The 144,179-nt window shown below is 37.7% G+C and overlaps 4 protein-coding genes, 1 long non-coding RNA gene and 1 pseudogene across 5 annotated transcripts; 5 read left to right on the forward strand and 1 right to left on the reverse strand.

Moving 5' to 3' along the window:
* Positions 1-11,245: 11,245 nt before the first annotated feature.
* On the forward strand, positions 11,246-15,627 carry LOC127088209 (uncharacterized). The gene is made up of 2 exons (XM_051029125.1): positions 11,246-11,311; positions 13,806-15,627. The coding sequence occupies exon 2, from the start codon at positions 13,892-13,894 to the stop codon at positions 15,524-15,526; it is 1,635 nt and encodes a 544-aa protein (XP_050885082.1). The 5' UTR covers positions 11,246-11,311; positions 13,806-13,891; the 3' UTR covers positions 15,527-15,627.
* A 25,184-nt stretch (positions 15,628-40,811) lies between these two features.
* On the forward strand, positions 40,812-55,187 carry LOC127080330 (uncharacterized; annotated as a pseudogene).
* LOC127088211 (uncharacterized) lies at positions 51,773-52,261 on the forward strand. The gene is made up of 3 exons (XM_051029126.1): positions 51,773-51,905; positions 51,991-52,067; positions 52,157-52,261. The coding sequence occupies exons 1-3, from the start codon at positions 51,788-51,790 to the stop codon at positions 52,244-52,246; spliced, it is 285 nt and encodes a 94-aa protein (XP_050885083.1). The 5' UTR covers positions 51,773-51,787; the 3' UTR covers positions 52,247-52,261.
* Positions 55,188-56,996: 1,809 nt separating the features above from the next.
* On the reverse strand, positions 56,997-67,634 carry LOC127084134 (mitogen-activated protein kinase kinase kinase 1). The gene is made up of 9 exons (XM_051024536.1): positions 66,429-67,634; positions 64,307-64,391; positions 64,025-64,087; positions 61,335-61,492; positions 60,545-60,617; positions 60,351-60,410; positions 58,981-59,091; positions 58,269-58,506; positions 56,997-57,508 (listed from the first exon to the last, which is right to left on the reverse strand). The coding sequence occupies exons 1-8, from the start codon at positions 67,319-67,321 to the stop codon at positions 58,303-58,305; spliced, it is 1,647 nt and encodes a 548-aa protein (XP_050880493.1). The 5' UTR covers positions 67,322-67,634; the 3' UTR covers positions 56,997-57,508; positions 58,269-58,302.
* A 7,406-nt stretch (positions 67,635-75,040) lies between these two features.
* LOC127080331 (secreted RxLR effector protein 161-like) lies at positions 75,041-75,661 on the forward strand. The gene has a single exon (XM_051020661.1). It carries the CDS (start codon positions 75,041-75,043, stop codon positions 75,659-75,661), a length of 621 nt encoding a protein of 206 aa, XP_050876618.1.
* Positions 75,662-78,198: 2,537 nt separating this feature from the next.
* On the forward strand, positions 78,199-79,532 carry LOC127088212 (uncharacterized). Its single transcript, XR_007790148.1, has 2 exons — positions 78,199-79,034; positions 79,147-79,532. It is a non-coding gene; the product is annotated as an uncharacterized LOC127088212 (long non-coding RNA).
* Positions 79,533-144,179: the final 64,647 nt, after the last annotated feature.

Raw genomic sequence — 144,179 nt, forward strand, 5'->3', positions numbered from 1 at the left:
GTGGTGCTTACATGCACTTTTTTTTGCATTAGACGTCAATGCATATGGCGCATGTTTATATGTGATGTTGTCATACCCCAAAAATTACCCATCATTTTTCCTAAAAAAAAAAAAAAAAAAAAAAAAACGAAAAAAAAAAGAAAAAAAAAGAAAAAATTAATTAATTAATTAATTAATTAATTAATTAATTAATTAATTAAATAATTAAAATAAATAAATAAATAAAATGTAACAAATTATTTTGGACTTGGGTCTCCCTCATTCCAAGCCCATTACCCACGAAATTAGTCTATAAATACTGAAGTTTCAGTAGGGGAGTGAGACTTGGAGTTTACACTGGGAGATTCACTGGAGAAAGAAGGAAGAGAAGCAAAACACTCTGAGGTTTCCTTGGAACAAAACCTTGAGGAAAAAGAAAGAGAGAGAACAGAGAAGAACGAATAGAAACTTTGGCATAGGAACCCTGCCTACCCGGAGAATTCAGAGTAAAGAAACCCTGAAGGCAGCCCATCTGCACCGAAGCCATCGCCGTCCAATTCCCGCTGCCTAACTTATTCCGATACTACAAGTGGTCAATCCCTTCAACCTTGAATTGGCAAACAGGTTTGCGTATCTCTATTGTTTATACTTTCAATTGGCCATATCTACATATATAATGCATCATGATTAAATGTTGATATATAATTTGCTTTCGTATGGGAATTTAAATATGCCTGAATACCCTGAATGTTTGACCATGTTATTCCTGTGATAAAATGCCATAAAATTCAAAGTTCCTAACATGGGGCTGTTTTCAAATTCAAAATCCGTGGCCTTCGCTAGGCGAGGCAGAGGCGAACGAGACAGTACCTGATTCTTCTAGTCTGTTTTTTTTTTTATGTTTTTATCATAGCCATGCATTATTCATCCTATCCTATTTATTGTTGTGATATTTCTCCGGTGTAATCTTCGATTGCACCCTGATTTGGTGTTCTGACATGTTTCTTTTTTTGAGTTTCGTAAAGGTTCACATATCCCAGGAAAAGGTTATTGGCTAGGTATTCCACTTTATTTGTGGGATACCCTTGTGGAGTTTCACCCTAAATTAATTTTTTAATGTATTAATTTCTAATGTATTAATTTTTTAATATATTATTTTTAATAATTTTGATGTGGAGTTTCATCCTAATTATATAATTAATTGTAAAACTTTGCCTTTGAATAAGTGATCTTGGACCTCTCTTTGTTGCCTTATGATTACGATATTACGGTCATGTCCCGCGAACGTGGGGATACCCTTAGCAAAGACCCTTCGGTTAAATCATCATAAAATAAATTATAGTCCCTCGGATGTTGCCTTCGAATATACAACTTTGTCCCTCGATGACCCTCCGATGTTGCCTACGGTTAAAAGATGATAGTCCCTTCGAATGCTAAGGTATCCTCGCAACTGTTGCCTTCAATGACCAATCGATGACCCTACGATGACCCTTTTACATCCAAAGGATAAAACTACTTATTTCTCAATAATAAGGACAGTTTTACCCTCATAAGGATAGGAAATACTCATAAAGACCTTGGGTCGGTATAACTCTTAATTGCTGGCTCACAACCTAAAACATTCTTTCACACCTCACACCTTTCAAAATACCTTCAGAAAATCACCACTTGGTATACCTTCATACTAGAATCATTACCGAGTTATATTTTTCTAAACAATTTTCAAAACTAAACGAGATAATCACTTTGTATACATTCATACAAGAATCATTACAAAGTTAAATTCTCTTTTCAAAACAATTTCTCTAAACAATTCACAAACACTTTTTTTTTTTAAAATAATATAAGTGATCGAGCAATTAAGAGCCCATGGATAACCATGGATACAAAGGGTGCTAACACCTTCCCTTTGTATAATGTACCTCCCGAACCCAAAATCTAAATTAAGGTCTTTCCTGTTCTTTTCCACCTTTCCTTATTGGATAAAAGAAAAGTCGGTGGCGACTCTTGCTAACCGCGACATTTCGATTAAAACCACAAAAAAGTCCAGTTCACCGTATGACAGAACTGGCGACTCTGCTGGGGACCCTAAATATTTAAAAAGAGAGGTTACCTTAAAAACAAGATCACTTATTCAATTTGTCTGATTTATTTTTAAGGGATTGCTTGGGTATGTTATGCTTGAGTGAAAGATCCTACACCCGGATCTAGTGTACCTTAGGTAAGTAGCAAGAGATCATCGCGACTGTCCGGCGTATACTGGAATGGTCAAAATGATGGCTACGGTTAATGTGGCACTTTGGATGTCCTGATGTTCCTCATGTTAGTTGAGGAAATATTTGGCATTCGCGTGGTGTCATAAAAGCATTAACCAGACCTTTAGAACCCTAATTGACTCATCCTGGCCATTAGAAAGTAGTGAGATAACTGGCTTCGGTTCCGACTGGAGTTGGTTGAGACTCGATACTACACTCTTTGAGATTGGACTTTAGGGAAGCTTCGGTCAACCACTTGGTGTTGCACTGAAGTGGACTTAAGGAAAGGTCAATGATTTGAGATCCTTCTAGAACCCGGTTACTATTCTAAGACAGGTTGAACCAACCAAACTTCAGTGGGGAGGGTATTTACCTATGGAACTCACGCAAGCCTTAAAACCTAGGAATGATTGTTGTGTGACTTGCTTGTGCTTATTATTTATCTAACAACATGACATCATAACAACATAACATCATAACATCATGGCATTGTACTAACCATTTCAAGGATTTAGGGATTTAACTCTGCTAAAAAAAAAACAGAAAAAACAAAAACAAAAGCAAAAACAAAAGAGAAAAGAAAAAAAAAAGCTCTTTTTGGTAGTTTATGCAAAGTTAAATCCCGAAAGTCCTTGAAAACATTTCATACATTGCATTGCATCGCATAACAGGTATTCTAAAGGATCAGTGTTCTCACGATTTTCCTGGCAAACAGATTCCAGCAGATTCAAACAGATTGAACAATGGCTCTCGAACAAACTGTCAAAGATCTCCAGGCCCAGAATGCTCAATTCCAGGAAATGATGCTGAGCTTATCTAAGGGGCAGGAAGAACTGAAAGCTCTTTTGATGGAGAAGAAGAAGGACCAGAAACCTGTGGGTTACATCAACCCGGGGAGAAGGCTTAAGGGACAGGTTACAGGAGTCAAGATTAGAATTCCGAAGGATTCAGAAGAAGAGACCGAGAATGATTCGGAAGATGAGAATCCTAATCTCGTCAATTCTGAGGACGACGATGAAGATTATGAACATGAACAGTACTCTCCGAAGGATGATAAGTACAAGTTGCTGGAAGAACGTATGCTAGCTATGGAGGGGCAGAAAGTGCCCGGTCTGGATTTCGAAAACTTGGGTCTGGTCTCTGATGTGGTCATTCCCCGCAAATTCAAGGTTCCCATTTTCACTAAGTATGATGGTGCCTCTTGTCCTCAGATGCATCTAAGGGCTTATGTGAGAAAGATTCAGCCGCACACTACTGATAAGAAACTGTGGATCCATTTCTTCCAAGAGAGTCTGTCTGGCACACAGTTAGAGTGGTATTATCAGCTTGAGAGCTCTAACATCCGCACATGGACTGATTTAGCAACAGCTTTCTACAAGCACTACCAGTATAATTCTGAGTTAGCGCCTACTCGGCTACAGCTACAAAATATGACTATGGGCTCTAAAGAAAGTTTCAAAGAATATGCTCAAAAGTGGAGAGATTTGGCTGGCAGAGTCAAACCCCCTATGACTGATCGAGAGTTAGTGGACATGTTCATGGGTACACTGACTGGCCCATTCTACAGCCATCTACTGGGAAGTTCCTCGTCAGGTTTCACTGAACTTATCTTGACAGGTGAACGGGTTGAAAGCGGCATTCGAAGTGGAAAGATACAGGCAGCTACTTCTGCAAGCACCAAAAAGTCCTATCAGGGAAAGAATGAATCAAATGCTGTGTACAGTGAGAGGAAGCATAACAAGAAGAATCGTGACCATACTGTTGGGGCAGTTACAATTGCCGCACCGCCATCTCAGAACTTCCAACACAGACAAGACAGGTCGAGAAGACAGTTTACCAAGATCAATATGACTTTAACCCAAGCACTGCAGAGTATGTTAAAGGCCAATTTGATTACCCTCAGAGGCCCTCCTGCAAATCCCAACACTACTTCTCCTCGTTATAATCCCAACGCCAGGTGTGCCTATCACTCCGATAGCCCCGGGCATGATACGAATGATTGCTGGTTGTTGAAGAACAAGATTCAGGATATGATCGACGCTGGAGAAATTGAATTTGATCCTCCGGCGACCCCCAACGTCATCACAGCACCTATGCCTAATCATGACCAGAATGTTAATGTTGTGGACGACAATTCTCACGTTACTGACGTTGCTGATTTAGCATCTCCTCTCCTGATCGTTAAGAAGAATTTATTGCAAGCTGGTTTATTTCCAGGTTGTGCTGAAGATTGCGATCTCTGTGTACTCCGACCCAATGATTGTTTGAAGTTGAAGAACGGCATTCAACGGCTGATGGATGATCGTACAATTCTATTTGAAAGGGTTCCTAAGGTGGACAACTCTATTGAAGAGGTATCTGTGATTGCTAGGTCCAAAGCTCCAGTGAAGATTACCGCTACTAGAGTGCCTGTGAAGATTACCGCTGAGCCCAAAGTGGCTCCCCTGATTATTACCGCACCTGGCCCCGTGCCATATTCCTCCAGCAAAGCTATTCCGTGGAACTATGGAGGCGACGTTTACATCCATGGCATAAAGCAGGTTGGTAGTTCTGCTAATCCTAATGATATTGTGGGGACTAGTAAAGTTACTCGAAGTGGAAGGATCTACTCCCCAGAAATCTCACCTCCCGCTCCCGAAATTCGAGGAAAAAGACCAGTCAACCCTCCTCAGTCAGAGACATCGGTCGAAGTTACTTCTGAAGATGTTGCCAAACAGGAAATGGAAGAGATGCTGAAAATCATCCGTAAGAGCGATTTTGATGTAGTGGAACAATTGGGGCATACTCCGTCTAAAATCTCAATGTTGTCCTTGTTATTATCCTCTGAATCCCATGCCAATGCATTGATGAAATTCTTGAAGACCGCTCATGTGCCTCAAGAAACATCCGTCGATCAATTCGAACATTATGTTGCTAATTTGACTGTTGACAATGGCCTAGGCTTTTCCGATGCTGACCTGACGCCAGCAGGAAAGAATCACAATAAAGCTCTGCATATCTCCATCGAGTGTGAGGGGATCACCCTGGCTCACGTGTTGATCGACAACGGCTCTTCCTTGAATGTGCTCCCGAAAGCTGTACTCGATAATTTTGACTACAAAGGCATTGAACTGAAACCTAGTGATGTTGTGGTGCGTGCTTACGATGGTGCGAAGAGTGTTGTCTATGGTGAAGTGGTTCTCCCTATCAAGATAGGACCTCAAGTCTTCAACACTACCTTTCACGTGATGGACATTCGTCCCGCCTACTCCTGCTTGTTGGGGCGCCCTTGGATCCATGGGGCAGGTGCGGTAGCTTCGTCGCTTCATCAAAAGCTGAAGTATCCAATAGCAGGCAGGGTTGTCACTGTATGTGGAGAAGAAGAGTATATTGTCAGTAGTGTGCAAGCCTTCAAGTACGTCGAGATGGATGGTGAATTCTTTGAGACTCCTTCTCAGTCATTTGAAGTGGTTCCTCCACCCAGTCCTGTCCTTAAGCCAACTCCCCTTGTGCCCAAGGTTGTTCGTGCTCCCCCTGTCATGATCTCTCTGAAAGATGCTCAAGCCGCGATTGAAAATGGTGATCGTGCTGGTTGGGGTCAACTGATCAATGTACCGTACAAGTCTGATAAAGCTGGCCTGGGGTTTAACTCTGGAAAGATAGTCAAAAATCAGATTAATGCTATGGAAGATGCTGATAGTGATTGCGACTTGGATAGCTGGATTTTCCCAACAATTGGTGACGGACTCAACAATTGGAAGACTGAAGACATTATCCCGATTTCCTTTAGTCAGGAATCCCTATCCACTCTGGATCCTGTTGATAATAGTTCTACTACTGTTCATTATGACTTTGAAAATCCGATCTACCGAGCCGAAGATGGAAGTGAGGAAGATTGTAAAGTACCTGAAGAACTTGCCAGAATGTTACTACAAGAAGAAAGGACTATACAGCCGCATGAGGAGTCAGTTGAGACTGTAAATCTGGGTACCGAGGTGGACAAGAGAGAAGTCAAAATAGGAGCAGGCTTGGAAATCAGTGTCAAAAGAAGATTGATTCAAATGCTACATGACTATGTGGAGATTTTTGCTTGGTCTTACGAAGACATGCCAGGGCTGGATACCGATATAGTAGTGCATCGTTTGCCGACGAAGGAAGATTGTCGTCCTGTTAAGCAAAAGGTTCGTCGCATGCGTCCTGAAATGTCCGAGAAAATCAAGGCCGAAGTCATGAAACAATTCGATGCTGGTTTTCTGGCGGTTACTTCTTATCCTCAATGGGTTGCTAATGTGGTACCAGTGCCAAAGAAGGATGGTAAGGTGCGAATGTGTGTGGATTACAGAGATTTGAATAGAGCGAGTCCCAAGGATGATTTCCCACTGCCACACATTGATGTTCTGGTAGACAACACCGCTCAACACAAGGTATTCTCCTTCATGGATGGATTCTCGGGTTATAACCAGATCAAAATGGCACCTGAGGACATGGAGAAGACTACGTTTGTGACGCAATGGGGCACCTTCTGTTATAAAGTAATGCCGTTTGGTTTAAAGAACGCAGGAGCAACGTACCAGCGTGCTATGGTGGTTTTGTTCCATGACATGATCCATCATGAAATAGAAGTATATGTGGACGATATGATAGCCAGATCTCATACTGAAGAAGAACATCTCGATCATTTATACAAACTGTTTGAGAGGCTGAAGAAATACAAGTTGAGATTGAACCCGAACAAATGCACCTTTGGAGTAAGATCTGGTAAACTCTTGGGCTTTATTGTCAGTGGTAAAGGTATTGAGGTCGACCCAGCCAAGGTGAGAGCTATTCAAGAGATGCCAGTTCCCCGTACGGATAAAGAAGTCAGAGGTTTCTTGGGACGTTTGAATTACATTGCCCGATTTATTTCCCATTTGACCGCTACTTGCAAACCCATCTTCAAGTTACTGAGAAAAAATCAAGAGATGATATGGAATGATGAATGTCAAGAAGCTTTCGACAAAATCAAGAAGTACCTCCAAGAACCTCCAATTCTGGTGCCACCAGTTGAGGGAAGACCTCTAATCATGTATTTAACCGTTTTAGAAAACTCAATGGGGTGCGTGTTGGGACAACATGACGAGTCCGGTCGAAAAGAGCATGCCATATACTACCTTAGCAAAAAGTTTACCGACTGTGAAACAAGATACTCACTGCTCGAGAAAACTTGCTGTGCTTTGGCCTGGGCTGCTCGCCGACTAAGACAGTATATGTTGAATCACACCACTTTGTTGATTTCTAAGATGGATCCTATCAAATACATATTTGAGAAACCCGCCCTCTCCGGAAGAATAGCAAGATGGCAGATGATTTTAACAGAGTATGATATCCAGTATACCACCCAAAAAGCAATCAAAGGAAGCGTGCTAGCTGATCATTTGGCTCATCAGGCAGTGAATGATTATCAGTCTATGAATTTTGAGTTCCCAGATGAGGATTGTAACACCTCAAAATTTGCCCTCCTCTCTTGGGACTAGCATTAACATATTTGTATTTCATTTTAGGACATTAGGCATTTCATATCGCATAACATGTGGTTACATAGTGCAAGCTATCTTCCCAAGTCTTGATCAGAAGATGAGGGAGTCAGAAAATGCAAGCCTAGGGTTGTACTGATTGATCATGGGCCATCTGAGGATTGAGCTGTGAATTAGGGTTTTGTGACTCCCAAGGGTATTGGTCTTCATGTTGATTGAATCGATACATCATCATCACCATGGTTGGATGTCATCAGGAGGTTGAAGAAGATTCCTTGAGATTAGGGTTTTGACCACTGGTCAACCCTAATCAGTTGTATTGGGCCAATCAGGGTTTAATCAGGAGATGGTGTTTGAGATGGAGATGAGGTTCATTTTGTGATTATATGGTGATTATTGAGGCTAGGGTGTCACCCTTGAGCCATTTCAGTTGGAGATTGGGGCTTAAATTGATCAATGCATTGCCAAATTCATCTATCAGATGAAAAGTCAACTGTGGTCAACTGTGCTTGATCTGATGGATGTGGAGGTGGAAATGAGTTGGATACACTTCATTCATGTTGGAACAAGTGATATTTGACATCTCAAAGCTTAAGAATGAAGAAAATCAAGTCAGGACAAAAACTGCCAAAAATAGCAACTGACTTGTAATAGAAGTTTCCAAAAGTGGAAAGTTTTTGACCTCAAAAACAGAAGTCCAAGGAAGCTTCAAATGAAAAATTGTTCAACATGACAGATGTAGGTCTTGTTCTCACCTTTCCAAAAAGTCCAAGAACTTGAAAATCCAATGTACGGTTTGCAAAATATGGCTCAGTGAATTTCAGAAAAGATCCGTAATCAGGAGGCCATAACTACCACATACTTTGTCCAAATTGCAAGTTCTTTATATGCACAAACTCCATTTGACATGTACTTTGAGGGTGCATCATTGGAATTTCCCAAAAATGGCCCAGGCAAAAAGTCACTTTTCAACTGGACAGCTGAATTGGACCAGGGGCAAAATTGTCCAAATGTCAAAATATTGGGAATTTTTGAATGGGACTTTTTCCAACACCTCAGGAATGGCATTTTAAGTGTGTTTGAATATTCATTTCATGGTTAATGCACATGGTTTGAGTTTTGGCATGAAGAATGAAATGGCTAAAAATGGATACTTTACATACACATAGTGAAAATGAGATTTAAGCAACCAATTGCAATGGGAATTGTTTCTACACTTCACATAGGGTGTTTTGGACATGTTGGAACCAATTTTGAGCTGGCATGTGCTGTCATGTGGAAGTTACCATTTTACCCTCACTTACAAAAATAACAATTTCCATTAACCATGTCATTTTGCTAATTATGTGATTAGAGCTACAATTAAGGCACCATATATATTCTAAATCATTTCCTAATCATAACAGAATATCACAATTACCAAAGTTGGATCAAGAAACTTTTCATTCTCTCCATTTTCATCAAGAACTCAACATCTTCAAATCAAGAATTCTTCACCATTTCTCAACCTTTTTTCGAAATTGCTTTTGATTTGAACTCACCTAAACCTCTACTCCATCTGTTTTCATGCTTCATCATCCAAAGATCACAAAATCGTGACTGTTCAAAACCTCATCATCCATGGCAAATCTGAATTGTGGACAATAGGAGTGGAAGTAATTGAAACGGAGCATAGCATTCACCTTCTATATACTTCTTGTGCATCTGTTTTGAAGAGTTGGAGCTTAAAGCCGCGATCTACGCACTGCCATTGCCGGTATGTCGAAATTTCGAATCTCCTGTTTTGTTCGATTGATAGGTGCTTTGTGTAGTGCATTTCTTGTAGAATCCAATGGTGCTTGCGGTTTATAAAATGGTTGAGCGAGTTGAGAGAAATCGCGACTCGAAGCTTTGAGTGAGAAACTTTATTCGATCGATCCGTGAGCTGTGTTAGGATTTAGGTGGAATTAATTACATATTTGAGATGTACATGGTGAGACGATTCCAACGGTTATTAATTTGTGAGATTTGGTGGAGAAATGAGCAAAGTCGAAATTGGAAGTGGAGGATGAACAGGAGCGTAATGGCGCGCGAGGGAGAAGAAGCAATTTTCTGGAAAATTCTACAGTTTGATCCGTTTTTGGTTTGGTCCAGTTTCAAGACATGTTTCCCGCCTCCACTTATTGCAATACTGCTATTAACAAATTTAATTAATTAATATTAGTTCTAAATAATTATTTAAAAATCACCAACACATTAAAAAATTCATAAAAAATAGTAAAAAAATCAGAAAAATATGGAAATTTTTTCTATGACTTTGTTGATGAGTGTAGAATTTTTTTGACCTATTGGTCAAAGTTGTGCTTGGTAATAATATTATTTGGCTTAGGCTTGTTTCACATGTATGATGTTTTGACACCTTGCACCATTTTAATTGGGAAATGCACATGATGTAAAATAAATTCTTGAAAATTTTTGTGGGGGTTCTTGACTCATTGAGGATTATTTATATGTAAATTTCATGAATTTTTGATACCTGGTTAGAGAGCAGCAAATTCTGGAACATAGGTGTGACAATTTGTGTCACACCTCTTGATGTCAACTTGTTGAATTTAATTGGATGACCTATGCATGTTGGAATTGGCTGAAATTTTGCATGATGAATTGTTGATATGTTAGGATGTTGTATGAATTTTTGTAGAATTTTTCACTGTATTTTCAATTTGATCATGATTTTTCATTTCTGGTGATTGAAATTGCAAGCTCATGTGATACATGTTGGTAGATTGATTGGGAAATCCTCATATTGTATTGTATGGCCATGAAATTTGATATGCATGAACTAGACAAATTGTGTGACCTCCCTGTTTTGGTCTCATCCATTTCTTTTTTGTTTTCAATGAGATATGAATTTTTGAATTGGATGTATGCATTGATGTTGTGAATTGAAGCATGTAACTGTGTCTGTTTTTGTTGATTTTCATTAACATGGTTCCATTTGCCCAATTAAGCTCAAATTTGACATGGTAGACCTTGATTGACCCCTGTTTAGGTGTATTTAATTTGAGATTTTTTTGATGTGTTTTGGCATGGCTTTGAATGCAATACTTCTGTTTGTATATTTGGTGCTTCATTTGAACCAATATGGATTGTTTTGTGCATGAATTGAACTTGATGGATGATATAAACATGAGACCAAGGATGTTTGCTCTTGTTTGATGTTAATTTGATGTTGGATGGTGGATACCTTGCTGTTTTAACTTTTTTCTTGCTTTGGGACCCTAGGCTTGGCCTAGTGGTCTAGTTGCTAATATTTGCTTGATTTTTCAGGATCAAAAAAGCAATGTACATGGAGAATGATACAAGTTGATTTTAATTGATGTTGTGGATGTTTGTACACTAACATAACCTTGTTTTGTAGGTGTTGGAGCTTGGGCTTAAGCCTTGGGCTTGTTTTGTGTTGTATTGTTTGAGCTGTTTAACTGTTTGCTTTACAGTTTGTCTGATTGGGTACTGACTGAGTTTGATTGTTTCCAGGTACTTTAGTTGCTCAGTTCCTTGTGAACTATTGCTTTGCTTTGCTTTGCATAAGCAACTTGCATTGAGGTAACTTCTTAAAACTTCATGTAGTCTGGAGACCCGGCTGTTACCGGGCCGGGCAAATTGTCTGAAGTCCTCCTTAAGAGGCAATGCTTGTGTATGTTTATTTTTAAGCCCAAGCAGGAAAAGCCCTTCAAGTAAGGCAATTGGTGGAAGGTAGGGACAAGCAACCTGTCCCCCACTATTCAGTTGAGTCTTCTCCTTGCTCCCATTACATGGTTGTAGCATTGAGATCAAAAGCCCAAGTGCACATTGAGTCAGAGTCATCGAGTATAAAAGGGTTCCCCTATTCTGGACCCATGCTCATTTGTCAGCTCTCCCTGGTTAGGGATAAGAGCTGTGAGGTCTGATCCTCACTTCATCCTTTCATCTTCTTCACCTTAGCCTCGTAATGGCAAGGTTAAGAGCAAACATAGCCTGTACAGACGATTGCTTAGGCAGTCAAACCTGATTGATTGAGCCCCTTGTTTGGCTATAGTGCGTGTTATGTGGATATCTGATTGACATGTTTGTTTGAGATGCCTGTTCTCATTTAATGTTGATATATGATTGTATGCTTGTGTGCTAGCTTCTTTCCTGGTTAGGTTAGTTTGCTTATGCAAGTAGGATAGAAACCTGGACTTAGGGCGACTTTGCATGACAACATTAGGCTCGAGTCTCAGCTCCCTAGTGTCGTGTTTTCCCCTCTGTCTCTGGTTAGGAGAGTTTCACCCCTGTTAAGGGGAACTACATCGCCCTGATCCTTGTTCCAGACAAGGTATGTAGGCAGGAGGTCGTGCGAGACCTCTCCGGGCGCCTTTTTATTTATTTGTATATGTTGTTTGGTGTTTTGGGTTCGGATGCTGACGTAAGTCCAGGATTGGCTGTCGGGCTCCACGTTTGCCCTTTTGAGTATGTTTTGGTTCGGATGCCGACATAATTCCATCAAGTGGTTGTCGGGCTCCATGTTTGCCACCCTTGCTTGTTTGTATGTTTTGTGTTGTTTGGCGTGCGTAAGCCGAACTACAGAGGCTCTGATTCTTGTTCCAGACAAGATATGTAGGCATAAGGTGCGATACCTTATCGAGCTCGTTCCTCTTGACCCCCACCTGCGTTCCCTGTGTGTGTGTGTGATGTTTAGCAACCCATTCTTTATTTTAGGACGTGGATCCCTAGGAGTACCTAGGACGTGAGGGGTGCTAATACCTTCCCCTCGCGTAACCGACTCCCGAACCTTTTCTCTCTGGTCGCGAGACCATGTCTTTCCAGGTTTCTCTGAGCGTTTCCTTTCCCTATCTTGGGATAAATAACGCGCAGTGGCGGCTCTGTGTGTTTTTATTTTTAGGCTCGCCGGTTGATTTTTCGCAGGATGCGACAGCTGGCGACTCTGCTGGGGAGTTGCGATGTAGACCTATGCTGGTCCATCGTCCCTAAGCGAGTCCTTCCTAGCGTTTTAGGATTGGTTTGGGTTGCTTATTGTGTGTTGTTTATTTATTGCATTTATTATTCTGACTGTGTATATATTTGCATTAATGTCTGCATGCATCATACTATCATGTTGTTGCCGTCCTCTATGCAGGTGGTTCCTCTGTTTGGGGTGGGTGTTCTGAGTGGGGCTAAAACCCAGGCCCGAGTATACACCTAGGACTAGTGTGGTCTCATGTCGCCTCTTTCATGTTAAGTCAACATGTGCCTGGCGGCGTGATGTACCACAAGCCGGACGAGATTCATTTGGTAGTGCTCATCTCTGTGGATATTCCGCTTTGGTTGAGTTACTCCATCTGAGTTGTTGACTTCGGTGACCGATCATTTCCCGGATCTTTGGTTCAGACGATCTCAGGAGAGCTACAATGGCACACCCGAAAGGGCAAACCCATTGAGTATCTCTGCCCGATTGTCGAGACTATTATCCGCCTTAGGATGACCTGTTTAGAACTTACCTGTGAGGGGAGGGTGATCCGTTCAGATGCATAATCAGATGGTGACTTTGTGTTCTGTGATTCAGAGACATATTTATAAGTCGGATTTATGGTCATTTATTGCCGTGACGCCGGAATGCTGTCCGTGATTTATCAGTGGGGATCCGTTTATTTCAGGATTCCCCGGGCCGATTCAGAGGATTGTGAATGTCTGCTCAGAGATTGTCAGATGATGATGATGTATCTGTCTTCCGTTTATTTCGGAACCCGTGGGTCAGATTTGTGGTTACATACTCCTCAGATGGTAAGGATCAGTCCAGAGGCCAGATTCAGTACCGAGGATCAGATGACTTGGAGGATGGCAACCCAGCGCATTGCATACATCTGCATCATTCTCATTTTGCATTCATCCGCACTCAAACTCACGTCTAGCCATATGGGGAGTATTATAGATTGAGAATCTGGTTGAGAGACATCTTGAATTTCAGAATGTGGATGTCAAAATATTATCTGTCTCGATGAAACCAGGATCGAAAGACAGAAGCTTCCTCATATGGATAGACGTTGCATTCATGCATATTAACCTGTTTGCTGTTTTGCAGGAATCATTGCTCGTGCTCGTAGAGTCATCCCTTTGCACTCAACACGCCCTCACAGATATTACACAAGAAGAAACACTCCCAGACTCATGGAGCTTCCCAGTGCTGATATGCTGGAACTGAAGGAGAAAATGAACGAACTGATCAATATAATGCAAGGTTTTGCCATTGGTCAGAAAGCGCTGGCGGATAAAGTTGAGAAACTCGAGCGGGTTTCTGCTCAGAACAGTGGGGTCAACCTGGATGGAGTCTCCAACCAGGGGCAGGGATCTCGTGATGGTGGAAAGAGGACAACAGTTGGTCTGGTGAATAATGCTGGTGCTGCTGGTCAACCTGGGCCTAGTCAGAATATGAAAGACAACTTTGTGCCTTCATTCTATGGGTTTGATGAGGATCAGGAGGAAGACAGGGAGGCCGACCAATTCTCCATGCAGAATGAACCTTTCGTGCCTTACAACGCTCCGCCTCAGAACAAGGATATTCAGCTGCTGGCCGAGAAGATCAAGGTATTGGAAAGCCATGCTACTCCGGGGTTTGTCAACATGTCCAACATGGGGCTAGTGGAGGGGATCGTGATCCCGCAAAAATTCAAGGCGCCCGCATTTGACAAATACAATGGGAGTTCCTGCCCGGAAACCCACCTTCAAGCTTTCGTTCGCAAGATCTCTGCATACACGACTGATCAGAAGCTATGGATGTACTTCTTCCAAGACAGTCTGTCTGGAGGATCCTTGGAGTGGTACACCAAGCTTAAGTCGTCCGATATCAAGAGCTGGCAGGATCTGGGAGATGCATTCTTTAAACAGTATCAGTTCAATGCTGACATGGCTCCTAGTCGTACCCAGCTGCAGGGTATGTCTCAGAAGTCAACTGAGGGGTTTAAAGAATATGCTCAACGGTGGAGGGAGTTGGCTGCCAGAGTTCAACCTCCTTTGGTGGATCGGGAGATGTCTGATCTCTTTATGGGTACTTTGCAAGGGGTCTTTGCCGAGAGAATGGTGGGTTGTCCCGTCACCAACTTTGCTGATATTGTGGTGGCGGGTGAGCGAATTGAAAGTTGGCTGAAAATGGGGAAGATCCAGGGTGGTAATGCTTCGTCATCGGGATCAAAGAAACCATTCGGGAACGGTCAGCGCAAGAATGAGGGTGACTCGAGTGCTGTGTATGAGCAAAGAGGATATAGTGGGGGTCGTTATTATCAGCGTGCTGCTGCGGTAAACATCCCTGCTGGTAATCAGTCAGCCAGACAGCAACGTCAGCCACCGCAATCGAGAGCCGGGTACCAGGTGAAAGGGAAAGGAGTTGATCGTCACTTCGACAGGCCGCCCGTGTCATATGCCGTGCTGTTCAAAAAGTTGAGGGATTTGGGGTTGGTCCAGCCGAGGGCGATGGTTCCGATAAGAACAGATCAGTGGCCTCCTGATTACGATGAGAATGCCAAGTGTGAATTTCATTCTGGTACGCAGGGGCATAACATTGAGGGTTGTAGAGCATTCAAGAATGTCGTCCAGGACCTGGTAGACTCCAAAGCTATCAATTTTGCGCCATCACCAAATGTTAATGCTAATCCCATGCCGGTACATGGTCAAGCGACGGTGAGTGCAATTGCTGAAGATGCAGATTACACCTGTGCAGTGGGTGGAGAGACCAACAGTGACTGCAAGCTGGATGGTTGGGTAAAACCGTGTGCACCAGGGCAGCAAATCCTGAACTGGAGGGTTTGAAAGATCAACATTGTTACTCGTCTGGAAGAGTATTATTTCTTGTTTTCAGTTTATTTGCATGAAAGCCATACGTGTTGCCCGACACGCAATGGTCCATTGTAAGGGCCACCTCATGTTTAAATTTGCATTTCTGCATCATTAATAAATGGATGTTTTTCAGTCAAAAAACGGTGTTCCCTGTTTTTCATTTATTTTGCAGTTTAAAAACAAATAAAAATGGCAATGTTTATTTTCATTTTTTATCTTTTTGTTTTGTCTCGTTCCGACTTCAAAAACAAGTTTCCGGATCTCGTTGATAACAATTTGGTTACCCCTCATATGACTTCGACAAACCGAGCAATCATGCCGAAGAAGGAGGCGAAGAAGATTGTGATCTGCTGGAATTAACCAGATTGCTAAAACAAGAGGAGAAGGTGATTCAGCCGCCCGAGGAGCGGGTTGAGATTGTTATTCCACGCACCGCCGAGGTCAGGAAGGAGATGAAAATCCGGGCCGTTTCAGAGGCAAGTTGAAAGCAGAATGGTAGCCCTGTTAAAAGAGCATGTGGATATTTTCGCTTGGTCGTGTCAGAATATGCCAGGGTTGAATACCGGTGTCGTCGCGAACAGGCTACCATGGAGAGAGGATTGTCCTCTTGAGAAGCAGAACGCCAGTGCCTGTATCAGAGAGCCATGGTGACTTTGTTTCATGATATGATTCATCATGAAATCGAATGCTATGACATGATAGCAAAGTCCCAAACAGAAGAGGGGCATCTGGCAGACTGGGGGCAAGTTGGTTAACTGGTTGAGACAATTCAGACTGAGGTTGAATTCAGATAAGTGCACTATCAGAGTGCGGGCCGGTAAGCTGCTGGGGTTTATTGTAAATAAGGGAGGAATCGAGGTTCATCCTGCTTAAAAAAAAAAAAAAAAAAAAAACGCCTGGACCGAGAAAGAAAAAGAAAGGTTAGTGGTTTCTTAGAAAGATTGAACTACCTGTCATGGTTCACATCTCATCTAACCGCCACGGGTGAACTCATATTCAGATATTGATAGAAAGATCAAACGTTCAGGCGAAATAATGATTGCCAAGGGGCGTTGAAAAAATAAAAGGAAAAGTTGCAGGAACCTCTGATTCTGATACTTCCTGTGGAAGGAGCAACTGTTAAATCTGTACTTGACGGCCTTCGAGGGGTCTACGAGGTGTATTGGGTCAGCATGACGAGTCTTGTCGAAAAGAGCATGCAATTTACCTTAGCAAAAAGTTTATCGACTTTGAAACAGTACATTCACTGTTCGAAAAAACTTGATGTACTTTGGCATAGGCTGCTCGCCGACTGAGACAGTATATGCTGGTTCATACCACTTTGTGGATTTCCGAGATGGATCTGATCAAGTATGGGTTTGAGAATCCAGCATTTACCGGACGGGTTGCGAGAAGGGAAAAATGTTGATCAATTCGTAATACTCTCAGAAAGCAATCAAGGAGTGTATTGTCTAATTACATTGCTCCGCAACCTATTGAGGATCATCAACCGATGAAGTTTGAGTTCCCTGATGAGGACATCTCGAGGTGCTCTGATCGAAAGATTGAGAGTAGCCGATCCCGGAGGAGGGGCCTGACCCTGAATCCGAACGGATTCTGATGTCTGATGGGGAGGTTAAGGTGAATGAGTTTTGTTGCCCGGATAACGTTGGAATGCACCGACGGTGCGATTGTGCAGAAAATGGTGGTAACCTACAAAGATTGGCATGAGATGTTGCCGTTCGCATTGCATGGGTATCGAACGTCGGTACGTACATCTACTGGGGCAACTCCTTTCTCATTGGTATATGGAATGGAGGCGGTATTACTTGTTGAGGTTCAAATTCCCTCTTTGAGAGTCCTGATGGACGTGAAATTGCAAGAGGCTGAATGGGTAAGGACCCGATATGAAGAGTTGAGCCTGATTGAGGAAAAGAGGCTAGCAGCCATCTGTCATGGGCAATTGTACCAGCAAAGGATGAAGCGTGCTTTTGACAAGAAAGTACGACCTCGGGTATATCACGTGGGTGATATGGTGCTGAAAAGGATCCTTCCTCCTCAAAACGATCGAAGGGGAAAATGGACACCGAATTATGAAGGTCCATTCGTGGTCAAGAAGGTTTTCTCTGGTGGAGCCTTGTTGTTAACGACCATGGATGGCGAGAATTTTCCATCCCCTGTGAATGCGGACGCAGTTAAAAAATACTTCGTATAAATTGACCCGCTGGACGAAAAGAACAAAATAGTCCAGGCAAAAATGGGCATCCCGGCGAACCAAAAAACAGAAAGAAAGGTTCGGGCAAAAATTAGGGATATAAATGAAAAGATGTACACCCGGCAAGTCGAAAACCTGAAAAGGCGACTTGGGCAAAAAAGGGTATCCCGGTGGATTGAAAACCCGAAAGGGCGGTCCAGGCAAAAGAGGGATTGAAACGAACAACTGCGTCCAGCATGATCGTTTTCGCTTTGGTTAAAGCATCATGGATAATACCCGGTAGGGATCAGTCAGAAGCGTCTTGTTCAGAAGGCAGAAAGCATGGAGAGTCTGAGGACATATGGGGTGTAACCGAGTTGGAACTCGATGAGATCACGGGTTTCACATTGCCATTAGGATAGATTTTTCCTTTTGTGCAGTTACCTCTTTTCAGGAATTGCTTCCTTTGTATTGCTCATTTGAGCCACACTTTTTCAATCAATAAAATGCATATTCAGTCAAATAATTTTGTTTTTGTTTTTCATAACCGCTTTGATTGCAAAAACATCCAAATATTTTTGATAAAGAATCTTGCATTTTAAGACATACAGGTTCCTTCCAATGCATGTTTATAAGATTGAAAGCTGGAGATCTTATTTGGAAGGTTGAGTGACCCAAGTGTTGAAATCTTGACACGCCTGGGGCACGGTTTTATCTGACGGTTTATTTTGCAGGAACTGTTAGATATTCTTCACTCACTTGCAGGTTGTGATGTGGAAGCTTTGTAACAAATCCCCAGAGAGTTCTCTCAGGAACGAATGAATGAAAAACGACGAAGGGACGTTGAGGCGTACGACGATCCTTGATGATAATCAAGAAGACTCTTCAAAGTCGGAAGGTTGAAATTATGTATAAATCCCAGGAGTACGTTCTCGTCGAGCGCGGGGTGATTTGGAATACAAGATGATGGAACAGAAAAGGTCCAGACGAGTCTGGAAATTCTCAAAAGTGGAAAGATGATACGAGTATTGGAGGTAGATACCATGGTTCGATGAGTCGACGGGTGTTCTGTGCCAATTATTCTCGTTTCCCAGCTAAGTCCCCAAGCAGAGTTATAGGACTAACTCCCTGCAGATCCAAAGTCTGTGGACTTCTCTAGCCGAGTCAGGATGGTTATCCCGGACAGGTTAAAACGGTGTTTCCTCAGCAGCCAGGCCAGAAGGTTGCTATTCCCCGAGTGGAGCGGGTTCAATGAAATATATCTCCAGCAGTTCCCCGAGTGGAGCGGGTTTTAATGAAATATATCTCCAGCAGTTCCCCGAGTGGAGCGGGTTTTAATGAAATATATCTCCAGCAGTTCCCCGAGTGGAGCGGGTCTTTTTCAAAGAAATATATCTCCAGCAGTTCCCCGAGTGGAGCGGGTTTCAAAGAAATATATCTCCAGCAGTTCCCCGAGTGGAGCGGGTTTTTTCAATGACATATCTCTCCAACAGTGTTCATTCTACCAGTGGATTGAACGAGTTTCCGTAGCAGACGAATATCTGCATCCCCAGCCGAGGGTATCCTACATGTGGATTGATTGGGTCCTCCCCAGCGGAGTAGTTGTCGTTCCCCTAGCAGGGTCTGGATGGTATTCCCCCAGCAGGTTGAAGATTGCTCATTTCCCCAGCGGGAGTATCTGTGAGGGTTCCCAAAGCAGAGTTGGGATCTATATCCCCAGCAAGTCAAAGACTGTGGTATTCCCACAGAGTGCAGTGAAGGATCTGTATCCCCAGCATGTCCTCGAGAGGGTGGGGTGCAAAGGAGGTATTCCCCAGCATGTCCTCGAGAGGGTTGGGTGCAAAGGATCTGTATCCCCAGCAAGGGTTGTCTATTTCCTAGCAGCAGTGCTATCCCCGGCAGGGTGGAAATTGGAGCAGTGGCGAGTTCCTCAGCAGAGAGTCTCGTTTTCCCCAGAAAATTCCCTTGAGGGGGATATTTTTATGCATTCATCATGTAGAATAAGCATTGCATATTGCATAGAAAAATAAATAATCGCGTAGCATTTCCATAATTATGGAGCATTACGCAGAAGAAATCAAGCATGCATCATTGCAAACGTCAGCTAGTCTCAAGCCGTGGTTACTGTTTGAGAGGTATTTTGCCAGAAAATGAAAGTGTTACTCCGAGTAGTATAGCCTCATGATTGGATCACAGGTATTGTCCCAGTGGTACGACACTGGAGAAGACTCCTTCCGTCGGACGGAGATGGAAAAGGGATGTATTCAACGCAACCCAAACTGTGGTTACCGCTTGAAGATTTGGGGTTCACCAAAGGTGAAGATGTTACTCTGAGGAGATTAGCATCACAACGTCAGATCAGCAATGTTCCCCAGTAGTGCGATATTGGAGGAAATGTTCCCGTCGGACAGAGATGGGAATACAGTCAGAAGACGTTACGCGATCAGCGCGATTCAAGCCGTGATTACCGCTTGAGGTTTGGTTTTGTCTGACAGCGAAGACGATGCTCCGAGGAGTTCAGCATTGTGAGTTTGGAACCACCGTTTCTTCCCAGACATCAGTAAGTGTTTGGTCGATCATTGTTTGATGTCTGTCCGCATCATTGTTTGATGTCTGTCCGCATCATTGTTTGATGTCTGTCCGCATCATTGTTTGATGTCTGTCCGCATCATTGTTTGATGTCTGTCCGCATCATTGTTTGATGTCTGTCCGCATCATTGTTTGATGTCTGTCCGCATCATTGTTTGATGTCTGTCCGCATCATTGTTTGATGTCTGTCCGCATCATTGTTTGATGTCTGTCCGCATCATTGTTTGATGTCTGTCCGCATCATTGTTTGATGTCTGTCCGCATCATTGTTTGATGTCTGTCCGCATCATTGTTTGATGTCTGTCCGCATCATTGTTTGATGTCTGTCCGCATCATTGTTTGATGTCTGTCCGCATCATTGTTTGATGTCTGTCCGCATCATTGTTTGATGTCTGTCCGCATCATTGTTTGATGTCATGTCAACATCATTGTTCGATGTCTGTCCGCATCATTGTTTGATGTCTGTCCGCATCATTGTTTGATGTCATGTCAACATCATTGTTCGGTGCCTGTAAACATCGAGTTTCCTCCCGGTCATTGGTTAATGTCTGGTCGAGCTTTTTTTGGTGTCAGTAAACATCATCGTCCGATGTTCAGTAAACGTCAAGTTTCTTCCCAGTCATCAGTCAGTGTCTGGTTGAAGGTGTACCCTCTGACGTGTTGCCCTTAGAGTGGTGATTAGTGAAGTTTCCGACTATCAGGTTGAAGCACTTATGGTATTCAGGCCAGTTTTTCGGAGTTCAGACCGAAGTGGTTTTCGGACCAGGTAGAAGAAGAGAAAATTTTCGGGGTTCAAGAAAAGCATAAAAAGAAGAGAATAAGAATCCCGAGTGGATGTGTGGTGATCAGGCCATGGTTATCCCTGCGTTACCATTTATTTTGGTACCCAGGTCGACGGTTTCGAGATTGTTTCTTCGCCGATGCTGACAGGCGTTGTTAATTATTATCCCCTCAGAGTGCAAATTGTTCGTCTGTTTCTTGGTATTCAATCACTCTTCATCCTGATCATCCGAAAGCCGAGGCTATTTCGTATCGACAGGTTCACAGTGGATTGAATAGGGGCAGCTGTAACACCTCAAAATTTGCCCTCCTCTCTTGGGACTAGCATTAACATATTTGTATTTCATTTTAGGACATTAGGCATTTCATATCGCATAACATGTGGTTACATAGTGCAAGCTATCTTCCCAAGTCTTGATCAGAAGATGAGGGAGTCAGAAAATGCAAGCCTAGGGTTGTACTGATTGATCATGGGCCATCTGAGGATTGAGCTGTGAATTAGGGTTTTGTGACTCCCAAGGGTATTGGTCTTCATGTTGATTGAATCGATACATCATCATCACCATGGTTGGATGTCATCAGGAGGTTGAAGAAGATTCCTTGAGATTAGGGTTTTGACCACTGGTCAACCCTAATCAGTTGTATTGGGCCAATCAGGGTTTAATCAGGAGATGGTGTTTGAGATGGAGATGAGGTTCATTTTGTGATTATATGGTGATTATTGAGGCTAGGGTGTCACCCTTGAGCCATTTCAGTTGGAGATTGGGGCTTAAATTGATCAATGCATTGCCAAATTCATCTATCAGATGAAAAGTCAACTGTGGTCAACTGTGCTTGATCTGATGGATGTGGAGGTGGAAATGAGTTGGATACACTTCATTCATGTTGGAACAAGTGATATTTGACATCTCAAAGCTTAAGAATGAAGAAAATCAAGTCAGGACAAAAACTGCCAAAAATAGCAACTGACTTGTAATAGAAGTTTCCAAAAGTGGAAAGTTTTTGACCTCAAAAACAGAAGTCCAAGGAAGCTTCAAATGAAAAATTGTTCAACATGACAGATGTAGGTCTTGTTCTCACCTTTCCAAAAAGTCCAAGAACTTGAAAATCCAATGTACGGTTTGCAAAATATGGCTCAGTGAATTTCAGAAAAGATCCGTAATCAGGAGGCCATAACTACCACATACTTTGTCCAAATTGCAAGTTATTTATATGCACAAACTCCATTTGACATGTACTTTGAGGGTGCATCATTGGAATTTCCCAAAAATGGCCCAGGCAAAAAGTCACTTTTCAACTGGACAGCTGAATTGGACCAGGGGCAAAATTGTCCAAATGTCAAAATATTGGGAATTTTTGAATGGGACTTTTTCCAACACCTCAGGAATGGCATTTTAAGTGTGTTTGAATATTCATTTCATGGTTAATGCACATGGTTTGAGTTTTGGCATGAAGAATGAAATGGCTAAAAATGGATACTTTACATACACATAGTGAAAATGAGATTTAAGCAACCAATTGCAATGGGAATTGTTTCTACACTTCACATAGGGTGTTTTGGACATGTTGGAACCAATTTTGAGCTGGCATGTGCTGTCATGTGGAAGTTACCATTTTACCCTCACTTACAAAAATAACAATTTCCATTAACCATGTCATTTTGCTAATTATGTGATTAGAGCTACAATTAAGGCACCATATATATTCTAAATCATTTCCTAATCATAACAGAATATCACAATTACCAAAGTTGGATCAAGAAACTTTTCATTCTCTCCATTTTCATCAAGAACTCAACATCTTCAAATCAAGAATTCTTCACCATTTCTCAACCTTTTTTCGAAATTGCTTTTGATTTGAACTCACCTAAACCTCTACTCCATCTGTTTTCATGCTTCATCATCCAAAGATCACAAAATCGTGACTGTTCAAAACCTCATCATCCATGGCAAATCTGAATTGTGGACAATAGGAGTGGAAGTAATTGAAACGGAGCATAGCATTCACCTTCTATATACTTCTTGTGCATCTGTTTTGAAGAGTTGGAGCTTAAAGCCGCGATCTACGCACTGCCATTGCCGGTATGTCGAAATTTCGAATCTCCTGTTTTGTTCGATTGATAGGTGCTTTGTGTAGTGCATTTCTTGTAGAATCCAATGGTGCTTGCGGTTTATAAAATGGTTGAGCGAGTTGAGAGAAATCGCGACTCGAAGCTTTGAGTGAGAAACTTTATTCGATCGATCCGTGAGCTGTGTTAGGATTTAGGTGGAATTAATTACATATTTGAGATGTACATGGTGAGACGATTCCAACGGTTATTAATTTGTGAGATTTGGTGGAGAAATGAGCAAAGTCGAAATTGGAAGTGGAGGATGAACAGGAGCGTAATGGCGCGCGAGGGAGAAGAAGCAATTTTCTGGAAAATTCTACAGTTTGATCCGTTTTTGGTTTGGTCCAGTTTCAAGACATGTTTCCCGCCTCCACTTATTGCAATACTGCTATTAACAAATTTAATTAATTAATATTAGTTCTAAATAATTATTTAAAAATCACCAACACATTAAAAAATTCATAAAAAATAGTAAAAAAATCAGAAAAATATGGAAATTTTTTCTATGACTTTGTTGATGAGTGTAGAATTTTTTTGACCTATTGGTCAAAGTTGTGCTTGGTAATAATATTATTTGGCTTAGGCTTGTTTCACATGTATGATGTTTTGACACCTTGCACCATTTTAATTGGGAAATGCACATGATGTAAAATAAATTCTTGAAAATTTTTGTGGGGGTTCTTGACTCATTGAGGATTATTTATATGTAAATTTCATGAATTTTTGATACCTGGTTAGAGAGCAGCAAATTCTGGAACATAGGTGTGACAATTTGTGTCACACCTCTTGATGTCAACTTGTTGAATTTAATTGGATGACCTATGCATGTTGGAATTGGCTGAAATTTTGCATGATGAATTGTTGATATGTTAGGATGTTGTATGAATTTTTGTAGAATTTTTCACTGTATTTTCAATTTGATCATGATTTTTCATTTCTGGTGATTGAAATTGCAAGCTCATGTGATACATGTTGGTAGATTGATTGGGAAATCCTCATATTGTATTGTATGGCCATGAAATTTGATATGCATGAACTAGACACATTGTGTGACCTCCCTGTTTTGGTCTCATCCATTTCTTTTTTGTTTTCAATGAGATATGAATTTTTGAATTGGATGTATGCATTGATGTTGTGAATTGAAGCATGTAACTGTGTCTGTTTTTGTTGATTTTTATTAACATGGTTCCATTTGCCCAATTAAGCTCAAATTTGACATGGTAGACCTTGATTGACCCCTGTTTAGGTGTATTTAATTTGAGATTTTTTTGATGTGTTTTGGCATGGCTTTGAATGCAATACTTCTGTTTGTATATTTGGTGCTTCATTTGAACCAATATGGATTGTTTTGTGCATGAATTGAACTTGATGGATGATATAAACATGAGACCAAGGATGTTTGCTCTTGTTTGATGTTAATTTGATGTTGGATGGTGGATACCTTGCTGTTTTAACTTTTTTCTTGCTTTGGGACCCTAGGCTTGGCCTAGTGGTCTAGTTGCTAATATTTGCTTGATTTTTCAGGATCAAAAAAGCAATGTACATGGAGAATGATACAAGTTGATTTTAATTGATGTTGTGGATGTTTGTACACTAACATAACCTTGTTTTGTAGGTGTTGGAGCTTGGGCTTAAGCCTTGGGCTTGTTTTGTGTTGTATTGTTTGAGCTGTTTAACTGTTTGCTTTACAGTTTGTCTGATTGGGTACTGACTGAGTTTGATTGTTTCCAGGTACTTTAGTTGCTCAGTTCCTTGTGAACTATTGCTTTGCTTTGCTTTGCATAAGCAACTTGCATTGAGGTAACTTCTTAAAACTTCATGTAGTCTGGAGACCCGGCTGTTACCGGGCCGGGCAAATTGTCTGAAGTCCTCCTTAAGAGGCAATGCTTGTGTATGTTTATTTTTAAGCCCAAGCAGGAAAAGCCCTTCAAGTAAGGCAATTGGTGGAAGGTAGGGACAAGCAACCTGTCCCCCACTATTCAGTTGAGTCTTCTCCTTGCTCCCATTACATGGTTGTAGCATTGAGATCAAAAGCCCAAGTGCACATTGAGTCAGAGTCATCGAGTATAAAAGGGTTCCCCTATTCTGGACCCATGCTCATTTGTCAGCTCTCCCTGGTTAGGGATAAGAGCTGTGAGGTCTGATCCTCACTTCATCCTTTCATCTGCTTCACCTTAGCCTCGTAATGGCAAGGTTAAGAGCAAACATAGCCTGTACAGACGATTGCTTAGGCAGTCAAACCTGATTGATTGAGCCCCTTGTTTGGCTATAGTGCGTGTTATGTGGATATCTGATTGACATGTTTGTTTGAGATGCCTGTTCTCATTTAATGTTGATATATGATTGTATGCTTGTGTGCTAGCTTCTTTCCTGGTTAGGTTAGTTTGCTTATGCAAGTAGGATAGAAACCTGGACTTAGGGCGACTTTGCATGACAACATTAGGCTCGAGTCTCAGCTCCCTAGTGTCGTGTTTTCCCCTCTGTCTCTGGTTAGGAGAGTTTCACCCCTGTTAAGGGGAACTACATCGCCCTGATCCTTGTTCCAGACAAGGTATGTAGGCAGGAGGTCGTGCGAGACCTCTCCGGGCGCCTTTTTATTTATTTGTATATGTTGTTTGGTGTTTTGGGTTCGGATGCTGACGTAAGTCCAGGATTGGCTGTCGGGCTCCACGTTTGCCCTTTTGAGTATGTTTTGGTTCGGATGCCGACATAATTCCATCAAGTGGTTGTCGGGCTCCATGTTTGCCACCCTTGCTTGTTTGTATGTTTTGTGTTGTTTGGCGTGCGTAAGCCGAACTACAGAGGCTCTGATTCTTGTTCCAGACAAGATATGTAGGCATAAGGTGCGATACCTTATCGAGCTCGTTCCTCTTGACCCCCACCTGCGTTCCCTGTGTGTGTGTGTGATGTTTAGCAACCCATTCTTTATTTTAGGACGTGGATCCCTAGGAGTACCTAGGACGTGAGGGGTGCTAATACCTTCCCCTCGCGTAACCGACTCCCGAACCTTTTCTCTCTGGTCGCGAGACCATGTCTTTCCAGGTTTCTCTGAGCGTTTCCTTTCCCTATCTTGGGATAAATAACGCGCAGTGGCGGCTCTGTGTGTTTTTATTTTTAGGCTCGCCGGTTGATTTTTCGCAGGATGCGACAAGGATGTCATGCTTGTTACTGATTATGAAGAACCTGGACCAGAGGAAGGACCCGAAGTGGGATCCCGATGGACTATGGTTTTTGATGGATCGTCTAACGCATTGGGCAACGGTATTGGCGTCGTGATCATTTCCCCCAAGGGTGGCCATACGCCTTTCACCGCTAGACTATGTTTTGAATGCACCAACAATATGGCTGAGTATGAAGCGTGTATTTTGGGACTCAGAGCTGCTATAGACCTAAGAATCAAGTTCTTGAAGGTGTACGGAGACTCAGCCTTGGTAATCAGTCAGGTCAAAGGAGAATGGGACACTAAACATCCGAACCTCATCCCCTATCGAGAGCAGGTGTTGACATTAATCCCATACTTTGAAGAGATCACATTCGAACATATTCCCCGAGAGGAGAACCAGTTGGCAGACGCATTGGCTACCATGTCATCTATGTTCAGAGTCAGATGGGACAATGAAGCTCCCCGGATTACCATTGAACGACTAGACGAACCAGCATATTGTTATGAACTTAACGCTGATGAAGTAGAAGAGAAGCCTTGGTTCCACGAGATAAAAAGATATTTAGAAGCTCAGGAATACCCTGAAGGGACATCCATCAATGACAGGAAATTTCTGAGGAAGTTCTCCGCTAAATTCTTTTTGAGTAATGGAATATTGTACAAACGTAACCATGATTCGACTTTGCTTCGCTGTGTGGATAGAAAGGAATCAGAGAAGATTATGGAAGACATGCACGACGGTATCTTTGGGACTCATTCTAGTGGACATACAATGGCCAAGAAGATTCTGAGGTCAGGGTATTATTGGTCTACCATGGAAACTGATTGCCACCATCACTCCAGAACTTGTCATAAGTGCCAGATCTATGCGGATAAAGTACATGTGCCTCCTGCTCCATTAAACGTGTTGACCGCGCCGTGGCCCTTTGCAATGTGGGGCATTGATATGATTGGCGAGATTAAACCTACCGCCTCTAATGGACATCGTTTCATCCTTGTTGCTATTGATTACTTCACAAAGTGGGTGGAGGCAGCCTCATTTGCTTCTGTTACTAAGAATGTGGTGGCACGATTCATCAAGAACAGCCTCATCTGCCGATACGGCGTCCCTGAGAGAATTATCACTGACAATGGCACTAATTTGAACAACAAGATGATTACTGAACTCTGCACGCAGTTCAAAATAAAACACCATAACTCTTCTCCGTACCGGCCAAAGATGAACGGCGCTGTAGAAGCGGCTAATAAGAATATTAAGAAGATTATACAAAAGATGACGGTAACATACAAAGACTGGCATGAGATGTTACCATTTGCTCTTCATGGTTATCGTACTTCCGTGCGAACTTCGACAGGGGCAACTCCTTTCTCTTTAGTCTACGGAATGGAAGCCGTTTTACCAGTGGAAGTTCAGATTCCCTCTCTAAGGATCATGAAAGAGGCGGGCTTAGACGAGGACGAATGGATTCAGACTCGACTCGATCAGATAAATTTGATGGATGAGAAGAGACTTGCGGCTGTATGTCACGGGCAGATATATCAGAAGCGCATGACCAGGGCATTCAACAAAAAGGTCAAGAGACAAGTGTATCAAATTGGCGACTTGGTAATCAAACGCATCATCCTACCACAAACTGACCCCAGAGGCAAATGGACTCCCACATACGAAGGGCCATTTGTAGTTAAGAAGGTATTCTCAGGTGGAGTCATGATACTCGCTACAATGGATGGTGAAGACTTCCCACATCCCGTGAACGCGGACATAGTTAAAAAATACTACGCATAAAAGAGACCCGCTAGATCGACGTATCTAGGCAAAAGTAAGGGCATCCCGGCGAACCAAAAGGGTTCGGGCAAAAATTAGGGATATATAAAAAAAAATGTACACCCGGCAAGTCGAAAACCTGAAAAGGCGGCTTGGGCAAAAAAGGGTATCCTGGTGGACTGAAAACCTGAAAAGGCGATCCAGGCAAAAATTAGGGATTAAAGCGTATGACTATGTCCCGTTCTCAGTCAACTTTCATCCAAGTTCGAGGGACTGACCAAGCCAATCACTTCTATCCGACAGCAAGGGATGAGATGCTCGAAGACATAATGACAGTAGTAGGCTTAAAATCAATAGGACTTCTTCCACATAGCTTTCTCTTTGTTTTCGACAATTTCCTCTTACTAGGATTTCTGTCTCCTTGTACACAAATTGCCTGTTTATAGGCCTTCTTTCAAAATCAATACAACCCTCTTTCAAAAAAAAAGATGCTTTTGTTTTTACTTTTCTGTTTTGGTTGCGTAAATGTCCATTGATTTAATTTGAATTAATATATGCATTTGAATATGACCAATGTTTACCAAAATACATGCATAGAATAGCAATAGCAATTACTACAAGACTTCAGGATCGAGGATAAGGTCTAACCATGCTTCCAATGAATCCGCTACCAATTCTCTTCCCCAGCAAGCCTATTTTTCCCAGAAGAAATTGGCAGTATTCCCCGGCACAGCCAGCTATTCCCCAACAGAGGTCGGCATCGCCAGGCAGGCTGATCATCTCATCCATCTCCAGCCCGACTCTGCTGAATATTTCCACCATCAGACAGAAATCAAGCATCCCCAGCCGAGAAAGGGTCATCGACACAAATGTCTCAAATCAGTAGATGGGGATTTATTTTCCCCAATAGAGTCCCCAAGCAGAACTTCTCATACGCATAACTCATTCATTACATCCTTTCACAGCATACGCATGCATACAACATTCACATTTATTTTAGCATAACACGAAACATCTCATGCATCATGACATAGCATGAAGCTAACTTTTTCTTTGCAGGTTAATTATCCTCCTGATATAGTCAAAGTAGAAGGTTCATTCAGACAGACACCTTTATCAATCACATTCAAGATTCAGATACATATTTCAAATACAGTTCATGGGAACATTCATTCTGACAACACTTCGATGTCCTCCTAACGATGGCATCTTTAAGCCCATCCCAGACATTTATTGCAAGTACAACATATACAGGTTATCAGATACAGCCTAACGTACGGTTCATTCTGATTCAGCCCAACATATGACTTCTTCAGCAACTCCAATGCGGTCTAACGTACGACCCATTTGGACCTTCAAATCCTCGGATACTGCCTAGCATACGGTACGTTCAGGGGTGTAGTCTAGCGTACGACTACTTTCTTCTTCGGATACAGCCTAACGTACGGCTCATTCTGCAACTCAGATACGATCTAGCGTACGATCCATTCTGAACTTCAACAACCCCAACGCGGTCTAACGTACGACCCGTTTGGATCTTACAACCCTCAGATGCTACCTAACGTACGGTACATTTCTGAAGTGTAGTCTGGCGTATGACTACCGCTTTCATCATCAGATGCGGCCTAACAGACGACTCATTCTGCGACGGTCTAACGTACGACCCGTTCGGATGTCCATCCCCTCAGATGCTACCTAACATACGGTACATTTCTGAAGTGTAGTCTAACGTACGACTGCCCCTTTCGTCATCAGATTCAGCCTAACGTACGGCTCATTCTGCAACTCAGATACGATCTAGCGTATGGTCCATTCTGATCCTTTATCCCCAACAGCATATGACACACTCCGACTCCCCAGCGAAGTCGGCAGCCTAATGGATGACTCATTATACGGTCTAACGTACGACCCAGTGTGGCACCCATGTCTTCAAATTGGCCTAATATACGGCGCGATCTGAAGCTTTCGTCATCAAACCTCCCGGATGGCATCTTTAAGCCCATCTCCATCAAGACCAACTGTCGATTCTCAAGTGCAAATTTTTGGGGCATTCTAGTGTTCAATAATCTTCCACCTCCAGACCACGAATGGCATACACGCCATCCTAACTCTCTCGGTTCAAGAATATTGAACAGGGGCAGCTGTCATACCCCAAAAATTACCCATCATTTTTCCTAAAAAAAAAAAAAAAAAAAAAAAAAATTAATTAATTAATTAATTAAATAATTAAAATAAATAAATAAATAAAATGTAACAAATTATTTTGGACTTGGGTCTCCCTCATTCCAAGCCCATTACCCACGAAATTAGTCTATAAATACTGAAGTTTCAGTAGGGGAGTGAGACTTGGAGTTTACACTGGGAGATTCACTGGAGAAAGAAGGAAGAGAAGCAAAACACTCTGAGGTTTCCTTGGAACAAAACCTTGAGGAAAAAGAAAGAGAGAGAACAGAGAAGAACGAATAGAAACTTTGGCATAGGAACCCTGCCTACCCGGAGAATTCAGAGTAAAGAAACCCTGAAGGCAGCCCATCTGCACCGAAGCCATCGCCGTCCAATTCCCGCTGCCTAACTTATTCCGATACTACAAGTGGTCAATCCCTTCAACCTTGAATTGGCAAACAGGTTTGCGTATCTCTATTGTTTATACTTTCAATTGGCCATATCTACATATATAATGCATCATGATTAAATGTTGATATATAATTTGCTTTCGTATGGGAATTTAAATATGCCTGAATACCCTGAATGTTTGACCATGTTATTCCTGTGATAAAATGCCATAAAATTCAAAGTTCCTAACATGGGGCTGTTTTCAAATTCAAAATCCGTGGCCTTCGCTAGGCGAGGCAGAGGCGAACGAGACAGTACCTGATTCTTCTAGTCTGTTTTTTTTTTTATGTTTTTATCATAGCCATGCATTATTCATCCTATCCTATTTATTGTTGTGATATTTCTCCGGTGTAATCTTCGATTGCACCCTGATTTGGTGTTCTGACATGTTTCTTTTTTTGAGTTTCGTAAAGGTTCACATATCCCAGGAAAAGGTTATTGGCTAGGTATTCCACTTTATTTGTGGGATACCCTTGTGGAGTTTCACCCTAAATTAATTTTTTAATGTATTAATTTCTAATGTATTAATTTTTTAATATATTATTTTTAATAATTTTGATGTGGAGTTTCATCCTAATTATATAATTAATTGTAAAACTTTGCCTTTGAATAAGTGATCTTGGACCTCTCTTTGTTGCCTTATGATTACGATATTACGGTCATGTCCCGCGAACGTGGGGATACCCTTAGCAAAGACCCTTCGGTTAAATCATCATAAAATAAATTATAGTCCCTCGGATGTTGCCTTCGAATATACAACTTTGTCCCTCGATGACCCTCCGATGTTGCCTACGGTTAAAAGATGATAGTCCCTTCGAATGCTAAGGTATCCTCGCAACTGTTGCCTTCAATGACCAATCGATGACCCTACGATGACCCTTTTACATCCAAAGGATAAAACTACTTATTTCTCAATAATAAGGACAGTTTTACCCTCATAAGGATAGGAAATACTCATAAAGACCTTGGGTCGGTATAACTCTTAATTGCTGGCTCACAACCTAAAACATTCTTTCACACCTCACACCTTTCAAAATACCTTCAGAAAATCACCACTTGGTATACCTTCATACTAGAATCATTACCGAGTTATATTTTTCTAAACAATTTTCAAAACTAAACGAGATAATCACTTTGTATACATTCATACAAGAATCATTACAAAGTTAAATTCTCTTTTCAAAACAATTTCTCTAAACAATTCACAAACACTTTTTTTTTAAAATAATATAAGTGATCGAGCAATTAAGAGCCCATGGATAACCATGGATACAAAGGGTGCTAACACCTTCCCTTTGTATAATGTACCTCCCGAACCCAAAATCTAAATTAAGGTCTTTCCTGTTCTTTTCCACCTTTCCTTATTGGATAAAAGAAAAGTCGGTGGCGACTCTTGCTAACCGCGACATTGCGATTAAAACCACAAAAAAGTCCAGTTCACCGTATGACAGATGTCAATAGCAATGGCACGTGCATGAAAATTTTAGGGGCATGTGCAATTGCTTGTGGCCCTAATGTAGTTTTGGTTTTTTTATATATAGGTCATTCCCTCCCCGCAATTTTCCACTCATCTTCTAATTCTCTCCTTCAATTTTTCTTCAAAATGTCTTATATTATCAAGAGAAATATCGATTTGGTTTAATCGGCATTAAAGATTCCGATGAAGATCCGACTTTAGAACACAAAGACTTTCGAGTATCTTTAGAAGAGTTTGATTCATTAGTTAGATGGAGACATTGGAGACGTGAAAAGATCAAAAGAATTAAAAGACTTGTTACAGTGTTCAACAATAATGGAAAACATTGTATCTCGGAATCAGTTAAAACTGGCAGTGATTATCCTATTATGATGCTTAGTTCAGAAGAATTATCCTAATGGTTATAATCGCATAGATATGTTGTTTAGTTGTTTTATTTGTCGGTCGTGTTGTTGTTTTAATTGTTGTAATTGAATGTTGTAATCTTTATAAAAAGAAAGTTGTTTTCAATATCAAATTAAATGGTTACATAAAATAATTACATTTAAAAAGCAGGACTAAAAGTGGATTCAATAATTATGTTGTGGAGCTTGCTCCAACATTGGAACAGTTTGCACGATTGTGTCTGGGCTGACGGCATGAACTACATAGTTTCATCATTTTGTTTATTGTATCCATTTCGGTTCGAATACACGTGTTGTTAGGTCGGGTCTTTTTCTTTCTTCACATATTTTCATTGTGTCAAACTATGCCCCCTTGATATGTAGGTCAATAATCCTCATTTGCTACCATTGGAAAGTCATTGTCGTACATATTGCATATGTCTATGACTTTGTAAACGGTGGACAGTGTGTTAGAAGGGTCCACTCCTCCATTGGATTATTATAGATTCACCCTACTGCATTTTCATTTGTCAATCTGATCTCTTTGTGGTGATCTTGGAACGAAGGTTTTGTTAATGCACACCATGCGCTTACAACTTTCTTACGAAGCATCTTGTCCTTGATCTCCCGCATGAATTTTTGAGCGATATCTCTTGCAGTAGACATGCATAAAAGGAGGATTTTCCAACCGCTATCGTGGTTTTTGTATGTACTCTCAATAGAGGGATATTTGTCTAAAATCAAGCATACGTTAGGTTGTGGAGCAACGTGTAATTGGAGATTCTTGAGAAAAAACTCCATCCACCAGTAGTCTCCCCTTTAATCAGAACGAAGGCGGTTGGAAAAATATTAGTGTTGCCATCTTGTGCCAATGTCGTGAGTAATGTTTCTTTATATTTCTCTTACAATCCTGTTCCATCAATTTGAATAATAGGTTTATAGAATGCAAAACCATTGATGCCTGGTTCATACGCCCAGAAGAGTCGGTGGAATATTTCATTTCCATTAACACAAGTTTTTTCTGGGGTATATGTCATCAAGGTCTCCATAATTGCAACAGTCTCTGGAGCATAATGCTTAAGTGCCACCAAGTATTGTGGAAGTTCTTTGTACGAATCCTCCCAATTTATGTATACTCACTCAAACGCCTTAGTCCTAGTTATCCATGTCTTTCAATCCGAGGGAGTATAATTGTATCGTGTAACGATATGCAAGATTGTTATACTCACTTTCAATGACGAATCCTTGCTAATGACAAACAATATTTCATCGCATATTAACTGAGAGTTGAGTTTGCGATGATCCTGCATTATATTGGTGATTGTGCAAGTGTGAGGTGGACCCATAAAACCTATATCCCAAGAATCACTCCTCTTCTGATAAGATGTTGTCAGTCAGAACATACAGAGCACATTATGACGCAGATTTTTGTACCTCGTCGCATTAGTGTGATCGATTGTATAATCAGTTGAGGTTTCCATATGAAACTTTTTTATTGCTCTCACAAAGTCTTATTTTGTTTGAAACCTATCTCCCACTTTTAAAGCTTCATCAGTATACATCTACGAATTGTAAAACATATCTGAGGATGGTTCGTCTGTACCCAAGTTCAAGTTTGTCATGTACTGAGGTGGACAATACACATGACTTGGAGGTAACGGCTCTTGCTCGTGGTCGACAGTGTCCTTGTTCACCATATGATCAACCAATATTTCTTCTTCTTCCTCGTCAATAACATCGACTTCGGCTTGTTCGTCGTCGCCAATTTCGCAAAAAACTTGTGACGGATCAACAATTTGAGACAACTGATTTTGTTGTAGTGAAATATACAACTCAGTATAATTGAACCTGGAATGCTCATGAGTTCGAAACTAATTTTGAACATCTTCATCATCTCGAACCTTTAGATGAAAAACTTAACTTGGTTGTTGGCAAAAATAACTTGACTTTTGTAAATGATTTGTGACACTGGACCACACTACTGAAGGAGAATTGCGGTCCAAAACGCAGCGGAAATTAAAATTTTCTCCTTTAGAGATCCTTACGAATGGTCATGATCAGTGATAGAATATTTACCTCTTGTGACGATTAAAACCTTTGGCGCAGATCCACGAAGCGATCACGAACGTTGAACGATGACAACGTCTCTACTCAGTCCACACGAACGGATTCCTTCAATCTCAGTGCTAGCTGGTACGAATGAAGGCTTTGAGTGTGAGAGAGAGAGAGAGAGAGAGAGAGAGAGAGAGAAAATGAAATTAATGCAAACCGCCATTGAATGCTTCTGCACAAGGGTTCTATTTATAGAACCACTTGTGTGGGCTTCAAGCTAAAAAGCCCACTTAAGTGTATTTTGGCCCATATCTTATAATATGCCCAAAATCACTTAAGCCCATGGTACCTTACCATATTTCGTATTCTACTCAAGTACACCGTACCTTACGATGTTCTATAATTCACTTAAGAGAACCGTACCTTACGGTATTCCTTAGTTACTCTATCTCTCATCAATCCGTCCTTTGTGTGTGACCCTGTAGGTTTTCGCGGCGTTGGCAATTATATTAAATCACGCATTTAACATAATAAACAGTGAGCGGTATCTAGCAACACATCACTGCTACCCAAGACACGAAAATGTCATGTGATCTGACAAAACCTTCTGTGATAATACTTATGTGTATAATTACCCTTTTACCCTTATGTCTATATTGAACACAAGGCATAGACCGTGTCATCCTTGTCCAGTTCAATATTGGGCCCATAGACATTTATCCTGTTATGCAGGATGGGCAAATTCCATCTAGGTCACTCATGTCCCTCAGCATGCTTCGTGGAGTACCCATCAACTGTCTTTATGGTTATCCAGTTACGGACAATGTTTGATCAGCAATAAAGCACTCGACTCTACATCTAGGGTCCATAGTGGTTTCAGGTCGAAGAGTGGTATACACCATTATCACCATGAGAATAACTTATGACACTTTGCATAACTTTCTATATAGTATTCTCATAGCGGGTCAATCCGGTATAAATATTACTCTTAACATTCATACCTATGTTTAAGACTTGATAACTCTTTATCCATGATCCATGAGATGTGATCATTAGTCTACAAACATAATAGTCTTAATGCTTTAATGTTATCCCACTTCACACTAAAGCTCGACTACGGATACTTTAAGAATAGTGTCCTTATGTTTAATGTGTTCTCATGATTAAGTCACACTTAATACATTAAACGGCCTATCTATTCCAGGGACTTTATTAATTAACCATAATAAAGAAAATGCCTTTTATAATTAATAAATAATTCGATACAAGTACCAAAAGGTATTGGCCTCTAGGGCTTACACCAACAACTACAACTTCGTCTATATTTTCTATTTCAAATGCGAGAAATTTTATCTTCTATTTATTGTAAGTCGGGTAATATCAGTATTATGAAAATTAATATTGGATAATTCACATTCAAATGTCATTGATGTGAGAATTGATCATGTATTATGGTGAATGAGCCATTTTGTGAAATTTTGGTGGTGATAATGTAGTGTGACTTGGTTTTCAAAAAGGAAGACGTGTGCACTTAAATAGGAAGAAAGAATCATGGTCCTAAATGCACTAATGCACCATAGGTTATGGCGCATGCCTTGTATTCTTTACATAGGCGACATTGCTTATGGCTTGTCATGTGTTTTGCAACCTTGCATGCATGTCATGATGACTCCTAGCCTCTATAGCCTACAAAGGTTCCACGTTGCACTGCATGCATACTCCTAGGACTCGCCACTTTGACTGGCACATGTGTGGAAAATTAAGACGATGTGCCATAGGCAACAATGCATTGGTGTTTGTTTGCATGCATAAAAACTTCCACGTGATAGCCTACATCCTCTATAAATAACACTTTATCTTAACACATTTCCATTAAAAAAAATCAACAAACATACTTTATCAGCAACAAACACGCATAAGGATTCTAAAATATGGCTTTATTAACCATGAATGAGACACATTTAGGAACCATTAACAACATTGTGGAGCTTGTAAGTCACTATTTTGAATACATTACTAAATTTGTCGTTACATTACTATATTTCTCGTTAATTCTTTTCCTTAATCATTTTTTGTTTGGATCGAAAGAGATTCCATTGTCGTGTACATGAATATGTCTCACACGGCGAATTGATTGAATCGTATTTACAAGCAGTCAGTTTTCATAATTTACTCAACATAGTCTCATACTCTATTGATTACAAATTTATCCTCGCATCGGTAGAGAGATCGAGACCCGAGACACACACATTTCATCTTTTGTTCGGTGAATGTCTCATCACACTATAGGACATGTACATATTATTGGGTTTATCTATCAAAGGTATGGTTCTTAACGATCGAGCTAACCAAGATAGTGCAATATGCGAGCAATGTTTAGGTGTCGCTTCGTTTGAAGACACAACAAGGGGTCAGTGTATTAATCTAAAGTACCTTAAACAACATTATTCAAATATGATATTAACCGAATATTCGATTGAGGATGAAAAATTTTTAAACTCGGTGTTATATTATGTTATTATTTTGTAACTTTTTATTTCCTTAAACTACTAGTAATACTTTAAATATTATGTATTTACCTTTGTTAAGAAACATAAATAAAATAAGAACATATAGTTAGGGTTCAGCTATTTTGTCTCATCTATATAGTTCTTTGTGTAAAAATGCACAAAAGGTTACTTGTTCATTTTATTATTATGTTTTTTTGCTTCAAGCATGGGGTTGGTCGAGAATGTCGTCACTCTCCCCCGTCAACGAGAACAACTTCACATTTCCCCACGTGACAAAGTAAGTTTATCTCATTATTTTCACTTACTTATTTTATATTATAACTAACTGTAAATAATTTATTTTCACACTTTTCGATTTTGGTGGTTCATTCTAAGGATGAACTACAACAAATGTCTCAAACACGCTATAATGGTCTATCGAAATCTTATAGATCACCTTGGTCCAGACGATGCATTACAACTAAACAACTCATCATCTCATTAGTTTAGTTTTAATATTACTAATTTATGAATCTTCTAATAGTGTATTATTCCTGTACAATTTATCTAGAGGTCGTATCTAGGTCTCGACCATGAGATTAACCCCGAGGATGTTGTAATTTAGACTGTAAAAATAGCAATCATCAGGTTCACTACTGTGGAGATGCACCTGAGTGACTGTGTCAAACTGCAGTTCATCATGCAATAACAAATCTCAGACCCCCGACGTGTTTAGGACATTGGCATCAACTAAGAGTCAATGTTAAATGGAATTATTCTGATCGGAGAGAGTTCGCTAGGGAGGCGTGTCGTCAATGAAAGCACTGACATCAACATATCATAAACGAACATATCATGTAGGATGTTAAACTAACTCGAAATTATATGAATTAGTATAGGTAGGTTACAACGACATAGTTTGTGTCTGGCCTGAGGTATTTGATCGACCCACGCCAATGAGCTTCATCATCATACGCCCAACAACCAACCCCCACCCAACAACCAACCTTATAACATTACCAAATCCAATGACATTGTCAGCCCACCCAAACCCAACAACTAACCCACGACATTTCCATACCAGATACACCTAACAACCAACTGAACATGATTATGAACCTACATACACCCAATCCTGCAACCAATTCATACCACACACCAAAACACAAAACCAAAAGCATGACCCATATCACCAATAACCATATACCGCCATCACATATTACTATAGCCCCGATCAGGCATATGATTTCACCTCATCCGACCATATCATCAACCAATATACACCCAAACATCACACCAACAAAGCACCTAAACATCACATCGCCAAAACACTTAACCAACACATGTCTTTCGAACACCACAAGAACCATTGCTTCGTTTCCAAAACAATCCAATGTCTCAATTCAACCAACCATCTCACACACATGTAACCAAACCAACACGATTCAACTACAATAACATGGGCCCCAAACTCGATTACGGAAACACCGATTAATGGGGAGATATGATTGAAAATTTGTTAGATAACACTAATATCTCAGGACTCTCAAACCAACCACCTTTGACTCATGCGAATACTAGGATATCTCAAACACCTTAGCGAAATTATGGAAGACCTCGAATGCAAGCGAATGCGTCGGAGTGTGGAACTGTTGGGCGTTACAATCAAGCGGGTCATTAAAATTCTCTCCAGTCGTTGTGTAATTCTATTTGATGGAATGATATTATAATTTATTTTTTATTAAACATTTTGATTATTATATTTTTGTTAAAGTAATTATAAAAAAAAACATAAGAGCCACATGCAATAGCGCATGCTCCTAAAGGTTGCATGTGCCACTACCATTGGCATCACATTGAGCATGCGCCTAAGACAAAGGTTTGAGTGCATGCGCCACAGGCAATGACACATCCTCTTGGGGACAAATATTTTTTTGTTTGAAAAGTTGTTAGTTTGGTATATGTTTTGAAAATATGGTTATTTGAGAAATATTTTTGAAATATAGTGGTTATTTTAAAAAAAATCTAAAAACAATATATATATATATATATATATATATATATATATATATATATATATATATATATATATATATATATATATATATATATATATATATATATATATATATATATATATATATATATATATATATGAACTTTCACCCATTAAGAATTGAGAAAATGGGATATGCATGGAGTGTAAAGTAATTTTACACCCAACCAATCACCAACATATATCACATCACGTTAAGTTAATGGAATGACATGACTAAGTGATGAATTTATGTTGGATGATAATTTAAAATTATTTTACATTATCAATATATACCCACTAAACACTTAAAAGAATTCCCAAATTTTATTTATCATTGTTTTTAAATTTATTGAATAATCAATATATAGATTAATGATTCAATTAATCTAAAAAATAATTTTTTTATAAATCAATCCGATGTAGTACTTATTTAAAAATATTACATAATCATTTGAATCATATATTGATATTATAGATTACTAATAATTAAATCTTAGATATTTACACAAAGATATTCTGCTAAGTCCTCGCGAGCCTGGACTTTGACAATGCATAAGGGACATACTTTAATGCAAAGGGATTAAGTGTGAATGACACATTTTATTTGTTGACCTTGTAATATAAGTCTTTTGAGAAAATATCTAACTATATCAACTTTGCATTAAATTAAAAAAAATGGGATGATAAATAATATTCAAGTTTAAAATCAAGATAAACATAACTTATCACTAGGTTTGTATATATTCTCAACAGCTATGAGCAATCGACTAAGGTAATACATTGTTCTTTCAGTTGCATCATAATAATTGATTGATTCCTCTTCAGTAGCAATGAGCGACTTGAATGACTTATCTAGAACTACAAGTACAACTATTAGTAGATTAGCCAAATCTTATTTATATAGTCAAATTACTTATGTTTAGCAACTCCTCAAGTTAGACATAATTTTTTGATACTTGGATCATATCAGAATATAATTGATTGTATTTTATTGTAATTAACAAGTCATTATTAGCCTAACATTAATAGTTTCTATGTTGGGATATAGCCATTATTATTAGCTTGATTCTTAGATCTTGTTGACCAATCTATCATTGTATATATGTTTACATGCCCATTAAATTATGCAACATAAATCAATATACAATGACACAGTTCCATATCTTGGCATCAAAGATCTTAAATCTTGAAGGCTTTAGATCCAATATAAACCGTGTCATCCGCTGCAAATTCAAACCATAAAAATGATCTCCCATCCAGTGTTTTTGTCAAGATGGACAAAGACAACTATTCACTATGGAAAACAATGGTGTTGCCTATAATCAGAGGTGCAATTCTCGATGGTTACATGTTAGGGAAGAAGGAGTGTCCTGAATAATTCATCATTACTGCATGTTCAGGCAAAAAAATATCAAATCATGAGTTTGAATATTGGCAAGCATATGATCAACAAATCCATGAATGGTTGAGAAATTCAATGATTGCTAGCATAGTGACATTGTTATTACACTATGAACCTCAATGAAACTTTAGGAGGAATCTCAAAGTATAACTGGTGCTCACACACGGCCACAAGTTAGTTATCTCAAATTTGAGTTCCATAGCACCAAAAAGGAGAAATGAAAAATGGAAGTTTATCTTATCAAGATGAAGAACCTGTGTGATAAGCTTAAATTTGCAGGCAATCTAGTTGTCAAACCATCTGATCAAACTACACTCATGTGGGTTGATCTACAAGCTCAATTGCTGACCTTTGAAAGTAGAATTGAGAAACTGAATAACCTCACCAACCTAACTCTCAATGCAACAACAAACATTGCCAAAAAATTTAACCACAAAGGCATCATGTTCAATTCAAACAACAATTGGAGAGGTTCCAACTTCAGAGGTTGGAAAGGAGGTGGAGGAAGAGGTTAATCATCTAAGACACAATGCCAAGTTTGTAACAAGGGGAATCACACAACAATTGACTACTTTTACAGGGTTGACAAAAGCTACACAAAATTTAACTATTCAACAGGAAATGACAAACAAGAATCTCATAGTGCCTTCCTAGCTTCTCAAAACTATGTCCAAGACTATGATTGGTACTTTGATAGTGGTGCAAGTAATCATGTGACACATCAAACTGAAAAGTTTCAAGACTTGACTGAGCACCATAGTAAGAATTCACTAATTGTTGGAAATGGTGACAAATTGAAAATTATGGCCACAGGTTCTTCAAAACTTAAGTCACTTAATTTTCATGATATCCCATATGTGCCTAATATTACTAAAAACCTATTAAGTGTGTCTAAACTTGCTGCTAACAAAAACATTCTTGTTGAGTTTCATGAAAATTGTTGCTTTATGAAGGACGAGTCGACAAGGAAGGTAATACTATAAAGGACACTTAAAGATGGCTTGTATCATCTCTCAGAGGTTGAAAATGATTCAAATGCTTATGTTTTTGTCAAGGAGAGTTGGCATGGGAAACATGGTCACCCAAACAATAAAGTTCTAGACACAATCTTAAAAAATTGTAGTGTGAAACTGTTACCTAGTGATCCTTTCAGATTTTGTGAGGCATGTCAATATGGAAAAATGAATTTTTTACATTAAAAAACCTTTCCCTCCATGCTTAGGAAATCCTTGAATTGATTCACACTGATGTATGGGGTCCTGCACCAATAATATCATCCCCTGGTTTCAAATATTATGTTCATTTTATTGATGAATTTAGTAGATTTACATGGATTTATCCCTTGAAACAAAAATCTGAAACAAAAATGGTAATAAATACACGTATACAATTTAGAATGTTTTGTCCATATACATCTTAGCAAAATGGTAAAGTTGAGAGAAAGCATAGGCACATTGCTGAGTTTGGATTTGACCTTGCTTGATCAAGCTCAAATTCCTTTGAATTATTGGTGGGAAGCCTTCTCAATTGCATTGTACCTTATAAACAAGCTACCATCACTAGTCACTCAAAATAAGAGTCCTTACTCTCTAATATATCACAAGGTACCTGACTACAATTCTTTGAAACCATTTGTGTGTGCTTGTTATCCTTGTCACAAACCATACAATCAGCACAAGTTACAATTTCATATAAAAATATATGTTTCTCGGGGTTATAGTAATTCACACAAAGGGTACAAATGCATCAACTCTTATGGAAGAATCTTCAACTCAAGACATGTAATATTCAATGAATATCACTTTCCATTCCATGGTGGATTTCTTAATACAAGAGGCCCATTGAAAACACTAACTGAAATTCTTTTGTTTCTTTCCCTTTGTGCATTGCATGTAATTTCAACAGTAATGATACTACACTAGTCACTGAAGAAGCACTTCTATATGACATTAACCTATAAGACATAGAAGATATTATTGTCCAAGTTGAGGATCCTCAAGTTACAAACATTGACATAGATATCTCACCATACAAGAGGCCATGGATCATAGAGATACACTAGGCATGAATCAACCAAATATTGATGATTCAGACACAAATCCCACAAGCAATGACATGGGCACAAGTATCAACAACTATGAGTTGCATACCAGGATCATAGAAAGTATTCACAACCCAAAGTTACATTATATTGGTCTAACTGAGACCTCCGTAGACACCATGGAACCTGCCACTTCCAAAGAAGCTTTTTACAATACCTATATGGGAAGAATCTATACACAATGAATTTCAAGAGCTAGTGTCCAATCACACTTGGACACTATTACCCTACCAAGGCCAAGAAAAACTTATTGATTTCAGGTGGGTCTTTAAGATCAAGTACAAAGCCATTGGTTCAATAGGAAGGAGGAAAGCACAACTAGTTGCAAAAGGCTTTCAACAAACAGATGGACTCGAATATGAAAAGACATCAAGTCTTGTAATTAAAGAAAGAACAACCATGATCATTCTTTCAATTGTAGTGCACCTCTATTGGGAAGTAGAGCAACTCGACATTAACAATGCTTTTCTCAATGGCTACCTCAAAGAAACGATATACATGCATCAACTAGAGGGATTTGTAGACTCGACAAAGACAAGTCACGTATGTAAATTGTCTAAAGAAATATATGGGCTAAAGCTAGCACCATGGGAATCGTTTGATATACTAAAAAATGAATTACTTAGTTGGGGATTTCATAACACTAAAATTGATTCATCTATGTTCATCCTTAAAGAAAAGGATCACATTACCTTCCTCCTCATATATGCTGATGACATCTTAGTCATAGGAAGAAACACCAAATTCCTTGAAGGCTTCATCAAGAAACTCAATAAAGTCTTTCAGGTATCTTGCAATATTGAGGTTATTGTCATTAGTCTGACAAATTCCAGTTAAAAGAAGGAGGTTCTTATCTTCAGATTTCCTTGGTACTGATTGCGTGGAAGGCTACGGATAAGACAAAGTTCTTCTCAATTCTTCATACAATTCATCGCTCGAGGAATCGGTAGGATCAAGGGGTTGATTACTACACATTAAGGCTTAAAGAATATTGATGATATTGGAATATCCAAGAAGCATTAATTGAGTAATGGTTACGCATAAGAGTTTGGCATTACGATGTATACAAGTCAAGATCCCGATAGGAGATTTTGTAATTCTCAACATTATTACGGATTGGTGATTGTATGAACTCTTGCAAATATTTGTCAAATAAAAAGGAACAATGCAGGTTCTAATGGGTAACCATTTAGGAGTGCATATAGGCAAAGCGAGGACGAACACTGAAGCACTACAAATCTTGGTGTCATCTCTCTTCATACTCTTGCATTTAATTTTTGTAGGATTTGTATGCTTAGGTATTTCAGTTTTAGTGTAGTTGATCGTTTATTCAATTGAAAGTGATTTAATGCGTAAGATTATGTTTTGTTAGAATTGGTGCCTAATCTAGCTGCATTGGTGATTAAAATTTGAGAGACAATTGAATTTAGAATTTGTTGTTATTGAATCAATGTATAATCACATCTTGAGAAATATACAGTTGAATCAATCGTATACCGTGTGTATCATTATAAAACCATTGGTTGGTATTTGGAAATTGAGTAAGAATTAATGTGATTAAGTTTCAATAAGCATATAATTATCATATTTTGCTCCAAATCCTTCACTCGCATCTTTCAAAAAACTTTGGTACTCGTTTTGAAAAAGCAGTTGAATTTTTAATAAGGGTATATTCACCCTTCTAAACCATTTTTCTACTTCCATATTCACACCTAACAAGGCTCTCTCCGCCTCAGAGAAGTCTAAAGGATTCCCTCGAGGGTGCCTTCTACTCACAAACAAAGTTAGGGGAAAAATTGTCCATACTTAGGGAAGAATTGTTCATACTTAAGGAGCAAGTTCTTTTTCTCTACCATGAGTTTGACCCGAATCAAATGGATTTATTTAAAGTGGTATATGACATACAGTTGGTGGAAGAATAAGAAGAAGAGGTTCCTGTTGGAGAATTGCCATCCAAGGCGCAGCGGAATTTAAATTTTTTTCCATTTAGTGATACTTACGAATGGGCATGATCAGTGATAGAATCGTTACCTCTTGTGGCGATTCAAACCTTTGGTGCAGATCTCTGATAATGATCAAAACCTTTGATACAGATCCACGGGGCGATCACGAACGTTGAACGATGACAACGTCTCTACTCAGTCCACACGAACGGATTCCTTCAATCGCAGTGCTAGCTGTTATGAATGAAGGCTTTGAGTGAGAGAAAGAGGGAAACAAAATTCCAAGTCTCTACTTGAATTTCTGTCTGAGTGGAATGGAGTCGAGTGACAATGCTTCTACCCAAGGGGTTCTATTTATAGAACCACTTGTGTGGGCTTCAAGCCAAAAAGCCCACTTAAGTGTATTTTGCCCATATCTCATAATATGCCAAAATCACTTAAGTATTTGGTACCTTACCATATTTCATATTCCACTTAAGTGCACCGTACCTTACGGTGTTCCTTAATTACTCTATTTCTCATCAATCCGTCCTTTGTGTGTGACCCTATAGGTTTTCGCGACGTTGGCAATTATATTAAATCACGCATTTAACATAATAAACAGTGAGCGGTATCTAGCAACACATCACTGCTACCCAAGTCACGAAAATGTCATGTGATCTGACAAAACCTCCTGTGATAATAATTATGTGTATAATTACCCCTTTGCCCTTATGTCTATATTGAACACAAGGTATAGACCGTGTCACCCTTGTCCAGTTCAATATTGGGCCCATAGACATTTATCCTGTTACGCAGGATTGGCAAATTCCATCTAGGACACTCATGTCCGTCAGCATGCTTCGTGGAGTACCCATCAACTGTCTTTATGGTTATCCAGTTACGGACAACATTGGATCAGCAATAAAGCACTCAACTCTACATCTAGGATCCATAGTGGTTTCAGGTCGAAGAATGGTATACACTATTATCACCATGAGAATAACTTATGACACTTTGCATAACTTTCTATATAGTATTCTCATAGCGGGTCAATCCGGTATAAATATTACTCCTAATATTCATACCTATGTTTAAGACTTGATAACTCTTTATCCATGATCCATGAGATGTGATCATCAGTCTACAAACATAATAGTCTTAATGCTTTAATGTTATCCCACTTCACATTAAAGCTCGACTACGGATACTTTAAGAATAGTGCCCTTATATTTAATGTGTTCTCATGATTAAGTCACACTTAATACATTAAACGGACTATCTATTCTAGGGACTTTATTAATCAACCATAATAAAGAAAATGCCTTTAAATAATTTGATACAAGTACCAAAAGTATTGGCCTCTAGGGCTTACACCAACAGTTCCGCCTCCCAATTAGTCTGCATATCTCTTGATGGGCGAACTTAGACTAAACCTGAAGGTTACAAGGAGAGGAGGAGAAAATTCCCTAGGAGTATTATGCTCGCCAATAGAACATTCCCGAAGAAATGTGAGTTTCGAAGGAAGGCCGGTGAGTTTGAGACTTCGTTATTTCTGCCCTTTGTGGCTTCTTTTTGTAACCATGCCCTTAGGGGATTTTTTTTGTAACCATGTTCTTAAGGGCCTTTTTTGTAATGATCAATGGCACCCTTAAGGGCTTTCTTTTTCACTTTTTTCAATTGAGGGTTTGATTAATGAAATGGTGAACTTAGATGGATTTTCTTCTTTTTTTCTTGAGTGAACTATTTTTTTAGAATACCTTGAACATGTTTCTCACCACTGTAAGGATTAGTAAGGTGGAAATTATCCTCCATGAGGATCCCGCATAAATAATTGTCTCTTGGGAGACAAGGACTCCTTCATAAGAATTCATCGTGGATAGTTAATTGTCTCTTGGGTGGCAAGGATTCCTCCACGAGGATCCAATTAAGAAGATTGTCTCATGGGCGTCAAGGATTCCTCCATGAGGATCCAACATACATAATCTCCTCTTAGACGACAAGGATTCCTCCATGAGGATCCAACATGGATAATTAATTGTCTCTTGGGTGGCAAAAGATTTATCCATGAGGATTCAACATAAATGATTGTCTCATGAGTGATTTTGATAAGATTCCTAACTACAGTCCTCAATTTTTTCAAAAATAAGAGCAATAATATTTCAAAATTCATATAATAACGGGAAGCGGCTCATTAAAAATCCATGCGGCTTACTTAAAAATCCGAGGAGAAGAGTGCCCCCCACTCAAAATAAAGAATGTTTCAAAATAAATCATACACTTGACAAAGGTGATACCTCGTTGTAACCAGTCCTAACAATAAATTTAAATTAAACAAAACATGGCATAATACCTAAAGAAGGAAAATAAAATATAAAATAAATTTAGAATAGTAAAAAAAATGAAATAGTATATTATATTTCAACATATAATCTCAATGAGATAGAGTTTGAGTGTTTATCACGGTGAAGGCATGTGGAAGTGGATTCAGTAGAGGACTAAGAGATCATCCAATGTGATTTTGCTTCTACACCTTCTATTTTGCTATCATCATTACGAGTAAATAAGTTTACTTTTGTTGGTATTATGTTTGTACATTATCGTAACTTATAATATGTATATGATGTGGTCATGATATTATTTGTGATTTAGTTAATCGTACATATTTTATCATTACACTTTTATTTATTGTTTGTTATATTTTTATCATGTTTGTGAGTCTATCTGATGTCGATAAATTCTCTTAGGTTTAGATCTATGATAAAAAAATTATGCATAAAAATAACTCGATCGTTTATAACATAACTTTTATATATATATATATATATATATATATATATATATATATATATATATATATATATATATATATATATATATATATATATATATATATATATATATATATATATATATATATATATATATATATATATATATATATATATATATATATATATATATATATAATGTCGAGAGGTGCTTTTGGATTTAGACCTAGACAATCATCTATATAAAGTTAGAGTCTAGAGATAGATCTAGATTTAGTATTCACATATATTGGCAAAGTTTAATGTTATTTTACTATTTATTAGACCGGGAGATTGTCGAGTAAACAATATGATTGATATCACAATATTATTTTAAATATGGATAACATTGTTGAGAAATAAGTGATAATTTGGATTGATAGTTAAAATATACTACCTCCGTTTTTTATTATAAGTCACTTTTGAAAAATATTTTGTACCACAATATAAGTCGTTTTATAATATCAATGAATCATTAATGTTATTTTTTCTATTATACTCTTAAATATTTATTATTCTCTTTCCTTTCAATTATGTCAATTTGTCTTTCCAATACCATTAATGAAGGATAATTTTATAAAGGCAAATGCTATCTTATGCCCTTGGGGCATAAGTTAAGGAAGAATAAATGACTAAAGATTCCACCTACTTTATTTTGGAACATGTAATAATTAAATACAGTAATTATTACAGATATTAAAAAAATATATGACAAAACTACCCTCACATCTTATATATCAGCTAGACTTTTTATCTTCTCAAATATTTCACGCTTCCTGCATTATTTTTCTTCTCTCAGAAAAAAGTGAAATCTTCTCAAATATGGCAATTTAAGAACTGAAATCTTCTCAAGTATGGCAATTTAAGAATTTTCCTTATTCAGGTATGTCATATATATATTTTTTTTGTTATTTTATGATTCCAATTTTTTTTTAAATAACTTTCCATAGTCATATGTGAATAACCTTTTTTGTTCTTTTTATTTTTGGAAGATAAATACAAAATGGAAAGTGTGGACAACAATAGAATAAATTTGGATTTGAGTTTGAATATTGAATATTCAGTAGAAGATGTTTCTTCAAAAAATGGTTCTTCTGAAATTATTATTGATCGTAATATTATAGACGAAGTTGAAGAAATTGGAATTTCTGAGAAAGAAAATATTTTGATTTCTAGTCAAAATATTGAGATAAATGGATTTTTACAAGAAAGTAGTGAGGGTGACACTTTTAAGGAGTCAAATATTGTTCCTTTTGTTGGTCAAATTTTTCTTAGTGAGGAAGAAGCATTTATATTTTATAAGAGATATGTATATCAACACGGGTTCTCAGTTCGAAAAGGTAGATTCATCAAACAAAATGGAATTGTGAGTAAGCGTGATTTCTTTTGCCATCGTGAAGGTAGAACTTCCTTGAAAATCATTGAACCATCGAAAGAACAAAGAAATAGAGAATCAACTAGGTGTGAATGTAAAGCTCATTTGCGAATTTCTTTGCAAAAAACTCATGATATGTTTCCAAGTGAGTGGCGAGTTACAACATTTGTTGTTGAACATAATTATACTTTGCTAACTCAATCAGAAGTGTGGTTCTTACCAGCTAATCGAATTATCTCAGATGATTATTCTGAATGAATTTTCTTGTTAAAGGAAGGTGGACTTTCAGTTAGACAGTTAATGCGTGTCATAGAGCTAGAAAAAAATGTGGACCATGGTTATCTTCCATTTATTGAAAAGGATGTTCGTAATCTGTTTTTGAAAGCCAAGAAAAAAGTTGAAATAACTGATGTTGTTGATCTTCTTAAGTATTGTGAGGATGCAAAAAAGAGTTGCTCTAAATTTCAGTATGCATATACACTTGACGAAGAAAGAAGGCTAGAGCATATATTTTGGTCTCATGCTTATCGTTTTGATTGGTACCAAGAATATGGGGATGTTGTTGTGTTTGATGCTACATACAAGGTAAATTCTTATGAAATGCCATTTGGAATTTTTGTGGGTATGAATAGTCATGGAAAGACTATACTTTTTAGATGTGCACTCTTACGAAATGAAAAAACTTCTGCATTTCGTTGGTTGATGAAGGTAACTTCTAAGCTTAATTTCATAATTTTTCTTATATAATTTGTTATTGTATCATTTTTTTTAATTACATAATTTTTTTGTAAACTTTTATATCTTTGATGAAGAAGCCACCAAAGACTATATTAACAGATCAAGATCCATGGATGAAAGAAGCAATTTCAAAAGAGTTGCCATCAACAAAACACAGTTTTTGCATATGGCACATCACTTTTAAGTTTAGTTGTTGGTTTAATGCTATACTCCGAGACAAATATATATCCAAAATAGTGTTCTGATTTTTATGGCTTGTATAAGTTTGAGACACGTGAAGAATTTGAACATCACTGGCCAAAAGTTATTGCTAAGTATAACTTGCAATCAAATAAACATGTGAAAGGGTTGTATGAAATTAAAAGTTATTGGACACTTGCTTATCTTCGTGACTATTTCTTTGGTGGAATGACAACCACAGGTAGATCAGAGAGTATTAATGCATTTATCAAAAGATTCATAAATCCCCATACAACTTTAAGTGATTTTACAAAGCATGTATCTTCTGATTTCTAAAATATCACTATTGTTCACTACGCCAAAAAGGTTTTTTAACAGCGCATCTTAGACAGCGCTTTTAAAAGAAAGTGCTGTCTAAGGTTAAAATAAAAATAAAACACGGAAAATGTTCTAAAAAAATAATGAAAGCGCTTTTAAATATAGACCTTAGTCAGCGCTTTTGAGAAAGCGCTGTTTAAAGTCTTTCAATTAAAAAAAAAATTCATCTGATTTTTCACAAATATTTAAATCGATCCAAGTAAGTGCTTCTCTTACTATCCTAAATTGTTTATAAATTAAAAATAAAATCAGCAAATGAGGGAATGATAGAAGAAACAACCGCGCCACCAAAACCCTAACTTCACCATCACCGTCACCATCTTCCTCCGACACGATGCCACTTCCCACTCTTCCATTCGATGTTGTGGTAGAAATTCTCTCTAGGCTTCCTGTGAAGATCCTCATGCAACTACAATGCGTCTGCAAATCCTGGAAATCTCTAATCTCCGATCCCAAATTCGCCAAGAAGCACCTTCGCCACGCGAGTCAGAGCCTCGTCTTAACCGTCGGGGAACTCGATTTCGTCGTCATAGCTAACCCGCTCTCCTCCGTTTTCACAGAAGCGACCACCACAACCATACAGGTAGACTACCCTGTAAAAGATAAAGACGATTCCGCTGCCATTGTTGGCTCTTGTCACGGCATCCTCTGCCTCAGCTTCTGTTCACAACCAATGAAGGTGTCGCTTTTTTGTGGAATCCTTCCATTAGAAAATTTACGAAACTGCCCTCTTTGGAAGAGAGATGTCCCACAACATTATGTTTTTCCTTTGGCTATGATGATTTGAGTCACTGTTACAAGGTTGCTGTCGTTTGTTATCCACATACTCTTGTTCAGGGTCCTGTTAGCAATTGCAGAAATCTAGTAAAAGTTCATACTCTGGGAACCACTTCTTGGAGAACAATTCAGGACTTCCCTCCTAATACTCTCATTTTGAATGAATCAGGAAAATTCCTTAGGGGAGCTATTAATTGGTTAGCATATAGACAGAGGCATTCTTCATGTTGGGTCATTATGTCTCTTGATTTGGAGAAAGAATTTCACAGAGAGATACCACAGCCTGATTATGGAGGGATAAATGTGCTTAGTTTAAACATAGGGGTGTTGAGGGATTGCTTATGCATATTTTCTAATGCTGATACGTTTTCAGATGTTTGGCTTATGAAAGAGTATGGAAATAAAGATTCTTGGACTAAATTGTTCCGTCTTCCTCACACCAGAAATCTTGGTTCTTGGCCTCTTGTTTATGCACTTTATGTTTCTAACGATGATCAAGTGCTATTTGATATTGAGCGAGAAGAGTTGGTTGTTTACAATTCTAGAGATGGTACTTTTAAGGATCCCGGTATTCAAATCATAGACAAATGGATGGAATCAGAAGTCTACCATGAGAGTTTGATATCACCTTGCTTTTAAATACTAACATGTATGTTATGCTACTTGTGTATCAAGAGTCCATCTACTGGATTCTTCAACTCCCTCATTGCAACTTTTACGTTGATTTTCATTTGTGCTATGTTTACTGCTCCCTTCATGGTTTATGCTTAGTTATTGGTAGATGGAATTTGCAGCTTGAGAGATTGCTATGTTTGGTTTTTTGGTTTATTTGTTAGTTAGACTTTTTCTGTTTGTTCTTCTTCTGTGCATTTCATTATATGGTTTCTGATTTGGTTCTCTAAGATTGGAGTCAATTGTTATGCCTAGTAGAGTTGGAAGATCAAATCTTGGATATGGCAGTGGCAGCCGAAGTTCTATTTCTGGTCAAGAATCACACGGGATGTATAGCAGTCGGCAGGGAACAGGTTATGGTGGAGGTGAATTTCGTTGCAAATAGTCTGGTCTCTTCTTTTCAACATTGAAGTTTTCTTTACTTACAATTCTATTATTTTTGTCTATCAGGATCTTATGGTGGCAGTGATGTTGGAGGCATGTACTCGTCAAGTTATGGTGGTGATTACGTTTCTCGTGGAAGTGATGTAATTTTCCCGTCCTTTCCCAATGTCAATAGGAATTAGTGTTCTGTGTATGTTTTGTTACATTCTTATGTATTGTCCATGCAATGTAGGTTGGCGGCAGCTCATATTCGTCAATGTATTCTGGCAGAGGTGCCGGCGGCGGTAGCAGTTACATGGGCAGCGGTGGATCTGCACTTTGAACTGTTTGTCTTATTGCAGTTGTGTTTGTTTATTGTAGATTCTGGCGGATGCAATGGGACTTGGAAAGACTGTTATGACAATTGCTTTGATTCTAAGTAATCCAGGCAGGGTGAAGTCAGAAGACAGTAACGCAGAGAGCCTATATGACAACATTTTCTCAACTAAGAGGAGGAATATTAACAATGTAGAGGGTGGCACTCTGATTGTTTGTCCCATGGCATTATTGGGTCAGTGGAAGGTGAGATTCCTCTCTAATTAAGCCAATTAAAAAAGCATGGTTGTTCTTTTATATTTAAGCCAATTAAAAAAGCATGGTTGTTCTTTTATATATATCTCAATATTTATGTGAAAGGCAATTTACAATGGTTTATAATATCCAGGACGAGCTTGAAACACATTCAAAATCAGGCAGCATATCCATATTTGTTCATTATGGTGGGGGTAGAACTGATAATGTTGATTTGTTGTTAGAGTACGACGTTGTCTTGACAACATATGGTGTCCTATCAGCTTCATATAAAAGTGTAAGGAAATGTTTATTTGTATTTTATTTTCATAAATTTAAATAGTGAACCTCCTCATTTTGGATTCCCTGATTCTTTGAAACCAGGATGGAGAGAATAGCATCTACCACAGGGTCCAATGGTTCAGAGTGGTACTAGACGAAGCTCACCATATTAAAGCCCATAAAAGTCAGGTTGCCCAGGCTACTATTGCCCTGTCCTCACACTGCCGCTGGTGTCTAACTGGAACACCGCTTCAGGTTAATTATTGAGAAACATTTTGTGTAATTTATAGAATTGCTAGTAGAAAAGTACTCCTCCCATATAATGAGCTCATAGTTATTACGCAAAAGAGTGTATTGTCAAGAATCTCTTTCTGAAATTGTGATGTTCTCTGTTTCAGAATAGTTTGGAGGATCTATTCAGTCTCCTGTCTTTCCTGCGCGTTGAACAAACTTGCTAGTAGATTCCTACAGAATTCTATTTCTTCTTCCCATTCTATCCAATCTCATGGATACATTGATGAGGTTTTGGGTCATATTCAAAAGGGTGAAACTGTAGAATGCTCTATATGTTTGGAATCACCTGAAGATCCTGTTTTTACACCATGTGCACATCAGTTTTGTAGAGAATGCCTATTCAATTGCTGGGGTACCTCAATGGGTGGCAAGTGTCCAATCTGTCGTCAATCACTCAAGAAAAATGATCTTATTGTACTTCCATCAGAAAGCCCATTCAAGGTTGATACTGAGAACAATTTGACGGAGTCTTCAAAAGTTTCAAGGCTGTTTGATTTCTTAGAACATATTCAGAAATATTCTGATGAAAAAAGTATTGTTTTTAGTCAATGGAATTCATTTTTTGATCTATTGGATACGTTATTGAAGTTTATATTAACATTGGTTATGTATAGGTTTTTGAAGTTTAAAATGAATTGAACTTTATAATTGTTAGGATATTCAAAGATACTACCTTAGTTATGTATTTTCGTCTGGATTAATTGTTTTCAATTGCTTTGATTATAAGTTATATCTGATAATGCATGATTTCTTTATTTTTTTGTTTTCAATTGCTTTGATTATAAGTTATATCTGATAATGCATGATTTCGTTATATTTTTGTTTTCAATTGCTTTGAATTGGTATATATATATATTTGTTAGCCAAAAATTGGTAGAAAAAAGGCCAAAATGGCATATATAAAATGTGATAATTGTCTGTCAAAATCTGGTTGAAAACAGGTAGAAATTCTGGTTTATAAACCTGGAAAAAATGTGGTTTAAAACAAAAGCTTCAAAAATTTTCGTATACCTTAGACAGCGCTTTTGTAAAAAGCGCTGTCTAAGGGGGGGATTAGAAAGCGCTTTAGGCAAAAGCGCTGTCTAAGGGAGGGGCTTAGACAGCGCTTTTTGAAAAGCGCTGTCTAAAGTATACCTAAAAAAATTAAAATAGGAGGGTCTTAGAAAGCGCTTTTGGCCAAAGCGCTGTCTAAGGCGGTGGGGCTTAGACAGCGCTTTTCAAAAGCGCTGTCTAAGGGGGGGGCTTAGACAGCGCTTTTAAGATTTAAAAAAGCGCTGTCTAAACCTTTAGCAGCGGAGGTTTAGACAGCGCTTTAAAGCGCTGTCTAAGGCTAAAAAAAGCGCTGTCTAAGGTCTTGTTTGTTGTAGTGGTTATAATCTTATACAATTATGTTTTGATTAATTTAAATTAACTTCGGGTTGATTTAGCAATCAATGATATTAAGCAAAAAGAAGAGCATGAAACTATGTTAGAAAAATGCAAAAGATTGAACATGAAGTTGATATCACCTTTGCAAGAGCAAGCTCATAGTCTTCTCATAGGTTTTGCTTTTCAAAAGTTTCAAGAGGAGTTTGAAAGGTCTATCCAATATTCAATTCATCATCAAAATGATAATGTTTTTGTGTTGCGGTATTATAAAGATGCTAATAGTAGAAAACACATGGTCTTTTGGGATGGTAAAATAGCTACATGTAGCTGTAAGCACTTTGAGTTTTGGGGATATTATGTCAACACATTCTCAGTATTTTTCTTCGTAAAGATTGTCATGAAATTCCTTCTAATTATTTGCCATCGGCGACTTCAAGTATCACATGAGGATGAGGAAGTAAATCCTCAACCAATCAATGTTGTGTTTGAGGACCAAATAATATGTTACAACAATGAAAGCTCATGCGAATGATATTGTTCAATGTCCTCCGATTTCCAAAACAAAAGGTCGTCCTAAAAGAAGACGTCTTAAAGGTGGAAAAGAGCTTTCACATACCATGAATACTTGTGGATTATGCAAAGACATAGGACATAATATTGCAACATGTCCTCAAAAAGAAAATATTCAATTTTCTGCTCACACTAAAAACAAGAAGCAGAAAATATGTCAAGATGCAAATTTAAATTCGGTTCTTCTACCAAAAATTTAGGTACATATTTTTTTATATATTTTTAGATATTTTTTTTTGTTTTTTATATTTTTAATTTGTTAACTAAAATTATATTTTTTTTAATAGGAAGAAATTGATGATATATGTATGAAGACCATCAGAGTTTTTATTATTTTTTTATTTGAGTAATTTAAAAAAATTGTATTTGAATGATATATTTGAAATTGTAATTTATTTTGCTACATTATTGTACTTTTAAAGCATTTTAATTTTATATTAAAAAACTTTCAGCATAACTATTGCAACAATATATTATTGTAATTTAAAGCAAATCAATTTTAAGTTAATTCAAAAATGAAAAAAAAAGTTTGTCTTAATTCTAAACATTCTCATTAAATTTAAATTGAAAATATAAAAAACGGTATGTGAAAGGGTAATTTTGTCCCAATCATTTTTAATAAATACAAATTTTAATATTTTAATTACTATAATTAGTTATCACATGTTCTAAATTAAAGTAGATGAAATTAATTATCATTAATTACACCTTAACATGTGCCCTTGGGGCACAAGATAGCAAGACCCTTTTATAAAACTCTTTATAATTTCTCATTTTCATACCAATTATTACATTTCTTAATAGGTGTGTAAAGTCAAAAACCACTTATAATAAAAAACGGAGGGAGTATATAATTAATGATTGACTTGCATGTAGTCATATTAATTGCAACCTAACCCTAACAACTTTGTCAAACCATTTTAAAACTAAACCATTTTCTAGTAGAAAATAATTATTACATTTAAATTGAACTATTGCAACATTTCTAATGGATATGATAATTCTAACATTACAATTTTTATTAACACAACTATTATCCTGCTTTTTTTTTTAAAAGAACTCGCTCAACATTTAAAAAAAAACCTTAACAACGAGTTACGATTAACGTTTTCCACAATCACTTTTATATTGCTTAGTGACTATAGAGGGACCTTTTTTAAAAATCATCATTATGACTATTTTAAATTTGGTATCCGATTTTAAGATGAACTAATCTAAGAGATCAATCTCGTTGTACACTTATGATTGGGCCATTTAAAGACTATAAATGACTCATTTAAAAATAGAGTAAAATTTGATATGAACCGATCCAATACGAAAATTATTAGCATTTATTGAAATTTGGGCTTACATCGTAAGAGAAACACCCTTTCATCAATATTATTTATTAGAACTATTCTTCATATTTTAATTTAACATATTTATTAGAATGTGAAATAATTCCATATTTTTTCTCTTTATATTTAATTGTTCTTTTACATCTTCATGTGATCTTTGAAAGGCAGTTGTATCATGAGAAATTTGCACACATGAGTCAGAAAAAATATTTTTTCTCTTTATATTTAATTGTTCTTTTACATCTTCATGTGATCTTTGAAAGGCAGTTGTATCATGAGAAATTTGCACACATGAGTCAGAAAAAATCTTTAAGGACAATGTTCTGGCTCAAATTTTGGATAACATTTTATTATTTTGCAAGTTTCATATAATTACTAAGAGTATGATCGAATTGCAGTGGCCAATTTGTACCATGTGAACTCTTTAATTTCTCAACTAGTAATGAACCCTAGCCAAATTTCTCACAGTTTGAGTGTTAAATCAAAATATAGTCCATTCATTTTTATCCATTGGTCCTCTCATAAGATCAAATTTTCAGAGTTGTAAAATAAATATATCAAATTTTCAGAGACAGTGCAAGGAGTGCATTGAGTATTTTGGTGATGTAAACAAAACTCCTGCAGCCCGGGAGGGTTCAGAGAAGTAATAACGCACTACACAAAAACAACTCAAAAAACCAACAGAATCTTCCTTGATGCATCAGTCAATTATATGAAATTCTGAACCGAATAATTCACTATATTCAACCAAATGAGAAACACTAAACATGGATTCAAACAAAAGAAAATTGTAAAAAAACACGACTTTGTAATATACATATACACAAAAAATGGCATGCTAATAAATATGTACAATCAGAATGGTTATCCATTTCTTGCTACTATTGTCCCCAAAGCTAAACCCGGTGGACTTGTTTCATAGTTTAGCTCATTAGAGGGAAAGGTGGGGGTAACTTTTCTCAGCTTGACGTTGATATGTTGTCGTTGCTACAATGAACAAATCATCATGGAGTAAATGGACAAATACATATTGAGCACAAGTATCCATAAGCACTTTGACGAGTTGATAGCTTTGGTTCTGTGGGGCTCATATCATTTGAGCAGAAGCAGCGCCTAAAAATCTACTTGAGTTGTAAACAAGCAAGCAAACTCTGAATGCCACAACATGAGCAAAGTAACAATTGCTGCAAAAATGGATCCCGGATCAACTTCGGCAATTTTAAGAGTGGAAATTGGAAATATTGCATTGCTACATACTATGCAAGAGTAAAATAATCAAATAAACCCATTGAAAGATGTAAATTTAACCCATGTTACAAAGATTTTTCCAAAGAGATGCAAACAATATAGCTTATCATTCGAGAATTCCACGAGACAGGTTAAAACATTCCAAAGGGCATGCCTGTTTTTGCCAGCATTTTTTTCGCGGACTGAGTCAAGATTTTAGACTCGCAACCTCTACTATGCCCGCCTCGCCCTGTTTCTTAGCGGGCTTTTGCGTGGGCGGGCATTACCATGAATTTTTGCAACTTTTAGGCTTTAAGGGTGCAGGCCCGTCAGTCCGATCCGCCCCGCCCTCACTTTTTTACGGGGTGGGCCAAGATTTTAGGCCCGCACCCTCTACTATGTTCACTCCCGCCCCGTTTTTTGGCGGGCTTTTGCGGGGTGGACTCGTTTGCCACCCGTAAAGAAACTTACCTCAAAATAAGAGTGAAATCACATTTGAACCCCACCGAATTCAAATATAGAAATTCTATGTGCAACCTGAAAACCAAACCTGGCATTTCAAGCATCTTAGGTATTGTGTTTACCTCATTACTCATTAGTTATGAATAGGAACTCTTATGAAAGCTATGAAAACAGTTGTCTATAAGATTCTGGTGTCATCATGATATAAAGAGTAAAAGAGAGTATCAAAGTGAGATGCATTGTAACAATTTTCACCTTCATTATGTTTCATGGTTGAAGATGACAATGTTTAACCCCTTCTGCCATGAATGTAAGGAGATGAAGACTGTGAAAGTGGCCTTTGGAGAAACGGATGGTTTAAGAGTTGAGCAGCAGTAGGGCGACCATCGGGATTAACTTGAAGGCACTGCATGATAAAATCTTTTGCATCTCTTGAAAGAGTATCAGGAATAGGAGGTAGCACACCTTTTCCAATTCTAAATATTGCCTGCATCTGCAGTTAGCAGAGATCAATCAAAAGCCATAACCAGCATTAATGCAATTTTGATAGCTGTTATTATAGATATATTCAATATTTCATGGGAAAGTATCGATTTTGTTTATGTAACTATAAGAACCAACCAACATTTCTATATTATAGGAAACACGGGACATAGAACACAAACAAAATCCACAATTTAATTTACAGATGAATAGCAGGAAAATTGGGAATTTGAATCAGAGTGGATAGCCTGAACTGTTTAATAATGGTTGACAACACTGCAAAAGCAAATACTTCTGAAGAGGCAACAACGTGAACCAAAAAAGACCGGGAGAGGAGTTAAAATCCAAACTGAAGTTGTGAAAATTTACGAGCTCTCCCTTAATACAGAAAAGGAGAAACATAATAAGGGGTTATATATAATCACTCTTACTGTCACCTGCCAATGGAAATGAGAGTAAAAATAGCAAATAATATGACACATACACATTCCAAATTGGAGTATGGAATTTGTCCCGTTAGCATCTCTAGCACAGTGCATCCCAGACTCCAAATATCAGCTGGAAGCCCATAACCTTTGTTCTTTCCTTTCACAACCTGCATATTCATGATTAATAATTAATATGAATTAGAATAAAAGCTCATTCTTCACATGTCCAATCTCAAAATCCTAGGAAAACGCTGCTATATCTTGTGTTGAGGTAGAATACAGTGCCATGGTGATAACAACATTACAACTTGTGTCGCTAAAATAGTTACTTCAAGAACTTCAACTAGGAGACGCCATGAGCACGAAAACAATCTGAGATGATCAAGCTTCTCTACATATTGCTCTCAACTTTGTTTTAAATGAAAGGACCAAACACATAAATTGTGCGACGTTTTATGAGAAAAGCGTTACTTTTAATTAGAGAAAAATCACAATTGGTTGTCAATTTCAATCAACAATTAGTGGGTATATTTACTAAATCTCATAGTGGACCTCGGGTTGAACATATTTTAACAAACTTTGTGCACATGATATCTGTTCCAGCTTGCTGAAAAGTGTAGTAGAATATAAACTCATTTTTCACCGTGTGTGCATTGCATTGATGAGGTATAAAATGTGATTACCATGCATCAGGTACATATAAACAAAACAGCTGTGTTTAGTGCACACATTTCTCAAAAAACTCTAGTTTCACTAAATACAACAATCAATAGCTATGTTATCAAGAAATTAAAAGATCAAACACCAAGTAAGATGATTTTAGAAAGTTTAAACCTAACCTTCTAGTTTGAAAAATCTCTAATCACTACATAGACACAATATAATCTCCCACTACAAAGGCAGCCCTTAATTTCATTTTCTTTTGGTTTACTATGGGAGGAATAGCTTTAGCTAATTGTTTTGTCAATACCAATTATAAGTTTGTGACAATGAATTCTTGAAACAGATTACATGTGATTGCTACCTCACTATCAATAACTATATCAATCTGTTCATCCCATTGATCAAGTCTCGTGGAAAATAAATGGGATAAAGCAAGAGACAAATGTATAAATTCAACTTGCTAGAGTTTCATTGTTTCAACTTATCTAGCACAATAAATGCTCATGTTTCTATGAATATTATTTTTGACGCTCTAATGATTTCTTTGAATTCTACGTGGGGGATACCACCAACTTCACAGATAAGCAGAAGCATTTATTGTTTTAGACTCACAGTTTATGATGATTGTAAGGCAATTTAATTTCATTTAATGCTGTTGATTAAACTATTTAGTAGTTGGACCCATGTACACTCCATGAAATAAATTTGAAAATTTGAACCATTATTCAGTATTTCCGTTCATAAGTTAAGATTGAAGGCAAACCTCAGGGGCCATCCAGAATGCTGTCCCCTTGCATGATTTAACATCATTCAACTTGGTTGCCTGAAAGCAATTTATATAGCAATATCAGAAAATGGGAATTGTAAGTAGTTGCACATTGCTCAGATATCTATAACTGAAATTAAGATGTTGAAGAAATAAATGCCCTAGAAAGAGAAGTATAAACTAAGGAATACCTTTGCTAACCCAAAATCTGCAAGTTTGACAGATCCACTTGCATGCACCAATATATTTGCACATTTGATATCCCTTAAATTGGGGAGACATAGTTAGATTATGTTAATGATGATTGCTTCATCCTATTTACATAACTGATACTGGCATGCAGAAAAAAGCTCAAAGACATTACTGATAGAGGAATGCAGAGAAGATCTCATAGACATGATTGGCTTAACCGAAAGAAAAAACTCTACCAATTAAAAGTTCCAAAACTGAAAATCCAAATTGCATTGTAACTATGCCACCTCTTACTCTTACCTAATTCTGATATTGATAAACATAATTTTCCTTCTTTAATCATTAGAAAATTCGCATTCAAAGCTCAATGTAATAAAAAACTGATAAAAACTAATATGTCTACCACAAATACTAAGCGATGAAAATGAAGCAATATTGCCATGGGGAAATCTAAATACCAAGAAGAAAAAATAAAACAAATACATCAAAGAAGAAAAAGTCAAACAGATACATCAAGTTATTTGCAACGAATTTATATTAAAGTTATTTAAGAGCAAGCAAAATTGAAATATTTACAAAGAATATTTATATTGCAAGGATGAAACATTGATAAAAAATGAAAGTTCATTTGAAGCAAGGAAAACAAGAACCATAGTCCCCACCTTTGACAGCATTACTCGAGAAATGGGAACCATACCATATGATGCAAGACTAGAATTAACACAAAATTAGCAACCATGTATGCATATAATAAAACAAATTACATTAAAATACAAAATCTGGAGTCACCTGTGAACCACATTTTGATCGTGAAGATACTTCAAACCATGCAGAATCTGTCTTGTATAGGCAGATACTTGGGAATCTCGGAGAGTATACCTCTGATAGAGGCTTCTAAGAGAACCTTTGGTTACAAGCTCAATAAAGATATGAAGCTTGGATTCATCCTGCAATAACATCAAGCAGGATATAAAGAACAAATCTCATTTTAATTCATGAGCTTACTCTGTTAGATGTACAAATTCATCTCGCTAGTTATTGTAGTCTTGTACTCTGGTGGATCCTTTGTATTAAAAATAAATAGACTACTTTTCATTCCCTATCATTAAGGTTGTCAAACTCAAGAGTTTACTCAATACAAAATTTAAATATTTTGTAGACAAAGTATAAATAAAATTAAGACGGGCTTGTAGCTCCATGCCACATTTCATTGCTTATCACCTAGGTTTTTCGTAAAATTTGGGTTGGCCTAACTCATACTTTCAAAACCGGCCTGTAGTGAGGGGTGCTCGTGTTTTATCAACACTACACAGGTCATATCTCTAAGCAATGTGGGACTAAAAATTAAAATTAAGATGGGCTTGTAGTTCCATGCCACAGTTCATTGCTTATCATCTAGGTTTTTCTTAAAACTTGGGTTGGGCTTAACTCATCCTTATAAAATCAGCTTTAAATTGGCTTGGAAGGTGAGGGTTGCCCAAGCTTTATAAACACTACTAAGACCATATCTCTAAACAATATGGGACTAAATCCACTCTTTAAAACCCAACACAATAAAGGTGTTGGAGGCTGCAATGAAGGCAAGTCAAATGCCGCAATTAGACAACTAGAAGCGGACCAATGAAGGTGGAATTCCCAACACATCTCTTCAAGCTCAGGTCTCAATGAGCCTGAAGCGTGGACAATGTGGGAAGCCCAGCAATAGATCTAGGATATAGCCTGATATCATCTTAAAATGCTAACTCACCCTAACAAAATCGGCTTGTAAGGCGAGGGCAGTCCAAACTTTATAAACATTACACATGCGATATCTCTAAGCAATGTGGAACTAAATCCATCCCTTCAAACCCAACACTTGAAAGTGTTGGAGAATGAAATGAAGGCAAGTCAAATGCCACCATTAGGTGACTAGAGGCAGACCACAATGAAGGGGGGATTCCTAACGATTGTTAACCTCAAAAGACTTTTTTAAATTTGTGGAATCTTTATAAATTTGACTCATAATGTCGTGAGAGTTTACTTAACATAAAAGTTAAATATTTTGTAAGCAATCTATAAATTAGACTATGACGGTCTCATAGGTCCAGGCCACAAACATAGCATCACAATTAAAAATCACAATATAGGTTCACGGTTCAGGATGGAAAAAGAGTATAATAAGTTCTAAATCAATAGACAATTGATAAATTGCAAGTTCAAAATTACTTGAGAATGACGGTGGGGCTGGGTTCTCTTTTTTGGAGCTGGATTCAGCTTGATATAGTTAGGTTTCAACTCATTAGAGTTGGATTCATTCACCGCATAGGCCTGTTAGATTCATTCAACAATGATGGGTTTGTTTGTTCGAGCTTTCAAACTTGTTAATCGTAACTTCATTATGCTACAATCTATGGGGTTGAGACTCAATACAACAGTAAACACGCATGTGGAGTCAAGTACAATACCTGTGTGTGATGTTAATGCTTTTGTCCCCTATATAGAGCCCTATCATTCAGCTGTTTCATTTTAGGTTTTTTTTAACACTGAACCGTTGTCTAGTCATGTCTGAGGGAAAATAAACATTAAGTTGTAGACAATTATCCCCAAACTCGTGTATGTGAGTCTATACAAGTCTACTCAAGTTTATACAGAAACGATTTGCAAACGAGTTAACTTAATTTTGATGTCGAGGGTCGTACCCATTCAACCCCATCAATTAACCTAAGAGTGTGACAGTCATGCCTGTCATGATGCCGTACACAAACTCTATCCACAAACATTTTACTTGTATTGAAAATATTGTAAAAAGCTCGAGATGCACAAGGACCTTTCAAGCTTTACTCATATTCAACCATATTCAACACATATTCAACCATATTAGTTAAAATCCTGATTTGAATTGTAAAATCCATGGTAGTTAACCATGGTAGTCAAAATCCCAATTTGACTTGTAAAATCCCATCGTTTTACAATTATGCTTTCGCTCAGTGATTATGACTATATGCATAATCCTATTTGGTGGAATCAGGTAGAATCACTCCTGTTAATAGTTAAATTGTATAATTTTATGATCTTTGAAACATTTATATGATTATGCTTATGAATAAATTTAAATTAATATAAGTATTTGAAGTGTGATTTGAGGTTTTAATTATCTTACTTGTGAACTACGCTTATGAATTTAAATTTATATGATTATGCTTATTTATATGATTATGCTTATGAATAAATTTAAATTAATATAAGTATTTTAAGTGATTTAAGGGTTTTTTTCTCTTGCTAATGCGATTTTATATGCATATATATGCCTAAGCATGAGTTTTAGAATTTTGTAAAATTTTACTATTAGTGTTACGATTCCACGATTTAAGATTTTACTTCTCCTTTCGAATTTTACGCAATTTTAACTACCTTGTATTCAACAATGGTAAATGACAAGAAAGTACCCAAGTGAGCGCGAAAGAAGAAGACAAAGACTGGATAAGAAGAAAGTACCATACCATTTCAGTGCCATAGTATTGAACTATATTATCATGTTCAAAACGACTCAAAAGTGCAATTTCCTGAGAGAAAAGAGAATGAATGTGAGAAAATAAACATAGTAGGAGAGACATAAAGGAGAGTAGGAGACAACAACCTCTCAAACAATTCTGACATATTGCCTATAATGGCATTATATATATGTAAGAAAACTTCTTATTTCTTCTTCATCATAGGATGCTCAATATTGGAAAAGTAAGGTATTATAGGTGATAAAATAATAAAAGCCGTAAGCCTGTCACCTGCTCCAGCTGATAGACACTTTGTTTTCCCTGATCCCCTTGATCAAGCAATGAAACTTCTTTTACAGCAAAAAAGAATCCATCGCTGCAGTGATTCAGAAGATGTGCATAACATGTTAGAAGTTATCACTTATAACATAAAATAGACAGGTAAATAATCAGTACAATCATCACACTGAAAAATGCTTTGTTCTTGAGCTTTATACATACAAAACCAAAAAGCAGCAACTCAAGTTAAAATAGGGGCGGGTAACTTGGAGCTATAAATCTCCCACTGTGGCAAGATCGGAAGAAGGGTCAAACTCATCTGCCAAAGACTGATTTGACAGCTCAAACTTGTGACATCTTAATCATGGCGGCAGTAACTTCAATTATTGTAGGCAAAATACCCTTTTTGTTCCCTTAACTATACTTTGGGTTTAGATTGGTCTCTTAATTATTTTTCGTATCAGATTGTTCACTTAACTCTTTAAAACGTGTCATGTTGGTCCTTTTTGTCTAATTGGCGACGAATTTAACGACCGACTTTTGAATTTTTCCGTCGCTAATTAGACGAAAAAGACTAACAATAATATGTTTTAAAGAGTTAAGGGACCAATCTGACACGAAAAATAATTAAGTGACCAATCTGAACCCAAGGATATACCAAAAATGGTATTTTGCCATTATTGCATCACGACTCAGGGCTCCCTTTCAACTTGAATGAAAAACATTGGATGATAACTTATACTCCGTACCTTACTATAAGCAGCTTAGGAAGATGCTAAATTTGAAATAATCCTGAGACTTTGTTAATTTTGACAAGTAAACTAGCATTAAATAGCAATTACAGTATCCTTGCCCTCCCAAAATGTAGCTCCCTTGCATCATTACATTTTTCTAAAGTTTTCATTTAGTATAGTTTTAAATACATATGATATTGCCCATTTAACTGAAGCCGTCTCTGTCACTGAATATATATCATGCAGGGACAACCTAATTCCCCTTTCAGTTAAGGGGTGTTAAAGCTCAAATACATTTCCTAATCAGGATAACCAATAGGACATTAATGTAATTGCACTCCAGAAATCATCTGTCAGTAAAAGGCTAATAGCAAAGTTTATTAAAACAGTGTATTCGAGGGAAACCTTGGAGACAAAGAAATACCAAAAGAAGTAATAGAAAGGGATCACACCCTTCGAAATAATGGTTTTCATCTCACATCAAACGTACAAGACTAGACGCAAAGGGATGAACCCCACACATAGAACAAAGGATGGTTATACATAGGTATAGAGAAAATTACACATTGGATAAGGTCGAACAATCCGATATATTTCTTAAGGAGGTCTTCGTGAAAAGAAAGCACTAGAACTTGGAGAGTTCATGAACCCTTCCTAATATATGAGGATATAAACTGACAATTTCTGAGTAATTAGTCAAACATAAACTGACAATTTCTGAGTAATTAGTCAAACATAAACTGACAATTTCTGAGTAATTAGTCAAACATAAACTGACCTGTCAGATTCAAGTAGCTCATCCCCTTTCTTATTCTACTCATTATAACAGTTAGATACCCATAATTTTGAAATTGAAAATTCCATAGAATAAATGGTAGTAAATCAGAAAAGAGTATATTTCTTGCATCCTCCTTTAACCAAAAGTGTTCATTCCAGTATATTGAAAGGGTAGCAACAGACAACAGCAAAGTATTGCTATTTTTATCTTCAAATCCAAATAACCCCCACAGCAATATTCTTGAAATGAATTAATCTTCCCAATCATAAATTCCTCAACCAGTGTCATCAAATATCCACCATGGTGGTGCTGTGGCAGATATACGTGGCGGTTTTTGAGCTCGCCGCAATGGTAAATATCTGCCGATATTGTGGGTTTTCCGCCACAATCCGCTATAGTTGCGCCACGAAGCAGTCGGTATGGCGAAATTTTGGCTCTTCGCCATGGACTGCCGCCATCCATCATCAACAACACTGTCTCATTCGTGATTCAAATATGGAATTTTCTTAACTATCACGCTCATATGCTAAATTACAACTTTTATAGCAAAGTGACAGAATACATGAACACACATGCGAAAGTAAAGTTGAAAGAAAAGGGATTTGAATTTGATTACACTTACTCAGAAATTCCTTCATAGACAGATCCAAACGAACCACCACCCAAAAAATGACCCTTTTGCCAGCATCCAGGGGTAATAATACGCTTAATTCTCCCATTAGGAGACAAATTATTGGACCAAGGTTCCACGACAGTGTTAGATAAATCATCTTCGTTGGAAGTAGTACTAAACAAAGATGACTCTGAAAGGCCAACAACAATCTCAACAATCATATCCGTATTATCCACCACCCCCTCTTCCTCTTCTCTCTTCAAACTCACCCTATTAATACCAACTTCCTCACCTTCTTTCTCCACCACTTCCCCGTTCAAAACCCCTTCTTCCCCTTCCCTTACCGGAGCCAATTCCGGTGCCTTAATCATAGGTGGATGAATTCCATTGATACCCCAACCACCACCACCATCACTAGCAGCAACAACAACAGTCTCAGCAACCTCATCCGTAACCCTACCCCTATCTGTATCCGTATCTTCGTATTTCACATCCAATTTACCTTCCTCCTCCTCTGATTCTCTCACCTCATTTACCTTCTCCTGAAAATCAACCTCTTCAAGCTTCAAACTCGGAAGACTATCCGAAGAGTACCGAATCTTCATAGCCTCCCATGCAGCCGCCGGAATAGCAAAATCCTCCGGTCCAGAAAGTCCCAAACTCCTGCAAATCCGATCGAGCTCACCTTCAACCCCTTCAATACGGAAGCTAGTACGATCATATAACTCCATTGAACGAGTATATAGTGAACCAGATGAATCATCCGAGGAAGAGAAAGAGGAAGATGATCCCGCGTCGTAATCGAAGTACTTGAGAGCATTACGACGCTCGAGTTTAGGTTTTCTTCGAAGCTTCTTGGAATCCATAGCGTTGGTTAGGTTGTTATGGAAAATCTGATGCATGGAGAAAGAAGCGTTGATACCTCAAAAGAGCATGAAGTTGTTGTAATGATAGTAAAAAGAGAGGAAGAGATAATAAAAGAAAGTGAAGCAATAGAATGGAAGCGACTGGTAAACGGAGTTGAACAGAGATGAAAAAACGCGGTGCTATTGCCATAGGGACGACCAAACCAACGCGAATTGCTCCGGGGGGGTTTATATTATTTTTATGTTTTTTCTATTAAAAAAACTAAAATTCATTATTCGTTATTTTTACTGAATTTTCCATTTAACAGCCATGCAAGAATTCAAATGTTCCTTTGGATGATTTCCTAGATGTCTTCGTGTTTCTATGATCATCATGCATTCATGTGTTGTCATTGTCATGTAGTAGTTAAAGATGTTTGGCAAAGTTATCTTGGAAAATGATTTTTGTGGAGTGTTAAGTAGCATAGAATTAGTTTATCCAATTATTATGTGTGAAGAAGGGTAATTAGACATTAGCACCGGATTTTAAAATTTTAAGTCTCATATTGAAAATAAGTTTTAAAATATATAGTTAAATAGATGTAAATACACCCAACAACAACTTAATTGAAAGTCTTATTACTCGAGTGGCAGAGTTAGGTTATGTTTAGAGTTGCAAGAGACGATATGTGAATGGATTGAGGAGTAATAGTGGATTAAAGCTTCAAACGCATTAAAAATGAGGTTTACATGTAAGATTAACACTCTAACATTCAAGTCGGTATGTGGATGAGAAGAGAGAAGTGAAATTGAATTTGAAACTTGTTATCTGAATTTGGCGTCTTCTCAATATATAGTAGAGAGGAAATAACAAACTCATTATTATTTATGAGTGAAATGCGGAGAGTCATTGGATATACTTGTAGTTGAGACCTTTGTTAGCGTCATCAAAAGAATTCATGTGTGCTAAGAAGATTTCTGAGGGACTAATACTCCCCTAAGATGGTCGGTCGGGGTCGATATCACCGACCTTGGACTGTTGTCATCAAGCATATGTCTTTATTCGACAATGCATGGGTTTCTTACTTTAGATTTGGCTGCCAACCAATATCGCCTTTGTGTTTTGAAGGGTAAAAGAAAGTGTTTCACTTCAGGAAATTTGTGCATTTAATGTTCCACACTTCAAACGTCATTTCGGTGGTGTCATCATTACGACTCTTGAGAAATGAAACACGTGAGTGTTATGTGCGTGTGATTTGACGTATTTGGTAGGGTACATTTCCTTTTGAATAATAGAATATAGTCTTTAAAGAATTACTGTTGCTTTCTTTAAGCCTTTTTCTCAGTTTAGCAATTATCTTGTTCTTTAGCGTTCCAGTTCTCTATATCTAAAAAGTTAGTGCATAATGAGTAAAAAGTCACATAATAGTGCTCACAATTCCAAGAAGAGTGTTCCATCTTCTTGGGTGGATTATACTTACTCCTCTATTGTTTTTTGTTTTTGCTAAACTATGTGGTATTAATGACGCATTTACTAAAGTCGAACCATTTTCATATTTTAGAGTCTTAGGCCCCACTGAGATGAAAGGATATGCAGTATGTTGATTGTGTCATTCCCTTCTACGAGTGCACTTTCACCATTTCGGTCTTCATTTACCTTTCACTACTTTTGAGATAGAAGTCCTGAAGCATCTGGTGATGCTTCCTTCATAACTGCATCCTGCAAGTTGGGAATACATGAAGGTTTGCCAGTATTGATGTGAGTACTTGAAAGGAAACCCTTTTGCGACCTTTTTCTTCCATCTCTTTAAATGTCGTCGTAGCTTTGCGGCTTAGGGATTTAGTATAAGGTTAATTTATTTTGAGTTGGTTGTGTGTGGCTTTGGGCATCTTCCCAAGCTACCACAATCATTTGAGAATGGGTTCTTTTAGGTCGCCTTCGTCGGCCCTGAGACTCGTGCCACAGTCTATGATGTTGGGGACAGGAGTGGAGGGACAATATGTCGAGTTATTTCCAAAGTATTATACTAAAAGTCATTTCTTTATGGGGAACAATGTGTACGTACATAAAGAGGATGATCTTTCTGATTAGGCTATATACCAGAAGAAACAACGGATGAACTTCAAATGCGATCTCAGTTACTTCGGAGGAGGTACCCTAATAGAGAAGGCCCATCAAAAATGCTTGTAACGTCTAATTGATGTTCAATTGTTGATGGAAGTATGTTCACAAGTAAAGAAATTTTTTGAAAGGGGGGAGAGCTTTTGAAATTTAAGAAGTGGGAGGAGATGAAGAAGAGACTATCCTAAGCACAAATTTAAAAGTTAAGGGTTGAAAAGGTCTTACTAATGGGATGCAATCCAACAGACAAGAATGTCATATAGAAACTCATTTTCCCTTGGACTTTAATCAAGCAACAATCAATAAGCAATGAGCAATATCCAAATATCATGAAGATCAAGGCATCAAATAAAGATAGCCACATCCAAGCAAGCAAATCCAATAGCTAGCAGTCTTCATTATCTCCCAATGTATCAGATGAAATATTCCTTGATCAACTCAAAGCAAAGTATTAGACACAAGGTCAAAATAACAATTAGCATAAAGACAGAGTAGCAGATGAATTCAAACAAATCCCAAGGCTTGTATCAGATGAAGGCTCAGTCTCAGAATGTTGGCATTGGCCAAGTCCTTTTAGCACAGGGAATGTTGCCTAATTCTAAGTCCAAAAGCTCATATCAAGATCAACAGTTCACCAGATGTTTTTTAGGGTTTTTGTTGTTATTAGGTATTTTAAGGTCCTAAGACCACAAACAAAATCAAAACACACCAACAATATATACAATCAGAAGATATGGCTCAAAATAAGGAAAGTGAAAAGGACATAAACATAAACAAGTTATATGAAATGTAAATGGCAATGAATGATAAAGAACTGAAATTTGAATTGTATAATAGTAAATGACTTGAAATTAAAGCAAGAGTAACAAGAGTTAGTCAAATGTTAACTAAAAGTTAGTCAAGTGTTAGTGGTGATTTTAATTGATTAAGTCATTCTTTGGAGAACACTCAACCATTCATTCACAAGTATGAATCCTTAAACCAAGACATCTTCCATGAGAAGGGCTCCAACTTAGATAATTCAACAAGTATGTCACTAGCTCTCATAAAAGGAAAAAAGTTCAAGTCTTCATACAATGCCATGAAAAATGTGTGACTTACAATCTCACTTACTAGAATGGTATGCCTTGAGGGTCAAATTTAGCTCTATGTTAAGCAATCGTAATTGGACTTATATAGAAGTCACAACTATCTGAGGTCGGGCAATCAAAATTTAGGTGTTAATGCATGTTAGAGATTTGGTATGAAGAACCAAACTCCTAAAACATACCACACACTAAAAGAAAAGATCAAGAGGGAGAGGCTTATCTCAGTCATACTTGTATCGATTCATCTGACACAAGGTCTTTGATGTATCGATTAGCCTTTAGACATTAGAGATCTCATTGGTCAAATGAGGGAATGGGAAATAATAGGGATGAAGACGAAGAGGAGGGAGGATAGAAACACAAATTGGGAGATTCATCAAATCAAAACCATCCATTCATTTTGGGAGATGAAATGTACATTTCATCAATCCCCTAAATCCAATGGTTTTGATCCAACAAAAGTCAAATCAACCTTGACCAAGGCCCAAACAGAAATTCAAACATCACAAGACCATAAAAATGCCTCAATAATATTTTTAAACATTTAATCAATTAAAAATCAATTTAAAAATGAATTAAAAAGCATTTTAATTTGGACAAAACCTCAAATCCCTTCAAAACACCAAATAAATGGCCAAGGGATTTATCCTAGGTCAAACAAGGTTAAAGGACCTTAGACAAAAAAATTCATGATTCTCGAAAGGTCAAAAGTATTTTTAAACAATTAAAAATATGCACAAAAACATTTATTTCATGAAAAATATCAAAATTAATCCAAAAAATAATTTTAATTCAGAATATGGAAGAGAAAAGTATTTAAAGATTTTTGGTGACAATCCCATATTTTTTGGATTAAAAATGAAATTTATATGAATTAAAAAAAAACAAACCAATTAAATAAAAAATAAAAAAATAAAAAGGAATTCAAAAAACAAGGGTCATCAGATTTCCCTCATTATTTGAGGTGGCAGATCTAACGGTCACGCGCGTGCTATCCATGGTGGGCTCAAGTCAAAGGAATGACTCACATTGAAATGTTCAAACATGATTAGATGGTCAGGAGGCATGCCAACACACCACCGGAGCTAGGGCTCTAGTCATCTTCTCCGGTGAACCTCACCGGACTGGTCCACTTTCATCTTAATGGAAAATGAAAAACAAAGACACTATTTCAAAGAAAAAATGCTCAAGAGCTCAAATCTGGCCTCAATTTTCTCCAATTCCAAGTATATCAAAAGATACAGGGATTTGAATTTTGAGGATCATGAACTGAGTTGCTTCGATTTGACCTCAGAGCAACTCAATCTTGTTGCCTACATTGGTAGGACTTCAGCTAACCAAAAATCAAAGAGAATGGTAATGAATTGAGGGAGAATCGAAGAGATGAAGTTTCTGAAAAATCACCTTCGAGGGAGCCTGAATCTTGCTTGATCTTGCTTCCAATTGGCCTTGGCTTGACTTCAGATGCTTGCAGGAAGTGAATTGGATCAAGGAAGGGCTTGGATTCCTGGAGTTTCAACTTCAAAACAGAAGTGAAATTGAAACTCGATTTTCAATTGAAAACCTTCAAGTTTTTCCTCTAATTGTGAGGGGTATGGTTGCAGGATCAAAGCTTGGGCAAGGTGTCCCCAATTCTGAGCATAAGGGGTTGTACTTATAGGCAATGCAATTGATTTCCACACACTTCCATCAAAATGTCAAAAATAGTAATTCTCATTTGCATGGATGCATGGGTGTGTGATAGGCCCAACAAATGATATCAAAAGGTCCAAAATTGATCACGAGAAATTTTGAAAGTGTGTCATGGAGTCATGCAATTGGAAATGAAAAGTGATCATGAGATTCATCCAAATGGAACCTTGAAGAAAAGCCATGCGCAACTCATTCAATATTTGGCTAAATAAGGTGATATTGGATTTTTTGGAAAGGTGAGACCAAGGGGAAAAACTTTCATGTAAAACACTTTTCCATTTGAAGCTTGGGTTATGATTAATTTTGAGGTGGAAGTTTGTAAAATCAAACATATTTGAAAATTTTCTAAGTACCAAGTCAAATGTTCACTTCTTCCACCTAGAATAACTTTTTCTATGGGCTTAAAATGGAAAATGTTCCTTCATAAAAGTTGTAGCTCTTTCAAATGTCTTAAATTTGGTCACAAATTTTACCTCATTTGGATTTATCATGAAGGAGTTATACATTTTAGGAGTTGAGGAAAATTTCTTGTTCAATGATAATCGCCCAAAAGGACCTATAATCTTTCCTCTTAGCACATGCCCTTGCAAGTTGAATTTGAAGTTATTCAAAGAATAAAAGTTGTATAGGACATATTGAAATTTATCATTAAACTTTTATGGCCTTCATCTCATAAAATATGAGCAAGTTATGGTCCTTAGAAGTTGACCTCCTAACTAGGGTTCAGACAAAATGACCTATAATCTTTCACCATAAAAAATGACTTTCCAAGCAAAAATAGATTTTGACCTCAACATGAAAGTTGTTTGGAATGTCATAAGGAGTAACTTTTCTATTGTGATCATTTTCATATGACAAATATTGTAGGATATAGGTTCTAGTGAACCCCAGTTTTGACTAGTTGACTTCCTCTGGTCAACCACCATGAACCAACTTGCAAACTTGAAGTTCTCTTGATATCTTGGACTCATAGAGGATAATATATGTACAAGATATTGTATAATGAAGTATACCTTGAAATAATTTGATTAAATGTTGAAGAAACTTGTTGAGGAAGTCACACAAGATACCCATATGAGTTAGGGATTCCAAGGCAAACAAGCTTCAAACTCTTGATGAACTCTTGATACAAATGATAAATGAAGATCATGGGGACCCATATATGATGTATATAACCAATGTTAACCATATCTTGATTGATCTCCTTGCATTGAGGGTCTCAAACCCTATATGTGAGCTTGATGGGGCATTGGTGGATGCACACACTACCTACAAAAGAAACAAAGCTATACATAGACATATTTTTGGTATTTTGGTTAGAAAATAATGAAAAACAAAGTATGATACAATCAAATATGCTTGGTGATCTCTCCCAATGCAAACCCAATGAATGAGGGTGAAGAGGATGCCAAGGTGTGATCTCAATGCCAATGTAAATGATGAGATAACATGAGGGATCTTTGGGTCAAAATTAGGGTCTTACAACATGGCATTGAGTATAATTTCTCCGCTCCTATAACTCCACAAAAAATGGTGTTATGGAGTGGACAAATTGTGTTTTAGAGGAGTTAGTTAGAACTATGCTCAATGAAGTTAATCTACCTAATCATTTATGGGTCGATTCCATTAGCACGACATGTTATGTCTTGAATAGGATACTAATACATCATATTTTAGACAAAACTCCCTATTAATTGCTTAAGGGTGGGAAACCTAATTTGTCACACCTTCATGTTTTTAGATGCAAGTGTTTTTTTTTAAACAATGGAAAGGATAATCTAGGTAAGTTTGATGTGAAAGTTGATGAGGGTGTCTTCCTCGGATTCTAACAATCTAAAAAAGCTTATAGGGTTTATAACAAATGATTACTTATTATTGAAGAGTCGGTTCATGTTACATTTAACGAGTCTTACCCAAAAAATGTTGGGAAAGGTGTTTCTTTTTATGATGTAGGTGTATCTTCACAAGATATTCTCAAGGATAAAAAAAAGGAATTGATCAACCTAAAGTGTTGGAATATAAGAAAGAAGAAGATAACAATTGTGAAGAGGAGAAGGTTGAAAGTTCAACTGCATTGGACAATCTACCTCTGGCTTGAAGAACATCCAAATATCATCCTATGGACAACATGCTTTGAGATATCACGAAAGGCGCGACAACACGCTCCAATATAAGTAATTTTTGTTATCACTTTGGTTCGTTTCACAAGTTGAACCTAAAAACGTTAAAGATGCATTACTTTATGAGCATTGGCTTATGTCCATGCAAGATGAACTAAACCAAATTAAAAGAAATGATGTTTGAGACCATGTCCCTCATCCCAGAAATCATCAAGTAATTGGTATTAGATGGGTCTTTAGACACAAGCTTGATGAAAACAGAGTGTTAACTCGGAATAAAGCCCGACTAGTGGCTCAAGGTTATAACCAAGAGGAGGGCATTGACTATGAGGAGACTTATGATTTGGTTGCTCACCTAGAGGCTATAATCCTTATACTAGCTTATGCTTGCTTCAAAGATATCAATTTATTTCAAATGGCCATGAAAAATATGTTCCTTAATGACTATATTAATGAGGAAGTGTATGTCGCTCAACCTTCCGGTTTTGAAAATAACGAGTATCCTAATCATGTTTACAAACTAAAAAGAGCTTTGTATGGTCAGAAACAAGCACCTAGGGCTTGGTATGAGTGACTTAGTAAGTTTTTAATCCATCAAGGATACTCTAGGGGAAAGGTAGATACTACACTTCTCATTAAACATCGAGGAAAGCATACTCTTCTAGTTCAAGTTTATGTAGATGATATCATTTTTTGATCCTCTAACTTGCAACTCGTCAAGGAGTATTCTAAACTTATGTAGGGAGAGTTTGAGATGAGTCTTATGGAGGAGTTGAGTTACTTCCTTCGTATTCAAATCAAGAAACTCAATGAAGGGACATTTATGTGTCAAACCAAATATTGCAACGAACTACTAAAAAGGTTTGGTATGGAAGATGCAAAGTCGAATGACACTTCAATGCCTACAAATGGAAACTTGGAAAGGAATGAGAATGGTAAGGATGTTGATGTGAAGAAGTATAGAGGTATGGTTGGTTCTCTTCTATATCTCACTTCATTTAGGACATATATTATGTTTAGCATGTGTATGTGCACTCATTATCAATCCGCTCCTAAGGAATCCTATTTAAAAGCCGTAAGACGCATTATTAGGTATCTTCATGGTACTTCTAAGTATAGGTTTTATTATTCTAACGAAAACGATTGTAATTTGGTTGGTTATACTGATTCTAATTTTTTTGGTTGTAAATCGGATAGAAAGAGTACTAGTGGAACTTGCCACATGTTCTCGAATTCCTTAGTAAGTTGGCATAACAAGAAACAGGTTTTCGTTGTTTTGTCAACTGACGAGGTGGAATATGTAGTGGCTGGTAGTTGTTGTGATCAAATTTTGTGGCTCAAACAAAAACTACTCGGTTTTGATATTAAACTATAACATATTCCTATTATGTGCAACGACACTAGTGCTATTAATCTAACCAAAAATCTGGTGCTACACTCTCGCGCTAAGCATATTGAGATTCGTCACCACTTCTTACGTGACCATGTTGAGAAAGGAGACGTTGTATTTGAGCATGTTGATAGAAGAAATCAACTTACGAATATCTTTACAAAACCTCTTGCGACCGAACCATTTTTCAACATTTGAAGGGAATTGGGGATACTTGATATCTCAAATCTTAACTAAATATGATTTGTTGCATGCACTTTATATACTTTTACTCTAACTCTTCTTGGAAGTTCAATTACGTAAAAATGCATCCGTCATTAATTCATTACCGAGGTAATATTGTTCCATTTTCCTTTTTCTCTTTTTGTAAGTAAGCTTTTACTTTTGCATGTTGTTTATGTTCCAAATGATTGATATTCTTGATGTATGAAATAGTTCGTCAATGTTCACTTCCAAAATTTTCTATTGATGTATATCAATTTATATGATTATAGTTGAAGTTAGAGGAAATATATCTGAACGCAACGCATGCTCGAACATACAACAGAGTCGCCATCGAACTTTATTTATTCCCGAAGGAAAGGGAAAACATCGATAAAACCCGGGGGAAAGAGATATGCTGGGTAAGGAAGTCGGTTATGCAAGGGGAACATATTAGCACCCCTAACATCCATGGGAACCATTTTGATTTTTCTTGCTCGAATGGATGTTATATCTAAAGATTACTCACAGAAGAATGAGGGAAAGAGAAAAATAAATAGATAGAGTGTTTGGTGATGATTGGGCCCTCATGCCTACGTATCCTCATAGTGCAATGAAAAGAATTGTGATAACTGTATGGTCTAAACCAAAAGGTTATATGATCTGAACTTCGACAAGGGGTGAAAATATGAACCCAAGGGTAAAACTGGTATGAACCAACAAGTGAGGGGCCTAAGGCATAGTGTCACTGTATTGGAATAACCAAAAATAAAGAGCATTGCCTGTATACAGCTGCAAAGTAAGTAAGAATATATTCGTTTAAGCAACAAGAGGACTAACAAGACAAAAAAATCGACTATTGGTTCACAAAGAGATACAAGATGGAGCTCAAAAAGATAATGTAGTCGGCTCAAAGAGTAGGGTATATCACATGAAATGAATGAAGGTAGAATATGAATGTAGGTCGTGATTAATGATCCATGGAGATGAATGAGGAGATGCCCTAAGGCAGGAGGAATAAATAAGTATACTCGCGGAGAATCTGAACCTCCTGCCTACGTATTCTTATAGTGCAATAAGGAAGTCAGACCTTTCGTAATTCAACCTACTATGTCTGAAACAAAAGAGAATATTAATTGCCAAGGGGCAAGATAGGTTGCTTAACAAGCAAAAGTGTAGTACCACCCAATAATGGTGATCAACCACAAGGACAAATGAGATATGATTGGCTTATACACGAGAGGATTTATAAGGCGAGAGATTCGTCTAAGCATGAGAGGTCTTATAAGACGAGTAATGACTAAGGAAAGATTGGCCTACACACGAGAGAATTTACAAGGCAATAGATTTGTCTAAGTACGAGAGGTTTTATCATACGAATAATGATTATGAAATGATTGGCATATACACGGGAGGATTTACAAGGCAAGCAGTGAATAGGGTTTTGCCAAAGCACAAGAGGACTAACAAGGCAAATACTGTTTAAATAGAGTGGGCCTAAGCACAAGAGGTCTGACAAGGCTCATAATGATTGAATAGGATTCAAAGACTTGATCACAAGGGAATTTGTCCAAAGGGTATTTGAATATCAAGGGGAGTATGATTAATAATCCGCTGAGGGAGAAATGATTGTTGTGCAATGGTGTTTCACTGTTGAAGTGTTGAATGATTGATGCTTACTTGAAGAATACTTGTCAATTGAATGATTCAAATTACACTAAAGTCTATGAACAAGGATAAGTGCTTTGAATAGCTAGGGCCTACACCCCGTACACAAAGTCACTCTAGACAAGGGTAGGAGAAATTTCGTCTCATCATTCCTCATTACTTAAGGCTCATAACGTGTAACCCTTATCATGATTGACAAGTGTTGTTAGAGGCCTCTGATCATTTGATCTCGATGATGCCATGTTATTTATTGTATTGAGAAGACTTGACAATTGTTTGATACGAATTATGCTAAAGTCTACGAATGAGGGTGAATGCTTTGAATATCTAGGGCCTACGCCCCATATGCAAAGTCACTCTAGGCAAGGGTAGGAGAAACTTTGTCTCATCATTCCTCATTGCTTAAGGCTTATAGCTTACAATTTGAATTGCACTTGTCAAGTGTTGATACCTTTGATGTGCTTGAGAAGTAGGCCACTTTGCTAGATATACTTAACTGATGTTGACTTGAAGTCTTGAACTTGCATTTGAACCTTGAGGTCTTGAGCTCCTGAGATTTAGCATATCCACAATACCTTAAGCATAATGAACTTTCCATATCAAGTAATCAAGGGTCTTTTGATCACTTGAATAGGCTTGGGGCTTACAACACAATTAGAAAATCTCATGTTGGAGTTTGTTTGAGGTTTATGATTCTGTTAACAATATGTTATAACTGTTAGCAATGTTAGTTAGAAATTCAGCTTAGATTGAAATGCCAATTAAACTTCATTTTCTGTTGTTATGTGAATACAGTTAGAGTATTAACTTCAGTTAGTTAAAAAATATGTTAGGATGATTTTTGTTAGAATGAGTGCTTTGTTCTGTCAAAACGTTAGCTCTTGTTTACAGTTCCAATTCGGTTAGCTAGTTAGTTTGGATGGAAAGTTGTTACTTTGTTAGTTTCCCCAGTGTTAAATAGTTAAATGTGATCACTTGCTTAATTTGTTGTGGTATTGGCTTGGAATTTAAAATTGATTTGGATTGAATTGGAAGTTGATTTAGTTTTGAATTTGGTTTTGTTATTTATTGTTTCCAACTGTTTAGATTTTGACAAGTGAATGTGATAGTATTTGATCTTGTGCAGGATGCAAATGATATTGGTAAAGGTCCATGACATGCTACAGACCATGCATTTCTAGAGTTAATAAAATATATCTTATGTTGCCATGCTGACGCAGGCGTGTTGCCATAGTACTGCTTAATGAACCTTATTTAAGTTGTGATTGCATGTTTTGACCTTCACATTGCCACCGTGGTCCATATTACCACCTTTATTAGCGTCATGTCCCGTAAAGTTGCAAGCTGCCATGTTACAATTGTGATGGCATCAAGCCAGTCAATAAAATCTTGAATTCCCTATGCCTTGGTGCATATGTAAACGACACGCCCGAGACAAAAGTAGGCCATTAGGAGTTTATCTTCCATGGCTGCTCCTTCACATGTAAAGGTAACATCCTCATCACATAAACCATGCCAATATGGAAACTATGATCATTGATTGAAATAATTAGTATAGTAATGATTAATTTTACAGCTGATTACGCAATGGTGTTTTACAGGTTTTAGATTTGGGCTTCTCGGGCTTCTTGGTTTGTTTTCTATGTTTAGACTGGTTTAGTGTGATGGCTTAGTGAGGACTGATGTACCAATTCTGTTATGATGTTGCACTAAGGTTGGTTGGCTATGACATTCAGGTGAAATGCAAGATTCTTGGAGGCGTACCATGAGGATGATGGTGGCTGACGGCAGATTGATGGCCCAAAGTTCCTTCTCTCAATTGATCCCATGTAAATGCTTATTTGCCATGATATGGGATGTAATAGAACTTATATTCAAGGTTCAATTGTAATTCAATTTTTTGTATCCATTTGGTTAAAACTCTTGGTTGTCTTGCCAAATCAATATGTGAAAAATTCTAATATCATAAGATGCATTTCTCTTTAAATTAATCTTCAAATGCTTGATAAATGCAAATGGAAAAGAATCCATGATAGACAAAATTGATAAATTCAACATAAGCGGCTAATGACTGATATGACCATGAAATGGACCATGGTTTATGGCAATTTGTAAGGCACATCAAAATAAAGGAAAAGAGCGATCCAAAATGTAGCGGAATTAAAAAAAAAAAACTCCTTTAGTGATCCTTATGAATGGACATGATCAGTGATAGAAGTGTTACCTCTTGTGGCGATTGAAACCTTTGATGCAGATCTACGGAGCGATCAACGCGATCACGAACGTTGAATGGTGACAACGCATCTACTCAGTCCACACGAACGAATTCCTTCAATCTCAGTACTAGCTGCTACGAATGAAGGTTTTGAGTGAGAGAGAGAGAGAGAGAAACGAAATTGCAACTGCACAAATGCTTCTGCACAAGGGTTCTATTTATATAACCACTTGTGTGCTCCAAGCTAAAAAGTCCACTTAAGTGTATGTGGCTCATATCTTATAATATGTCAAAATCACTTAAGCGTGTGGTACCTTACCATATTTCATATTCTACTTAAATACACCGTACCTTACGATGTTCTACAATTCACTTAAGTGCACCGTACCTTACGGTGTTTCTTAGTTACTCTATCTCTCATCAATCCGTCCTTTTGTGTGTGACCATGTAGGTTTTCGCGGCATTGGCAATTATATTAAACCACGTATTTAACATAATAAACAGTGAGCGGTATCTAGCAACATATCACTGCTACCCAAGACACGAAAATGTCATGTGATCTGACAAATCCTTTTGTGATAATACTTACATGTGCAATTACCCTTTTGCCCTTATGTCTATATTGAACACAAAGCATAAATCGTGTCATCCTTGTCTAGTTCAATATTGGGCCCGTAGACATTTATCCTGTTACGCAAGATGGAAAAATTCCATCTAGGTCACTCATGTCCCTCAGCATGCTTAGGGAAGTACCCATCAACTGTCTTTATGGTTATCCAGTTACGGACAATGTTTGATCAGCAATAAGGCACTCGACTATACATCTAGGGTCCATAGTGGTTTCAGGTCGAAGGGTGGTATACACCATTATCACCATGAGAATAAATTATGACACTTTGTATAACATTCTATATAGTATTCTAATAGCGGATCAATCCAGTATAAATATTACTCTTAATATTCATACCTATGTTTAAGACTTGATAACTCCTTATCCATGATCCATGAGATGTGATCATCAGTCTATATACATAATAGTCTTAATGATTTAATGTTATCCCACTTCACAATACTTTAAGAATAGTGTCCTTATGTTTAATATAATCTCATGATTAAGTCACACTTGATATATTAAACGGACTAGCTATTCTAGGGACTTTATTAAACAAACATAATAAAAAAAGCCTTTTATTATTAATAAATAATTCGATACAAGTATCAAAAGTATTGATCTCTAGGGTTTACACCAACAATCTCCCACTAGCACTAGAGCCAATCAGGCATACCCCTAATGTCCATAGATCTAGTATGACCATCATGCTTCTGCTGCGCAAAAGGCTTTATCAGTGGGTCAACAATATTGTCAAGTGTAGGTACTCTGCATATTTTCACATCTCCTTTATCTATTATCTCTCGAATGAGGTGATAACGTCTAAGTATGTGTTTGGATCGTTGGTGAGATCTAGGCTCCTTAGCTTGTACGATAGCACCATTGTTATCACAATAGAGACCAATGGGATTCACAATGCTAGGAACTATGCCAAGTTCACTAATGAACTTTTTGATCCAAACAACTTCCTTTGTTGCACTTGAGGCAGCAATATACTCGACCTCAATTGTAGAATCAGCAACTGTATCTTGCTTTGAACTTTTCCAGCTCACAACGCTACCGTTTAAGCAAAACACATAACCAGATTGCGATTTGAAGTCATCCTTATCTGTCTGGAAGCTAGCATCGGTGTATCCAATTACATTAAGCTCTTCCTGACCTCCATATATCAAGAATGAGTCCTTAGTCCTTCTCAAATACTTAAGGATATTCTTGACAGCTACCCAATGAGCATCACCGGGATCAGATTAGTACCTACTCGTTGCACTTAAAGCATATGAGACATCTGGTCGAGTACATAACATGGCATACATGATAAATCCTATTGCAGATGCATATGGAATCTTATTCATGCGATCCCTTTCTTCCTTAGTTGAAGAGGATTGTGTTTTTGATAGACACAAGCCATGTTGCATAAGTATGAATCCTTTATTGGAATCATGCATATTAAAGCGTCTCAACACTTTGTCTATGTATGTACTCTGACTTAGGTCAAGCATTTTTTGTGATCTATCTCTATAGATCATGATTCCTAATATATAGGCTGCTTCACCTAGGTCCTTCATAGAAAAGCATTTCCCCAACCAAGACTTTACTTGTTGCAGGGTAGGGACATCGTTTCCAATGAGTAATATGTCATCTACATATAATACCAGGAACACGATCATGCTCCCACTAACCTTCTTATAGACACTAGGCTCATCTTCGTTCTTGATGAATCCATATTGTTTTACTGTTTCATCAAAACGAAGATTCCATCTTCTGGAAGCTTACTTCGATCCATAGATTGATCTTTGTAACTTACATATCTTTTGGGCTTCTTCTGGTATGTCAAACCCTTCAGGTTGTGTCATATACACATCCTCAAGAAGATTCCCATAAAGGAAAGCAGTTTTGACATCCATATGCCATATTTCATAATCATGATATGCAGCGATAACAAGTAAAATCCGAACAGATTTAAGCATTGCAACTGGTGAAAATGTTTCATCATAGTCAACCCCATGAATTTGTATATATCCTTTTGCAACCAGTCTTGCCTTCTAGGTATGTACCTTACCATCCATGTCAGTCTTCTTTTTGAAGACCCACTTGCATCCTATAGGGTTAACTCCTACATGAGGCTTTACCAAGGTCCAAGCTTGGTTTGTGTACATGGAATCCATTTCAGATTTCATGGCTTCTAGCCACTTCTGAGACTCGGGACCAGTTATGGCCTCTTAGTAGGTCACAGGCTCATCTTGATCCATGAGTAATAAATCACCTTGATCAGTTATGAGATATCTATATCTCTCAGATAGGTGACATATCTTGCTTGACCTACGCTGGTTTTGTTCTACTTGAGCAGGTTGCTCTTCCACAACTACTTGTGTTTCTTGCTCTAATTCCTCCATAGGTGTATCAATGCTTTGTGATTCTTGAATTTTTTCAAGCTCTACTTTCCTCCCACTTATTCCTTTGGAAATAAAATCCTTTTCTAGGAAAACTCCAGTTCGAGCGACAAACACTTTGCCCTCTAAAGGATTGTAGAAGTAATACCCTTTTGTTTCTTTAGGATACCCCACAAATAAGCATTTTTCAGATTTTGGCTCAAGCTTAATTGAAATTTGTCGTTTCACATAAACTTCGCATCCCCAAATCTTCATGTAAGACATATGTGGTTTCTTACCACTCCATATCTCATATGGTGTCTTCTCAACCTTTTTGGATGGAACACGATTAAGTGTGTAAGCTGCTGTCATTAGTGCATGTCCCCAAAAGGAGTTTGGAAGATCGGCGTGACTCATCATGAATCAGACCATGTCTAAAAAGGTTCGATTTCTTCTCTCAGATACACCGTTCCATTAGGGTGTTCCAGGAGAAGTAAGTTGGGATAGGATCCCACACTCTTTCGGATGGTCATCAAATTCTAGGCTTAAATACTCACCACCTTGATCTGATCGAAGAGTTTTAATATTCTTACCTAGTTGGTTTTGTACTTCATTCTTGAATTCCTTGAACTTTTCAAAGGACTCTGATTTGTGTTTCATTAAATACACATAACCATATCTACTGAAATCATCAGTAAAGGTGATAAAGTACTGAAAACCTCCTATGACTGGTATGTTCAGTGGCCCACGTACATCAATATGTATGAGGGCCAAAAGATCATTAGCTCTTTCACCTTTTCTTGTGAATGGAGACTTTGTCATCTTTCCAATTAAACAAGATCTGCATGTCTCATATGATTCATAATCAAAAGAGTCCAAGAGTCCATCTTTATGGAGTTTGGAAATGCGTTTCTCATTTATGTGGCCTAATCGACAATGTCAAAGGTAAGTTGGATTTAACTCATTAGGTTTCATCCTTTTAGTATTAATGTTATAAATAAGCATTTCAAGATCAAGGACATATAGTCCATTGTTCATTTGTGCAGTAGCATAGAATATATCATTCAAATAAATGGAGCAACAATTGTTCTTTATTATAAATGAAAAACCAAACTTGTCTAAACAAGAAACGGAAATAATATTCCTGCTAATTGCAGGTACATAATAACAGTTCTCTAACTGAATTATTAAACCACTAGGTAAAGTCAATACATAAGTTCCTACGGCTAAAGCAACAACCTTTGCTCCATTGTCAACTCGTAGGTCAACTTCACCTTTTGCCAAATCTCTACTCCTTTTTAGCCCCTGCACATTGGTACAAATGTGAGAACCGCATCCAGTATCTAATACCCATGATGCAAAAGTAGAGAAATTAATTTCAATAACAAAAATACCTGAAGTTGAAGTCTCTACTCCATTCTTCTTATCTTCTAGGTACTTTGGGCAGTTTCTCTTCCAGTGTCCAGTCTTACCACAATGGAAGCAGGTGCCTTCCTTTGCTATGCCTCCACTAGGTTTCAAAACAAGAGCAGTGGGTTTGGGTTTGGCAACTTCCTTGCCTTTCCCTTTATCACCCTGCTTGGTGGGTCTTTTGTTCTGTCTCTTTCCATTTTCGATCATCAGAATGGACTTCCCTTTTGACTTCAGATTCTGCTCAGCGGTTCTTAACATGGCTAGCAGTTCAGGAAGAGATTTTTCCATATCATTCATATTGAAATTAAGGACAAATTGACTGAATCTACCTGGAAACGATTGCAAGATCAAATCAGTCACAAGTTCCTTTCCGAGGGGAAAACCCAACCTCTCAAGGTTCTCCACACACCCAATCATCTTGAGCACATGGGAAACCTACAGGGGCTCCCTCAGCTAACTTGCCTTGAAAAAGGGCTTTTAAAACTTCAAACCTTTCATGCCTTGCTTGCTCTTGATAGAGCATCTTCAGGTGTTCGATCATATTGAACGTTGCCATGTTCTCATGTTGCTTTTGCAACTCTGAGTTCATGGTAGCTAGCATGAGGCAAGCAGTTTCATTGGCATCATCTACATGCTTCTTATAAGCATCTCTTTCTGCCTTAGGTGCTGAACTAGGAGGTTCCTCTTCAGGAACTGGTTTCTCCAAGACATACAACTTTCTATCATGTTTGAGGATAATCCTCAGATTTCGGTGCCAATCCAAACAATTTTTCCTTGTCAAAGATTGATCGCAAAATGTTGTTAGAGGTGTTTGTTGTCATGGTAACCTACAGGAAAATAATGAAAATATAAGTATCAATAACATATTTAATTAGGCCTTTAATTAAATATGCTCCCACTATTTTACTCAAAACAAATGACCCTCACCATTTGATTTGGAAAATCCAGTTGGAAGATTTTCTAGTGGGTCGAGATCCACATTTCACTTTGTTTTAAGTCCGCGTAGGTGAATTACATAAAACTAGGTTAATTAGATAGGAACTCCTTCCAATTGTATCTAATACAACTCTCGAATATTTTAGTTTGGTGAATAACTCCTTATTCCAATCCATCACATGAATCATTTCCAACTCTTGCTTCTAAACATATATAATCTTATTATAATTTGTTTAGTTGAGTTTGACCCATTGTTTTAGCAATTGGATATTACAATTATCCCATCACACCTTACTAATATAGAATATGCACCTCGCGTAGGCGAAACCTACATTATTCGATACTAGTCTTGATGAGTGCTAAAACTTGGAAAGCATAAACTTAATATTTAATTTGAGGGAATTTGCAATTATTCTGATCTCATCGGATTATTTATCATATAAATCGTCTCTCACATGCATCAACATACATTCACATGCATCAACATACATAATGAAACAGTTATGGCCCCTAACACAATTTTTCTCCCAAGCCAATGAGAGACCCTAAGCTAACCTAATAACGACCTAAGCTTCTCCAAGCAAGATCTTCAAGGTTGTCCTCCTTTGATATTGTATTCTTCTCTTTCTTCATAACATTATATTATATAAAAGAAACTCGTTTTACGTACGGGGGAGTGAGATGAGAAAAGAAGTTACATTAAGAGATTAAAAGAGAGGCACGACACGCAGGTCGTATTTTAAAATCCCAAAACAAAATAAAGGAAAACTAAGGCCATAACCGATCACCACAAGACAATAATAATAAACACATTATTATTAATTTAAATTGTGTTAAATAATTAAAACCAAATTAAATTTCGGAGACAGATCACACTACGCAGAGTTAGTCGGGGGTTCCATTGCCCGATCAAAATTTTAAAGCACGACTCTTTAAAATCGACGTCATTTTTCGCATCAACACTTGATACTTTAAAGCACAACTCTTGCGCAGTCACAACCCTAATCGCATAACTCTTTGACAACACAACCCTTGTGTCGTCATGAACCATAATGCACCAATTTCAGACCGTCAAACACACCTCGATTGTTAATTCAGTATGATTGATCAACACATCATTGCTTCACCATACTAATGTCGGATCATGAAGCAAATGACCATTGATCGCTCAAAGAAAAATAAACATTAAGTGTTTGAATGAACGAAACAGAAACAATATATCATATATACCGTATTCTGCATCAGGATTACTTATATCATATATATAACTTGATCGATGCATCAGGATTACTTATATCATATACCACTGAAGGAGAAGAGCGATCCAAAACGCAATGGAATTTATAAAAAAAATCCTTTAATGATCCTTACGAATGGGCATGATCAGTGATAGAATCGTTACCTCTTGTGGCGATTGAAACCTTTGATGCAGATCTATGGAGCAATCACGAATGTTGAATGGTGACAATGCCTCTACTCAGTCCACACAAACGGATTCCTTCAATCTCAGTGCTAGCTGCTACGAATGAAGGCTTTGAGTGAGAGAGAGAGGGAGAAATGAAATTGCAACTGCATAAATGCTTCTGCACAAGGGTTCTATTTATAGAGCCACTTGTGTGGGCTGCAAGCTAAAAAGTCCACTTAAGTGTATGTGGCACATATCTTATAATATGCCAAAATCACTTAAGCGCGTGGTACCTTACCATATTTCGTATTCTACTTAAGTACACTGTGCCTTACGATGTTCTACAATTCACTTAAGTGCACCGTACCTTACGGTGTTCCTTAGTTACTCTATCTCTCATCAATCCGTCCTTTTGTGTGTGACCCTGTAGGTTTTCGTGGCATTGACAATTATATTAAATCACGTATTTAACATATTAAATAGTGAGTGGTATCTAGCAACACATCACTGCTACCCAAGACACAAAAATGTCATGTGATCTGACAAATCCTTTTGTGATAATACTTTTGTGTGCAATTACCCTTTTGCCCTTATGTCTATATTGAGCACATGGCATAGACCGTGTCATCCTTGTTCAGTTCAATATTAGGCCCGTAGACATTTATCCTGTTATGCAGGATGGACAAACTCCATCTAGGTCACTCATGTCCCTCAACATGCTTCGTGGAGTACCCATCAACTGTCTTTATGGTCATCTAATTACGGGCAACGTTTGATCAGCAATAAGGCACTCGATTTTACATTTAGGGTCCATAGTGGTTTCAGGTCGAAGGGTGGTATACACCATTATCACCATGAGAATAACTTATGATACTTTGCATAACATTCTATATAGTATTCTCATAGCGGGTCAATCCAATATAAATATTACTCTTAATATCCATACCTATGTTTAAGACTTGATAACTCCTTATCCATGATCCATGAGATGTGATCATCAGTCTATATACATAATAGTCTTAATGTTTTACTGTTATCCCACTTCACAATAAAGCTCGACTATAGATACTTTAAGAATAATGTTTTTATGTTTAATATGATCTCATGATTAAGTCACACTTGATACATTAAACGGACTAGCTAGTCTAGGGACTTTATTAAACAAACATAATAAAGAAAAAGCCTTTTATTATTAATAAATAATTCGATACAAGTACCAAAATTATTTCCCTCTAGGGCTTACACCAACACAAAATTGGTTGACAACTGCAAATGTCGGTTAACTCGTGCATGCTAAAACAAGTAATTGTTTACCATGAATGCAAAATATCAACTTGATTAAACTTAGTGACTTAACTGTATGGATGCAAATATGAATAAGCACACAGTAAAATGCCCAATGGATGAGATGAATTAATAAGGCAAGGTATAAATAACGCTTAGAAGCAATATTAATGATATGTTGACTTTGGTGAACTGGTTGACTAAAAATTCAACAGTTGACCATAATTCAACTTAGCTAGGAAATTCAATATGCAATGCTAATGACATTGAGTGAATGGTGCAAGTTAAACACTTTCTGGAACAGGATGAAACATGAGCCTTGATCAGAGAACCAGGGCCTTGAATCAAGAACTAAGACACCAAGCAATCCACAAATGACTGGGTATGAAGCACCTCCTAGATTAGGGTTGAGAATCAAACCATAAGATCACAAATGTTTTAGACAAAAAAACAAGGGATCAAGGGCCTAGGGTTTGCAAACTCGCATGGTTAAGAGATGACCAGAAGGTCCACAATGCCTTGAATCAAGAGTCACAATAAAAATTAGGGTTTAGGCATGAATGAAAGGTCAAGATGTAATCCCACAAGGTTAAGTAAACCAAATTTTGTTGTTCACAAGCTTTGAATCTGTGATGTTTATGAGAATATGTTAATATGAATACATGATGCATATGAATGAGTGCAGATGAATCTCAAGCCATAGGTCAGATGAAAAGTAAAAAGGGGAGGGCAAATTTTGGGGTACGACAATAGTGACTTTGTGTTATTATCTTTTCATGCTTGAAATACGCTCTTGGTGCATTGACTTGTTATCTATTCTTGCATGAAATATGGTTGAACATGTTATAATATTAGCAAAATTCCTGTTGTGTGTCATTGTTATGATAATATCTCTGTTTTTGGTTTGAGTAGTGGTAAATTTGTATATCGCCTTGCTAGAGCACATGCACATGAAGCATTTCTGGAGCATCAAAGGCATATGTCACGTAATTGTGTCCCTTTTGTAGCAACTCAAAAGTTTTTTATTACATTGTATCTTTCATCTTTCATGTTTGTGTTATGTTATTTGGAATAAGTTGTGGAAATCATGTTATATTGTTGCTTTATATGCTTTTATTTATGTCTAGGCATTTTTTTCAATATGTACATAATTCTATATGAGTGTTGTGGTATAGATGTTCTTATCTTTGTAAATCACCTTTATGTGTTATATTGATTTATGCGTGATTTAAGTTACTTCTCATGGATTTTTTTTGCTTCTTTTTGATGTTATCAAAAGGGGAGAAGTAAGATGAAATTGGGATACATGCATTCAGGGGGAACCTTTCATTAAAAACACGAAACATATAATCTTAAGTTTTGCCATCGTAAAAAAGGGGGAGTATGTGAGTACAATTTTCCATTAGATGTGTTTTGTATGATGTAAAAATTAGGATACTTTAGTGTTAATGTATATTGGACGGTATCCTCTGATTCTCGATGTGCATCCTAGCACTAGGAAGCATAACAACATTTGGAAAAAAGTTGGAAAAGGTTTCATGCATCAAAAACATTTTTTTTGGTAAAAAATGAACTATAGGCCGACACATGCATATTACAGGTCGACATATAGAAGACAATTTTTTCTTTGTGTCGACACATCCGTTGTACATGTCAATTTATTTACTGCATTATTAAATCATGTAGGCTTTGACAGATATGCCGACTATACAGATCGGTACATAGGCAGCATGTAACACCCAGTTTTTTTATTAGATATTTTATTATAATTTAATTATTTGAATTATGAATTTTGATGATTTATTTTATGGCTGAGTGTTGGCGGAGTATGTATGCTTGAGTTAAGGGTATAAAGAGATGATAAAAGTAAGTAGAATAATTTAGAATTATTTTGATAATTAAAAAAAATATTTTATTTATTTATATTAGATTAGTTAGTGAAGATAGAATAACTGGGGCACATATGAGAAATTGACAAAGTTAGTGGGAGGAAGGAATATGAAATAATTAAGTTTGAGTCAAGTTGGTGATTTGGAAAAGTTTACCCTAAAAATAAGAAGTTAAGAGAAACTTAGATTTAGAGAGATTTTCACATTACATGACATTTGAGAAAAAGGAGCAAAGAAGCAAGAGGCAAAGTGATCAAGGAAAGAGAGTGAAAGTTTCAATTCAGAATTTTGGCAAGGAATTCAGGTAAGGTTGAGAACTTGTTCCAATAGTAATGGGTATGGTAAAAGTGTAGAATGGAAAAACCTTTAAGCTCCTTAGGATTGGGTGTTTTGATTCATAATTTTGAATTTGAATGCTATGATGGTTGTTATATGATAATTATATGATGAATTTTGTCCCTTATATGCGTATATTTTTCTATTTTTATGATTGAACATATATCCACCATTGTTGCAATTTCGAAGGTTTTAGGCATAATCTTAAAATTTTGATTAAATGATTTAATTGTGTTAAAACTATAAATTAATTTTAGATAATTAGAGTATTGTATGAGTTGTAATTTTATGAGAGTTTTCCTTTTTACGGAATCGGAATCGGAGGTCCGAAAGACCTCCAACGATGAAAAACATAGAAAATTCTGCATTCTATCAGTCACGGCCGTGCTCAGCGCGAGAGCCATTTTTTGTGTTTTTCGATCGAAATCATTTTGAACATAACGTTTGATCCATGATTCTATATCGAGTTCCGTTTAAAGCGTTGGATATATGAAACAAAGGGTTATAACTTTGTTTCAGAAATAAAATAATTTTGGTGATTATTTCATGGACATTTTTGGGGTTGAAGAATATGTAAATTGTGTTGGAAATTTTAGAAAACAACAACTTTTTAGTAACGCCTTTATGCACGATTTTGATTATAACTTTCAACTCGTGAATCATTTTGGGTTGGGGTTTAAATAATTAGAAAGTTGACTCTAAAAGATATAATGTGATGATGATAAGTGAATTGATTGAGTATTATTCATATGCCTACTATTTTGGTGAAGTTTTTGTTCATACGTTCGGTTAAGGAATTGTTGACACATCCCGATGATTTTTGTCATAACATTCATTTCGTAAGTCCGATTTTGATGGAGTTTGAAGCGTTAGAAAGATAACGCTCAGACCTATAACATGGTAGTGATAGTTGATATATTTTAATAATATTCACATGCCTACTGTGTTAATAAATGTATTGGTTTATACGTTTGATTGATGAATCGTTGCATTATTGTAATATCATTGTGTGATATTATATTGTTATGTCGATGATATTATGATGTTAACGAGTTGTTGTTTGTTATTAATATTATTCATGTGGTAAGATGAATTGGTTGTTGCATGATGAATGGTGTGATACGGTGAACTGACTTTGTGTTTTTGCTTTGAAAAGCAATGTTGCGGATAGCAAGAGTCGCCATCGACTTTTCTTTTATCCAATAAGGAAAGGAGGAAAAGAACAGGAAAGACCTTGATTAGATTTTGAGTTCGGGAGGTACATTATACAAAGGGAAAGTGTTAGCACCCTTTGTATCCATGGTTATCCATGGACTCTTAATTGCTTAACTCACTTATGTTTTCCTTGTTTGAGAAAGTGTTTGAGAAATGTGGTGTGTTTAGAAAATATTTTGAAAGGAGAGTTTAACTTTGTAATGATTCTTGTACAAATGTATACAAAGTGTTTATCCCGTTTGATTTTGAAAGATGTTTAGAAAAATATAACTCGGCGATGATTCTGGTGCGAATGTATATCAAGTGGTGATTTTCTAAAAGATGTTTTGAAAAGTGTAAGGTGTGAAAAGTATTTTAAGTTGTGAGCTAGCATTTAAGAGTTATACCTAACCAAGGTCTTTATAGGTATTTCCTATCCTTAGGAGGGTAAAACTGTCCTTACTATTGAGAACTAAGTAGTCTTATCCTTTGGATGTAAAGGGACATCGTGGGGTCGTCGATTGGTCATTGAAGGCAACATTTGTAAGGATACCTTAGCATTCGAAGGGACGATCATCATTTAATCGTAGGTGTCGCATCCTGCGAAAAATCAACCGGCGAGCTAAAAAACAAAACGCACACAGAGCCGCCACTGCGCGTTATTTATCCCAAGATAGGGAAAGGAAACGCTCAGAGAAACCTGGAAAGACATGGTCTCGCGACCAGAGAGAAAAGGTTCGGGAGTCGGTTACGCGAGGGGAAGGTATTAGCACCCCTCACGTCCTAGGTACTCCTAGGGATCCACGTTCTAAAATAAAGAAAAGGTTGCTAAACATCACACACACACACGGGGAACGCAGGTGGGGTTAGGAGAAACGGGCTCGATAAGGTATCGCACCTTATGCCTACATATCTTGTCTGGAACAAGAATCAGAGCCACTGTAGTTCGGCTTACGCACGCCAAACAACACAAAACAATCAAACAAACAAAGGTGGCAAACATGGAGCCCGACAACCACTTGATGGAATTACGTCGGCATCCGAACCAAAACACGCACACATGGGCAAACGTGGAGCCCGACTGCCAATCACTGGACTTACGTCGGCATCCGAGCCAAAACATGCAATCAGATAACAAACAAACACACGCAAAAAAGAAAAAGGTTGCCCGGAGTGGTCTCGCACGACCACCTGCCTACATACCTCGTCTGGAACGAGGATCAGGGCGATGTAGTTCCCCTGAAAGGGACTAAATTGCTAACCAGAAACCGGGGAAAGACACGCGACTAGGGAGCTGAGACTCGAGCCTAATGTTGTCATGCATCGTTTACCCTAAGTTCGGTTTTCTATCCTACTTGCATAAGCAAACTAACCTAACCAGGAAAGAAGCTAGCACACAAGCATACAATCATATCATACATCAAATGAGAACAGGCATCTCAATCAAACATGTCAATCAGATATACACGTAGCACGCACTATAGCCAAACAAGGGGCTCACACAATAGGTTTGACTGCCTCAGCAAGTCGTCTGTACGGGCTGTGTTTGCTCTTAACCTTGCCATTACGAGGCTAAGGTGAAGCAGATGAAAGGATGAAGTGAGGATCAGACCTCACAGCTCTTATCCCTAACCAGGGAGAGCGTCTGACAAATGAGCATGGGTCCAGAATGGGGGGACCCTTCTATACTCGATGACTCTGACACAATGTGCACTGCACAGGATCTTGGGCTTTTGATCTCAATGCTACAACCATGTAATGGGAGCAAGGAGAAGACTCAACTGAATAGTGGGGGGTAGGCTGCATACCCCTACCTTCCACCAATTGCCTTATTTAAAGGACTTTCACCTGCTTGGGCTTAAAATAAACAACCACAATCATTGCCTCTTAAGGAGGACTTCAGACATTTATTTGCCCGGCCCGGTAACAGCCGGGTCTCCAGACTACATGAAGTTAGGAAGTTATACCTCTATGCAAGTTGCTTAAGCAAAGCAAAGCAAAAGTTCACAAGGAACTGAGCAACTAAAGTACCTGGAAACAATCAAACACAGTTAGTACTCAGACAGACAAAACTAAACAGCAAGTGTTCAACCAATTAATCTATACAACTCAATACACAACACAAGGCAAGCTCAAAGCTTAAGCCCAAGCTTCACCACCTACAAAACAATGTTATGTTAGTGTACAAACATCAACAACATCAATTAAAATTGATTTGGATCATTCTCCATAAGCATTGCCTTTCTTATCCTGAAAAATCAAGCAAACATTAGCAACTAGACCACTAGGCCAAGCCTAGGGTCCAAAACAAGAAAAAATCCTTAAACAGCAAGGCCTTCACAAACCAATCTCAAATTAAAGTCAAACAAGAGCAAACATCATTGGTCTCATGTTTATATCATTCATTATGCTCATGTTAAGCACAAAATAAGGCAAACTAGTTCAAATGAAGCACCAAGCATACAAACAGAACTATTGCATTCAAATCCATACCAAAACAAATCTAAAAATTCTCAAATTATTTACACCTAAACAGGGGGCATTCAAGGTCTACCATGTCAAGTTTGAGCTCAATTGGGCAAATGGAACCATGTCAATGAAAATCAACAAAAACAGACACAATTATAGGCTCCAAATCACAACATCAATGCATACATCCACTTCAAAAATTCATAACTCAATGAAAACAAAAAAGAAATGGATGAGACCAAAACAGGGAGGTCCTAACATGCGTCTACTACAAGCATATTAAATTTCATGATCATACAATACCATATGAGCATTTCCCAATCATTCTACTAACCTATGTCACATGAGCTTGCAAATTCAACCACCAGAAAGGAAAATTCACAATCAATTTGAAAATGCAGTGTAAAATTCCACAAAAATTCTCATAGCTTCCTAACATGTCAACAATTCACCATGCAAAATATCATTCAATTCTAACATGTATAGGTCAATCAATTAAATTCCACAAGTTGACATCAAGAGGTGTGACACAAATTGTCACACCTATGTTCCAAAAATCATAACTACATGACCAGGTATCAAAAATCCACAAAATTTACATATAAATGAACATCAACCAGTCAGGAATCATCACAAAAATTGGCACAAATTTATTTTACAATATGGACATTTCATGATCAAATTTGTACAAGGTATCAAAAATGCATATGTGTAAAGAAACCCTAGGTCAATATTATTTCCTACCATGCACAACTTTGACCAATAGGTCAAAAATCATCTAGACAAGTCAACAAAGTCATAGAAAAAATTGCCATATTTTTGGGAATTTCCTACTATTTTTTATGCATTTTTTAAGGTCTTTACAATTTTCTAATAATTAAACAAAGTTAATTAAAATAACAGTGGCAGTTTTGTAATTTCTTCATGGCGCGGGCGGTAAACAGCTTTTTTAAAATTTCAAACCAAAATTTGGATCAAACAGCCTTGTTCATCGTCTTCACAAGCAGAATTTTCCAGAAAATGAAAAAAATGAAGAACAACAAACGTTAACAAAAATGGACATGGCCATATCCGTTGGACTCGTCTCAATGAGAGGATCATGAATATCACACTATTTTTCACTAACAGTTCCTAAATCTCTCGAATCGACTCACTTAGGGTTTGTGTTCCTACTTTCAAACTTAGATTTCTCACGCTACGATTAATCATTTTCTAAACCACAAACAGCATTGAAACCTACGTGAAACGCTCTTCAAAACACATATAATTATTAAGCATATGGTGATGATCGATTTTCACTCAAACCTGGAATGGCAGCCGCGATTTTGATGCTCTCAGCGCTCTTTTCTTCAAAACAGAAGTAGAAACACGATGAGGAATGTGATATGTGCGTCCAGTTCCACTTGATGTTGATCCTAGAGCTCTTAATTCGAATTTGCCATGGATGATGAAAGTTTGAACAGTCGCGATTGGCCTTCTTTCCCTTCCAAATTATCCAAACAGTTGTTGTTGATGATGATGTGGATTCAATGCAACAAGAATCACGAAAAATGATGGAGAAATGATGAAGAATTTTTGAGATTGAAGCTTTGTGTTCTTGATGGAATTTTGAGAGAATGAGAGGTTTTCAGATCTGGTTCTTGGAGATTGTGAATTCTGTTAGGATTAGGAGAGGTTTTAGTTTATATATGTCCACTTAATCATGCCTTAATCCACTTAATTAACAATTTGGAATGTTAATGGAAATGGTAATTTTGTAAACAAGGGCAAAATGGTAAATACATCATCCCAGCTAGTGCCAGCTGTTTTGACAGCTCAAGCAGTCCCCAAATGACATATGTGATGTGTAGAAACTTGTTTCATTCCAATTGGTGGTGTATTTCTCAATTTCACCTTGTATTTGCAAAATGTCCATTTTTAGCACTTTCACTTTCCAAGCCAAAATCCAATTTACATGCCTTAGCCATGAAATGAATATTCAAACATACTTAAAATGCCATTCCTGAGGTGTTGGAAAAAGTCCCATTCAAAAATTCCAATTATTTTGAGAGTTGGACCATTTTGCCCCTAGTCCAATTCAGCTGTCCAGTTGAAAAGTGACTTTTTGCCTTGGCCATTTTTGGAAAAATCCAATGATGCACCCTTGAAGTACATGTCAAATGGAGTTTGTGCATATAAAGAACTTGCAATTTGGACAAACCATGTGGAAGTTATGGCCTCCTGATTATGGGTCATTTTTGAACTTCACTGAGCCCTAATTTCCAAACCATACATTGGATTTTCAAGTTCTTGGACTTTTTGGAAAGGTGAGAACAAGATCTACAACTTTCATGCTGAACAAAATTTCATTTGAAGCTTCCTTGGACACGTGGCTTTGAGGTCAAAAACTTTCCATTTTTGGAAACTTCAATTACAAGTCACTCTCTATTTTTGGCAGTTTTTGTCCTGACTAGATTTTCTTCATTTTTAAGCTTTGAGATGCCATTTAACACTTGTTCCAACATGAATGAAGTGTATCCAACTCATTTCCACCTCCACATCCATCAGATCATGTACAGTTGACCACAGTTGACTTTTCAACTGATAGATGAATCTGGCAATGCATAGATCAAATTGAACCCCAATCTTCAACTGAAATGGCTCAAGGGTGAAACCCTAGCCTCAATAAGCACCATATAATCACAAAATGAACCCCATAACCATTAGAAACCTCATCTCCTGATCCAGCCCTGATTGACCCAATACAACTGATTAGGGTTGACCAGTGGTCAAAACCCTAATCTCAAGGAATCTTCTTCAATCTCCTGATGACATCCAACCATGATGATGATGATGTATCATTGCAATCAAAGTGAAGACCAATATCCTTTAAGAATCATGAAACCCTGATTCACAGCCCAATCCTCAGATGGCCCATGATCAATCAATAAACCCTAGGCTCGCACTTTAACTTCCTCATCTTCTGATCAAGACTTGGGAGGATAGCTTGCACAATGTAACCACATGATATGCAATATGCAATGCCTAATGACCTAAAAATGTATGCAATATGATAATGCTAATCCCAAGAGAGGAGGGCAAATTTTGAGGTGTTACAGTAGGCTACAACGAAGGGTCATCGAGGGACAAAGTCATATATTCGAAGGCAACGTTCGAGGGACAAGGTCATATATTCGAAGGCAACGTTCGAGGGACAAGGTCATATATTCGAAGGCAACGTTCGAGGGACTATGATTTATCTTGTAGGGTCATTGACCTTTTGATCGAAGGGACTATGACTTATCTGTTTAGGGATGATGATGATTTAATCGAAAGGGTCTTTGCTAAGGGTATCCCCACATTCCCGGAACATGACCGTAATATCGTAAGGCAACAAAGAGAGGTTTACCCTAGAGGTGCAAGTGTGGAAATGATATATTATCTTGAATTAATTTATCTAAGTTCGATTATTTATCTTTCCATGCAATCCTATTAACCTACATCTAGACAATTATATTCATAGTATGGAAAAATTAAAGTGCGGAAAATAAGACTACGCTATTACATGGCTTCGGGATGGGGGTACATAATTTAAAAGGGGATATAAAATATCTAAATCTTAATTAACGAGTACAAAATTAAAAGGGCATACAAAATAATAAAACCTAATTAAACTAAAAAGAAAGAAATAAAAAAAATCCTAATTAAATCTATTACATAGAAAGTTCATGACAAATGAAATAAATAAACTAAATTTAAGAATGAATTAAGAATATTTTTAGTCTATAATAATAGAAACTTTTTTTTATGAATTTATGGAAAAACTTAGACTAAATTGATAAAAAATTTAAAAGAAAAGAGGGAAAAAATATAATTAGATTTTTATTATTCAAAATAACCCATTTTAATTAATTAAGTGATATATGAAAATTAATTAATGAGTTTTATTTTAATAATAGAAAAATAGTGGTGAATTAATTATAGTGGAAAGGGAGTAAACATAGTAAAACTAACACAGGACTTCTACGTTGCAGTGAGGGGGGAGCTACCAACAAACCATGTTGGTCCATTCATTATTTATTCGCCTTCATTAAAATATATATTAATTCTACATGAATTTTTCCATTTTGACACAACACCACCACGCATGTTACAACTTTCTCTCTTACGGCAAGCTACTTTGTTTTTTCTCATGTTGTTTCTTTCATGTGAATACAACAAACCTGTAACTTCATCTTATATCAAACCACACACATAAAATAAGATCATATGTAATCATCATGCAATAATAAAATTAGTCATGCACAAATCAAGAAGCTTATATTATTTTACTCATGTATTAGTTCTCTTTACTGCAAGTGATAATGATAAAACAAACCTTACACATACATGTTAAAGACAACCAGGGATTTATATTATCACCATTATATCATCATCATCATTATTATGTAATAACAGCATGTGAAATAAACATAATCATGCTAGAAACAACACTCATATAATAATAGTTAAATGGCAGATATAATTCTTTAATCATGCAAACAGAATTTCTCCAACATGCTATGACATATCAAGAACAGATGCATACTTGAATAAAGCAATATCAACATCCACCAAACCATGAATACATCATCTCAATATATATATTAAACCAATATTATTCATGCATAAATTAAGGAGTATTGCAAGGTAATCATGCTGGATGCAAATTCCATAATCAACACTTACTGGGGATTTGATTCTTCTAGCTTGCTCACTGTATGTGTGTTGTTCTTATTCAGGTTATGAGTGCTTTATGGTTGCTTCTCTTTTCCCTGCCCGTGAATCTTCTTTCTTCTGCCTTGCCTTGTGTATCTTCTTCTGCCGTATCTCTCCTCTTTTCCGTCTTTTTTTTGCTGCAACCATATGAAGTATTTATAATGGTGTGGATTAGGGTTTAACCATGCTAAATATTTGGATCACTTCCTATACTTTAGGGTTTAACCTTGCTAAATATTTGGATCCCTTCCTATACTTTAGGAGAGTTAGGGTTTAACCTTGCTAAATATTTGGATCTCTTCCTATACTTTAGGAGAGTTAGGGTTTAACCTTGCTAAATATTTATTAAATACAAATATTATTATAAATAATGAATAATTTAAATAAAAATTAATTTAAATTTTAGTTACATAATTGAATTAAAATTTAAACCTATTTCTATTTTTACTTTCATCATTTAAAAAAAAATCAAAATTATTCTTACTTATATCAACCAAAATTATTTTATAATTTATGGGCTTAAAAAAATGTTACTCTTATAAATATATTTTATTAAGTAAAAAACGTGAATTACTAAATAAATACTATTTATAAATAATGAATAAATGGAACATGAGTCACTAAATTATAAAAAATAGTTATTATAATTTAATGAGCTTTAACAAATAAAATTAATTTAAAATTTTAATTATACAATTAAAATTCAAATCTATTTTTATTTATCATTAAATTAAAACTATTTTATTTATATATATATATATAAAATTTATTTATATCATACAGATAACCAAAATTATTATTATTTTTTATATCTGTATCACATAATAAATAAATTAAAATTTATAATTTATATGAGAATGTATGCTAATGAATGAATGCAAATGTGAAATGAATGCCATGCATGAATCAATTTATCATAAAAATTAACAGGCAAATTTTGGGGTATGACAGCTGCCCCTGTTCAATATTCTTAAACCGAGAGAATTAGAATGGTATGTACGCCATTCGTGATCTGGAGGTGGAAGATTATTGAACACTTAGAATGCCCCAAAAATTTGCACTTGTTAATTAAAAGATAGTCTTGATGGAGATGGGCTTAAAGATGCCATCTAGAAAGTTTGATGATGAGAGCTTCAGAGTGCGTCGTACATTAGACCATATATGAAGACATAGGTGTCACACTGGGTCGTACGCTAGACCGTATAATGAGTCATCTATTAGGTGATATTAGGGTGAGCTGAACCTGATGAGATAAGGATCAGAATGGGTCATACGATAGACCGTATATGAGTAGCAGAGTGAGCCGTCCGTTAGGCTGTATATGGAGAAATAAAGATCAGAATGGATCGTACGCTAGATCGTATCTGAGTAGTAGAATGAGCCGTCTGTTAGGTTGTATCTGGCGATAAAAAGTAGTCGTACGCTAGACTACATTTCAGAATGTACCGTACGCAAGGTAGTATCTGATGAGAAGAGCCAGACTGGGTCATACACTAGACCGTATCTGAGTTGCAGAATGAGCAGTCCATTAGGCTGTATCTGAGGATAGAAGATCAGAATGGATCATACGCTAGATCGTATCTGAGTAGCAGAATGAGCCGTCCATTAGGTTGTATCTGATGATAAAAGGGGTAGTCATACGCTAGACTACATTTTAGAATGTATCGTACGCTAGGTAGTATCTGAGGGGATGAATATCCAAATGGGTCGTACGCTAGACCGTATTGGAACAGTTGAAGGAACCATACGTTAGGCTGAATCAGAATGAGTCGTACGTTAGGCTATATCTGATAATATTTGTATATGTTGTATTTGCAATAAATGTCTGGGATGGGCTTAAAGATGCCATCATTAGGAGGATATCAGAATGCTTGTCATAATGAATATTCATATGGATTATATCTGAAAGATGTATCTGAATCTTGAATGTAATCGATAAAGATATCCGTCTGAATGAATCTTTATTTTAACTGTATGTTGAGTGTAGTTTTAGTGTCGGGTTTTTGTTATCGTCTCCACAGGGATTGTGAGATATCACCGCCGTTCGACAGTTGTTTTAATTCTTAACTCAAAGTAACAAGGGGGTTTTGGTTTTAGTCACGGTAGCTTGTATAAAAGTGTAAGAAAATACGGTAAAAGTTTTTGGTTTTTCTATTTGAGAAAGATTGTCAAAGTTAGGGTTCGACGATCACTTTGCATGTATATGTTCGATCAACAAACTCATAAACTCCTTTAGATGATAAATTATTTCACAAAGTCTTCCCAATGTGTTTATCTCTAACACACATTGTGGGTTTTCCCATTTTGATCCATTGTTTATCTCTAACACAATCTATCAAAATGACAACTTTTTGGTTCAACTTTATCGTGAACAAAATCATTCATTACTATCTCTAGCTAACAAACAAGATTGGATGAAAACCTAGGTAAAGAGTTGGTAAACATCTCTCGATCATAAACCAACACAATGAGTTATCGATAAAACAAATTTTTCACCATATATTCATCATTAAAGAGTTTACAAATGAAGATTATCCCATTTACACACAAAGCTTATGATCATCTACATCTAACCTTGACAAAATGAAGAACTTAGCCACTCATTTTCATGGTGGATTCAAAATAACCCATTTTAATTAATTAAGTGATATATGAAAATTAATTAATGAGTTTTATTTTAATAATAGAAAAATAGTGGTGAATTAATTATAGTGGAAAGGGAGTAAACATAGTAAAACTAACACAGGACTTCTACGTTGCAGTGAGGGGGGAGCTACCAACAAACCATGTTGGTCCATTCATTATTTATTCGCCTTCATTAAAATATATATTAATTCTACATGAATTTTTCCATTTTGACACAACACCACCACGCATGTTACAACTTTCTCTCTTACGGCAAGCTACTTTGTTTTTTCTCATGTTGTTTCTTTCATGTGAATACAACAAACCTGTAACTTCATCTTATATCAAACCACACACATAAAATAAGATCATATGTAATCATCATGCAATAATAAAATTAGTCATGCACAAATCAAGAAGCTTATATTATTTTACTCATGTATTAGTTCTCTTTACTGCAAGTGATAATGATAAAACAAACCTTACACATACATGTTAAAGACAACCAGGGATTTATATTATCACCATTATATCATCATCATCATTATTATGTAATAACAGCATGTGAAATAAACATAATCATGCTAGAAACAACACTCATATAATAATAGTTAAATGGCAGATATAATTCTTTAATCATGCAAACAGAATTTCTCCAACATGCTATGACATATCAAGAACAGATGCATACTTGAATAAAGCAATATCAACATCCACCAAACCATGAATACATCATCTCAATATATATATTAAACCAATATTATTCATGCATAAATTAAGGAGTATTGCAAGGTAATCATGCTGGATGCAAATTCCATAATCAACACTTACTGGGGATTTGATTCTTCTAGCTTGCTCACTGTATGTGTGTTGTTCTTATTCAGGTTATGAGTGCTTTATGGTTGCTTCTCTTTTCCCTGCCCGTGAATCTTCTTTCTTCTGCCTTGCCTTGTGTATCTTCTTCTGCCGTATCTCTCCTCTTTTCCGTCTTTTTTTTGCTGCAACCATATGAAGTATTTATAATGGTGTGGATTAGGGTTTAACCATGCTAAATATTTGGATCACTTCCTATACTTTAGGGTTTAACCTTGCTAAATATTTGGATCCCTTCCTATACTTTAGGAGAGTTAGGGTTTAACCTTGCTAAATATTTGGATCTCTTCCTATACTTTAGGAGAGTTAGGGTTTAACCTTGCTAAATATTTATTAAATACAAATATTATTATAAATAATGAATAATTTAAATAAAAATTAATTTAAATTTTAGTTACATAATTGAATTAAAATTTAAACCTATTTCTATTTTTACTTTCATCATTTAAAAAAAAATCAAAATTATTCTTACTTATATCAACCAAAATTATTTTATAATTTATGGGCTTAAAAAAATGTTACTCTTATAAATATATTTTATTAAGTAAAAAACGTGAATTACTAAATAAATACTATTTATAAATAATGAATAAATGGAACATGAGTCACTAAATTATAAAAAATAGTTATTATAATTTAATGAGCTTTAACAAATAAAATTAATTTAAAATTTTAATTATACAATTAAAATTCAAATCTATTTTTATTTATCATTAAATTAAAACTATTTTATTTATATATATATATATATATATATATATATATATATATATATATATATATATATATATATATATATATATATATATATATATATATATATATATATATATATATAATTTATTTATATCATACAGATAACCAAAATTATTATCATTTTTTATATCTGTATCACATAATAAATAAATTAAAATTTATAATTTATATGAGAATGTATGCTAATGAATGAATGCAAATGTGAAATGAATGCCATGCATGAATCAATTTATCATAAAAATTAACAGGCAAATTTTGGGGTATGACAGCTGCCCCTGTTCAATATTCTTAAACCGAGAGAATTAGAATGGTATGTACGCCATTCGTGATCTGGAGGTGGAAGATTATTGAACACTTAGAATGCCCCAAAAATTTGCACTTGTTAATTAAAAGATAGTCTTGATGGAGATGGGCTTAAAGATGCCATCTAGAAAGTTTGATGATGAGAGCTTCAGAGTGCGTCGTACATTAGACCATATATGAAGACATAGGTGTCACACTGGGTCGTACGCTAGACCGTATAATGAGTCATCTATTAGGTGATATTAGGGTGAGCTGAACCTGATGAGATAAGGATCAGAATGGGTCATACGATAGACCGTATATGAGTAGCAGAGTGAGCCGTCCGTTAGGCTGTATATGGAGAAATAAAGATCAGAATGGATCGTACGCTAGATCGTATCTGAGTAGTAGAATGAGCCGTCTGTTAGGTTGTATCTGGCGATAAAAAGTAGTCGTACGCTAGACTACATTTCAGAATGTACCGTACGCAAGGTAGTATCTGATGAGAAGAGCCAGACTGGGTCGTACACTAGACCGTATCTGAGTTGCAGAATGAGCAGTCCATTAGGCTGTATCTGAGGATAAAAGATCAGAATGGATCATACGCTAGATCGTATCTGAGTAGCAGAATGAGCCGTCCATTAGGTTGTATCTGATGATAAAAGGGGTAGTCATACGCTAGACTACATTTTAGAATGTATCGTACGCTAGGTAGTATCTGAGGGGATGAATATCCAAATGGGTCGTACGCTAGACCGTATTGGAACAGTTGAAGGAACCATACGTTAGGCTGAATCAGAATGAGTCGTACGTTAGGCTATATCTGATAATATTTGTATATGTTGTATTTGCAATAAATGTCTGGGATGGGCTTAAAGATGCCATCATTAGGAGGATATCAGAATGCTTGTCATAATGAATATTCATATGGATTATATCTGAAAGATGTATCTGAATCTTGAATGTAATCGATAAAGATATCCGTCTGAATGAATCTTTATTTTAACTGTATGTTGAGTGTAGTTTTAGTGTCGGGTTTTTGTTATCGTCTCCACAGGGATTGTGAGATATCACCGCCGTTCGACAGTTGTTTTAATTCTTAACTCAAAGTAACAAGGGGGTTTTGGTTTTAGTCACGGTAGCTTGTATAAAAGTGTAAGAAAATACGGTAAAAGTTTTTGGTTTTTCTATTTGAGAAAGATTGTCAAAGTTAGGGTTCGACGATCACTTTGCATGTATATGTTCGATCAACAAACTCATAAACTCCTTTAGATGATAAATTATTTCACAAAGTCTTCCCAATGTGTTTATCTCTAACACACATTGTGGGTTTTCCCATTTTGATCCATTGTTTATCTCTAACACAATCTATCAAAATGACAACTTTTTGGTTCAACTTTATCGTGAACAAAATCATTCATTACTATCTCTAGCTAACAAACAAGATTGGATGAAAACCTAGGTAAAGAGTTGGTAAACATCTCTCGATCATAAACCAACACAATGAGTTATCGATAAAACAAATTTTTCACCATATATTCATCATTAAAGAGTTTACAAATGAAGATTATCCCATTTACACACAAAGCTTATGATCATCTACATCTAACCTTGACAAAATGAAGAACTTAGCCACTCATTTTCATGGTGGCTTGCACAACAAGTCTCGGTTGAAGGTTGATCAACATCCACGTCGAAGAATCGAGATTGGATGGGAATCCACCTTATTTTTGTAGAATAATGTTAAGAGATGAAGAAAAATGGGTTTCTAGGTTACAAAATATCTCTAGAGCAATGCTGGAAAATATCTAAGAAAATGCTAAGTAAAATTACAAAGTATGGTTCCAAAAAGTAGCCCCTGCTACTTATAGAACTGAGGTCTGAGCTGTCATGCTCGCTAGGCGAGCAGAATGGTTCGCCTAGCTGTAATACCCCAAAATTTACCTTTCATTTTTCCTGGAAGCATACGCTTTACACCTCATGCATGCATTCATTTTTAGGTCATTTAGCATTTGCATTTCATCATGGCAATCGGAATATTATTTCAAAAAAAAAAAAAAAAAAAACAACGAAAAAAACAACGAAAAAAAATTAATTAAATAAATAAATAAATAAAAGAAAAAATCTTGAACTTGGACCTCTCTCAAAAGCCCATTAAGCTACCAATATTAGCCTATAAATATTAGAGTTTCATTGAAACAAAGGAGACAAAAAAAGGAAGAGAAGCAAAACACTCTGAGGTTTCCTTGGAACAAAACCCTAGGGAAAAAGATAGTGAGAGAAGAGCTAACAGAGTTCAGAGCAGCCTCCAAACCCTGAAGGGAACTCAACTGCACAGAATCACCTCTGCCTCACATAAACCCTAAAGATTGTTTTGTAAACCTCACGGGTGCAACTCAATTTCAATCAAGCTTTCCAATCAGGTTTGCCCTTATTCCCATTATCTTTGAGCTTTGAATTTGAATACTCTGAACGTTTGAGGTATTATGGGTGAATTTGATACCCTTTTGATGCATGTCCTTTTTGTGAATTTTAATGGCATGATTCATGTGGTTACATTTTGATTTGGGGACAACCCTTGATTACCCTATTTTTTTGTCTCCAACCTGTTTGTTGAGTTTTTGTGAGGGCTCACATGACTTTTGCAGGGATAACTTGTGTGGTTTCCCACCTTATTTGTGGGATACCCCCTGGAGGTTCATTCTGATTACCTATACTGACCCACTTTCTTTGATGATGTTAGCTTGGAAGGATCTCAGGGTTTCCCATTCCTTTAATTGTTGTTACCTCGGATCTTCATCCGCGTGGTACTTTTATATTTTTCCCGCATTTTACTGCTTTCCTAGCTGGAAGACCTCGATAGAAGGCAATGTTTTTGTGTGTTTATTTTTTTTTACAGGTTCCTTCGTCAAGGACTGCCTTTTTGCATGAGTTTACCAAAACCTAACCCTTCATTGATTTTTCTTCTCCTAAACACACGTTTACTCCTTTTACTACAGGCGAGTAAGTCTCCAAAGGTCGAGCATCCGGTAGATTGCGTAGTAACGTCGTTCGTCCAAAACCCAATCCATAACCCCGTAGTTAGCCGAACTACGACTTGCTCTGATTCTCATTCCAGATGAGATACGTAGGCATAAAACGCGATGTCTTAGCGAGCACACATCCCCCAAACCCATAGGTCAACCGAGCTACGAAGACTTTGATTCTCATATTCAGATGAGATACGTATGCAGTGGATGCGACATCCGCGCGAGTCATTTTTATTTAACCCCTTTGTTGGTAAACAGCACAAGATAAACTCACACCCTTTAGACAAGAACTACAAAAGTGGATCCCGTAGAGTACTACGGATGCGTAGGGGTGCTAATACCTTCCCTTCGCATAACCGACTCCCGAACCCAAGATTTGGTTGCGAGACCTTGTCTTTTCCTTTCCTCTTTTCAGGTTTACTTCGAGCGTTTCCTTTCCCTCCTTTGGGATAAATAACGCACGGTGGTGACTCTTCTGTCATTTTCTTTCGCCGGTTGTTTTTTTTGCACACTGTATTTTTTCAGGTTACGACAGCTGACGACTCTGCTGGGGACCCGGTTTCCCTAAGCGAGTCCCTCCTAGCTTTTGTAGTTTGTTTGTTTATTGGGTGTTCATGCTTTTGTACAGTTTATTTACCTGCTTTACCTTATTGCATTGTGTACATATCATTGCTGTATTTGTTGGCTGGCAATGGCTGCTTGGTGATCTTTGTGAGATGAGTTCTATACCCGAACTCGAGTGCACTTAGGATAGGAGAATGGCATAGTCTTGTCGACTTGTGTGGAGTTATTCCTTAGCAAGTTGACTTGCAAGCCCATTCACTTGGTGGAGGTCATGTTGAGATCAATAATGTCACACAAGTAAGTTGTGGTTAGACATTACTTTTTCCAATATAGACCTTAGAAGCCGAGGACCTTAGTTTACCAAACCCATCTTGGCCTATTCGTAGGACGTAGTGCGAAAGTCGTTCAAGTGTAAGATTTTATACGATTGTTACGCGATACTACACTCATAAGAGTCTCTCTTGAGAATATTTTTGGAATACGAGTAGTCGTTCCTCCGATAATATCCGAAAGATGGGATCATGACTATGGGAACCTTTTGTAGAACATGTTTGGCAGGTTTAAACCTTAGTACACTCCTTTTGGGTGGTTCTTAACCTAAACTCCATGCTCGTGACTTGCAACAAACCCTTGATTCATGGTTGATCCGATCAGGTATCCTTAATATCAATGAAACTTGGGTGTTGATAAGGTGTAAACCATAATCCACCAAAATGGGTGGTTGATATTAAGGATAACATGATCCATCCCATGACCTTTGTTTGGTGTGCTCTTAATTTCTCTCCAGACAGTGCAACCTGACAGATGTTCAAGCAGATACAGCGATCCTGATTCCCATGCCACTGCATTGCATTCACATCATTTTGTATCACATCATTTTGCATTCATAATCATTCACACATGTTTATCCATTTCTGTGGGGTTTATATCTTCTACTTGATTCTATTCGGAATGTTCTTGGTTCTCATCAACGACTTAGTTTTTTTTTACATCGTTTATCTATTGAGAGACTGGAATCAAGGGGGTAGAATACCTTTGGAATTGATAAACATGTCATTGCATTTACATATTCATTAGCATGTCTTGCATAACAGGTACCGCCACAGTGTTCTCAGTTTGTTTGGTGTTCCAATCAGCAAGATAGCTGACCCAGGCATTCACCGGTACGGTACCCGCAGAAACCAACAGAGAGTAATGGAAAGCCTACAGGCAGAGTTCGCCGAGATGAAAATCCGCATGAATCAATTCATGGATGTGGTTCAAGGGGTGGCTCAGGGACAGCAAGAGCTCAGGCAGATGATAAAGAGGAATCCCCCTGCTCAACCAGAGACGGTGACTGATCCTCCAACTGGAGAGGCTAATGAACCCAATGGACCGGGGCTTATCCCAATCCTACATGTCACCTCCGGTCAACAGCCCGTTCATGATGATCAGGACGATCAGTTCCCCCTGCTGCAGGAAGACTTTGGTATGGGTCATGGTGTGGACCCCATGTTTAGAAGATTGGAAGAGAGGTTGAAGGCAGTGGAAGGACATAATCCTCTGGGAGTAAATGTTGCTGACTTGGGGCTGGTCCCAGGTGTGAGAGTGCCACCAAAATTCAAGGTCCCGATATTTGACAAATACAATGGCAACTCTTGCCCGAAGACCCATGTGCAAGCCTATTTCCGTAAAATGGTTGCATACTCCGATGACGAAAAGTTGCTTATGTATTTTTCCAGGACAACCTAGCTGGGGCATCCTTGGAATGGTATATGAGGCTGGACAGAGCCTACATCCGTTGCTGGAGGGATTTGGATGAGGCTTTCGTGAAGCAGTATCAGTATAATGCAGACATGGCTCCGAATAGAACTCAACTTCAAAATTTGTCTCTTAAAAGCAATGAGTGCTTCAGAGAATACGATCAACGCTAGAGAGAAACAGCTTCCCGTGTTCAACCTCATATGTTGGAGAAGGATATGGCTAACATGTTCATGAACACTCTGCCAGGACCTTATTTGGAGCGCCTGGTGGGTTGCAATGCCTCCAATTTTGCTGATGTAGTCTCTACCGGAGAGAGGGTGGAGAATTACCTGAAGACATACAAGACCCAGAGCGGAGATGGATCCTCATCAGGGGTGAAGAAGCCGTTCATTCAGGGACAGAAGAGGAGAGAAGGGGATGCAAGTGCCATATCTTCTTATCAGAACAGGGATTACCGGAGGAATAACTTTCAGAACTATCATCAGCAACCGTATGTTACGGCAGTGACCATTCCAGCTGCAACACCACTATAACAACAACAACCACAACATCAACCAGCTCAGTACCAACCACAACAACCGGGTAACAGACCCGCCTATCAACCGAGGCCAAGGACGATGGACCGGTGTTTCGACACTCTTCCAATGTCGTACACTCAGTTGCTTTCTAGTCTTCAACAACTACAACTTGTGCAGTTGCACACTCTAGCTCCTCCCGTTGGTAGGCTTCCGGTGGGTTATGACGCCAACGCTAGGTGTAGCTTCCACTCTGGGGCACCTGGCCACAATATTGAGAACTACAAAGCTTTTAAGCACGTAGTTCAGGACCTCATTGATTCAAAGGCCATTAACTTTGCACCAGCTCCTAATGTCGTCAACAATCCCATGCCCCAGCATGGTGGAACCAACGTTAACATGGTTGAAGGAGAAGTCAAATTAGTCTCTGCGGTCAACAATGAAGATGGGGATAGTGATTGCGACATCGATAACTGGGTGCGTCCGAGGATCCCGGGTGAAGTTCTCAACAATTGGTCTTCTGAGGAGATTGTCCAAGCCACTTGTCTGGAGGAGTAATTTTCTTTGTTTATTCATGCATATCCAAGTCTTACGTTCCGCCAGGGCGTAATGACTCATTGTAGGGCTCATCTATGTGACACTTGCATTTTTTATCATAAATAAAGGACGTCTTTGTTGCATTCAAATATTTCGTTCCCTGTCTTTCTATTTTTGCAGATTTTCAAAAAAAAATGGTAATGTTTTGTTTAGTTTCCACTTTTTTTTTCACACTCATAAGCACATACCATCACTCATGCAGATGCACATCACCGGATCCTATTGATAACGGTTCTGCTATGGCTCGCTTCGACTTTGAAAATTCAATCTTTCAAGCTGAAGAAGAGGGTGATGAAGACTGTGAACTCCCTGAAGAACTTACCAGGTTATTAAAACAAGAGGAAAGGGTCATTCAACCGCATCAAGAGTCTGTTGAAGTGATTAATCTCGGCACCGAGGACGCCAAGAGAGAAATCAAGATAGGGGCTGCTTTGGAAGACAATGTGAAGAAGGGGTTGATTGAATTGCTGCAAGAGTATGTTGACATCTTCGCTTGGTCTTATCAGGACATGCCAGGGCTTGACACAGACATCGTGGTATATCGCTTGCTGCTCAAAGAAGGTTGCCCTCCAGTCAAGCAGAAGCTCAGAAGAACAAGACCAGAGATGGCTGTCAAGATAAAGGAAGAAGTGCAAAAACAGTTGGATGCAGAGTTTCTAGCAGTCACAAATTATCCGCCATGGGTTGCAAATATCCTTCCGGTACCTAAGAAGGATGGAAAGGTACGGATGTGTGTTGACTATCGGGATCTGAACAGGGCTAGTCCTAAAGATGATTTCCCCTTACCTCACATTGACGTTTTGGTGGATAACACGGCTCAGTTCTCGGTATTCTCCTTCATGGATGGCTTTTCTGGCTATAATCAAATTAAGATGGCACCAGAAGACATGGAGAAGACAACATTCATAACCCCATGGGGCACCTTCTACTACAAGGTGATGCCGTTTGGTCTGAAAAATGCCGGAGCAACATATCAGCGAGCGATGGTGACTCTGTTCCATGATATGATTCATCATGAAATCGAGGTTTATGTTGATGATATGATTGCCAAATCTCAGATAGAAGAAGAACATTTGGTGAATTTGCAGAAACTGTTTGAGCGTTTGAGGAAAATCAAGCTGAGGCTTAATCCGAACAAGTGTACTTTTGGGGTGAAATCTGGAAAACTACTGGGTTTTGTTGTTAGCGGAAAAGGGATTGAGGTGGATCCGGCCAAAGTGAAAGCGATACAGGAAATGCCTGAGCCAAGAACATAGAAACAAGTTTGTGGTTTCTTAGGGAGGTTGAACTACATTGCAAGGTTCATCTCTCACCTAACAGCCACGTGTGAGCCAATATTCAAATTGTTGAGAAAAGATCAGGCTATCAGGTGGAATGATGATTGTCAAAGGGCGTTCGAGAAGATAAAAGAGTATTTGCAGAATCCTCCTATCCTTGTGCCTCCGGTCCCGGGGAGACCGCTGATTATGTATTTGACAGTACTAGACAATTCCATGGGTTGTGTTCTCGGTCAACACGACGAGACAGGTAGGAAAGAGCATGCCATCTACTACCTGAGTAAGAAATTCACAGATTGCGAGTCGAGATACTCAATGCTTGAAAAAACATGTTGTGCACTTGCATGGGCTGCGAAGCGATTGAGACAATACATGCTGTCTCACACAACCTTACTGATCTCCAAAATGGATCCAGTCAAGTATATATTTGAGAAGCCAGCTCTCACCGGAAGAGTTGCTCGTTGGCAAATGGTACTGACAGAGTACGACATCCCGTATACTTCCCAGAAAGCCATCAAGGGGAGTATTCTGTCAGACTATCTTGCTCAATAGCCGGTTGAAGATTATGAGGCGATGAAGTTTGATTTTCCAGATGAAGACATCATGTTCCTCAAGATGAAAGACTGTGAAGAGCCAGTTGTTGAAGAGGGACCTGATCCAGACGAAAAGTGGACTTTAATGTTTGATGGGGCCGTCAACGCCAGAGGAAGTGGAATTGGTGTTGTCATTACAACTCCGAAAGGTGCCCACATGCCTTTCACCGCTCGTCTTACTTTTGAGTGCACCAATAATGAAGCTGAGTATGAAGCCTGTATCTTGGGTATTGAGCAAGCCATTGATTTGAGAATCAAGACTTTGGACATCTTCGGAGATTCAGCTCTGGTAATCAATCAAGTGAATGGTGATTGGAACACTCTCCAGCCTACTCTGGTCCCCTACAGAGATTACACGAGAAGACTGTTGACTTTCTTCACAACAGTAAAGTTGTACCATATACCTCGTGATGAGAACCAGATGGCAGATGCTCTTGCCACTCTATCCTCCATGATCACGGTGATCCGTTGGAACCATGCTTCCAAGATCAATGTGATGCGCCTTGATAGGGCCGCATATGTGTTTGCTGCTGAACTGGTAGTTGACGACAAGCCCTGGTATCACGACATCAAGTGCTTTCTGAAGAATCAAGAGTACCCTGCAGGGGCATCCAACAATGATAGAAAGACTTTGAGAAGATTGGCAGGCAATTTCTTCTTGAACAAAGACGATGTTTTGTATAAGAGGAACTTCGACATGGTTTTGCTCAGATGCGTGGACAGACACGAAGCAGACATGTTAATGCAGGAAGTTCATGAAGGCTCCTTCGGTACTCATGCCGGTGGACATGCAATGGCTAAGAAATTGTTGAGAGCAGGTTATTACTGGATGACCATGGAATCTGATTGTTTCAAATATGCTCAGAAGTGCCATAAATGCCAGATTTATGCTGATAAGGTGCAGGTGCCGCCGAATCCTTTGAATGTGATGTCTTCGCCGTGGCCTTTCGCTATGTGGGGCATCGATATGATTGGAAAGATTGAGCCGACCGCTTCCAATGGGCATCACTTCATCCTTGTTGCCATCGACTATTTCACCAAGTGGGTCGAAGCAGCGACATTTGCGAAGGTCACCAGACATGTGGTTGCCCGATTCATCAAGAAAGAAATCATTTGTTGCTATGGGATTCTCGAAAGAATCATTACTGATAATGGTTCTAATCTCAACAACAAAATGATGAAGGAGTTGTGCCAGAACTTCAACATTCAGCATCACAATTCTTCCCCTTACCTCCCTAAGATGAACGGTGTTGTTGAAGCGGCAAATAAGAACATAAAGAAGATTGTGCAGAAGATGGTCGTCACGTACAGAGATTGGCATGAGATGCTACCCTTCGCCTTGCATGGGTACCGTACTTCAGTACGTACATCGACCGGGGCAACCCCTTACTCCCTTGTGTATGGTATGGAAGCAGTCCTACCTATTGAAGTGGAGATTCGTTCTCTAAGAGTCCTGTTGGATGTCAAGTTAGACGAAGCTGAATGGATTCGGACAAGGTTCAATGAGTTGAGTCTTATTGAAGAGAAGCGAATGGCAGCCATTTGTCATGGGCAATTTTATCGAAGTCGGATGAAGAGAGCCTTTGATCAGAAAGTGCATCCTCGATGCTTCCAGGTCGGAGATTTGGTGTTGAAAAGGATCCTTCCTCCTCAGACAGATCACAGGGGCAAGTGGACTCCTAACTATGATGGACCGTATATTGTCACCAAGTTAGGGATTAAGCGAATGATTGCGTTCTGAGTAGTTATGAATCTCATCTCGTGTCAATGACTGGAAACTTTTGAAGGATAGGAAACAGTCCAATCACTCTTTCAAAAAGCTGATCATCTGGAGGATCTTGAAGACGAGCAAGTCATAGCAGAATTGGAACCCAATAGAAATCCATTTCACATTGCCATTAGATTAATGTCTGTTTTTATCTATTGTGCGATTACCTCTTTCCAGGGATTGCTTCCTGATATAAATGCCTATTCAGAGGCCGTTCAATCAATAAAATCATGTTATCCAGTATATCTCTATTTTCATTTTCATTTTTCTGTTTTGTTTGCAAAAATGACGTCCGAATTTTTTGATAAACATTGCATCATGACACATAAGAGCTTTACAGGTACATGCTTAATAAACATTTAAAATTGCTGTAAATTTTAAGTGCTTTGGATCGTCTATTCAGAACAGGTACCCTCGGGGCATTTCCTTAAAATCCCCTGCAGATGATCGCGAATGTTTTCCCCCAACAGTCGAAGTTGGTATCTTATCCTTGCAGAGCTAATCAGAGCGTTGGATTCTTCAATCCCCAGCAGGTTCTCACCACCGTACCTCCCCCCAAGCGGTGGTTTCAGATTATACACTCCCCAGTAGAGTTGACAGTGTCAGACTATATACCCCCAGCGGAGTTGACAGTGCCAGACTGTATCTTCCCAGCAGAAGCGGCTGCTCCTTAGAGTTCGAGGCCAGATTGATAATCCCAATGCCAGATCCATGGTTTCTTTCCTTGAAGTAGAACCTCGGTACCGTATCGGTGTTTGCCTCCCCTGCTGAGTCATCTCTCGCAGATCGTGGTTGCCAAAACCACTATCGCTTTCCCCAACAACAAGTTTTCAGTGTCGTTCTCTCCCCAGTCAGAATCTTGGTATTTCGTCATTGCTAGAACACCGTGTGGCGGGTCATTTCCCCACAGAATTCTTTGCGTTGTGCATCTCCAGCAGCCTCGCCAGGGTCTAGAAGATGGTGATCATTTACCCAGCAGATCCCCTTGCCTCAGCTTGGCATTCTACCCAGCATCTCGCATCCCTGCATGTAGAATCATATTGCATTGCGTCCTCCCAAATCGCGTAGCATTTCCATTTTCATGGAGCATTACGCCATTGAAAATTCAAACATACGCATGTAAGCATAAAACATTCTCGGTATCCCAAGTGATAAGCCAGAAGTTGTTTCTAGTACTAAGACTGAAGATTGTTCATGACTTACCTTTGTTATCCCCAGCAATTGTCATTGGCCCATGCGCCGCCTCTATTATCGTTCCCTATTTCTGCCGATGCTGACAGGCATGAAGTTTCCGGTATTCAGACCGAAGTGGCGTTCAGGCCAGTTTTCTGATGTTCATATCGAAGAAGTTTCTGACGTTCAGGTCGATGCAACTTGTGGCGTTCAGGCCAGTTTTTCGATGTTCAGATCGAAGAAGTTTCCGACGTTTAGGTCGATGCAACTTGTGGCGTTCAGGCCAATTTCCGACGTTCATGTTGATGCAACTTGTGGCGTTCAGGCCAGTTTTCCGATGTTCGGATCGAAGAAGTTTCCGACGTTCAGGTCGATGCAACTTGTGGCGTTCAAGCCAGTTTTCCGATGTTCGGATCGAAGAAGTTTCCGACGTTCAGGTCGATGCAACTTGTGGCGTTCAGGCCAATTTTCCGATGTTCAGATCGAAGAAGTTTCCGACATTCAGGTCGATGCAACTTGTGGCATTCAGGCCAGTTTTCCGATGTTCAGATCAAAGAAGTTTCCGACATTCAGGTCGATGCAACTTGTGGCATTCAGGCTAATTTTCCGATGTTCAAATCGAAGAAGTTTCCGACGTTCAGGTCGACGCAACTTGTGGCATTCAGGCCAGCCTCTCGGTGTTCAGACCGATATTAATAATCTCATATCTCCCGATGTTCAGATCGAAGTCATTTCCAGTATTCAGACTGATGAGCGGCATTCAGGCCATGGTTATTTCTGTGTTACCATTTATTTTGGTATCCAGGTTAACATTCTTTTTCGGTATTCAGACTGACTCTCACCGTACCAGACGGATTCTTCTTTCAAGACCACCTCTTTGCCGATTCTGATAGGCATTGTTACTTCACTTCACTTCAGTGCAAATTTTAGGGCTTTTATTGTATTCAATCCCTTGATACCTCGAAGGCACGAAAGCCGATGCTATCTTTTTTCCAGGTCTCCAGTTGATTGAATAGGGGTAGCTGTAATACCCCAAAATTTACCTTTCATTTTTCCTGGAAGCATACGCTTTACACCTCATACATGCATTCATTTTTAGTTCATTTAGCATTTGCATTTCATCACGGCAATCGGAATATTATTTCAAAAAAAAAAAATAACGAAAAAAAAAATAACGAAAAAAAAATAACGAAAAAAAAAAAAATAAAAGAAAAAATCTTGAACTTGGACCTCTCTCAAAAGCCCACTAAGCTACCAATATTAGCCTATAAATATTAGAGTTTCATTGAAACAAAGGAGACAGAAAAAGGAAGAGAAGCAAAACACTCTGAGGTTTCCTTGGAACAAAACCCTGGGGAAAAAGATAGTGAGAGAAGAGCTAACAGAGTTTAGAGCAGCCTCCAAACCCTGAAGGGAACTCAACTGCACAGAATCACCTCTGCCTCACATAAACCCTAAAGATTGTTTTATAAACCTCACGGGTGCAACTCAATTTCAATCAAGCTTTCCAATCAGGGTTGCCCTTATTCCCATTATCTTTGAGCTTTGAATTTGAATACTCTGAATGTTTGAGGTATTATGGGTGAATTTGATACCCTTTTGATGCATGTCCTTTTTGTGAATTTTAATGGCATGATTCATGTGGTTACATTTTGATTTGGGGGCAACCCTTGATTACTCTATTTTTTTGTCTCTAACCTGTTTGTTGAGTTTTTGTGAGGGCTCACATGACTTTTCCAGGGATAACTTGCGTGGTTTCCCACCTTATTTGTGGGATACCCCCTGGAGGTTCATTCTGATTACCTGTACTGACCCACTTTCTTTGATGATGTTAGCTTGGAAGGATCTCAGGGTTTCCCATTCCTTTAATTGTTGTTACCTCGGATCTTCATCCGCGTGGTACTTTTATATTTTTCCCGCATTTTACTGCTTTCCTAGCTGGAAGACCTCGATAGGAGGCAATGTTTTTGTGTTTTTTTTTTTTAAGGTTCCTTCCTCAAGGACTTCCTTTTTGCATGAGTTTACCAAACCCTAACCCTTCATTGATTTTTCTTCTCCTAAACACACGTTTACTCCTTCTACTACAGGCGAGTAAGTCTCCAAAGGTCGAGCGTCCGGTAGATTGCGTAGTAACGTCGTTCGTCCAAAACCCAATCCATAACCCCATAGTTAGCCGAACTACGGCTTGCTCTGATTCTCATTCCAGATGAGATACGTAGGCATAAGACGCGATGTCTTAGCGAGCACACATCCCCCAAACCCATAGGCCAGCCGAGCTACGAAGACTCTGATTCTCATATTCAGATGAGATACGTATGCAGTGGATGCGACATCCGTGCGAGTCATTTTTATTTAACCCCTTTTTTGGTAAACAACACAAGATAAACTCACACCCTTTAGACAAGAACTACAAAAGTGGATCCCGTAGAGTACTACAGATGCGTAGGGGTGCTAATACCTTCCCTTCGCATAACCGACTCCCGAACCCAAGATTTGGTTGCGAGACCTTGTCTTTTCCTTTCCTCTTTTCAGGTTTACTTCGAGCGTTTCCTTTCCCTCCTTTGGGATAAATAACGCACGGTGGCGACTCTTCTGTCATTTTCTTTCGCCGGTTGTTTTTTCGCACACTGTATTTTTTCAGGTTGCGACACTAGCGAGCCCCAAAATAGGCACGAGAGGCACCTTCGCCCAGAGAAATATCTAAGTTCCAAAAAGTATGTTCGCTAGGCGAACAAAACCTTCGCTAGGCGAAGCCTACGCTTCAACCTTCGCTCCAACGAGTTTGGGTGGTTTTGCTATTGGAATTGCTCGCTGGGAGCTCGCTAGTGGCTCGCCTAGCGAGTAAGTGCTGGTTGTGCTTTTGACCATGTCTGGGCGCATTCGCTACCACCTTCGCTGGCTGCTCGCCTAGCGAGTTTGCTGACTTTTGCTACTGTAAAATTCTGGCAATGCTCGCTAGCAGCTCGCTGGGTGCTTGCCTAGCGAGCACTTCGCTACACCACTCGCCTAGCGAGCATGCTGATGACTGCTTTCTTCTCTTGATCCCTTTGCCAACTTTCTTGTGCCTTCATTTTCTATTATTTCATGCCTAATTCCTGTACAATAACGCACAAATTAAAGGTACCAAGATCTTTTAACATTGTATTGCAATTCATCTAAAACAAAGGCGGTTTCGAACACTTTAGCAACAAAAAGGAGTGAAAGATACCCATATTTGATAGCTCAAATAAGCACTTTTGGGCATCTAACAACTCTCCCCAACTAGATTCTTGCTTGTCCTCAAGCAAAGTATGCCTCTTGAAGGACAAGAGGATTTGCTTAAAGAAAAGGGTTTCTCCGAAGTCGGATAAAACGGCTCAAACACAAGAAATCAACCAGATACAAATTCCCAATGGTTAGAATAACATAATGCACAAGAACTAAAACTTAATAGCAATGTAAAACATGTAACAATCCACAACAATATTATCTTGAATGAATCACCCTATCTCTCCTCTTCGAATAAGGATTGAAGAAATTACGCGTTTGCAACCGCGGGGCAATCTCTCTCTCCAACAAACAATGAAGAAATCAATTCAATTCATACAATGTCTAACAATTATAAATGGTAATGCGGAAGCACGAAGATCACTAAGGACTTTTCGGTTGTAGCTTGGTTAGGTTAACAAACAAGGGTCATTTCTAAGGCCATTGAAAACGAAATTGCCGATGCAAAAGAGACATTCACTGTACACTATTCACACATCTCAACTTCGTTCCATTTGTTTCTCATTTGAAACCTTCACAACTCTTATTTCAAAACTCAATTTTTGTTTTTCACTATTTTTCTTCCAAGCAAGCATTTATTTTCATTTTCTCTATTTTTTTCTTTTCTTTTCACATCGTATTCACAAAACAGATGTTTCTCTTTTCTAATTTTTTATTTATTTATATTTTCAATGCTTGCTCGGTTTTTCAAGAGTTGTGGCACTTACCGATTTTCTTTTTCGTTCTCCCCAACTTATTTCTTACTCATCCTAAGTGAATGCTCTTGACTTTTTACGGCAAAAGAACAATTATCAAAATTTTCCGGGTTTCAAGAAAAAAGATTTTTGACATCTCGCTTTATTTCAAGCTGAGATTCAACTGTTTAAGCTCAAAGGGGTTAACGAATACTCTCTCTGCTCACGGGTAAGTTGTATTTGGAACTGGTTGTGCTCAAGAGAAAACAAGCGCCTTGATCATTTCTAATTGCTTCCACAAATTCACAATAATAAAAGACAAATCATGAATCAAATGAATCAACAAAGTTTATTAGAATCCAACATTTAAGTGTACAATGGAGGTTTCCTCACAATTTGTGGTTCTAAGTCCTAGATGAAACATTCATTCAATTATGTTGCAAAAAGAACAATATTCAATTACAAAAAAGAGTAAAGTTCTTAATGCATTCTAAAATTCTAACCGGAGGTAACCATGTACCTTAACATTATTCACTTGTTTATTTTTATCATTTCCATCCAAGCTCGGATGCACCTTCATTGGATACTTCTTTGAGGAGCAACCAATCTAGAAGGTTTGACACTTAATCAACCAAAAATTTATTAAAACAAAAGAAATTTAAACCAAACACACAAATTAAAAACATAAATAATACTATTACTTAAAAATTTTAAAATGTGCATGGGGGACAAAACACCCCAAAAGTACATAACCAATACCAAAATACAACAAATCTAAAAATACAATAAAATAAAACAAACTTAGCCCCCAAAGGACTCAGAACCCTCATCACTACCGGATTCAGAACCGGTAGCATCATCATCATCATCATCGTCATCACCATCATCCTCAGCACCACCAGAAGCACCAGCACCAGAAGCACCGGCACCCGCCCCCTCTCCAAAAATAGGCCTGCCCACAGGCAAGCTAGCGTGCTGCAGAAACTGCTCACGCGTCATCATCGAGTGCTCACCGGAGGGGACACGCACCTGCAACTGTAACAGCTGCATAGAATCATGAATATCTAGCATGGCGCGCTGAGTTACCGCCATCCAATCCCAACTGTAGTTGCAGACAGCCTGCTGGAAAGGATCGGATCCCTGAGCAAAAGTACCAGGACCATCAGAAGCCCTGGTAGCATCAGCAGCTGAGCTACTCCTTAAGTTCTTCGGTTTGCAGTACTTGGCCACGTATCTGTCATCCATAGCTGGCGGAATCCTCACTTGACTCCGGGAGGGTAGCTTTACCCTCGCATGTTGGCACAAAGCCATGATGAGACACGGGAAATCAAGGGGACGGTTAACTCGTGCCCCCGACTTTAGCCTGCTCTCAATCACGGACTTCAACTCTAAAGCAATTATCCTCGCCACATCAATCTGGATATTCGTGAGGATACAGTGAACCAAGTGTGCCACTAGGATCGACACGGTTGAAGTGTGAGACTTGGGTTTGATATTTTTCAGAACCAACATAAGGATCAGCTGAGCCATGGGAATCATGTCTTCCCTATGGTATCTCATCGGAACCCCGGATGGGTTCAGCTCAACTGATTTCCCTTCAAAAAGTAGGGCAGCAGAAATGGAGTCGGTATCCCGGTGAAGCCTTAAATCCCGGTGGTATGCGTCTCTATCATTGGCTCCTAGTACCCGGTTAATTGTATCCCGATCGAAAGCAACAGTACGGCCAGACACTCTAGTCGTCCATGTGAATGGCTCGTCGTTGTTTGGTAGTGCGTTCGCGTAGAACTCACGCACTGTTTCGATGTCATAATGCTCAAGGGGAGATATCAACCGGTCCCACTTTTTACTATGAATCAACCCGGCAAATGTACGGTAGGTGCCTTCGGGGTTGATTATAAATCTTTTCTCCGGCAAAGATTTTCTCTTTTCCAAAGCCACATATCTAGCCGCTTGCTTTGGCCCGACAAATTTGTCGGTGTCGAACTGTATGGGCACGGGACGGGAAGTGCTCCCGCCCTTTCTCTTTTTAGAAGCGCCGGACCTGGATTCCATCTGCAAAGACATAGAGAAGAAACACAGAAAACCACAGAACATATTAGAAAGCAAAACAGAAAATCCAACTACTGTCATGGTCGCTGCTGCTTCGCCTAGCGAGAACCTTGCGAAGCTTCGCTATAGGTTCGCCTAGCGAAGTGGCAGCGAATGCTCGCCACTGATTCGCCTAGCGAGGTGCTAGCGAATGTTACGGGTTTTGGGTTCTGCAATGTTTAACAACCAATTTCATAAAACCCTAAGTCTACCAGCACCCATTCAAAGACTAGGTGATTTATCATGAAAGGCATCGTTCTAAGGTACATGCAAATCTACACCCACATGCAAAACCTAATGTACCCATTTTCCCAGATTCACCCTAAATGACATATACTTCAGAAATTTATAATGTGAAAGCATAAAGTAATGAGAAAGGGCAAACCTGGTTTGAGAGATTGATTGAATTCGGAATGCAACAGTGGGGTTTAAAATGCAATGCTAGGGTTAGAGTGTGAATGAATGTGAGAGTGATTGTGAGTTCTTGTTCAGACTACAAAACTAAAAAGAAAAATGGTATTTGGGCCCCAAAGATTGGCCTGCTGAGAATTAAATGAGTTCTGCCACGCAGCGCTCGCTACTGCTTCGCCTAGCGAGCAACTAGCGAATTAGCTCGCTGCTGCCTTCGCCTAGCGAGCAGTTAGCGAGCATGACAGCATTTTGATTTTTCAAAACAGCATTCCAAGCACATATCAACAAGATTTATCAATATGAACACCAACACCACTCAACAGAAAGCTTTTAAATACTTACAATGTTGGGGTGCCTCCCAACAAGCGCTTGTTTAACGTCAGATAAGCTCGACGGTTCAATGCTCACAGAGGAGCATCCAAGGAAATTGTGCAGCTTCCGCGATCTACTTTGTTGTTTGAGCTTCCGCACTCCATTTTGTTGAGCAACTTCCTCAAGGGCGTTGTTGTCTTCAAGAGGTTCTTGATGAACCTTCGATAAAATCTGATACCACCCTTTTTCGGAACTATTTGCACAACGCTCACCCATTCATCATCGGAGATAGAACAATTCATCCCGGCCTCGACTAGTTTGACAACGTCCTTCTTTTTCAGCACTTGCATCAATTGATTCTCCTCTTTCGTGGATAAAGTGTTGCTAATGATTACCGGTTTAGTACAGTTATCACCAAGGAACACATACTTCAAATGTGGCTCTAGTTGTGGTTCCTCCACTTTCTTTGTCATATCCAAACCTTCACTTGTGTCTTCATGATAAACAAGTTCTCCACAAGCTTCTAATTCATGCAACAATGCGTCCATCTCTTTTCCTTTATTTTTGGTTGAAACTTTGTATACTCCGATAAGAGATCTTTCGGAAGGATTAGAAGCACGAACCTGGTTTGCGACCTCCACTAGCTTCTCCTTGGTGGCATCGATTCGGAAAGAATCATGCTTCTCATTATGATGCTTTTTGGCTTCAAAAAGATGGAAGGCTACCTCTTCATCTTGGACCCTTACTTTCATCAAACTGTTGTCAACGTCAATCATCATGCGTGCGGTGTTCATGAATGGTCGGCCAAGAATAAGTGGAGCATCATCGTCCTCTTCCATATCAATAACAATGAAATCCACCGGGAAGAAGAATTTGTCGACTTTCACTAACATGTCTTGAGCCACTCCATATGGTGCAGTGGTAGACTTATCAGCTAGTTGTAAAGTCATCTTGGTGGATTTGATCTCAACATTTCCCAATCTTTTAACTATGGAGAGGGGAATTAAATTGATTCTCGATCCCAAGTCAATCAAGCCATTACCCGTGTAGGTGTCTCTGATGGTTACCGGTAAAGCGACTCGTCCCGGATCGGATTCCTTCCTCGGGAGAGTTTTTTGAATGATGGCACTACATCGTGCATCAAGCAAGACTGTCTCTGGTTCCGTGTACCTCCGCTTTTTAGTGAGTATGTCTTTCATGAATTTCGCATACTTAGGCATTTGCTCCAATGCTTCGGCAAACGGAATGTTCACTTTCAATTGTTTAAATATATCCATGAACCGGGCGTAATGTCGTTCATTCTCCCTTTTAGATGGAGCATGTGGATATGGAAGGTTTTGGATTGGAGTAGAGCTCACTACCTCCTTTCCTTTAGCAACTCTAGAACTTCTCGCTCTTTTCTTTTTCACTTCCTCCACCATCACTTCATCATTCTTATTTTTCTCAATTTCCACACTTTCTTTACTTTCAACTTCACCATTCTTTTCATCCTCTTCAACTTCTTCCTCACTCCACTCCCCAACTTCACCATCAACACTATCCTCTATTATTTTCTCCTCATCTTTTTTCTCTTCCTCTCTTTTTTCACTCTCATCTCTTTTTTCACTCTCATCTCTTTTTTTATTCTCACTAATCAACTCCCTTCCACTTCTCGTCGTTATCGCTTTACAATGCTCTTTAGGATTCGTTTGCGTGTTCGCCGAGAAAGATGGACCGGGTTGTTGTTCCGCTAGTTGTTTAGCAAGTTGTCCAACTTGAGTCTCGAGATTTTTTATTGCCGCGTCGTTGCTCTTTTGATTAGCCATCGACATTTGCATAAATTATGTTAATGTCTCTTCTAACTTTGAAGTCACGACCGATGGTTGTTGAGGTTGGTAAGGATTTTAGGGAGGGTTTTGACGGCTAGAAGAACCACCCCCATAACCTTGGTTATGGTAGTAGTTAGTCCTTGGTTGGAACCCTTGATTCCCTTGAAAGTGTTGTTGTTGATTTGGAGGATGTGGTTGATACGGTTGTTGTGGTTGTTGCCTCGGTTGGTAGTCTCGTTGGTTCGCCATGTAGTTCACTTCTTCGAACCCGGGAGGTGGACAAAATCTGGTGTCATGCTCACCTTTGCAAAGCTCACAACAAGCTATTTGTTTAGCTTTTGAAGGTTCTCTCAACTCTTTTATTTGTTGCATTAAGAGTTCCACTTGTTGTGAAATGAGTTTGTTTTGGGCAAGAATAGCATCTTTCGTCCCAAGTTCAAGCACTCCCGGTTTCTTCAAAGAGTTGCCTCTACTTTGACTTTGAAGGTCATTTAGACCCATTCAGTTAATTATATTTGTAGCTTCTTCGGCGCTTTTAGACAACAAGGAACCACCCGAGGTAGCATCCAACAAAGTTTTGCAATTTGATTGAAGGCCATTTTTGAAAATGTGGATTTGAGTCAATTCGTCAAAACCATACCCTTTACACTTCCGAAGCATGGATTTGAATCTTTCCCACGCCTCATTCAATGATTCGTTGGTCCCTTGTGAAAACACGGAGATTGCCGTTTTGGATTCCATGAAACGGTTGTGGGAGAAAAATCTTTCAATGAACTTCTCTTCCAACACGTTCCAATCCGTCATGACTGCAGGTGTTTGATCCAAGTAGCAATCTTTTGCTTTTCCGAGCAAATCGTGGGGAAATAATCTTTTGAACAACGGTAGCTCTTGAGCTTGATCAACTCCGGCCGCCAATGCTATCTCATAACATTTGGTGAGAAAAGCAAAGGGATCTTCATGGTCCATTCCGGTGAATGGACTTCCATATAGTAGGTTAAGAGTTCTCGTCTTCATCTCGGCTTGCCTTCCCGTGTGGTTGGCAAACTGAGCAGTATTCCTTGGACTGTTGACACAAGGTGTGGACATGGGCGGTGGTTGTGGTGGTTGATCCATGATAGGTATGAAAGGTGGTGGATATGGTGTAGAAGAACTTTCTCCTTGCTCTTGTCGTTGTCTAGCTTGTTGCCTCCTTCGTCTCGTTCTGCTATTCAGTCTCCTTGCGGTTCTTTCGATCTCGGGATCAAAAAGAAGTTCGTCCTCAGGAACCTGCCCTCGCATAAAACGAAAGCTGCACACTAAACCAAACAAATTACAAGCACAAGTCAAAAAATTCAAAAGTTAAAAATTAAGCAACTATTGCGATGCTCGCAATATCAATTCACAATCCCCGGCAACGGCGCCATTTTGTTGAGTGTAGTTTTGGTGTCGGGTTTTTGTTATCGTCTCCACATGGATTGTGAGATATCACCGCCGTTCGACAGTTGTTTTAATTCTTAACTCAAAGTAACAAGGGGGTTTTGGTTTTAGTCACGGTAGCTTGCATAAAAGTGTAAGAAAATGCGGTAAAAGTTTTTGGTTTTTCTATTTGAGAAAGATTGTCAAAGTTAGGGTTCGACGATCACTTTGCATGTATATGTTCGATCAACAAACTCATAAACTCCTTTAGATGATAAATTATTTCACAAAGTCCTCCCAATGTGTTTATCTCTAACACACATTGTGGGTTTTCCCATTTTGATCCATTGTTTATCTCTAACACAATCTATCAAAATGACAACTTTTTGGTTCAACTTTATCGTGAACAAAATCATTCATTACTATCTCTAGCTAACAAACAAGATTGGATGAAAACCTAGGTAAAGAGTTGGTAAACATCTCTCGATCATAAACCAACACAATGAGTTATCGATAAAACAAAGTTTTCACCATATATTCATCATTAAAGAGATTACAAATGAAGATCATCCCATTTACACACAAAGCTTATGATCATCTACATCTAACCTTGACAAAATGAAGAACTTAGCCACTCATTTTCATGGTGGCTTGCACAACAAGTCTCGGTTGAAGGTTGATCAACATCCACGTCGAAGAATCGAGATTGGATGGGAATCCACCTTATTTTTGTAGAATAATGTTAAGAGATGAAGAAAAATGGATTTCTAGGTTACAAAATATATCTAGAGCAATGCTGGAAAATATCTAAGAAAATGCTAAGTAAAAGTACAAAGTATGGTTCCAAAAAGTAGCCCCTGCTACTTATAGAACTGAGGTCTGAGCTGTCATGCTCGCTAGGCAAGCAGAATGGTTCGCCTAGCGAGCCCCAAAATAGGCACCAGAGGCACTTGCGTCCAGAGAAATATCTAAGTTCCAAAAAGTATGTTCGCTAGGCGAAGCCTACTCTTCAACCTTCGCTCCAGTGAGTTTGGATGGTTTTGCTACTGGAATTGCTCGCTGGGAGCTCGCTAGTGGCTCGCCTAGCGAGTAAGTGCTGGTTGTGCTTTTGACCAAGTCTGGGCGCGTTCGCTACCACCGTCGTTGGCTGCTCGCCTAGCAAGTTTGCTGACTTTTGCTACTATAAAATTCTGGCAATGCTCGCTAGTAGCTCGTTGGGTGCTCGCCTAGCGAGCACTTCGCTACACCACTCGCCTAGCGAGCATGCTGATGACTGCTTTCTTCTCTTGGTCCCTTTGCCAACTTTCTTGTGCCTTCATTTTCTATTATTTCATGCCTAATTCCTGCACAATAACGCACAAATTAAAGGTACCAAGATCGTTTAACATTGTATTGCAATTCATCTAAAACAAAGGCGATTTCGAACACTTTAGCAACAAAAAGGAGTGAAAGATGCCCACATTTGATAGCTCAAATAAGCACTTTTAGGCATCTAATACTGTATCAGGAGGATAATTAACCTGGAAAAAAAAGAGTTAGCCTCATGCCATGTCATGATGCATGAGATATTTTATGCGCTTGAAAATAAATGCGAACATTGCATGCATGTATATGCTATGAAATGATGCATGAATGAATTATGCGTCTGGATTTTTTTGCCATGGGAAAATAAATCCCGATATTCTGGTTGGAGATATTTGTATTGATGACCCTTTCTTAGCTGGGGATATTTGATTTCTGTCTGATGGTAGAAATATTCAACAGAACCTGACTGGGGATAAAAGAGATGACCAGTCTGTCTAGTAGTGCCAATTTCTTCTGGGAATAACTGGTTTTGCTGGGGAATAGGATTTGCAACCGGATTTGTTAGAACGCATGGTTAAACCTTATCCTTGATCCTAAAGTCTTTTAGTAATTGCTATTTCTATTTTATGCATGTATTTTCGGTAAACATCAATCATATTCAAATGCATATATTAATTCGAATTAAATCAATGGACGTTTATGCAAACAAAACGGAGAAAGTAAAACAAAGGTATCTTTTTGAAAATAAAATTGTATTGATTTTGAAAGAGGGCCTATAAACAAGCAATTCTAATACAAGGAGATAAAAATCCTAGTAAGAGGAAATTGTCAAGAAAGCAAAGAAAAAAACAGCTATGAAAAAAGAGTCCTATTGATTTTAATTCTACTACTGCTATTATATCTTCAAGCATCTCATCTCTTGCTGTCGGATAGAAGTGATTGGCTTGTTCAGTCTCTTTGACTTTGGTGAAGCTGACCGAGAACGGGATATAGTCATATGCTTTAATCCCTAATTTTTGCCTGGACCGCCTTTTCAGGTTTTCAGTCCACCAGGATACCCTTTTTTGCCCAAGTCGCCTTTTCAGGTTTTCGACTTGCCGGGTGTACATTTTTACATGTTTATCCCTAATTTTTGCCTGAACCCTTTTGGTTCGCCGGGATGCCCTTACTTTTGCCTAGATATGTCGACCTAGCGGGTCTCTTTTATGCGTAGTATTTTTTAACTATGTCCGCGTTCACGGGATGCGGGAAATCTTCGCCATCCATTGTAGCAAGCATCATGGCTCCACCAGAGAATACCTTCTTAACTACAAATGGCCCTTCATATGTGGGAGTCCATTTGCCTCTAGGATCACCTTGTGGTAGAATGATACGCTTTATCACCAAGTGGCCAATTTGATACACCTGTCTCTTGACTATTTTTTATTAAATGCCTGGGTCATGCGCTTCTGATATATCTGTCCATGACAAACAGCCGCAAGTCTCTTTTCATCAATCAAATTTATCTGATCGAGTCGAGTCTGAATCCATTCATCTTCATCTAAGCCTACATCTTTCATAATTCTTAGAGAGGGAATCTGAACTTCCACTGGTAAAACGACTTCCATTCCGTAGACTAAAGAGAAAGGAGTTGCCCCTGTCGAAGTGCGTACTGAAGTGCGATAACCATGAAGAGCAAATGGTAACATCTCATGCCAGTCTTTATATGTTACTGTCATCTTTTGTATAATCTTCTTAATATTCTTATTAGTAGCTTCTACGGCGTCATTCATCTTTGGCCGGTACGGAGAAAAGTTATGGTGTTTTATTTTGAACTGTGTGCAGAGTTCAGTAATCATCTTGTTGTTCAAATTAGTACCATTATCAGTTATAACTCTTTCAGGGATGCCATACCGACAAATAAGACTATTCTTGATGAACCGTGCCACCACATTCTTGGTGACAGAAGTAAATGAGGCTGCCTCTACCCACTTCGTAAAGTAATCAATAGCAACAAGAATGAAATGATGTCCATTAGAAGCAGTAGGTTTAATCTCTCCAATCATATCAATTCCCCATATTGAAAAGGGCCAAGGGGCTGTCAACACGTTCAATGGAGCAGGAGGTATATGTACTTTGTCCGCATAGATCTGACACTTGTGACAAGTTCTGGAGTGATGGTGGCAATCAGCTTCCATGGTAGACCAATAATACCCTGATCTCAGAATCTTCTTGGCCATCGTATGTCCACTAGAATGAGTCCCAAAAATACTGTCATGCATGTCTTCCATAATCTTTTTTGCTTCCTTTTTATCCACAGAACGAAGCAAAGTCGAATCATGATTACGTTTATATAATACTCCATTACTCAAAAAGAATTTAGCGGAGTATTTCCTCAGAAATTTTTTGTCATTGATGGATGCCCCTTCAGGGTATTCCTGAGTTTCTAAATATCTTTTTACTTCGTGGAACCAAGGTTTCTCTTCTGCTTCATCAGCATTAAGTTCATAACAATATGCTGGTTCATCTAATCGTTCAACGGTGATCATGGGAGCTTCATTGTCCCATCTGACTCTGAACATAGATGACATGGTAGCCAATGCGTCTGCAAACTGATTCTCTTCTCGTGGAATATGTTCGAATGTAATCTCTTCAAAGTATGGGATTAATGTCAACACCCGCTCTCGATAAGGGATGAGATTCAGATGTTTAGTGTCCCATTCTCCTTTGATCTGACTGATTACTAAGGCTGAGTCTCCGTACACACTCAAAAACTTGATTCTCAGGTCTATAGCAGCTCTGAGTCCCAAAATACATGCTTCATACTCAGCCATATTATTGGTACAATCAAAACATAGTCTAGCAGTGAAAGGCGTATGGCAACCCTTGGGAGAAATAATTACAACACCAACACCATTGCCCAATGCATTAGAAGATCCATCAAAAACCATAGTCCATCGGGATCCCAGTTCGGGTCCTTCCTCCGGTCCAGGTTCTTCATAATCAGTAACAAGCATAACATCCTCATCAGGGAACTCAAAATTCATAGATTGGTAATCATCAACTGCTTGATGAGCCAAATGATCAGCTAACACGTTTCCTTTGATTGCTTTCTGGGTAGTATACTGGATATCATACTCTGTTAAAATCATTTGCCATCTTGCTATTCTTCCGGAGAGAGCGGGTTTCTCAAATATATATTTGATAGGATCCATCTTAGAAATCAATAAAGTGGTATGATTCAACATATACTGTCTTAGTCGGCGAGCAGCCCAAGCCAAAGCACATCAAGTTTTCTCAAGCAGTGAGTATCTTGTTTCACAGTCGGTAAACTTTTTGCTAAGGTAGTATATTGCATGCTCTTTTCGACCAGACTCGTCATGTTGCCCCAGCACACACCCCATTGAATTTTCTAACACGGCAAATACATGATTAGAGGTCTTCCTTCAACTGGTGGCATCAAAATTGGAGGTTCTTGGAGATACTTCTTGATTTTGTCAAAAGCTTCTTGACATTCATCATTCCATATTATCTCTTGATTTTTCCTCAGTAATTTGAAGATGGGTTTGCAAGTAGCAGTCAAATGGGAGATAAATCGGGCAATGTAATTCAAGCGTCCTAAGAAACCTCTGACTTCTTTATCTGTACGGGGAACTGACATTTCTTGAATAGCTCTCACCTTAGCCGGGTCAACCTCAATTCCTTTACCGCTGACAATAAAGCCCAAGAGTTTACCGGATCTTACTCCAAAGGTGCATTTGTTCGGGTTCAATCTCAACTTGTATTTCTTCAACCTCTCAAACAGTTTGTATAAATGATCGAGATGTTCTTCTTCAGTATGAGATCTGGCTATCATGTCATCCACATATGCCTCTATTTCATGATGGATCATATCATGGAACAAAACCACCATAGCATGCTGGTATGTTGCCCCTGCATTCTTTAAACCGAATGGCATTACTTTGTAACAGAAAGTGCCCCATTGCGTCACAAACGTAGTTTTCTCCATGTCTTCAGGTGCCATCTTAATCTGGTTATAACCTGAGAATCCATCCATGAATGAGAATACCTTGTGTTGAGCGGTGTTATCTACCAGAACATCAATGTGCGGAAGTGGAAAGTCATCTTTGGGACTTACTTTATTCAAATCTCTGTAATCTACACACATTCGCACCTTACCATCCTTCTTTGACACTGGTACCACATTAGCAACCCATTGAGGATAAGAAGTAACAGCTAGAAAACCTGCATTAAATTGTTTCATAACCTCGGCTTTGATTTTCTCAGACATTTCAGGACGCATGCGACGAACCTTTTGCTTAACAGGATGACAATCTTCCTTCATCAGCGAACGATGTATTACTATATCAGTATCCAGTCCTGGCATGTCTTCATAAGACCAAGCAAAAATCTCTACATAGTCATGTAACATCTGAATCAATCTTCCTTTGACACTGTTTTCCAAGCCTGCTCCTATTTTGACTTCTTTCTTGTCTACTTCAGTACCCAGATTTACAATTTCAATTGATTCCTCATGCGGCTGTATAGTCTTTTCTTCTTGCCGTAACAGTCTGGCAAGCTCTCCTGGCACTTCGCAATCTTCCTCACTTCCATCCTCGGCTTGGTAGATCGGATTTTTAAAGCCATAATTAACAGTAGCAGAATTATTATTAACAGGATCCAAAGTGGATATGGATCTGCAATTTGTTACGTGAGTGTGTGTAAGAAAACATAGCTTATTTGAAAGATGACAGGAAAGATAAAGAGCGCAATATTTGAATGCAAAAAGTCCATTGATTTATTGAATGTAAATATGCTTATGAAAATGACAAAACCCTTAATAAATTAGCTATTATGCCCCGGGCATAGACATAATGCTTTAAGAAGTTCAATTGTTCATAATAAAAATTACAAAATTTGAAACACTAAAATAAGCAATAACAATTACTCCTGACTAAAGGAAATCGAGATAGTGTCTTCAGCCTTCCAATTATTGAGTCCGTCACCAATTGTTGGGAAAATCCAGCTATCCAAGTCGCAATCGCTATCAGCATCTTCTACAACATTAATCTGATCTTTGACAATCTTTTCAGAGCTAAACCCCATGCCAAATTTATCAGACTTGTACGGTACATCGATCAGTTGACCCCAGCCAGTACGACCACCATCTTCAACCACGGCTTGAGCATCTTTCAGAGAAATCATAGCAGGAGGAGCACGAATAACCTTGGGCACACGGGAAGTTGGCTTAAGGACAGGACTGGTCGGAGGAACTACTTCAAATGACTGAGAAGGAGTCTCAAAGAATTCACCATCCATCTCGACGTATCTGAAGATATGCACACTACTGATAATATACTCTTCTTCTCCACACACAGTGGCAATCTTGCCCTCTATTGGATACCTCAGCTTATGATGGAGAGACGGAGCTACAGCACTTGCCCCATGGATCCAAGGGCGTCCCAGCAAGCAGGAATAGGCAGGACGAATGTTCATTACGTAACAGGTAGTGTTGAAGACTTGAGGTCCTATCTTGATAGGGAGAACCACTTCACCATGGACAACACTCTTCGCACCATCGTAAGCACGCACCACAACGTCACTAGGTTTCAGTTCAATGCGTTTACAGTCAAGCTTATCGAGCACAGCTTTCGGTAGCACATTCAAAGAAGAGCCATTATCGATCAACACATGAGACAAGGTGATCCCCTTACACTCAATGGAGATATGCAGGGCTTTATTGTGATTCTTTCCTGCTGGTGTCAGGTCAGCATCAGAAAAGCCTATGCCATTATCAACAGCCAAGTTAGCAACATAATTTTCTAACTGATCGACAGATGTCTCCTGAGGTACATGAGCGGTCTTCAATAATTTTATCAACGCATTGGCATGAGATTCAGAAGATAACAACAAGGATAACATCGAAATTTTAGACGGAGTATGCCCCAGCTGTTCTACCACATCAAAATCACTCTTACGGATGATTTTCAGCATTTCTTCCATTTCCTGCTTGGCAACATCTTCGGTAGTAACTTCGACTGGTGTCTTTGACTGAGAAGGATTGATTACTGGTCCTTTTCTTCGAGTTTCAGGGGCGGGAGGTGAGATTTCTGGAGAGAAGATCCTTCCACTTCGAGTAATTTTACTAGTCCCAACAATGTCAACGTCATTAGGATTAGCAGAATCACCATCTTGCTTTATGCCGTGGATGTAAACATCACCTCCATAATTCCACGAAATGGCTTTGCTTGAGGAATACGGTATTGGGCCAGGTGCAGTAATAATTAGGGGAGTTACCTTGGGCTCAGCAGTAATCTTCACAGGCACTATAGTAGCGGTAATCTTCACTGGAACTTTGGACATAGCAATCAAAGATATTTCTTTGTCATACCCCAAAATTTGCCTGTTAATTTTTATGATAAATTGATTCATGCATGACATTCATTTCACATTTGCATTCATTTATTAGCATACATTCTCATATAAATTATAAATTTTAATTTATTTATTATGTGATACAGATATAAAAAATAATAATAATTTTGGTTATCTGTATGATATAAATAAATTTTATATATATAAATAAAATAGTTTTAATTTAATGATAAATAAAAATAGATTTGAATTTTAATTGTATAATTAAAATTTTTAATTAATTTTATTTGTTAATAACTATTTTTTATAATTTAGTGACTCATGTTCCATTTATTCATTATTTATAAATAGTATTTATTTAGTAATTCACGTTTTTTACTTAATAAAATTTATCTATAAGAGTAACATTTTTTTAACAGCCCATAAATTATAAAATAATTTTGGTTGATATAAGTAAGAATAATTTTGATTTTTTTAAATGATAAAAGTAAAAATAGAAATAGGTTTAAATTTTAATTCAATTATGTAACTAAAATTTAAATTAATTTTTATTTTGTTAAAAGTCATTTAAATTATTCATTATTTATAATAATATTTGTATTTAATAAATATTTATTTATAATAATAGATAGCAAGGTTAAACCCTAATCCACACCATTATAGCTAACTCTCCTAAATTATAGGAAGGGATCCAAATATTTAGCAAGGTTAAACCCTAATCCACACCATTATAGCTAACTCTCCTAAATTATAGGAAGGGATCCAAATATTTAGCAAGGTTAAACCCTAATCCACACCATTATAAATACTTCATATGGTTGCAGCGAAAAAAAGACGGAAAAGAGGAGAGATACGGCAGAAGAAGATACACAAGGCAAGGCAGAAGCAAGAAGGTTCACGGGCAGGGAAAAGAGTAGCAACCATAAAGCACTCATAGCCTGAATAAGAACAACACACATACAGTGAGCAAGCTAGAAGAGTCAAATCCCCAGTAAGTGTTCATTAGGGAATTTGCATCCAGCATGATTACCTTGCAATACTCCTTAATTCATGCATGAATAATATTGGTTTAATATATATTGAGATGATATATTCATGGTTTGGTGGATGTTGATATTGCTTTATTCAAGTATGTATCTGTTCTTGATATGTCATAGCATGTTGGAGAAATTCTGTTTGCATGATTAAAGAATTATATCTGCCATTTAATTATTATTATATGAGTGTTGTTTCTAGCATGATTATGTTTATTTCACATGCTGTTATTACATAATAATGATGATGATATAATGGTGATAATATAAATCCTTGGTTGTCTTTAACATGTATGTGTAAGGTTTGTTTTATCATTATCACTTGCAGTAAAGAGAACTAATACATGAGTAAAATAATATAAGTTTCTTGATTTGTGCATGACTATTTTTATTATTGCATGATGATTACATATGATCTTATTTTATGTGTGTGGTTTGATATAAGATGAAGTTACAGGTTTGTTGTATTCACATGAAAGAAACAGAATGAGAAAAAATAAAGTAGCTTGCCGTAAGAGAGAAAGCTGTAACATGTATGGTGGTGTTGTGTCAAAATGGAAAAATCCATGTAGAATTAATATATATTTTAATGAAGGCGAATAAATAATGAATGGACCAACATGGCTTGTTGGTAGCCCCCCCTCACTGCAACGTAGAGGTCCTAGGGTTTTTAGCTTTTCAGTGTTTTTACTATGTTTACTCTCTTTCCACTATAATTAATTCAAACTAGGATATAATTTAATCTAGTTTATTAATTAAATTTTCATATATAACTTAATTAATTAAAATGAGCTTTTTGAATAATAAAAATCTAATTATATTTTTTTTCTCTTTTCTTTTAAAATTTCTATCAATCTAGTCTAAGTTTTTCCATAAATTCATAAAAAAAAAGTTTCTATTATTATAAACTAAAAATATTCTTAATTCATTCTTAAATTTAGTTTATTTATTTCATTTGTCATGAACTTTCTATGTTATAGATTTAATTAGATTTTTTTTTCTTTTTAGTTTAATTAGGTTTTATTATTTTGTATGCCTTTTTACTTTTGTACTCGTTAATTAAGATTTAGATATTTTATATCCCCTTTTAAATTATGTACCCCCATCCCGAAGCCATGTAATAGCGTAGTCTTATTTTCCGCACTTTAATTTTTCCATACTGTGAATACAACTGTCTAGATGTATGCTAATAGGATTGCATGGAAAGATAAATAATCGAATTTAAATAAATTAATTCAAGATAATATATCTGAATCCAATAATTTCCACACTTGCACCTCTAGGGTAACCCTCTCTTTGTTGCCTTACGATATTACGGTCATGTCCCGCGAATGTGGGGATACCCTTAGCAAAGACCCTTTCGATTAAATCATCATCATCCCTAAACAGATAAGCCATAGTCCCTTCGATCAAAAGGTCAATGTCCCTACAAGATAAATCATAGTCCCTCGAACGTTGCCTTCGAATATATGACCTTGTCCCTCGAACGTTGCCTTCGAATATATGACTTTGTCCCTCGATGACCCTTCGTTGTAGCCTACGATTAAATGATGATCGTCCCTTCGAATGCTAAGGTATCCTTACAAATGTTGCCTTCAATGACCAATTGACGACCCCACGATGTCCCTTTACATCCAAAGGATAAGACTACTTACTTCTCAATAGTAAGGATAGTTTTACCCTCCTAAGGATAGGAAATACCTATAAAGACCTTGGTTAGGTATAACTCTTAAATGCTTGCTCATAACTTAAAATACTTTTCACACCTCACACTTTTCAAAACATCTTTTAGAAAATCACCACTTGGTATACATTCGCACCAGAATCATCACCGAGTTATATTTTTCTAAACATCTTTCAAAATCAAACGAGATAAACACTTTGTATACATTCGTACAAGAGTCATTACAAAGTTAAACTCTCCTTTCAAAATATTTTCTAAACACACCACATTTCTCAAACACTTTCTCAAACAAGGAAAACATAAGTGAGTTAAGCAATTAAGAGCCCATGGATAACCATGGATACAAAGGGTGCTAACACCTTCCCTTTGTATAATGTACCTCCCGAACTCAAAATCTAATCAAGGTCTTTCCTGTTCTTTTCCGCCTTTCCTTATTGGATAAAAGAAAAGTCGGTGGCGACTCTTGCTATTCGCAACATTGCTTTTCAAAGCAAAATCACAAAGTCAGTTTACCGTATCACATTCTTCAATAGGGTTTTCCACCTTAGGAATCTTTTCAAAGAGAATTGTACGATCATCCATCAATCGTTGAATACCGTTCCTCAACTTCAAGCAATCATTGGGTCGGAGTATACAGAGATCGCAATTTTCAGCACAACCTGGAAATAAACCAGCTTGCAATAAATTATTCTTGATGATCAGGAGAGGAGATGCTAAGTCAGCTACATTAGTAATGTGAGAATTGTCATCCACAACATTAACAGTCTTGTCATGATTAGGCATAGGAGTCGTGATGACATTAGGAGTCTCTGGAGGATCAAATTCAATTTCTCCAGCGTCGATCATATCCTGAATTTTATTCTTCAACAACCAACAGTCGTTTGTATCATGCCCGGGGCTATCGGAGTGATATGCACACCTGGCATTGGGATTATAACGAGGAGAAATAGTGTTGGGATTTGCAGAAGGATCTCTGAGGGTAATTAAATTTGCTTTTAGCATACCCTGCAGTGCTTGTGCTAAAGTCATATTGATCTTGGTAAACTGCCTTCTTGGCTTGTCTTGTCTGTGTTGGAAGTTTTGAGATGGCGGTGCTGCAATCGTAACTGCTCCAACAGTATGGTCACGATTTTTCTTATTATGACCCCTTTGACCGTACACAACATTTGATTCATTCTTCCCCTGATAGGACTTTTTGGTGCTTGCAGAGGTAACCGCCTGTATCTTTCCACTTCGAATGCCGCTTTCAACACGTTCACCCGTCAATATAAGTTCAGTGAAACCCGATGAGGAACTTCCCAATAGATGGCTGTAGAATGGGCCAGTCAGTGTACCCATGAACATGTCCACTAATTCTCGATCAGTTATAGGGGGTTTGACTCTGCCAGCCAAGTCTCTCCATTTTTGAGCATATTCTTTGAAGCTTTCTTTAGAGCCCATAGTCATATTCTGCAGCTGTAGCCGAGTAGGCGCTAATTCAGAATTATACTGGTAGTGCTTGTAGAAAGTTGTCGCTAAATCAGTCCAGGTGCGGATGTTAAAGCTATCAAGTTGATAATACCACTCTAACTGTGTGCTAGACAGACTCTCTTGGAAGAAATGGATCCATAGCTTCCTATTAGTGGTATACGGCTGGATCTTTCTCACATAAGCTCTCAGATGCATCTGAGGACAAGACGCACCATCATACTTAGTGAAAGCGGGGACCTTGAATTTGCGAGGAATGACCACATCAGAGACCAGACCTAAGCTTTCGAAATCCAGACCGGGCGCCTTCTGACCCTCCATAGCTAGCATACGTTCTTCCAGCAACTTATACTTATCATCTTTCGGAGAGTACTGTTCATTTTCATAATTTTCATAGTCGTCCTCAGGATTGAAGGGATCAACATTCTCATCTTCCGAATCATTTTATGTCTCATCTTCTTTATCCTTCGGAATTCCAATCTTTACTCCTGGAGCCTGTCCTTTAAGCCTTCTTCCCGGGTTAATGTAACTCACAAATTTCTTGTCTTTCTTCTTCTCGAGCAATAGAGTCTTCAGTTCCTCCTGCCCCTTGGATAAGTTCAAGATCATCTCCTGGAATTGAGCATTTTGAGCCTGGAGATCCTTGACAGTTTGTTCGAGGGCCATTTTTCTGTTTGAGAGGAAGACCGTGAGAACATTGATCCTTTAGAGTACTTGTTATGCAATGTTATGTTATGTTATGCAATGTATGAAATGTTTTCAAGGACTTTTGGAATTTAACTTTGCGTAAACCACCAAAAAGGGGAACTTTTATTAATAATTTCTTTAATCAATGTTCATTACAAGAAAAAATGAAAGCTCAAGTCTCCCAGGGACGGCTTCTTTTTGGGCGGAGATATGCATTGAGACTTCGTTCCTCATTAAGCTGGCTGGTGAGCTCTAATACTTTCTTCCTTTCAGCACAGAACTGAGCTTCAAAAGTATCCCTTTCCTCTCTCAACTGGATCCAAGATTTCTTCAATTCTTCAACATTGGTAGGCATATCTGGATAAGGAATGATCTGAGGGGTACCTCCTTCAACTTTTGGTTCAACAATCAGAGGTCCGATTGCAAGATATGGCATGATAAGCTCACGAGCTCTGGCGCGTACCCATCTGAGATAAGGTTCCATAGGAATAGAGTTTTTCTGTCCTAAAGTACTTCTTTTCACCATGCCCCAAGCCCGTACAAACCTTTGACGGAGACCTTGAGAATCGTTGTCATAGTCAAACACAGTGCCTTGGATAATTATTTCATGTGGACCATCTCTTCGAGCATAACCAAACTGATGTAGGGCTAAAGCAGGATTATAAGTAATACCTCCTCTTATCCCCAGGAGTGGTACGTTAGAGAATTCTCCACAACGGTCAATGATGATAACATTTTCTTTGGGTTGGGGACACCAATGGATGTCTGAATGGGAGAGTGACATTATCCTTTGAGACCATTTCAAATTTTGCTCATTCTTCAAGACTGATTGAGGAAGGTGCGAAATAAACCACCTAGATAATGAAGGTACGCATCACATGAGAGTCCCTTGCCTTTTCATAGTACGAGTGTGAAGGGAATGCAAAATGTCTCCAAGCAAGGTGGGCACAGGGTTATGAGTGAGAAATATCTTAACAGCATTCATGTCTATGAATTAATCCGGATTAGGAAATAGCACCAAACCATAGATTAGTAATGCTATAACATCTTCGAAAGCATGGACACTCATAGCTTTTAGGAATTCTCGGGCCTTATTTATCAGAAATTTGGCAAGTAAACCCTTAACTTCACTTCTTGTTACCCAATTAGTTTCAATGTCGGACTTTGTCATGTGTAAAGCCGCGGCCACCTCTTCAGACCTCGAAATCTTTTCTAAACCACTTAAAGGTGTTTGATCAAGGATAGGTATCCCCAGCAACCTGGAAAATTCTTCTAATGTGGGTACCAATTGATAATCTGGGAAGGTGAAGCAATGATGTTTAGGATCAAAGAACTGGAATAGAACTCTCATCATATCTTCCTTGAAACCGGTGGTAACTAAATTGAGGAGATAACCATGTTTCTTGATGAACTGAGCATGATCGGGAAGTTCCGACACTAAATCCTTGAGTTGAGGAGAGGTCGCTACAAAATTGACCCGAATGGTCTTCCTGGAAGCCATAGCCCTACAAAACAGAGCAAAGTTAAATCCCTAAGTCCTCGAAATGGTTAGTACAATGCCATGATGTCATGATGTTATGATGTTATGATGTCGAGTAAGTAACAAGCACAAACAAGTCACACCACAATCATTCCTAGGTTTTAAGGCTTGCATGAGTTCCATAGGTAAGTACCCTCCCCACTTAAGTTTGGTTGGTTCAACCTGTCCTAGAATAGTAACCGGGTTCGAGAAGGATCTTAAATCATTGACCTTTCCTTAAGTCTACTTCAGTGCAACACCAAGCGGTTGACCAAAATTTCCCTAAAGTCCAATCTCAAAGAGTGTAGTATCGAGTATCAACCAACCCCAGTCGGAACCGAAGTCAGTTATCTCACTACTTTCTAATGGCTGGGATGAGTCAATTAGGGTTCTAAAGGTCTGGTTAATGCTTTGATGACACCACGCAGACGCCAAATTTTTCCTCAAGTAAACATGAGGAACATCAGGACATCCAAAGTGTCACATTAACCGTAGCCATCATTTTAACCATTCCAGTATACGCCAGACAGTCGCGATGATCTCTTGCTACTTACCTAAGGTACACTAGATCCGGGTGTAGGATCTTTCACTCAAGCATAAAATACCCAAACAATCCCTTAAAAGTAAATCAGACAAAGAAACAATTCAAAAACATAAGTGATCTTATCTTTAAGGTAACCTCTCTTTTTAAGATTCCCCAACAGAGTCGCCAGTTCTGTGATACGGTGAACTGACTTTGTGTTTTTGCTTTGAAAATCAATGTTGCGGATAGCAAGAGTCGCCACCGACTTTTCTTTTATCCAATAAGGAAAGGAGGAAAAGAACAGGAAAGACCTTGATTAGATTTTGAGTTCGGGAGGTACATTATACAAAGGGAAGGTGTTAGCACCCTTTGTATCCATGGTTATCCATGGGCTCTTAATTGCTTAACTCACTTATGTTTTCCTTGTTTGAGAAAGTGTTTGAGAAATGTGGTGTGTTTAGAAAATATTTTGAAAGGAGAGTTTAACTTTGTAATGATTCTTGTACGAATGTATACAAAGTGTTTATCTCGTTTGATTTTGAAAGATGTTTAGAAAAATATAACTCGGTGATGATTCTGGTGCGAATGTATATCAAGTGGTGATTTTCTAAAAGATGTTTTGAAAAGTGTGAGGTGTGAAAAGTATTTTAAGTTGTGAGCAAGCATTTAAGAGTTATACCTAACCAAGGTCTTTATAGGTATTTCCTATCCTTAGGAGGGTAAAACTGTCCTTACTATTGAGAAGTGAGTAGTCTTATCCTTTGGATGTAAAGGGACATCGTAGGGTCGTCGATTGGTCATTGAAGGCAACATTTGTAAGGATACCTTAGCATTCGAAGGGACGATCATCATTTAATCGTAGGCTACAACGAAGGGTCATCGAGGGACAAAGTCATATATTCGAAGGCAACGTTCGAGGGACAAGGTCATATATTCGAAGGCAACGTTCGAGGGACAAGGTCATATATTCGAAGGCAACGTTCGAGGGACTATGATTTATCTTGTAGGGTCATTGACCTTTTGATCGAAGGGACTATGACTTATCTGTTTAGGGATGATGATGATTTAATCGAAAAGGTCTTTGCTAAGGGTATCCCCACATTCGCGGGACATGACTGTAATATCGTAAGGCAACAAAGAGAAGGTTACCCTAGAGGTGCAAGTGGGGAAATGATATATTATCTTGAATTAATTTATCTAAGTTCGATTATTTATCTTTCCATGCAATCCTATTAGCATACATCTAGATAGTTATATTCACAGTATGGAAAAATTAAAGTGCGGAAAATAAGACTACGCTATTACATGGCTTCGGGATGGGGGTACATAATTTAAAAGGGGATATAAAATATCTAAATCTTAATTAACGAGTACAAAATTAAAAGGGCATACAAAATAATAAAACCTAATTAAACTAAAAAGAAAGAAATAAAAAAAAATCCTAATTAAATCTATTACATAGAAAGTTCATGACAAATGAAATAAATAAACTAAATTTAAGAATGAATTAAGAATATTTTTAGTCTATAATAATAGAATTTTTTTTTATGAATTTATGGAAAAAACTTAGACTAAATTGATAGAAATTTTAAAAGAAAAGAGGGAAAAAAATATAATTAGATTTTTATTATTCAAAATAACCCATTTTAATTAATTAAGTGATATATGAAAATTTAATTAATAAACTAGATTAAAACACTGAAAAGCTAAAAAATAGGTCCTGAGGGGGAGCTACCAACGAGCCATGTTGGTCCATTCGTTATTTATTTGCCTTCATTAAAATATATATTAATTCTACATTGATTTTTCCATTTTGACACAACACCACCATGCATGTTACAACTTTCTCTCTTACGGCAAGCTACTTTATTTTTTCTCATGTTGTTTCTTTCATGTGAATACAACAAACCTATAACTTCATCTTATATCAAACCACATACATAAAATAAGATCATATGTAATCATCATGCAATAATAAAAATAGCCATGCACAAATCAAGAAGCTTATATTATTTTATTCATGTATTAGTTCTCTTTACTACAGGTGATAATGATAAAACAAACCTTACACATACATGTTAAAGACAACCAAGGATTTATATTATCACCATTATATCATCATCATTATTATGTAATAACAGCATGTGAAATAAATATAATCATGCTAGAAACAACACTCATATAATAATAATTAAATGACAGATATAATTCTTTAATCATGCAAACATAATTTCTCCAACATGCTATGACATATCAAGAACAGATGCATACTTGAATAAAGCAATATCAACATCCACCAAACCATGAATGCATCATCTCAATATATATATTAAACCAATATTATTCATGCATGAATTAAGGAGTATTGCAAGGTAATCATGCTGGATGCAAATTCCACAATGAACACTTATTGGGGATTTGATTCTTCTAGCTTGCTCACTGTATGTGTGTTGTTCTTATTCAGGCTATGAGTGCTTTATGGTTGCTTCTCTTTTCCCTGCTCGTGAATCTTCTTGCTTCTGCCTTGCCTTGTGTATCTTCTTCTCCTGTATCTCTCCTCTTTTTCCTCTTCTCCCTCCTGCTGTAGCCATATAAAGTATTTATAATGGTGTGGATTAGGGTTTAACCTTGCTAAATATTTGGATCCCTTCCTATACTTTAGGATTTAACCTTGCTAAATATTTGGATCCCTTCCTATACTTTAGGGTTTAACCTTGCTAAATATTTGGATCCCTTCCTATACTTTAGGAGAGTTAGGGTTTAACCTTGCTAAATATTTGGATCCCTTCCTATACTTTAGGAGAGTTAGGGTTTAACCTTGCTAAATATTTATTAAATACAAATATTATTATAAATAATAAATAATTTAAATAAAAATTAATTTAAATTTTAGTTACATAATTGAATTAAAATTTAAACCTATTTCTATTTTTACTTTCATCATTTAAAAAAAAATCAAAATTATTCTTACTTATATCAACCAAAATTATTTTATAATTTATGGGCTTAAAAAAATGTTACTCTTATAAATAAATTTTATTAAGTAAAAAACGTGAATTACTAAATAAATACTATTTATAAATAATGAATAAATGGAACATGAGTCACTAAATTATAAAAAATAGTTATTATAATTTAATGAGCTTTAACAAATAAAATTAATTTAAAATTTTAATTATACAATTAAAATTCAAATCTATTTTTTATTTATCATTAAATTAAAACTATTTTATTTATATATATAAAATTTATTTATATCATACAGATAACCAAAATTATTATTATTTTTTATATCTGTATCATATAATAAATAAATTAAAATTTATAATTTATATGAGAATGTATGCTAATGAATGAATGCAAATGTGAAATGAATGCCATGCATGAATCAATTTATCATAAAAATTAACAAGCAAATTTTGGGGTATGACAAATGGTGTGATGCATAAATGATGAGATGTGTGTGGGGATCCTTTAGGTGAACCTTGTTGTGTTAATACATGTTATTTGAGAGTCATGCAGCTTGGTGTACGAGCTTCAGTCCAATTTTGGTGAGCCTCGATTCTATGGTGATGGATCGGGTCCGAGTAACTAATTCTTATTATGAGGGGTTAGTGAAGCGTTACCTATGTTGATAGTAACGAGTTTTGGTGAGCCTCAATCCCGTTGTGATGGATCGGGTGCGAGTAGCTAATTCCTATTATGGGGGATTAGTGAAGTGTTACCTATGGTGATGGTAGCAATTTTTGTATGCTCTGGTTCTAAGATGGGATTGATCCTATGGTGGGGATCATGGAGTGAGATGAACCTGAGTGTTCATATTTGGTACCATGTGCATGTCGTGTCGGTGTTTAGTACATTGCATAAGTGTTGCATTTGTATTGGTTGTTGTTGATGTGTTGTTGGATGAGATGTTATTGCATATGATGTTAGTGATAATTGAGATGTGGTTTTGTATGATGTTGATGATAATTGAGATGTTTTCGTGTATGATATTGATTATGATTTGGATGTAAGAATGTGATATATTTTGTGCATGATTGTATAGATGTTGTATTATATTCTTCATTCTATATCGTTATTATTGAAATGAATTCTCACCCCTTTTATTTGAATGTTGCCTTTACATGGGCATCGTGGAGATACTCAAGAGTAGTATTGCTGAAGTAAGTGGAAGTTATTTCTTGGCTTACTTCTTTATTTTGTCGATTTTACTAGTGGTACCTTGCTCTGATCATGTACTATCAGGTTGGGTTAAACGCTTATTTTATTCCTTATGTTTGATTATGTTAAAGTCATAAGACTAATTTTTGTTGAGAATTCTTAAGATGTTGAGTTGATTAATTACAACTCTCTTATTTTGTTATTACAATTGATGTTGAGACTAGATGTTATTACTTGCTTTATCTTCCATAATTATGATGGTAATTCCGTTGCGATGATACTTTAAAATGGAAGTGAGCATGCAATGGCAAGTTATGAATGTCTTATTATGTGAATATGTAATACCGATCAAATGAGATGGATGTCGTGTAAACATCTCAGGTATGATTCAGATAAGTGGGATGTCGTGTAAACATCCTTATTACAAATGTGCGTATTGAAATTTACTGTTGAAACCCGTGTTATAGAGTAAGTCATGTGTGTTATGAAGGTGTGACGCCCTACGTGGTTTTATTTTATATTTAAGTTACGCGATAAATTATGTGCAGGGTTTAGGGTGTTACATTAATGGTATCATAGCAGGTCGGTCCATCCGGCCAGATTGTGTAATTATGTTTGTTCGCTAGCATGTGACATGTGTGTGAGAACACTGTCGATGCTTATTTTATTTTCTATTTGCAGGCTGGGAATGAAATAAGTAAGGGAAAAGCATATGCTTCTCTTGGATGTTCCAACTGTATAGAGCCTGGACATCATGTTGCTGCATGCAAGAGTGCAATGTTGGCTAGTTAACCTTTTTTGAGAATGTTGTGCTTTTCCTGAACCCAAAGAGAGGTCAGATTCGAGGATGGTGTCGGTTAGCAAAATGGCGTGATCCTCGAGGGAATACGGTCAGGTGTTCTCGTTGGTCTCTTCCTCATGACGGGGAAGGTGATGTTTTGGCCATAGATGAGCCAATGGTGTGTTGAGTATCATGACGTGTTCCTTAAGGGTGTGTACGGTTTGTATTTTGTTGGAACAAGTTGACGTTATTCTTATAATGAATTGGTTGGAGTTAAACCAAGTGTTTTTATATTGTTTTGATAAGTTGGTGCAGTGGGTCGCTGATTGCAAGAGCTTATGGAAATAATAGAAATAAAATGAGTACCATTAATAAAACATGCACCTCAAATCAATCTATTTATGCTAGTAGTCTCTGACCCAGTCAAAGCAATAACTTTTCCTTCCAACCGAACCTTCGTGGGTTTTTGGAAATGAGTACTAATATGACCTGGCTCCCCACAGTTGAAG

This window comes from Lathyrus oleraceus, chromosome 5, assembly GCF_024323335.1.
Source record: "Lathyrus oleraceus cultivar Zhongwan6 chromosome 5, CAAS_Psat_ZW6_1.0, whole genome shotgun sequence".
NCBI classification, from domain to species: domain Eukaryota; kingdom Viridiplantae; phylum Streptophyta; class Magnoliopsida; order Fabales; family Fabaceae; genus Lathyrus; species Lathyrus oleraceus.

What these genes read in the sequence shown, in the direction of transcription:
- LOC127088211 (XM_051029126.1), top strand. Translation starts at nt 51,788, where the DNA reads ATGCCTAGTAGAGTTGGAAGATCAAATCTTGGATATGGCAGTGGCAGC. An exon ending in GGGAACAGGTTATGGTGGAG is followed by an intron (nt 51,906 to 51,990) that starts GTGAATTTCGTT and finishes TTTGTCTATCAG; the next exon opens with GATCTTATGGTGGCAGTGAT. An exon ending in ACGTTTCTCGTGGAAGTGAT is followed by an intron (nt 52,068 to 52,156) that starts GTAATTTTCCCG and finishes CATGCAATGTAG; the next exon opens with GTTGGCGGCAGCTCATATTC.
- LOC127080331 (XM_051020661.1), top strand. Translation starts at nt 75,041, where the DNA reads ATGAGTCTTATGGAGGAGTTGAGTTACTTCCTTCGTATTCAAATCAAG.
- LOC127084134 (XM_051024536.1), bottom strand. Translation starts at nt 67,321, where the DNA reads ATGCATCAGATTTTCCATAACAACCTAACCAACGCTATGGATTCCAAG. An exon ending in AATACTATGGCACTGAAATG is followed by an intron (nt 61,493 to 64,024) that starts GTATGGTACTTT and finishes ATGTTATTGCAG; the next exon opens with GATGAATCCAAGCTTCATAT. An exon ending in CATTCTGGATGGCCCCTGAG is followed by an intron (nt 59,092 to 60,350) that starts GTTTGCCTTCAA and finishes ATGAATATGCAG; the next exon opens with GTTGTGAAAGGAAAGAACAA.
- LOC127088209 (XM_051029125.1), top strand. Translation starts at nt 13,892, where the DNA reads ATGGAGCTTCCCAGTGCTGATATGCTGGAACTGAAGGAGAAAATGAAC.